The following is a 144,179-nucleotide window of genomic DNA, read 5'->3' as shown; positions in this document are numbered from 1 at the left end:
TTTATGAAAGAGGTTGAGGAGCAGGAACCCCAAGGTCTCTGAATTAGTCCTGGTGCCATGTGTAGTCAGGGCAGGAATAGGACGATAGTATAGATGAATTAGTGGCTGAGCATTTGGAAAACCATGGCTAATTTGGGCAAGTCAGCTTGGCTTTGTGCAGTTTTTTTAGACCGCACCTGGAGTATTGCATACAGTTCTGATCGCACCATTATAGGAAGGATGTCAAGGCTTTGGAGAGGGTGCAGAAGAGGTTTATCAGGATGCTACCTGGATTAGAGGCCATGTGCTATAGTAAGAGGTTGGACAAACTTGGGGATGTTTTCTCTGGAGCACAGAAGGCTGAGGGGAGATCTCATTGAATTGAACTGTATTGACTATATTACTCATATCCTTCATATACATGAGTAGTAAAAATCTTTATGTTACATCTCCATCTAAATGTGTAATGTTCAATTTATAGTAATTTATAATAAATAGTATGTACAACAGGATAGTCAATATAACATAGAAATACAATTGTATCAGCATGAATTAATCAGTCTGATGGCCTGGTGGAAGAAGCTGTCCCGGAGCCTGTCGGTCCTGGGTTTATGCTGTGGTACCATTTCCTGGATGGTAGCAGTTGGAACAGTTTGTGGTTGGGATGAGTCTTGTCCCCAATGATCCTTTGGGCCCTTTTTGCACACCTGTCTTTGTAAATGTCCTGAATAGTGAGGTTCACATCTACAGATGCGCTGGGCTCTGCAGGGTCCTGCGATTGAGGGAGGTACAGTTCCCATACCAGGCAGTGATGCAGCCAGTCAGGATGCTGTCAACTGAGCCCCTGTAAAAAGTTCTTAGGATTTGGGGGCCCATAGCAAATTTCATCAACGGTCTGAGGTGAAAGAGGTGCTGTAGGTATGTACAGCAGGTATGTACAGACCACGTGAGATCCTCAGTGATGTGTATGCCACGGAACCTAAAGCTGTTCACCCTCTCAACCCCAGATCCATTGATGTCAATAGGAGCCAGCCTGTCTCTATTCCTCCTGTAGTCCACAACCAGCTCTTCTGTGGGTGAGGTACATACATTAGATGCTTTTAAGAGGCGTTCAGATAGGCACATAAATGTTAGGAAAATGGAAGGATATGGACATTGTGTAGGCAGAGGAGAATGGATCAGTTGACCATTTGATTACTTATTTATTTGGCTCAGCACAATATTGTGGGCTGAAGGGCCTGTTCCTGTGCTGTACTCTTCTATGTTGTTTGTTAACAGTTTCACAAACCAGTTCCTATTTCAATTAGTTTCCTTCATGTATGAAAGTAAACTTCTGAAAGTGTAGTTTTGATCAGAAGAATTGACATCTCTTACCTTTTTTAAGAACTTTAAAGTTTGTGAGTGTGTCCCATTGCCACAAGTTCCTTTTGATCTAAATGATATCCCAAACACTGAACTTCCCAATTTAAATTTCAAAGACAAATTCAAGTTTATTGCTATGTGCACAAGTACATGTTTGGACAGGTGCAATGAAAAACTTGTCTATAGCATCATCACGGGCATTCAACATCAGTCACATTTTTCTCAAAATAAACATAAATAAAGCATCTATCTTACAAAATTACACAAAAATATTAGAACAAAAATGAGCGCGCCCATTGTAGTGCAAAGTGGTTAAAGTGAACATCGTGTTACTAAACTGAGGGTTGTGATTACAGTTGTGCCGGTTGGTTTAAGAATTGAATGGTTGAAGGGAAGTAGTTGTTCCTGGACCTGATGATTTGGGACTTCAGCAAAGACAGATTCTCAAAGTTTTCTGATGGCAGGATTTGCAAGTTATTAGAAAAGGACTTAGTGTATGGTGACTAACATTTGTCTGTTATGCTGATGTTGGTCCTCCTCCTTTCACATTATGTGTCAAAGATTTGAATGACGAAATTGATACCTTTGTGGCCAAGTTTGCAGATGATACAAAAATAGGGGAAGAGGCAGACTTGATGGCTTGAATGCCTAATTCTGCTCCTATTATGATATTGAAAATCACGCTATTGGCTAATAAATTAGTTACGAGAAATTCCATTCACATTAATTCTGAGCAAAAGGCAGAGCATGAATACGACAGTACAGTCCTGGGCTGGTCAGTTCCACATCCACTTAGCATTGCAGTCGAGCAGAGCCTATCAGCAAAGTACTGAAGTTACCCCTGATTCTCAGTTTATTGCTCATCTCATTGTTTCAGAATCGCAATCAGAAACAGCTTTATTTTCACCGAGAGATAGAAAAGGCCACTATTACAATAGTCATGGGTGATTTCAATACGCAGGTAGATTGGGAAAGTCAGCTTGGTGCTAGGTCCCAAGAAAGGGAATTTGTATAATGCCTATGTAATGGCTTTATAGGGCAGCTTGTTGTTTTGCCCACTATGGGAACAGCAATTCTAGATCTGTTATGCAATGACACAGATTTGATCAGGGAGCTTAAGGTAAAGGAGCCCTTAGGAGGCAATGATCATAATATGATAGAATTCACCCTGCAGTTTGAGAAGGAGAAGCTGAAGTCTGATGTATCAGTTTTACAGTGGAGTAAAGGGAATTACAGAGACATGAGAGAGGAGCTGACCAAAGTTGATTGGAAAGGGACACCAGCAAGGGTGACGGCAGAAAAGCCATTAATGGAATTTCTGCAAGCAATTCGGGAAGGGACATGAAAGGTACGTACAAAAGATGAAGAAGTACAGTATTCTAAAGGAAGGATGAGGCAACCATGGATGACAAGGGAAGTTAAAGACAGCATAAAAGCAGAAGAGAAGGCATATAGTATAGCAAAAATTAGTGGGAAGCTAGAGGATTGGGAAGCGTTTAAAAACTAATAGAAAGAAACTAAAAAAATAAAGAGAGAAAAGATGAAATATGAAGTTAAGGTAACTAATAATATAAAATAGACTATAAAAAGATTTTTCAGATATACAAAGAGTGAAAAAGAGACAAGTATGAATATCAGACCGCTGGAAAATGATGCTGGAGAGGAAGTAATGGAGGGCAAGTTAATGGCGGATGAACTGAATAAGTATTTTGCATCAATCTTCACCGTGGAACACACTACCAGTATGGTGGATGTTCAAGAGTGTCAGGGGGCAAAAATGAGCGAAGTTGTCATTACTAGGGAGAAGATTTCAGTGAAGCTGAAATGTCTGAAGATAGATAAGTCACCTGGACCAGATGGAATACACCCAGGAAATTATAGGCCAGTTTGCCTGAGTTCAGTGGTTGGAAAGGTGTTGGAATCTATCATTAAGGATGAGGTTTCAGGGTACTTGGAGGCACAAGACAAAATAGGCCAAAGTCAGCATGGTTCCCTTAAAAGGAAATCTTGCCTGACAAATCTTTGGGAATTCTTTGAGTAAATAACAGGCGGGATAGACAAAGGAGAGCCAGTGGATGTTGTTTATTTGGATTTTCAGAAGGCCTTTGACAAGGTGCTGCAAATGAGGCTGCTAAACAAGGTAAGGATCACTTCCTTTCACTTCATATGTCAGTGATTTGGATGAAGGAATTGATGGCATTGTGGCCAAGTTAGCAGACAATATGAAGGTAGGTGGAGGGGCCGATAGTATTGAGGAAGCAGGGTGTCTGCAGAAGGACTTAGACAGATTGGGAGCATGGGCAAAAGAAGTGGCAGGTGGAATGTCATGTAGGGAACTGCGAGGTCATGCACTTTGGTAGAAGGAAAAGAAAACATGGACTATTTCTAAATGGTGAGAAAATTCAAAAATCAGAACTACAAAAGGTCTTGGAAATTATTGTGTAGGTTTCCCTAAAGGTTTGCTTTCTGGTTGAGTTGGCGGTAAGGAAGACAAATGCAATGTTACCATTCATTTTGAGAAGTCTAGGATGCAAAAGCAGGGATGTAATGCTGAGGCTTTATAAGGTATTGGTCAGACCGTACTTGGAGTATTGTGAGCAGTTTTGGGCCCCTTATCTAAGAAAAGATGTGCTGGCATTGGAGAGGGTCCAGAGGAGGTTCATAGAAATGATTCCAGGAATGAAAGGGTTAACGTATGAGGAGTGTTTGATGGCTCTGGGCCTGTACTCACTGGAGATTAGAAGAACAAGGGGGGGGGGATCTCATTGAAACCTATTGAATATTGAAAGGCCTAGATTGTGGATGTGGAGAGAGGATGTTTACTCCAGCAGAGGAGTCCATGTCCAGAGGGCACAGCCTCAGAATCGAGGGACATCCATCTAGAAAAGAGATGAGGAAACGTTTCTTTAGCAAGAGGGTGGTGAATCAATGGAAATCATTGCCACAGAGGGCTATGCAGGCCACGTCATTGGGTATATTTAAGGCAGAGGTTGATAGGATCATGAGTGGTGTGTCAAAGGTTACCAGGAGATGGAAAAGAACGGGGTAGAGAGAGATAATAAATTGGCCATGAATAAGCAGATTCAATGGGCCGTAAGGCATAATTCTGCTCCTATGTCTTATGTATTACATGTCATGAAATGTGCCATTTCATGGTATTGTGCAAGACTATAAAAAAAGTGTAAAAGAGGGATAAAGAGGTAGTATTCATGTGTTTATTGACTGTTCAGAAATCTGACAGTGGAGGGGAAGAAACTGCTCCTAAAACATTGAGTATGGGTCATCAGGCCTCTGTACTCGCATCCGTGATGGTAGTAACAAGAAGAGGGTTGGTGAGGGTCCTTAATGATGAATGCTGCTGTCCGATAAGGGAGTGCGCTGTGGCACCATTCAGAAAGTGACTGAAGACTTGTTCCGATATACAAGCCTCCTGAGGAAGGCTTACAGAACCAAGGATCTCTCAACATTAATATCATAAGACCATAAGGCATTGGAGCAGAATTAGGATATTCATCCCAAAGGATTGTGGCCATTATCTAATTCTCTCGAGTGTTTGGCTTTCACTGAGTGTGAAGATGCAGCTCATCATCAATGCCTCTATAATTAGAACTGGTTCAATATTCAGGCTCCTGGGATCATTATTTCCACCCCTACCCCTCCTATCTATTACCCCCATCACTGCACTGCCCAGTAACCAATTTTTAATAATGCTGTTTACATTGTAAATACATGTGATATTTATGTATTTATGCACATTTTATTCTATATCATTACTTCTATAGAGTCGTAGAGCACAACTGCACAGAACCAGGTCCTTTGCCCCATCTAGTACATGCTGAACCATTAAAATTGCTTACTCCCATTAACTTACACCAGTCCATAGCCCTCCAACCCCTACCATCAATGTACTTATCCAAGCTTCTCTTAAGCATTAAGGTTGAGCTCACAGGCACCAGTTGTGCTGGCAGCTCATTCCACACTCTCACAACCCTCTGAGTGATGAAGTTTCCCCTCATGTTCAAGTTCAACTTCTCATCTTTCACCCTTAACCCATGACCTCTAGCTGTAGCCCCACCAAACTTTCAGAGGAAAAGTGCTTGCTCATGTTTACACTATCTATACCCTCATAATTTTGTTTACCTTCATTAAATCACCTCTCAGTTACCTATGTTCTAGGGAATAAGTCTTAACCTATTCAATCTCTCCTTATAACTCAGGTCCTCCAATCCCAGCAGCATCCTTGTAAACTTTCTCTGTACTCTTTCAACCTTATTTACATCTTTCCTGTGGGTAGATGATCAGAACTACACACAATACTCCAAATTAGGCCTCGCCACCATCTTTGACAACTTCAACATATCATTTATTTTTATATAATTCATTATTCTTAATAACTTTTGCATGCCACCACACCATGGCAAATTCCTAATACACGTAAATGTATTTGGTGAATAAAGTTGATTCTCAACCCTTGATTCAGCATTGCAGGGTTGACATAGTCACGGCCCTACTGTGTTTTCAGATGCCCTGCCACTACTGAGAAGAGTTCCTCTTGGCAAGAGACACTTTGTCACTCTATCATTTCCTGTCAGAGTCACCATATGTATACACACCCCTGCGCCTAGGGTCACTTTATGTATATACAGCCAGTCTATGTATATAAACTAACCTTATGTATGTATATATATGGCTATGCTTAGCTACCTGTACATTGTGCTTTATAGGATTGCTTTTATATTCATATTTTCTGTATCTTTGTTTCTTTATTGTATTTGTTTGTTGTATTTTTTATGCTGCATCAGATCCAGAGTACAAACATTTCATTCTCCGTCACCCATGAGAATGGCAATAAACGATCTTGAACCTTGGATTTTGAATCTTAGCTGATCCTCTAACATTGCAAGGTCCGTGGCTGTTCTGCCAGACTTCCTAAAAACAAATTTGCTCTCCACTTAAAAAAAATTATGCCTAAATTTTCATTTATTCCCACCTGCTTCAAAGACCTTTTTTTTCACTCAAAGTCTTCTTTCTGCTTTTCCCCTTCATGAGATCACGTGTTCGTTATACACAAGACAGATTTCTCTATCATTGCATCCTAATGTGTAGTAATAATTTATGTTTCGATATCAGAGATTATGTTTTCCTTTATTCCTTTCTCTGGGGATTGACAACAATTAGTAGATTTATTCTATTGATCAAAAGCACTTGGAATTGGAGTGATTTTGCAGGATGCTTAAGCATTACTTAAACTAAAGGGAAAAAAGTACAGGATAGTTTCTCCTAATATTAGCATACAGAAACATAGAAACATAGAAAACCTACAGCACAATACAGGCCCTTCGGCCCACAATGTTATGCCAAACATGTACTTACTTTAGAAATTACCTAGGGTTACCCATAGCCCTCTATTTTTCTAAGCTCCATGTACCTATCCAGGAGTCTCTTAAAAGACTCCATCGTATCCGCCTCCATCACCAGCGCCAGCAGCCCATTCTACGCACTCACTACTCTCTGCGTAAAAAACTTACCCCTGACATCTCCTCTGTACCTGCTTCCAAGCACCTTAAAACTGTGCCCTCTCATGATAGCCATTTCAGCCCTGGGAAAAAGCCTCTACTATCCACATGATCAATACCTCTCATCATCTTATATACCTCTATCAGGTCACATCTCACCCTCAGTCGCTCCAAGGAAAAAAGGACAAGTTTACTCAACCTGTTCTTGTAAGACATGCTCTCCAATCCAGGCAACATCCTTGTAAATCTCCTCTGCACCCTTTCTATTGTTTTCACATCCTTCCTGTAGTGAGGCAACCAGAACTGAGCACAGTACACCAAATGGGGTCTGACCAGGGTCCCATATAGCTGTAACATTACCTCTCGGCTCTTAAACTCAGTCCCACGGTTGATGAAGGCCAATGCACTGTATGTCTTCTTAACCACAGAGTCAACCTGCACAGCAGCTTTGAGTGTCCTATGGACTTGGACCCCAAGATCCCTCTGATCCTCCACACTGCCAAGAGTCTTGCCATTAATACTATATTCTGCCATCATATTTGACCTACTGAAATGAACCACCTCACACTTATCTGCATTGAACTCCATCTGCCACTTCTCAGCCCAGTTTTGCATCCTATCAATGTCCCACTGTAACCTCTAACAGCCATCCACACTATCCACAACACCCCCAGCCTTTGTGTCATCAGCAAATTTACTAACCCATCCCTCCACTTCCTCATCCAGGTCATTTATAAAAATCATGAAGAGTAGGGGTCCCAGAACAGATCCCTGAGGCACCACTGATCACCGGCCTCCATGAAGAATATGACCCACCTACAACCACTCTTTGCCTTCTGTGGGCAAGCCAGTTTTGGATCCACAAAGCAATGTCCCCTTGGATCCCATGCCTCCTTACTTTCTCAATAAGCCTTGCATGGGGTACCTTATCAAATGCCTTGCTGAAATCCATATACACTACATCTACTGCTCTACCTTCATCAATGTGTTTAGTCACATCCTGAAAAAATTCAATCAGGCTCGTAAGGCACGACCTGCCTTTGATAAAGCCATGCTGACTATTCCTAATCATATTATGCCTCTCCAAATGTTCATAAATCCAGCCTCTCAGGATCTTTTCCATCAACTTACCAACCACTGAAGTAAGACTCACTGGTCTATAATTTCCTGGGCTATCTCTACTTCCTTTCTTGAATAATGGAACAACATCCACAACCCTCCAATCCTCCGGAACCTCTCCCATCCCCATTGATGATGCAAAGATCATTGCCAGTGGCTCAGCAATCTCCTCCCTCACCTCCCACAGTAGCCTGGGGTACATCTCATCCGGTCCTGGAGACTTAACCAACTTAATGCTTTCCAAAAACTCCAGCACATCCTCTTTCTTAATGTCTATATGCTCAAGCTTTTCAGTCCACTGTAAGTCATCCCTACAATCACCAAGATCCCTTTCCATAGTGAATACTGAAGCAAATATTCATTAAGTACCTCAGCTATCTCCTCGGGCTCCATACACATCTTTCCACTGTCACACTTGATTGGTCCTACTCTCTCATGTCTTATCCTCTTGCTCTTCACATACTTGTAGAATGCCTTGGGGTTTTCTTTAATCCTGCTCGCCAAGACCTTCTCATGGCCCCTTCTTGCTCTCCTAATTTCATTTTTAAATTCCTTCCTGTTAACCTTATAATCTTCCAGATCTCTATCATTACCTAGTTTTTAGAACCTTGTGTAAGCCTTTCTTTTCTTCTTGACTAGATCTTCAACAGCCTTTGTACACCACGGTTTCTGTAGCCTACCATCCTTTCGCTGTCTCATTGGAACGTACCTATGCAGAACACCACACAAATGTCCCCTGAATATTTGCCACATTTCTGCCGTACATTTCCCTGAGAACATCTGTTCCCAATTTATGCTTCCAAGTTCCTGCCTAATAGCCTCATATTTCCCCTTACTCCAATTAAATGCTTTCCTAACTTATCTGTTGCTATCCCTCTCCAATGCTATGGTAAAGGAGATAGAATTGTGATCACTATCTCCAAAATGCTCTCCCACTGAGAGACCTGACACCTGACCAGGTTCATTTCCCAATACCAGATCAAGTATAGCCTCTCCTCTTGTAGGTTTATCTACATATTGTGTTAGGAAACCTTCCTGAGCACACCTAACAAACTCCACCCCATCTAAACCCCTCACTCTAGGAAGATGCCAATCAATATTTGGAAAATTAAGATCTCCCACCACAACAACCCTGTTATTATTACACCTTTCCAGAATCTGTCTCCCTATCTGCTCCTCAATGTCACTGTTACTTTTGGGTAAAATGAATAAAGGCACCCGTTAGTCTTGCGAGACCATGGATTCTGCGCCTGGAAAGTCTTCACTCTGCAGGGCACAGGCCTGGGCAAGGTTGTATGGAAGACCAGCAGTTGTCCATGCTGCAAGTCTCCCCTCTCCACGACACCAATGTTGTCCAAGTGAAGGGCATTAGGACCCATACAGCTTGGCACCAGTGTCGTCGCAGAGCAATGTGTGATTAAGTGCCTTGCTCAAGGACACAACACATTGCCTCAGCTGGGGCTTGAACTCACAACCTTCAGGTCGCTAGTCCAATGCCTTAACCACTTGGCATTTGGGTACACTTTTGGGTATTCTGTAAAAAAACACCCAGTAGAATTATTGATCCCTTCCTGTTTCTAACTTCCATCCAGACTCAGTAGACAATCCCTCCATGACTTCCTCCTTTTCTGCAGCCATGTCACTATCTCTGATCTAAAGCCGGGCATTCTAAGTAACCATTCCTGCCCCTGAGCCATCCAAGTCTCTGTAATGGCCACAACATCATAGCTCCATGTACTGATCCACGCTCCAAGCTCACCCGCTTTGTTCATGATGCTTCTTGCATTAAAATAGACACATCTCAAATCATCTGTCTGAGTGTGTCCCTTCTCTCTATCACCTGTCTATCCTCCCTCTCGCACTGTCTCCAAGCTTTCTCTATATGTGAGCCAACTGTCCCTTCCTTCATCGCTTCAGTTTGGTTCCCACCCCCCAGCAATATGTTTATGCTATAACAGAATGGATCTTTGGGGTTGTTTAAGTAAATTGAGGTACCCCACAGTAGGACAGCTATTCTTGTAATCCTAACGTAATGTAATGGTTGTGTAAGTCATTGTTGAGTCTACACCTGGAGTACTCTAGATATAGTGTGATCACTCGAGTCGAGTAGGATGTAGTCACAAGGGGTTATTCCTTTACTGGAGAATGCCTGTGCATGATTTTGTCTAATATGGGGAGGCTGATGCACAGGCAGCCTGTGCATGGTCCTTGACACATCAGGGTCAGGATCAAGTGGCAAAGCATCCAAGATGACTGCGACCCTTTACTGCTGCAGCATTCCTTCACTGTCATTGTGACGTGTCATCATCTTCCAGCAACTCCACCTTTGAGGACGTGGTTGAATTGCTGTTTGTCTGGAACCTCCACTTTGACCTGACTGCCATGGGTGACCTGACCAAGAGCTAAGTTATGGGAACTCACAGGCTCTCCACTGAGAAGTGACTGAGGCAGGTACAATAGTATCATTCAAAGAGCTTGGATAGAAACACGGAGGGGTGGGGCTTAGACAATATGGGCCAAATGGAGAAAATTGGGACTTGCTGGATGGACAATATGGACAGCCTGGGGTGGTTGGTCTAGAGAGCCTGTACCATGCTGACTCAGAGGGTCATGAGGGTGGTGCAAGGCAGCTTGATTTCAATGTTTAAGAGGAGTTTGGATAGCTACATGGATGGTAGCAGTACGGAGGCTATAGACCTAGGCAGTTTATCACAGACGAGATGGGCCAAAGGGCCTGTTTCTGTGCTGTATTTTTCTATGACTCTATATTTGGATCAGAACAGGACATACGGTGTATCTCATCGGTCCTATTCTATCTGAGAAGCACAGTTTAATTGCTCTGTTATGGAATCCACTCACACTCTACTCGAGATATCACAACGCCGACTTTTCTCCTTAGTAGATAGCAATATGGATTGAAAATCAACAATTATCTCTGAGAATCTTGTCTAGATGTACACAGGATTAAGAGTTGTTAATTGTTTGCCTTGCTTGAGGCCTGTGAAATATATACTTCTATTCTCCATATTCCCATTCTGTTCTTATTGCCCAACCATCCATACCCTTACTTTAAACATCTGTATGATATCCACCATCAGGTTTCTTTTCTCTAATGAAAGTGTGATGTCTTTAAGCTCTTTGAGCATATGTTTCTATACTTCTGTAAGCTCCCTTGGTAACAATTATTCTGTTCAGTCGTTTTCTAACACATCTATCAATATCAGATAGGTATTGTGCTGGTAAGCACTATGAGACTTGTTCCCAGAGTTGAACATGAGTTGGATTACTCACCCCTATTCTCAACCTAATTTAATGTGTAAAATATAAATTTCCCTTACAAATAATTATTTTTATGCACAACCGTTCATTATTAGCTCTTTGTGTTGCTCTGTATTCTCAATGATACCCGCAAATGTTCTTATGGATTAAAAGTTCGTCAATAGAATGCCCAAAGTACTGTATTATTCAGATGGGCAAATATCTGATTGCTGATTTACTTGAGTTAAATGAAAATATTCCAGAAATTCAATCTGAGCCAACGAGCTTGACTCTTAAGGGACCACACTAAATTCCAAAGCAGGCTTTAATGAAAACAGCCTTACTTTTCTTTCTTTGTAGTCAAATAGCAGGCCTGCAGCCCAGCAGACTGCTGTCTGAAATGTATAACAAATGTCAGGAAAATCTGCTTGTCTCCCCGTCCATGAAGATTTCAGAATCTGCTTGGGATTTCATTGCAGCCAGACCACAAAACCAATCAATTCCTAGCTGTTCAGTTGCTATGTATTTGTTAGCAGGGGAGATCCTATTAAAGATTCTAAGTTACCATATCTTCATTTAGTATATTTATTTATTTAGAAATACACCACAGAATAAGCCTTTCCAGCCCTTCGAGCCACACTGCCCTGACAGCTCCTGATTGAACCCTAACTTAATCACGGGACAATTTACAATGAACAATTAACCTACTAACTGGTACGTCTTTGGACAGTGGAGGAAACCAGAGCACCTGGAGAAAACCTATGCATTCCATGAGGAGAATGTACGGACCCCTGACAGAGGAGACTAGGATAAAGCTCCAAACGTTGACCCCCCCGCCAAGCTGTAATAGCGATGAGCTAACTACCAAGCTACCAAGGAGTCTTAATATCTGAGTTCATTCGTTATGTGCCACGTCGTTTGACATAGGCAATCAGGATTGTAATTGACAAATTTTTCTACGGAGTGGTTTGCTATTACCTTCTTCGGGGCAGTATCTTTACAAGACGGGTGACTCCAGCGATCATCAATAGTCTTCAGAGATTGTCTGCCTGACGTCAGTGGTTGCATAACCAGGATTTGTGATATGCACTAGCTGCTCGTATGACCATCCACCACCTGCTCTCATGACCCTGATCAGGAGGAAGGGGTGGCTAGGCAGGTGTTACACCTTGCCCAAGGGTGGCCTGCAGGTTAGCGGGGGGAAGGAGCACCTTACACTTCCTTTGGTAGAGATACATCCCCACTCCACCACCCATCTGACTGACTAAGACATGCACAGAGAATATAGGAGGTCACAGGATTGAGAAGCCATTAAGTTTGCCTCTCATAAACATTATCCCAGTTAGTTTTGAGATTATAAGTACTGTACACAAAATGCTGGGGGAACTCACCAGGTCAAGCAGCTGAGTTCTTTGAATCCTCATGAAGAGTTCCAGCCCAAAATGTCGACTGCTTATTCGTTTCCATAGATACTGCCTGAGCTGCTGAGTTCCTCCAGCATTTTGTGTGTGTTTTACTCTGAATTTCCAACATCAGCAGAATCTCTTGTGCTGGTTGACTGGTGTTAGAGGGAGAATTTGCCTCAATGAGTCATTTTTACCATTACCATTACACTAACCATTGATGTGCTCCTGCATTGATCAAGTATTGATGAGAATATATTGACACATTCATGTGGTTTTCAGATCAATTCACAATATTCTAAAAGTAGTCAGATTGAAGCTGGACCGGATTACGTCACCTCCATTAATGATTGCCATTACATTTAGTTGTTAAGCTAGAAATTTGTGAGGTATACATTTCTTCTGGATCTTTTATTCGGGAATCAAGTTTAGACAAAAATTTCATTGGAATCTATCACAGTAAAAGTATAAACACAAGAGATTCAGCAGATGCTGGAAGTCTACAGTAGAACATACAAAATGCTGGAGATACACTCCTGAAGTTCACACTTGGTCTTGCGGATGTTGAGTGCAAGGTTGTTGAGGTAACACTATTCAACCAGCTGATCTGTCTCACTCCTGTCATCATCTGAGATTCTACGTATAACAGTGGTGTCATCAACAAATTTATAAATGGCATTAGAGCTGTGCCTAGCCATACAGTTAAAAGTGTAAGGTTAATCATGCGTCTTTGAGTTGCATCTGAGTTGAACATCAGTGAGGAGGAGATGTTATTTCTGACCTGAACTTACTGTGGACTCCCAGTAGGGAAGATGAAGATCCAGTTGCTGAGGGAGGCTCAGAGCCCCAGGTTTTGGAACTCGGTGATTACTACTGAGGGGGTGATGGCGTTGAATGCTGAACTGTAAGCAGACTGGCATAGATTTTTTGGTCTTTTTAAGTGCTCCGAGGAGGAGTGGAGAGCCAGTGTGATTGCATCTGCAGTAGATCTGCTGTGGCAGAAGACGAGTTGCAGCAGATGCAGGTCCTTGTTCAGGGAGGAGTTGATTTTAGCCATGACCAACCTCTATTCTATTATGGTTAATATTCTATTATGGATTTATTGAGTATGCCCACTAGAAAATGAATCTCAGGGTTGTATATGGTGACATATATGTACTTTGATAATAATTTTATTTTCAACTTTGAACTATAAAGTGTTTCTTTATATTGACAATCTTCCTCAAATCTAGACACCAATATTGCCCTCCACGTGAAGTCTCAACAATGTCTTGTGTAATTGCAACATTGCCTCGACATAATCGTGTTGAACTCCTTTTGCAAGAAACAACAACACTGTTCATTTTTCGAATTACTTGCTCCACCTGCATCCTACCCTTTTGAGAGTCATGTTCTCGAATATCCAGATGCTTCTGCACCTTACAGCCCTATATGCTCTTGCCCTTTTAAAAATATGCTTCTTTTTGGCCTCTGTTTCATAAAGGTCCAACATTTAATCAGTGGTTTAATTGCTTTGCAAAATCACGAAGACACCTCAAAATGCTTAAATTCTTAATTACCAATAATCAGACTAAATTTAGAATTAACTCGTTGGACTAATTTACTAAAAGTGAACATATGCACTATCAAAAAGATTGAATTGAATTGAATTGAATTGAATTGAATTGACTTTATTTCTTACATCCTTCACATACATGAGGAGTAAAAATCTTTACGTTATGTCTCCGTCTAAATGAGCAATGTGTAATCATAGTAATTTATATTAATTTAAAATAAATAGAAAATGTAACATTGAAATAACTCAAATCAGCATGAATTAATCAGTCTGACGGCCTGGTGGAAGAAGCTGTCCCAGAGCCTGTTGGTCCTGGCTTTTATGCTGTGGTACCATTTCCCAGATGGTAGCAGTTGGAAGAAACAGCAGTATGTATTTTATATATCACATGCAACTGAAGGTGAGCTGTATTGCAGCTAATTATAAAGTTAGGAGGGAGGTTGATAATATGATAGAATGGTGCCAAAACATCAGCAAAACTAAAGAGTCAATTATGGACCAGAGGAGAAAGAAACCGGGAGTCCACGAGCCAGTCCTCATCAGGGGATTGGAGACAGACAGAGTCAGTAACTTTAAATTCCTTGACATTATCATTTCGGAGCATCTGTCCAGGAACCAGCACACATGTGCAGTTACAAAAAAGGCATAACAGTACCTCTACTTTCTTAAAAATTTTTGCAAATTCAACATGATGTTTAAAACCATGACAAGTTTCTATAGAAGCACAGTGGAGAGAGTCCTGATTGGTTGACTCACAGCGTGGTATGGAAACACCAATGCCCTGGAATGGAAAAGCCCACTAACAGTAGTAGATATGGCCCAGTCCATCATGGGTAAAGCCCTCCCCTCCTCTGAGCAAGAAACACTGCCACAAGAAAGCAGAATCCATTATGAAAGACCCACATCATCCAGGCCATGTTCTCTTTTCACTGCTGCCATCAGGAAGACTATAAGACATGGGAGCATAATTAGGCCATTCTGCCCATAGAGACTGCTCCACCACGTTCGATTATGGCTGATTTATTTTCCTTCCCAGCCCCAGTCTCCCACCTTCTCCCTGTAACATCTGACACCTTTACTAATCAAGAAACAATCAACCCCAGCTTTAAATATTCCCGGTGTTTGGTCTCCACAGCTATTTGCGGCAATGAATTCCACAGAGTCACCATCCTCTGGCTAAAGAAATTCCTTCTCACCTCTGTTCTAAATGGACATCCCACTATTCTAAGGCTGTGTCTTCAGGTCCGAGACTCCCCCACTATTGGAAACATCCTCTTCACATCCACCCTAACTTAGATTTTCAGTATTCAAGCAACAAACACAAAATGCTGGAGGAACTCGGCAGGCCAGGCAGCATCTGTGGAGAAGAGTTGATGTTTCGTGCCGAGACCCTTGACCCTTGACCCTTGATCAGGAATGGACTCTGACTTCTCATCTTTTTTTCTTCAGTCCTGATGAAGGGTCTTGGCCCAAAATGTCAACAACTCTTTTCCACAGATGCTGCCTGACCTGCTGAGTTCCTCCAGCATTTTGTGTGTGTTGCTCGGATTTCCAGCATCCGCGGATTTTCTCTTGTTTGTGACTTTCAGTATTCAATAGGTTTCAATGAGATCCCCCCCTCATTGTTCTAAACTCCAAAGAGTACAGGTGAAGAATCATCGAATCGTCCTCATTGTTAACCCTTTCATTCTCAGGGTCATTCTCATGAACCTCCTCTGGACCCTTCCAAATGCCAGCACATGCTTCCTTAGATATGGGGCCTAAAAGTGCACATTCTGCTCCACTTGTGGTCTCATCAATGTCTTATAAAACTTCAGCATTACAATAAAATGCTCAGAAATTCACAGCGACATACCCAAAATGCTGGAGGAACTCAGCAGGTCAGGCAACATTGATGGAAGTGAATAAACCGTTGACATTTTGGGGCGAGACCCTTCATCAGGACTCGAGAGGAAAGGGGACGAAGCCAGAATGAAAAGGTGGGGTTAGAGGAAGGAGCACAAGCTGGCAAGTGATAGGTGAGACCAAGTGAGGGGGAAGGTGTGTGAGGTGGGGGGAGCAGGGATGAAGTATAAGGCTGGGACGTGATAGGTGGAAAAGATAAACGTCCAAAGAAGAAATCTGATAGGTGATGAAAGTGGACCATGGGAGAAAGTGATGGTGGAGGGACACCACAAGGAGGTGATGAGCGGATGAGGAAAAGAGAAGGGGTAAGAGGGGAGCCCAAATGGGGAACGTAACAAGAGAGAAGGGAAGAAGGGTGAGAAATTACTAGAAGTTAGAGAAATCAATAGTCATATCATCAGGTTCCTTAAGTTTGTTATACCCTAACCCTAATGTCACGTAAAATCACTTAGAATAAAACATCTTTGTAGTGATTAATTTTCAGAAAAAAAGAATGAACTATGAGATTTCACCTGATAATTTGTCTAATTTAATTCTCATTTCTTCAAACCTATTTAGTACAATCAGATCTCCCCCAGGTACTGTTGTAGTGTTCATTTATCTGCTTCCTATTCAACCTGCACCTGCCTGTTTTCTCAGCTTACACTGGCAAGAGACTGAATCCACAGCTGCCTGGGTCTGGGACATTGCTTTATCGAACATAGGACATTACAGCACAGTACAGAGTCTTCAGCCCACCATGTTGTGCCAACCTGCTCCTATACCTTATGGTCTTCTGATGACTCACCCAACTCCATTTCCCCCTTCTAGGAAATATCCACTCCCTCACCCCACCGCCAATCATTCACCCGAGATTCTGATTGTAACCCTAACTACCAAGGAATGTCTTTGGCCCAATCCTGATCCTTGCCTCACTGACCCCTGACCCCTGAACTCTGATCCAATCCTATCAATGCCAGGAGCTGCCCCTACCCTGGTGCTTCTGTCCATTGATTAGCATCGGCTGCTACCCCTCCCTTCATTGAATATAAAACACTGCAGCGCAGAATAGGCCCTTCTGCCAGGATGTTATGCCGATCATATAACCTACTCTAAGATCAATCGAACCCTTCCCTCCTGCGTAGCCCACCTTTTTTCTATCATCTATTTAAGGGTTTCTTAAATGTCCTCAATGTATCTGCCTCTACCACCAGCCCTGGCAGAGTGTTTTGTGCAACCACCACTCTCTGTGTAAAAGACATCCCCCTGTACTTTCCTTTAATCACCGTAAAACTATGCTCTCTCATACTAGCCACTTCCCCCCTGGGAAAAAGTCTCTGATGGTCAACTCTGCCAGTGGCTCTTACCATCTTCTACACCTCTATCAAACTTGCCTCTCGTTCTCCTACACTTCAAAGACAAAAGCCCTGGTTTGCTCAATTTATCCTCATTAGACATGCTCTCGAATCCAGGCAGCATCCTGGTAAAGCTCCTCTGCACCCTCTCTAAAGCTTCCACGTCCTTCCGATAATGAGGTGATCAGAACTGAACACCATATTCCAAGTGTGGTCTACCCAGGGTTTTATAGACCTGAAGCATTACCTCACAGCTCTTGAACTCTTGAAGTATCGCTGAGAAACTGGGAATCAGTGTTCAGATATCGACATAAAGACATCAGTCAGAGCTTGCACTGTGTCATTGATGCAGACTCCATTCAGGGACAGAGTCAGACAGCATGGAAACAGACGTTCAGCCCAGCACACATGCCAACTTAGTTGCCTAACTGATTGAGGCCCATTTGTCTTTAAGACCATAAGACATAGGAACAGAATAAGGCCATTTGGTCATTGAGTTTCCTCTGTCACTCCAGCATGGCTGATTTATTATCCCTCTCAATCCCATTCTCCTGCCTTCTCACTGTAATTTTTGATGCTCTTACTAATCAAGAATCTATCAACTTCCTCCTTAAATATACTCCATGACCTCGTCTCCACAGCTGCCTGTGGCATGGAATTCCACAGACTCACCACTCTCTGGCTAAGGAAATCCCTCCTCATCTCCATTCTAAATGGACGTTCCTCTTTTCTGAGGCTGTGTTCTCTGGTCCTAGACTTTCCCACTATAGGAATTGAATTGACTTTATTACTTACATCCTTGTGAGATCCTCAGTGATGTGTTTGCCGAGGAACTTAAAGCTGTTCACCCTCTCAACCCCAGATCCATTGACGTCAATAGGGGCTAGCCTGTCTCCATTCCTCCTGTCATCCACAACCAGCTCCTTTGTTTTTGCAACATTGAGGAAGAGGTTTTTCTCTTGACACCACTCTGTCAGGGTGATGACTTCCTCTCCCCACATTGACTCTACCAAGGCTTTTAAATATTCAGTGGGTTTCAATGAGACCTCTCCTCATTCTTCTAAATTCCATCGAGTACAGGAGTTGGAATGGTACGTTAAAAATGTACAAGACGTTGGTGAGGCCTAATTTGGAGTATTGTGTGTAGTTCTGGTCACCTACCTACAGGAAAGATATAAATAAGATTAAAAGAGTGCAGAGAAAATTTACAAGGATGTTGCCGGGACTTGAGGACCCAAGTTATAGGGAATGGTTGAATAGGTTAGGATTTTATTCCTTAGAATGTAGAAGATTGAGAGGAGATTTGATAGAGGTATACAAAATCATGAGGGGTAAAGATAAAGTAAATACAAACAGGCTTTTTCCAGTGAGGTTGTGTGGGACTACAACTAGAGGTCATGGGTTAAGGGTGAAAGGTGAAATGTTTAAGGCGAACATGAAGGGAACACCTTCACTCAGAGGATGATGAGAGTGTGGAGCAAGCTGCCAGAACAAGTGATGGATACAGTTTTGGTTTCAACGTTTAAGAGAAATTTGAACAGGTACGTGGATGAGAGGGATATGGGGGGCTATGGTCTGGGTGAAGGCCATGGGCCAGATGGGCTGAAGGGTTTGTTTCTGTGCTGTAGTGTTCTATGACTCTATGACACAGCCACAAAATGCTCTTCATACTAACCCTTTCATTCCTGGGATCATTCTTGTGAACTTCATCTGGATTCTTTTCAATGCCAGCATATATATTCTTAGATAAAGGGCCCAAAACTGCTCACTCCTTTCGTATTTGTCTCATATCCCTCTAATTCTGTCCTATCTCTGTACCTATTTGAATGATTTTTAAATGTCATAGTTGTACCTTCCTCTGCCAGCTTGGTACATCTAGTGCAAATGAGGCCTCCCAGAAAATCACATCTGCACCAGGCACCTTGAGCTCTCACTCCTCAGAGAACGTATTAACGAGCTGGAGTTGCAGCTCAATGATCTTTGGCTCATAAGGAAAACTGAAGAGGTGATAGATTGCAGCTACAGAGAGGTAGTCACCCCTATGTTGCAAAAAGCAGGTACCTAGGTGACTTTCTGGATCATTGGGATCTCTTCTGGTGAAGTACAAGCTGTACAAAAGGAATGGGTTACACCTGAACCAAAGGGGGACCAATATCCTTGTGGGCAGGTTTGCTAGAGCTGTTTGGGAGGGTTTAAAATAATTTGGCAGGGGGATGGGAATCGGGGTGATAGGGCTGAGGATGAGATAGTTGGTATACAAGCAGAGACAGTGTATAGTCAGACTGTGAGGAAGGACAGGCAGATGATAGGGCTGTCAGTGAGGTGAGTTGCAGTGTAAGAGGGGATACAAATTGAAAATGGTGACGGAAACAGGATAGAAGGGGTTATATTTGAATGCACACAGTACACAGTAAGGTAGATGATCTTGTAGCACAGTTAGAGATTGGCAGATGTGACGTTGTAGGCATCACTGATTCATGGATGAAAGAGGATTATAGTAGGGAGCTTAATGTCCAAGGATACAAATTGTATCAAAAGGACAGGCAGGTAGGCAGAGGGGGTGGTGTGGCTCTGTTGGTAAAAAGTGAAATCAAATCTTTAGAAAGAGGTGACATAAGATTGGAAGATATAGAATCCTTGTGGGTAAAGGTAAGAAACTGCAAGGATAAAAAGACCCTGAAAAGAGTTATATCCAGGCCTCTGAACAGTAGCCAGGATATGGGCTACAAATTATAATGGGAGATAGAAAAGGCATGTCAAAGGGGTAATGTTATGATAGTCATGTGGCATTACAACATTCAGGTAGATTGGGAAAATCAGGTTGGTGCTGGATCCCAAGAGTGTGAATTTGTAGAATGCCCCCAAGATGGCTTTTTAGAGCAGCTTGAGGTTGAGCCCACCAAGGGATCAGCGATTGTGGATTGGAGCATGTGTAATGAACTGTATTTGATTTGGGAGCTTAAGGTAAAGGAAGCCTTAGGAGACAGTGATCAAAATATGATAATATTCGCCCTGCAAGCTGAGAAGGGGAAATTGAAGTCAAATGCATCAGTATTGCAGCGGAGTAAAATAAATAAATAGATAGATAGATAGATGGATAGATAGATAGATAGATAGATTGGTAGATTGATTGATTGATTGATTTAGAGATACAGCACAGAATAGGCCTTCCTGGCCCTAAGAGCCACACCACCTAGCAACCCCTGATTTAACTCTAAAATAATCACAGAACAATTTGCGATGACCAATCTGGTACGTTCATGGACTGTGAAAGAAAACTGGGGCACCCGGAGAAAACCAATCAGCTTACAGGAAGAACATACAAACTCCTTACAGATGGCATCTAAATCAATCTCCAAAATCTCTAAACTCTGACAGCCCGAGCAGTAATAGTGAGAGGATAATTACTACATGACCATGGCACCTGCAGAACAAACACAGGCAAATGGGACTCGTTCAGTCAGCAACTCAGTTGGCATGGACGAGTTCAAATTTGAGCTCCTGTTTATGACACATAGTCTCCGGCCTCAACCTGAGAGAGAACATAAAATCCTTTTTTTACATTTAATGAATACTTTATGTAGTTACAATCCCACTGGTCACATTTTATCCTAAGCTTTGCCAACAGTATCAGTATAATAACCATCATTAGTACAGTTATAAAAAACCTATCTCAGTTTTGGGCTCTTTGCCAATATTACTGTCCTTGTGTATTTGCCCTTGAGAAGGTGGTGGTGGTGGTGGTGACCTGCCTTCTTGAACTGTTGTTGCCATGGAGTCATCGAGTTATACAGCATGCCAACAGAACTGGGAACTAACTTTGTTCAGAACACCAGACACAGAACAGCACAGCACAGTAAAGGCCCTTTTACTCACAATGTTGTGCTGAACTTTTAGAGTCACAGAGCACTACAACATAGAAATAGGCTCTGTGGCCCATCTAGTCATGGGTCTCTATGCCACTACCATCCATGTACCTCTCCAAATCTCTCTTAAATGTTTAAATCATCCCTGCATCTACCACTTGTGTTGGCAGCTCATTCCACACTCTCACAACCCACTAAGTGAAAATATTTCCCCTCATATTCCCCTTAAACTTTTCACTTTTTGCCCTTAACCCGTGAGCTCCAGGTGTTGTCTCATCCAAACTCAGCGGAAAAAGTCTGTTTGAATTTACCCTATCTATACTCCTCATTTTGTGCAGTTTTGGTCACCTTTCTACAGGAAAGATGTAAATAAGGTTGAAAGAGTGCAGAGAAAATTTAGAAGATTTTGCCAAGACTTGAATACCTGAGTTACAGGGAAAGATTGAATACTTTAGGACTTTCTTCTCTAGAGCATAGAAGATTGAGGGGAGAAAATCAAGTGCCAACTATTGTCACAAAGTGCTCCATTTTTATTTCATTTATGTGGCAATCTAAGAGACTCTTAAATGTCCCTAATGTTTCAGGCTGAGATCCTAATCAGCCTTTGCATTCCAAATGCAGATAGTCCTTGCCATTCAGAATCCCCACCAGTAACTTTCCAACATTTAATGTTCTTGTACCACAAGATGTATACATAGGAGTAGAATTAGACCATTCAACTCATTCACCCTGTCTGCTATACTGTTTAAATAATATTCTGCTGTTTAATTTTTTCTACCATTGTCAGTGGGCTCACTTTCCCCTTGTTATCCTCCAGCTCCAGAGACCACGGATGTGATCTCTTTGTTATACTCCAGTGTCCATTCATAGAGTCATGGAAAAGTACAGCAGAGAAAGAGGTTCTTCAGCCCATCTAGTCCATGCTGAATCATTTAAACTGCTTACTCCCATCGACCTGAACCAGCCCTCTGTAACCCAACCATCCATTTACCATAAACTTCTCTTAAACATTGAGCTCACATACACCATTTGTGCTGGAGGCTTGCTCTACATTCTCCTGATCCTCTGAGTGAAGAAGTTTCCCTACATGTTCCCCATAAGCTTTTCACCTTTCACCCTTAACCCATGACCTCAGTGGAAAAAGCATGCTTGCATTTACTCTATCTATAGCCCTCATAATTTTATATACCTCTGTCAAATCTCCTCCCAATCTTCTATGTGCCGAGGAATAAAGTCCTAACCTATTCAATCTTTCCTTATAACTCAGGTCCTCCAGTCCCAACAGCCTCCTTGTAAATTTTTATCTGTACTTTTTCAACCTTATTTTATGCCTTTCCAATAGGTAGGTGACCAAAACTGCACACAATACTCCAAATTAGGCCAAATTCTCTTGCACATATCTCTCTGACTCAGTTTGATATATCGTGTGTACATTGAAACATACAGTGAAATGCAACCAACACAACCTAAAGATGAGCTGAGGGCAGTGCACAGGTGCCACCAACGCACCCTGTGGCAACGTAGTATGTCCACCATAATCGGCAGAGTGACACAAAACACAAGGAAACAGAACCTATCAAGTGACAAAGCAACAATGGCAAAGCAAGCCCCTTTCTCTCTCCTGTTCACCCATCCGCGCATACTCATGCACATTGCTCTAACCCCAAGATAGGCTGTATTCTTCTGGCTCCAGCCTCCAACAGACTCGTGGATTCAAAGTTATTGGGCCTTTGAATTCACCAGCCAACTTGCAGAGATTCATAGACGCAGGGCTCCTGCCATCAGGCCTCGAACTTCTGCGGACACTTCACATCTTTGTTGCTACTTACTTTTCCCACTCACCCTGCTTCTGTCAGTAAATCTGGATCAACGGCATTCAGTCCCTTAATTTAGTCATTAAATATAGATGGTACCTTGCTGTGGCACCCCCCCATAACAGCCTGCCAACTTAAAAATGAAAATGGCTATCGTTAACAGCTTTCTCTATTAAATATTTATTACCATCTATAAACAGTCTACCATCTCCAATGTACATGGCCAATTACCACAAAATAATGTAATTATATCACAGATAAATATGTTTAATTTCAGTGTAAATCTATCAGTAGAAACCAAAACTGGCTTTGATCAGGTTTGTACTGGGATATGTAACAAAAAGCATTTGCTCAGAGAACTCCTGAAGGGTTTAATCGAGAGTGGAATGGGTTTGTAATGAGCCGGTCTGAGATATTTAGTGAAATGGAACTGTAGTTAGAATATCACCAATGAGAGGAAAATGCTGGAATCTATTATTAATGAAGTGGAACAGAGAACTCCAAAAACAGTAGAATATTTGGACTAAGTCAACATGGATTCTGGAAAGAAAAAAATATATTTGACAATTTTTTGAAGTATTTAGAGAACATGATGAACCGAATGTGCACTCAGTGGCCATATTATTAATAATTTCTTGTATCTAATAAAGTGGCCACAGATTGTACAGTATGTTCATGGCCTTCCAATACTGTAGCCCACCCACCTCAAGGTTTAACATGTTGTGCATTCAGAGATGTTCTTCTGCACACCACTGTTGTAACACATGGCTATTTGAGTTACTGTCATCTTCCTAACAGCTTGAAACACTCTGGTCATTCTCCTCTGACTGTTCTCATTAACAAGATTTTTATTGTCCACAGAACTGCTGCTCATTGGATGTTTTTCATTTTTTCACTATTCTTTATAAACTCCAGAGACTGTTGAGCATGAAAATCCCAGGAGATGAATAGTTTCTGAGATACTCAAACCACCCCTTCTGGCACCAACAGTTAAAGTCACTTAGATCACATTTCTTCCCCATCCTGATGGTTGGTCTGAACAACAAGTGAACTTGACCATGTCTGCATGCTTGTATGAATTGCGTTGCTGCCACATGACTGGCTGATTAGCTATTTGCATTAACGGGCAGGTGTACAGGTGTACCTAATAAAGTGGCCACTGAGTGCACAGTGGTGAACCAGCTGATGTGGTGGTATTGGACTTTTGGAAGGCTTTTAGTAATGTGCCACACAAGAGGTTATTAAACAGAATTATAGGGTACATTATATTAGGATTAAAGATTCAAGATTGTTTATTGCCATTCATCAGTTAGCAAGTATAAAGGAGAACGAAATGATTGTTCGTCCAGATCTGATACCGGTGTGGTGGAATGCTTCAGAAGAATATGTGATGGCTGTGTTGTAAACCTTCAGCTGATGGAGCTGCGGTGCTGGGGCCCCAGTGATCTGAGTAACATGATGATGATTTGAGTAGGTTGTCAGGTGTAATATTTCCAGTTGCTGAACATATGAAGCTGGTTGGCAATGTGGGTTATGGGGAGGATGGAGAAAGGTTTCAGAGGGAATTGACAAAGACCAAGTGAATGGGTAAATAATGGAACTGAATGTGCTGAAATATGGGTTAATCCATTTAGTAGAAGAAATGAAACGGTGAAACAAAAAACGAGCTGCTGGAAGGTCAGACATCTGTGGAGTGGAATGGACCGTCAATCAAGCGGCAAGGATCAACTTTATTCACCATCTGCATTTACAGGTATTAGGAATTTGCGGTGGTGTGTTGGTCAGAGTGTGATTTGCAACAAAAATTCAACAATTATAAAGAATAAAGAATTATATTAAAAAATAAGGAATTACATATCAAGATGTTTTGATCTTTCAGACTGACCTCTTCATCTGAACTGGGGGGGGGGGGTGTTTAAGCAGTGAAGTACTGAAAGGTGTAGGTGTTCAGAGGGACCTTGTACATAAATCATTGAAGGATAGCATGTACTGTATACAGTATATGACAAGTAAGTGGTGCATTGACCTTCACTGCAAGAGGGACTGAGTGCAAGAATAAAGATGTTCCGATGCAATTAGTGAACTGATCACGGACCTCAGATGTTAACTCTGTTTCTCACTCTGCAGACAGACTGTTAACTTGCTGACTAGTTCCAACAGTTTCTGTTTCCTCCCAGGACCTCCTTTATCTCAGTCAGATTCAGGGGGCGGCACGGTAACATAGCAGCTAGCCCAACACTATCACAGCACCAGCAACCCGGGTTCGATTCCCGCGGCTGTCTCTAAGGAGTTTGTACATTCTCCCCGTGACCCCTCCGGGGTGTTCCGGTTCCTCCCACTTTCCAAAGACTTGGCAGTAGAGGGAAACCTTCCTCTTACTCACCATTGACGACATCGACATAGAGCGCTGTTGCAAGAGAGCGGTATCCATCATCAGGGGCTCCCACCATTCAGTCCACGCTCTCTTCTCGCTGTTATCACCAGGAAGAAGGTACACGAGCCTCTGGACCCACACCACCGGGTTCAGGAGCAGCTATTGCCCCTCAGCCTTGAACCAGTGAGGATAACTTCACTCAGCTTCACTCGTCCCATCACTGAACTGTTCCCACAACCCATGGACTCGCTTTCAAAAACACTTCTTCTCACGTCCTCGATATTTTTTATTTATTGCTTTATTATTTATTTATTTGTTTGTTTATTCTTCTCTTTTTTGTATTTGCACCTAGTTTGTTGCCTTTTGCACGTTAGTTGTTTCTCTGTCCTGTTGTGTGTGGTCTTTCATCGATTCTATTGTGTTTCTTGTATTTACTGTGAATGCCCGCAAGAAGACGACTCTTAGGGTTGTATATGGTGACATATATGTTCCTTGATAATAAATTTACTTTGAACGTTGTACTGTATGCTATCTTTGTGTTCTCTGTGTAGCGCAAACCTCTCTTACCACAGCTTACGATCGTTCTCTTGACCTAATACACTTTCCAAAGGTGACGCGGGTGAAGGTGCCTGAATCAGCTACTAGTTTGACAATGCGTAGCTCCGACCTGCACCGGGGGTTAAGTCCGCTGCGCTCCCGCAGGAGTTCCAGTGAGATATTGCTCCGTGCTGGAGGCGGAGAGGGCTCACGGGGTCGATCCCTCTCCTTCAGGCAGGTCCTCGGATCGTCGCCAGAGTGACTTGCCCCTTCTCGGTCTCTCCAAGGTGGCAACGGGGTGGCGGGGTGGTGGGGTGACTGACGGCCGAGGTCCAAGTCCCGGCGGTTGCGGGTGAAGATTGTTCCGCATTTTGACGCTGTCGGCGAAAAAGCCAGTTCAGAATAATTTCGCTAGTGGATCACATTAGCCTGATTAACTCGGGGAGCTGACGCTTGCGATTTGGAAACCGTTTTAATATTAGGACGGCAATGGGACCCCGTCCGGAATAGAATTTCTTTTTAACCTTCATAATGTTGCTCTCGTCCTTCGCCAAGAATTTCCGCAGGATCCCCGGGTGTCTTTGGTCTTCCGCTCAAACGACCCTCGGTATTTTTAGCAATAACTCGTGCCGAGACGGTGAGCGGCTCTGGTGATTTAAACTCGCCTCTCTGAAAAGCATGATCGAGTTATCAAGACAGACTTTCTTGTACAGAAGTCTCGACCTACAGGGGCCAAACGTGCAGTGTCGCCGGAGTGGATACTCTATACAAAGATCGCCTCATTTCGTTCAACTTTCCCCAGTTTTAAACACATGCAGAGTTGCCTTTTTTTGCGGAGAACGCGCTTTATCTAAAGAGTAACAAGACCCCGTTGCAGCAGGAATTGTTCATCAGATTTCTGAACAGGCCCATCGATCCACTAATCTTGCCGTTTCTTTCGTTTTGCAATATTTATTTTTATGATTCATAGAACTTCATACTCTTGCACTGTACTGAACATATAACAGTCCAGCATGGGAACAGGCCCTTCGGCCCACAGTTGTGTTGAACCAAGTAAATTAATAATCAAATTTAAATCGTATTTTAATTTAGTACTGCTGCTACCAAACAATAAATTTCACATCATATTATCAGAGATAATAAACCTGATTCTGATTCACGAGATGGATAAGTAATCTTTCAGTTTAAATGCGTGAAGAGATCTGTTTCCGTAGCAGGCACACTGGGGCCTGTTGGCGGTCATAAAAATACAGCTGGGAGATTGAGTTCAGGGAAGGGAGATGTCAGAGGTGTGTTTGTAATACAGAGAGTGGTGGGTATGTGGCACACCAAGCCAGAGGTGGTGGTAGATGCAGATACATCAAGGGCATTTCAAAAAATCTCTTAAATAGGCACATGGATGTAAGAAAAATCGAAGTCTATATATGAGGGAAGGGTTAGATTGATCTTAGAGTGTGTTAAAAAGTTGGCCCCACATTTGGGTTGAAAGGACTGTACTGTGCTGTGATGTTCTAAGTTTACCCAATATTGCAATTTGAGCTAACGGATACAGGCTTTTGCGTAGCGTTTGCAAAAACTGCAAACTGTAAAAGCTACACTAGTCAGGCTGCACTTGGAGTATTATAAACAGTTCTGGGCCCCATATCTCAGAAAGGATGTATTGTCATCAGAGAGAACCCAGAGGAGATTCATGAGAATGATTCTGGGAATGAAGGGGTTAACGTTTGAGGAGCATTTGGCAGCTTTGGGCCTGTCTTCACTGGAGTTTAGAAGAATGCGGGGGGGGGGTGATTATATTGAAACCTACTGATTGTTAAAAGGACTAGATAAAGTGGATGTGGAGATGATGTCTCCTCTGGTGGGGGTATCCAGAACTAGAGGACACAGCCTCAAAATTGAGGGACAACCTTTTAAGATGGAGGTAAGGAGGATTTCTTTTTAGCCAGAGAGTGGTGAATCTGTGGAATGTTCTGTGGTAGAGGCCAAGTCAGTGGGTATAACTAAGGTGGAAGTTGATAGTTTCCTGATTGGTCAGGCCATTAGAGGATATAACGAGAAGGCAGGTGTATGGAGTTGAGTCGGATCTGGGATCAGCCATGATGGACTGGCAGAGCAGACTTGATGGGCTGAATGGCCTACTACTGCCCCTATGTCTTATAGTCTTATGGTCTAAAGTCAATAATAAAACAATAAAAATGAGAGCAGAAGTAGGCCATTCGGCTTATCGAGTCTGCTCCACCATTCCCATTCAATCATGACTGATTTATACTCCCTCTCAACCCCATTCCTCTGCCTTCTCCCTGTAACCTTTGATGTCCAGACATCAACAACCTATCAACCTCCGGTGTGAATATACCCAATGACTTGGCCTCCACAGCGACCTGTGGTAAAGAATTTCACAGATTCACCACCGGCTGGTTAAATCTATAAGCTAGACAAGTGTAACAGCAATCTGTTATAGCACAGCAGGGATAAGCCATGAATTGTACAGGAGGACAATGTTAAGGGCAAAGTGTCGATGCAGTTGTTAGAGATTCTCTTTAGAGCTGTTTGGCTGAGTTAATTTCACTTCATCTCCTCTGCTGATTCTGCTAATTGCATCCTTCGGGAAGGAACTTCCAGGAACAAAGTGGATGAAGTTCTTAATTAATCTTTCTTGATTAGATTTAGATCGACTCTACACAATTCTTGGGTATAACCCTGCCAATTATTCAAATAGATTTGAGAGAATCACAAGGTTTGTTTTCAGTAAGTTTCGATAGTAACTATTTTATACTTAGCAAGACTAAACTGTTCTGAATTTTCTGACGTCCTGATGAATGTTGGTTTCTTAAATTGACATAGCCGGGGGTGGTGGTGGGGATTAATTCCCACTAACTCCCAATGGCGTGTGTCTCAAAATAGTCTCTAACAACCAAGTTCAGCTCCTGGCCTTCATAGGTGGCTCAATTACTAAATCCAGTGGAACTGTTTCAACTGGCAGGAGAGGAGGCAACGGGCAGGTTACTGGCACCAGATGGGACTCACCAGCCGTGGGTGGCAGCTCAGTTAGAATGAACACACTGGTCTCAACTCTCCACTGCCTTGCGTCTATACCTACTCATGGGAAAAGATTTGGGAGTAAATGCTGAGGAAAAATCTGGAGCTGGGGTCCCCAAGACAGTCCTACATTGAACTCAACACTGACTCTTTGGACTTATCAGCCGTGTGGGGAGGGGGAGCCTGCTCTCCATATCGCACTGCCCTGGCCTGTGTACTGGCTTGCGTATCTGAGACGCAGCATCCACAGTCAACCGCAATCAAAGGAGGGCCCCAACAGATAAAGGGTCTCGGCTCGAAGTATTGACTCTTTAATCCCCCTTCATAGATGCTGCCTGACTTTTAGAATTCCTCCAGCATTTTGTGTGTATCATTCTACATTTTGTGGGCACGTGGCCAAGTGGTTAAGGCTTTCGACTAGCAACCTGAAGGTCGTGAGTTTGAGCCTCAGCTGAGGCAGCCTGTTGTGTCCTTGAGCAAGGCATTTAATCACACATTGGTCTGTGACGACACTGGTGCCAAGCTGTATGGGTCCTAATGCCCTTCCCTTGGACAACATCGGTGTCGTGGAGAGGGGAGACTTGCAGCATGGGCAACTGCCGGTCTTCCATACAACCTTGCCCAGGCTTGCACCCTGGAGAGTGAAGACTTTCCAGGCGCAGATCCATGGTCTCACAAAACTAACAGATGCCTTAATATAATAATATGATTCTACATTTTATGACGCAGGGCCTCGATCCAAAATGTTGACAATTTATTTCCCTCCACAGACACTGCTTAACCCACTGAGTTTCTCCAGCAAATTGTTTGTTGCTCCAGATTCCAGCATCTTGTGCCTTTAAATTTTAGCATGTCTTGATAAAATAATGTTTAAATTGGAAGAAAATCTGATATCTGTAGGTTCGCAACATGCTGGCATGTTACCTCTGTAGGAGAGACCCGGACTGACAGGCTGCATCACAGCCTGGTATGGAAACACCAATGTCCTTGAACGGAAAATCAGACAAAAGTAGTGGATATGACCCAGTCCATCACGGGTAAAGCCCTCCCAACCATTGAGCACATCAACATGAAAGTGGCATCCATCATCAGGGATTCCCACCACCCAGGTCATGCTCTCTTCTAACTGCTGCCATCAGGAAAAAGGTACAGAGGCCTGAGGACTCACACCACCAGGTTCAGGAACAGTTATTACCCCTCAATCAACAAACTTGAACAAAAGGGATGACTTCACTTGCCTCATCATTGAAATGTTCCCACAAGCAATAGGTTCATTTTCAAGAACTCTTCATCTCATGTTCTTGCTATTTATTTATATTTGCATTTGCACAGTTTGTTGTCTTCTGCACTCTGGTTGATCTTTCATTGATCCTGTTAGTTATCATTTTATAGATTTGTTGAGTATGCCCACAGGAAAATGAATCTCATGGTTGTATATGGTGACATATATGTACTTTGATAACAAATTTACTTTGTACTTTGAACTCCAACAAGGTATCCTAAGGGATAATGTGATACCTGGACGGGATATCCGTGGCGAATTATGTCACCTCCTGTGCCAGGATTTGGAGTTGGACTGGGATAGTTCTCTGCAACACACACACAACTTACTCGGGCAGCTGAGCAGGAGTTCAAACAGCATCTCTGTGTGTGCTTGGATTTCCAGCATCTGCAGATTTTCACAGTCCGTGATTCTGGGACAGTTCTCTCTCGGCTCGCGAGCTGCAGACGAATCGCGTTCTGTAATACGCGAAGAATAACCGAACTGTGAAAATACCAAGCTTTTATATATAAATATATTTCTTTTCGGTTTAAATCTTTCTAAAAGGTTCTTGCATTCGAGGTCGGATCGAAGGGGAACTCTAGCGTGCGGGCAAGAAGACGAAAAAAAACTCACAAAAGAAGTAGAACTTCAGATGCCCGGGGGTAGGGGCTGGTTCTAAATGAAACACACGGAATGAGAATTGCTAATTTTACAGGTTAACACACAATGAATTGTCCAGACTGATCAAGGTGGAGAAACTCGATATTTCAGGGATGTGGGATATATTCACATTTACCCCCTGAGCTGTTTGCTGCACCGCAACAGTGAAAGGATTTGCTTCGTTAAAGTGGAAACAAAATGTAACCGCTCCGTTACCCGTGTCCCACTCCCCTGTTCACACCTCTGCCGTTGAAAAGCAGATATTCTCAGCAGGCCAGACTGCATCCGTGGAGAGGGCACGACTCAAGGAGCTGTAGGTATTTTCAATCCCGCAGATCGGTTTAAATCATGACACATAATCTATATAATCACAGCATCTCTGATAAATTCTACGTCACGAACATTTACTGTCAATTCGAAAGAAATTAGGCGCAATGGTAGCGGTTAGCGCGACGCTACGGCGGCTCGGGTTGTCGGAGTTTGGAGTTCAATTCCGGCATCCTCCGCAACGAATCTATACGTTCTCCCCAAGGAGTCTATAGGTTCTCCGCAAGGAGTCTATATGTTCTCCCCGTGTCCGGGTGGGTTTCCTCTGGGTGCTCCTGGTTTCTCTCACAGTCCAAAGACCTACCGGTTAGGATGTTAATTGGTCATTGTAAATTGTCCCGTGATTGGGTCGGGGTTGTGGGGAATTGCTGGGCGGCGCGGATGGAAAGGCCGGTAGGGCCTATTTCGCGCTGTATCAATCTATACATGAATGGATAAATAAACAAATAAATAAACGGAAGCAAATTTAATTTCCTGTCAAACTTTCCTTCAGAAGAGATTCATTAACTAAAGACTCGATTGAACGATTATAGAGTATTATTTAATGTGTGCGGGGGTGGCGAGGACAATAAAAGCCCATATTTTCATTAGCACTTTCTCACGGGGAAGATCTCGAGGAGTCTCGCAGGCCTGTTGCTGTTTTTCATTAGCACATAACAATTCCGCTGACACGCTTATCTAATCCAAAGCGTTCCCGGAGCACTTGGAGGTTAGAGTTTTGGACGGCATAATCAGTAAAATGTAATTGATAAGAAGGCGGCAGGTCAACGAAGTGTAATTATCCAGATTGATATTAACGTGTCCGAACTGATCATTTGGATTGCGGTAATGCACCATTAAGCTGGATGCCAACCGCCGTAAAACAAGATACAGAGATCATTTGGATTGTAAACGGCTGGGAACCAAAAAGCAAGTGCGCGCTCGATTTCTCTATTCAACGGAGTCTATTGCATCGGTTGTGTTAATGTTTTCAGGCGGTACACATCAAAGTTGCTGGTGAACGCAGCAGGCCAGGCAGTATCTCTAGGAAGAGGTACAGTCGACGTTTCAGGCCGAGACCCTTCGTCAGGACTAACTTCGTCAGGGGTCACTCTTCCTTCAGTTAGTCCTGACGAAGGGTCTCGGCCTGAGACGTCGACTGTACCTCTTCCTAGAGATGCTGCCTGGCCTGCTGCGTTCACCAGCAACTTTTATGTGTGTTGCTTGAATTTCCAGCATCTGCAGAATTCCTGTTGTTTGCGTTTTCAGGCGGTGCTGCGACTTCGGGAACAATATGCAGGATTTAACTTTTCGCTCCTGAAGTAGATCACTGAGTGCAAAGAGAGTCGCAGAACCATACGACCAGAAAATATAGGAGCAGAATTAGGCCATTCCGCCCATCGAGTCTGCCTTGCCATTCCATCATGGCTGATTTATTATCCCATTCAACCCCATTCTTCTGCCTTCTCGACGTAACTTTTGACACCCTGACTAATCAAGAAGACCGACGTGTACCTCGGCAAAGGAACACCATGGGCTAGCTTTTCCACTACCGCAGACTTGTCTCCGTTTCTATTTTTTATTGTTTTCTATTCTATTTATGTTTCTGATTCTATTTTTTATTTGCATCAATGTTTTTAGCAGTCTTTTTCTTCACTAGTAAAATTTAGGTTCTGTATGTTGTGCTCCAGGCAATTAATCTGATCAGTCATTTTAGTTAATCCCCCACCTCCCCTCTATCCATTACTCCCGTCACTGCTCAGCGCTGTAAACACTTCAAACAATTTTTAATAATACTTTTTACATTGTAACTACATGCTGGTGTTGATGTATTTACGCACATTTTTATTCCATATCCATACGTTTAATTTTGTTTTTATATAACTCATTATTGTAGAATGCTATTTCATGTTGCATGTAGTGCCCTAACCGAATTCCCAATCCACGTAACTACCGTCCACAACGTTGATGCGAGTTGTCTGAACCGATGTCCATGTGACACAGCGGCAAGTACCTCACTCTGCTTGTGCGCATGACAACGACCCGACATCAGCATAGCTGTCCCGCTCTCTTCCCCAGCTCCATGTCGCCACTACACACATCAGCCCCTCCCTTCCTTCCCAGAGGGACTGTTCCCTCCTTCACTCTGGTCCACTCTTCGATCTCCACCAGGACACACTTCCCCAAACCTCTCCCCAGCAACTCTTCCCCAAACCCCTCCACAGCACCCACTCCCCCAGCATCCCCTCCCTTAAACCCACTCCCCAAAACCCCTCCACCAGCAGCATCCCTAACCAAAACAGTCCCCCACCCTACTCAAAACCCCTCCCACAAACCACTCCACCAGTACACCCACCCCCAAAATCCTCCCCAAAACTCCTCCACCAGAACACGCATCCCAAACCCCCTCCCCCCAAACCCCTCCATCAGCACCCCAGTCCCCTATCAAACCCTCCCCAGCACCCCCTCCCCAAACCCACTCCCCAACACCCCCTTGCAGCACCCACTCCCTCAAACCCCTCCCCAGCACCCACTCCCTCAAACCCCTCCCCAGCACCCACTCCAACACACTCTCTAGCATCCCTCCCTTAAACCCACTCCCCAAAACCCCTCCACCAGCACCCCTACCCAAAGCCCCTCCCCACCCTACCCAAAGCCCCTCCCCACCCTACCCAAAACCCCTCCAAAGCTGTCCTCCACCTACCCAAAACCCCTCCCACAAACCACTCCACCAGTACACCCACCCCCAAAATCCTCCCCAAAACTCTTTCACCAGAACACGCATCCCAAACCCCCTCCATCAGCACCCCAGTGCCCTATCAAAACCTTCCCAGCACCCTTACCCCACACCCCCAACCCCAAAGCCACTTCCCTAAAACACCTCCCCAAAGCCCCTCCTCCAGCACTCAATCCCCAGCACTTTCCCCCCCAAATCTCCCCTGCACCCCTCCCCAGCACTCCCTCCCATAGCACTTCCTCCCCCAAAACCCCTCCCTCAGTACCTCCTCCCCAAACCCCTCCCTTAGCACACTTTCTCCCAAAAGCAGCATCCCACCCAGCACCCCCTTTCATTTTCTCATTGCCTTCCCACAGGTGCAGCAAGACCTTTCAGATCTCTTTGGACTTCTCATTGTCCAGTCACTCGGGGACACAAACATCCTTCACTGATGAAGCAACTGGCTCTTCCTCGACTCTGGTGCACATTTAATGCTCTCAACCTAGTCTCCTCTATGCTGGAGGGACAAAGGTAATCTTGGCTACTGCTTTGCCAAACACACCCATTCTATTTGCACAACAAAATCTTAACTTTGTCACCCCTTACTTTTAATGTTCCACCTAATCCTGTCACGGTCCCGACCGTTAATTCCCCATTTTCTCCTAATTCCCTTTGATGGTGACACACCTGATTCTCATCAAAACCTCAGCTTTGCATCCACTCATTGCCAGATCGTTGATTAGCCAGTGTGGTAATTAATATTCCCGGCCGTTAAGGGTTGTGTATTCTAAGTTTTACTTCAGTACCGAGGTTTACCTGTGTAACTCTGTCTCTCTGTGTCAAGATAAGTATTCTAAGTCTTACTTCAGTACCGAGATTTATCTGTGTAACTCCATCTCTCCGCGTCAAGAAATATTGTCTACCGCTTGCCTTTCTATGCTCTGCGTCAAGATAAGTTTTGCCTGTCTCCTGTTTACCGTTCAGTGCCAGCAACACCCTGTGTTAAGGTAAGTTCTACCTGCCTCCTGCTTTCCTGTTCACCCTCCTGTTTGCCGTTCAGCTCCAGCCACCCTCACACCCTCGTCTGCATCCGAACTCAATCTCCGTGCCAGTGTCCTGTGCTTGGGTTCACAAATCCATCCCCTGGTGTGGAAAACCAATGCACAGGAATGGAAAAGTCTGTAAAAGCCAGTGTATAGGTAAAGCCCTCTGCATGATTGAGCACATCCAGATATGGCACAGCCACAAGAGAGCAGCATCCGTTACCAAGGACCCCACCATCCAGGCTATGCTTTCTTCTCATTATTACTGTTGAGCATGAGATTTAGGAGCCTTAGGACCCAAACCACCAGGCTCAGGGTCCATTATTACCCTCCACCCATCAGGGTTCTGAACCAGTGTAAATAACTTCACTCACCTCAATACTGAAATGATCACTGAACACAACCTATGGACTCATTTTGAAGATCTCTACATCTCATGTTCTCAATATTTATTTATTTATGTATTTGCACACTTTCTCTTCTTTTGCACATTGGTAGTTTGTCAGTCTTTATGCATGTTTTTCATTGATTCTACATTACTTTATTTTCATGTAAATGCCAGAAAGAAAACGAATCTCATCATAGTATATGGTACTTTGATAATAAATTTACTTTGAACCCTGATATACTATGATGATTCTCAAATCAAGCTCAAGCAAAGCTTGAAGAACAGCATCCCAACTTATGTCTTCACCCTTTTCTTAGCAAGAATGTGTTGAAACTGGAGAGGGTTCAAAGGTGGTTCACGAAAATGATTCCAGGATTGAATGGCTTGTCATACGAAGAGCGTTTGATGACTCTGGGCCTGTATTCACTAGAATTCAGAAGAATGAGGGGTGACCTCATTGAAACCTATCGAACAGTGAAAGGTCTTGATAAGAGTGGATCTTTCCTATGGTGGGAGAGTCTAAGACCTGAGGACACAGCCTCAGAATAGAGGGGCATCCTTCTAGTACATAAATGAGGAATTTCTTTAGCCAGATAGTGGAGAATCTGTGGAATTTGTTGCCACAGCCAGCTGTGGAGGTCAAGACTTTATGTATATTTAAGGCAGAGGTTGATATATTCTTGGTGGGTCAGGCCATAAAGTGATACAGGGGGAAGGCAGGAGATTAGGGCTGAGGAAAAAATTGGTCAGCTGTAATGAAGTGGTGGAGCAGACTCAATGGGCCAGATGGCATAATTCTGCTCTTATGTCTTAGTCATAGTCATACTTTATTAATCCCGGGAGAAATTGATTTTCGTTACAGTTGCTCCATAAATAATAAATAGTAATAGAACCATAAATAGTTAAATAGTAATATGTAAATTTTGCCGGTAAATTATGAAATAAGTCCAGGACCAGCCAAGGGAGGAGTCTGACCCTCCAAGGGAGGAGTTGTAAAGTTTGATGGACACAGGCAGGAATGACTTCCTATGACGCTCTGTGCTGCATCTCGGTGGAATGAGTTTCTGGCTGAATGTACTCCTGTGCCCACCCAGTATATTATGTAGTGGATGGGAGACACTGACCAAGATAGCTTGCAACTTAGACAGCATTCTCTTTTCAGACACTACCGTGAGAGAGTCCAGTTTCATCCCCACAACATCACTGGCCTTATGAATGAGTTTGTTGATTCTGTTGGTGTCTGCTACCCTCAGCCTGCTGCCCCAGCACACAACAGCAAACATGATAGCACTGGCCACCACAGACTCATAGAACATCCTCAGCATCGTCCGGCAGATGTTAAAAGACCTCAGTCTCCTCAGGAGATAGAGACGGCTCTGACCCTTCTTGGAGACAGCCTCAGTGTTCTTTGACCAGCCCAGTTTATTGTCAATTCGTATCCCCAGGTATTTGTAATCCTCCACCATGTCCACACTGACCCTCTGGATGGAAACAGGGGTCACCGGTACCTTAGCTCTCCTCAGGTCTACCACCAGCTTCTTAGTCTTTTTCACATTAAGCTGCAGATAATTCTGCTCACACCATGTGACAAAGTTTCCTACCGTAGCCCTGTACTCAGCCTCATCTCCCTTGCTGATGCATCCAACAATGGCAGAGTCATCAGAAAACTTCTGAAGATGACAAGATTCTGTGCAGTAGTTGAAGTCCGAGGTGTAAATGGTGAAGAGAAAGGGAGACAAGACAGTCCCCTGAGAAGCCCCGGTGCTGCTGATCACTCTGTCAGACACACAGTGTTGCAAGCACACGTACTGTGGTCTGCCAGTCAGGTAATCAAGAATCCATGATACCAGGAAAGCATCCACCTGCATTGCTGTCAGCTTCTCCCCCAGCAGAGCAGGGCAGATGGTGTTGAATGCACTGGAGAAGTCAAAAAACATGACCCTCACAGTGCTCACTGGCTTGTCCAGGTGGGCGTAGACACGGTTCAGCAGGAAGACGATGGCATCCTCAACTCCTCAACTCCATATCTTGTGGTCTTATGAGATACCCCTGAATTCAACAAGCTCAGATCATCATCCTGTTCAGTTTGTATGAAAACTAGGCAGGTCTAATGTCAGATCATCAGCCAGGCACGACTCAATCTGCTGAATATTTCCAGTATGTTGTTTCATTTCAGATCCCCACTATTCAGTGTCATATCACACAGCTCCAATCATGAGGTTTCCCTTTCTGTCTCTTTCTCCATTGATTTATTTACATCTACTGGAGACAAATAAGCTGCAATAGCAAACCATCCCAACTCTCTCTGCCATTACCTAACACAATTTAGTTTTATCGTAAACACAAAATACTCTGCAGATGCTGGGATCAAAGCAACACTCACAACACACTGGAGGAACTCCGCAGGTCGCGCAGCATCTGTGAAAACGATCAGTCAACGTTTCTGGCCGGAATCCTTCATCAGGACTGAAGAGGGAAGGTGCAGAGACCCTATAAAGAAGGTGGGGGGAGGGTGGGAAGGAGAAGGCTGGTAGGTTCCAGGTGAAAAACCAGTAAGGGGAAAGATAAAGGGGTGGGGGAGGGGTGGGGAGGTGATAGGCAGGAAAGGTGAAGGAGGAATAGGGGAAAACACAATGGGAAGTAGAAGGAGGCAGAACCATGAGGGAGGTGATAGGCAGCTGGGGGAGGGGGCAGAGTGACATAGGGATGGGCGAAGGGAGGGGGAGGGAATTACTGTAAGTTGGAGAATTCTGTGTTCATACTAAGGGGCTGGAGACTACCTAGATGGTATATGAGGTGTTGCTCCTCCAACCTGAGTTTAGCCTCATCATGGCAGTAGAGGAGGCCATGTATGGACATATCTGAATGGGAATGGGAAGCAGAGTTGAAGTGGGTGACAACCGGGTGATCCTGTCTGTTGTGGAGGATGGAGCGGAGGTGCTTGACAAAGTGGTCCCCCAATCTACATCCAGTGCTCCCGGTGCGGCCTCCTCTACATCGGTGAAACCCGACGCAGATTGGGGGACCGCTTCATCCAGCACCTCCACTCCGTCCGCCACAAGACAGGATCTCCCGGTTGTCATCCACTTCAACTCTGCTTCCCATTCCCATTCTCAAACTCTTTGATCTCCACCCCCCCCCACCCCACCATCAGGCAGGAGATACCATAGCATTAGGCCAAGGACTATTTGGATGGGAAACAAGCTTCTTCCCCTAGGCCTTAAGACTACTGAATTCCCCACCGTCACCCAGGTCTCATTATGTATAAAGCGTCAGTGGTGTTATACTGTTTACTTTTTAACTTGTGTCATAAATGCACCTTATTCTTTGTGGTAATATTACTTTGTGTTACGTGTGTGTTCTGTGTACTAGGCTGTGCACCTTAGTCCAGAGGAACGTTGTTTCATTTGGCGGTATACATGTATACAGCTGAATGACAAGAAATTGAATGTGATCTTGTAGTAATGCCAACAGACTGATAATTATTAAATGTACTTTGAAATCAATAATGAAACTTTTAAATGCATTGTTGTAATGATAATGAATGGCTTCCCTACAATTAAACAAAGAAATTGAATTTTATTTGAAAGAGACAAATTTTATATTCCAAGTTTAGAACAGAGAACATTACAGCACAGGCCCTTTAGCCCACGACATTGTGCCGAGCTTTTAAATCTACCCTAAGATCAATCTAACCCTTCCCTCCTACAAAGCCCCCTCCCATTTTTCTATCAACCATGTACCTATCTAAGAGTTTCTTAAATACCACTAATATATTTGTCTCTACCACCACCCCTGGCAGGGTGTTACACCACTCAATGGTTTAAAGAACCTACCCCTGACAGCCCCCCTATACTTTCAACCAATCACCTTAAAAATTATGCCCTCATGCATTAGCCATGAATTATGCCCCCTTGAATTAGCCTTGTTTAAGTAAAAATATGTATTCTGTATTGACCAAGGAGCAATCTATGGGCGATCCACACTGGAGATGAACCCGCCTGGCTTTTTCCAAACCAGAATTTGATGTTTTAAATTTCCATCTTTTCTCGCTGCACCCCCTCTCCATTTCAAGCTCCAGTCAGTAATCTAATTCTACTTCCAGTATTTCCCCCCTACCTCCAATATTTTTTACATTAAGATATTACATGAATCTAAAGCGGTAACCCACAGTGAACATTTTTCACCAAATATGAGCAAGTAACACCAATTTACAATATATTTCTACATTTTAATACTGTGGAGATCTAATTAGTATGAGCAAAAACCTTTGGCCTCACCATTTGACCAGAACGGTATAAAGTGTGACAAATGCAGAGATCAGTTTCCAGTTGAGCTGGAGTTGTTCTGCTGCCAGATGAGCTGACCTGTTGCGCCATGCAGTGATGTGAATACACCAGACGCAATCATAAATGCCCACGCTCTGTAGCTGGGTAGTTGATCCAGCCACCAAGAATAAAGTACCTCTTAATCTCTGCCTTATTGAAGATCTTCCTTTCGAGCAAAGGGTCAAATCTAGGCACTTGCAGAACACACACACGAGGAACTTGTTGTTCCTACTATTGTCTGTAGTTCGTATGTTCTTCATGTGACTCTATGGGTTTCCCCCAGCTGCCCCAGATTTCTTCTATATTTGAAAGATGCATGGTTAATTAGTCACATGGGAGTACAGGGTGGCGTGGGGGTCATTGGGTCAGAAGGGCCTGTTACTGTGATGTATCCCTAAATGAGTAAAATAAATACTCAGCAGGCCAGCCAGCATCTATTGAGAAGAATAAACAGTTGTGCAGAACAAAACAAGAAGCAGGTCCCGATGAAGGGTCTTGGCCCAAAACGTCAATGGTTCATTCCTCTGTATAGATGCTGCCTGACCTGTTGAGTTCCTCCTGCATTTTTTCTGTGTTAATCTGGATTTCCAGCATCTGCAGAATCTCTCGTGTTTATGATATGGTGGATCACACTTCCCTTCCCTTTATGGATTAGCTGTCTGTGCCTGCACACTGCTTTATTAAAGACATTCATGTAGGTCTATGATCCAATTTTGCTGTTTCTTTTTAGGACAGAGAAACAATTTGGGGATCAAGACATGAACCAATGGACTACATTCACCATGCAATCATAAGAGAACTGTAATTTTGAACAGACTTTTTGACAAACACTAAGAAACAGTGGAAGCTCATTTGCTGACCCTCAAGGTTCTGCAATTCAGCTTCAAAATACAGTTGATTCCGGTTAATTGGGCAATTGGCTAATTAGGACAGCCACTTATTTGGGCCAACTCTTAAAGAACAAAAACTAATTGAGAAAATAACCATAAATCCTTTTGTTTATTTGGGACACTAACTCACTTAGTTGGAACGGGAGACTGTTGCCGAAGTTTCTAACAAGTGTCAGTCGCATGTACTTGTGTGGCCATTAGACAGTACACTGTGCTTAAAGTGAACAATTTTTAAATAGTGTCAGTTGCACGTGTTTGTGTCCAAAAAGCAGTGATTTTTGTCACAGATAGTTGTTGAGAAATAAGCAGTGAGATAATTCAGAACTGCTTTGCTCACTGCAGTTTCAAGAATTCAGGCTTGGAGATGCCAGAAATGGCTGGGAGTGAAAATGAAATTATTCCACTACTTCAACATGTTAGTAACTACGAAGAACTTGAAGGTGTCATTAATCATCTTGAATGTTGCAATGAAAGTGAAGACTTGGAAGACGCACTCATTCAAAGCTATATATCAATTATCTGCACTAGGAGTCTGCACTGATTCTGCTCATTGTGTACACTGGATGACTTAACTATTAGGAACTAATATACAGTTTTACAGTACTAGAGAGGTATTGGTAGTGTTCTAATTTGTTTTGTATTTCATTTAAATACACAATTTAGTTTACAGTTTGTCTTTTTTTCTATCATTTTAACTATTTCCATGAAACTTCAGCTAATTGGGCCAGCTGCTTAACTGGGCCAAAACATACTGGGCCTGATGTGTCCCAATTAACTGTACTACCAAACAAAGTGTAAGCACAGAACTCCTAAAGCAGATGGGAAGAGAGCCCTGGACTTTATCAATGGCAGCCATCAAACTGTACCACTATCACCTACATGAGCTTTAATCAGCTCTAAAACATTTAACAAATAAAGTTGCTCATTAAAATTAAAGATAATTTTCAATGATAACATCTGAAGATAATAGTAAAACTTTAAAATCATTCTTAATCTTAACAAGATTTTAATTAAACTCTCTTTCACAGAATTAAGTGTGTAATTCTGAAATAGTAGTAACTTATTACTATTTATTGATATTGATACTGGCCAGTTCTATCACAAACTGGAAAGGCTGGTTATCTGAAATTATTAAATATTATTTAATAATAGTAATTTATTACTATCTGAAGTGCATAATCACTTGTATTTTTATTCTGAAATAATCTGTCATCATCCTGAACACTATGGAGTTTTAGCGTAGGATATTGTTCTAGATACTGTGTGGAATTACTAGCAGTGAAACATTAAATCAGGACCCTGATGAAAGCAGAAATGCTGGAAATGCTTGGCAGGCCCTCTGAGGATGCAGAATCAAAGTTAACATTTTAGGCTGATAGCCTTTCATCAGAATTTGCCAAAGTTCGAAAACACCGATGTTTAGTTTGCACAGAAGGTGATGGGTGGAGTGTCCTCTGGGGGTGTGGCTTCAGTTCAAAAGCCACTTTCATCCTGCTGATTAGTTAGTTTAAAGTTTGCGGTGCTCTTTTCCCATTGGTTGGATTTTAGGTGCAATGGAGCCTATCGCTGGTTCCAGGTACCCTCGGGGGTATAAAAGATGCCACATGCAGAGGATTCGCTCTTTCTTTTTGGCCACCCACGCAACCTGACTTTAGGCTGAATTTGCGATCAGTTCTGGAGGACCACTGAGAAAAAGGATTGCAGACATAGACAGGATCCCCCCATGATTTGTTTAGTTAAGTATCTATTCGTAGCATGCTTACGTCTTGGGTTTTATATATCAGGGAGGTTTAGCAGAGTATCTGTTCAGTTAAAGGGTAACTGAATGTACGGTGTAGTGGTTTTGGGTAGCTTAGATACATACTTGTTTAGCTAGATACCTGATATAGTGTTTCACTGTTAAATTAACACCTCATACATTTATTTTTAAATCAATGTCTTCTGCTTCATTCCTCTGATCCTCGAACCTGCTCTCCCACATTACATGGCGAGAATAACAAGAATGTGGTGCACACAGCAGTGCTGCCATCCTGTTACACACACAAACATGTGTGAAGGAAGTAGGCTCTTTCGAGCATGTTTCACCGCTCGTTAACATCACGGCTGATTTACTACCTTAGCTCCATTTTCCTGCATTCTCGCCAAAACCGCTTGATTTCCCTAACATCCGGAACCTATCTGTTTTGAAAGAACCGAGTACACATCAGGAGCAGGAAGCTTCAGCAAGGACCTGGATCCACTGCAATTTGCCTATCACCACAAGAGGTCCACAGCAGATGCAATCTCAGTGGAGCTTCACAAGGCCTTAGATCATCTGGATAGTACAAACACCAATGTCAAGATGCTGTTCGTCGACTATAGCTCAGTATTTAACACCATCATTCCTACAGTCCTGGTGGATAAGTTATCGAACCTGGGCTTCTGTAGCTCCCTTTGCATTTGGGTCCTCGACTTTCTAAATGGAAGACCACAATCTGTGCAGATTGGTGATAATTTTTTGTAGCCAGCTAAGAGTCTTTCAATTCTTGTTTGGGGGATTTTTGGCCATTCTTTCTTGCAAAAGGCTTCTAGTTCTGTGAGATTCTTGGGCTGCCTTGCATGCACTGCTCTTTTGAGGTCTATCCACAGATTCTCCATGATGTTTAGGTTGGGGGACTGTGAGGGCCATGGCAAAACCTCCAGCTTGCGCCTCTTGAGGTAGTCCATTGTGGATTTTGAGGTGTGTTTAGGATCATTATCCTGTTGTAGAAGCCATCCTCTTTTCATCTTCGGCTTTTTGACAGACCGTGTGATGTTTGCTTCCAGCATTTGCTGGTATTTAATTGAATTCATTCTTCCCTCTATCAGTAAATGTTCCCCGTGCCACTGGCTGCAACACAAGCCAAAAGCATGATCGATCCACCCCCGTGCTTAACAGTTGGAGAGGGGTTCTTTTCATGAAATTCTGCACCCTTTTTTCTCCAAACATACCTTTGCTCATTGTGGCCAAAAAGTTCTATTTTAACTTCATCAGTCCACAGGACTTGTTTCCAAAATGCATCAGGCTTGTTTAGATGTTCCTTTGAACCTTTTGAATAGAACTTTTTGGCTGCAATGAGCAAAGGTATGTTTGGAGAAAAAAGGGTGCAGAATTTCATGAAAAGAACCCCTCTCCAACTGTTAAGCACGGGGGTGGATCGATCATGCTTTGGGCTTGTGTTGCAGCCAGTGGCACAGGGAACATTTCACTGGTAGAGGGAAGAATGAATTCCGTTAAATACCAGCAAATTCTGGAAGCAAACATCACACCGTCTGTAAAAAAAAAAGCGCCGAAGATGAAAAGGGGATTACTTCTACAACAGGACAATGATCCTAAACACATCTCAAAATCCACAATGGACTACCTCAAGAGGCGCAGCTGAAGGTTTTGCCATGGCCCTCACAGTCCCCCGACCTAAACATCATTGAGAATCTGTGGATAGACCTCAGAAGAGCAGTGCATGCACGATGGCCCAAGCATCTCACACAACTAGAAGCCTTTTGCAAGGAAGAATGGGCGAAAATCCCCCAAACAAGAACTGAAAGACTCTTAGCTGGCTACAAAAAGCATTTACAAGCTGTGATATTTGCCAAAGGGGGTGTTACTAAGTACTGCCATGCAGGGTGCCCAAACTTTTGCTTCGGGCCCTTTTCCTTTTTTTTTGTTATTTTGAAACTGTAAAAGATGGAAATAAAGTTTTCTTGCTTAAAATATTAAAGAAATGTGTCATCTTTAACTTTATGCCTTTTGGAAATTAGTTAATCTTTTACTCGCTTAGCTATTCACAGTAACAGAAATTTTGACAAGGGGTGCCCAAACTTTTGCATGCCACTGTACAATACGTTGTTTGACCAATCTAAACACTGGCCCAGATAGACTGGAAGGGAGGATGTTCTGTGAGGTTGAATCACTCTGGGCATTGAGCTGGTTTGGAGATGTCGAGAATGGCTTCTCCTGCAACAAAATCTAGGCCCAGAGTGATTTGCTGGTTGCAGGGCCAGGTCTTAGTACAAGATAGACTGCGGGCTCCTCTCGTCAGTGTGAGACTGCCCCTAGCTGCTGTGTTTTGTGTCTGTGAACTGTGCGGTAATTTGTTCCACTAATATTAATATTATAAACTGAGGGTTTGGGCCTATTCTGGGTTGCTCCACGGACTTGGACCTAAGGACTCAATTTGGTTTGGAATGGTGTTGTTATTGCTCGCTTCAATTGTTTGCTTGATTTGTTTTGAGTCTTTTTTTCTCTTTCTCTGTGGGCACTGGGGGTTGGTCTTACTTTTTAAATTGGGTTCTTCTGGGTTCCTTGCTTTGCATCTGCCTGTAAGCAAACAAATCTCAAGATTGTATAATCTATACATTCTTTGATAATTAATGCACCTTGAAACCTCAGGGGTGTATGCTTAGCCCACTGGTCCACTCCCTCTATACCCATGACTGTGTGACTAGTATAGCTCAAACACCATCAATAAATTTGCTGATGATACAAAGATTGTTGTTAGAATCTCAGATGGAGATGAGAGGGTGTACAGGAGTGAAATATACCAGCTAGTTGAGTGGTGTCACAGCAAAAAGCTTGAACTCAATGTCAGTAAGACAAAAGAGCTGATTGTAGACTTCTGGAAAGGTAAGATGAGGGAACTCAAACTAATCTTCATAGAGGGATCGGAAGTGGAGAGAGTGAGCAGTTTCAAGTTCTTGGGTATCAAGATCTCTGAGGATCCAACCTGGTGCCAACATATCGATACAGCGATAAAGAAGGCAAGACAGCAGCTATATTTCATCAGGAGTTTGAAGAGATTTGGTTTGTCACCTAAAACACTCTAAAACTCCTATAGATGTACCGTGGAGAGCATTCTGACAGGCTGCATCTCTGTCTGGTATGGAGGGGGAGTGGGTGCTACTGCACAGGACTGAGAGAAACTACAGAAAATTGTAAGAAGAGAGGGAATAAACGGAACCTTTTCAGAATGGCAGGCAGTGACTAGTGGGGTACCGCAAGGCTCAGTGCTGGGATCCCAGTTGTTTACAATATATATTAATGACTTAGACGAGGGAATTAAATGCAGCATACCCAAGTTTGCAGATGACACGAAGCTGGGCGGCAGTGTTAGCTGTGAGGAGGATGCTAAGAGGATGCAGGGTGACTTGGATAGGTTAGGTGAGTGGGCAAATTCATGGCAGATGCAATTTAATGTGGATAAATGTGAGGTTATCCACTTTGGTGGCAAGAACAGGAAAATCTGAATGGTGGCCGATTAGGAAAAGGGGAGGTGCAACGAGACCTGGGTGTCATTATACACCAGTCATTGAAAGTGGGCATGCAGGTACAGCAGGCAGTGAAAAAGGCGAATGGTATGCTGGCATTTATAGCAAGAGGATTCGAGTACAGGAGCAGGGAGGTACTACTGCAGTTGTACAACAGGTGTGAGACCACACCTGGAGTATTGTGTGCAGTTTTGGTCCTAATCTGAGGAAAGACATTCTTGCCATAGAGGGCGTACAAAGAAGGTTCACCAGATTGATTCCTGGGACGGCAGGACTTTCATATGATGAAAGACTGGATCGACTAGGCTTATAGTCGCTGTAATTTAGAATATTGAAGGGGGATCTTATTGAAACGTATAAAATCCTAAAGGGATTGGATAGGCTAGATGCAGGAAGATTGTTCCCGATGTTGGGGAAGTCCAGAACGAGGGGTCACAGTTTGAGGATAAAGAGGAAGCCTTTTAGGACCGAGATGAGGAAAAACTTCTTCACACAGAGCGTGGTGAATCTGTGGAATTCTCTGCCACAGGAAACAGTTGAGGCCAGTTCATTAGCTATATTTAAGAGGGAGTTAGATATGGCCCTTGTGGCTAAAGGGATCGGGGGTATGGAGAGAAGGCAGGTACAGGGTTCTGAGTTGGATGATCAGCCATGATCATACTGAATGGCGGTGCAGGCTCGAAGGGCCAAATGGCCTACTCCTGCACCTATTTTCTATGTTACTAATAGTCAGTTCCATCTTGGGTACTAGTCTCCATAGTACCCAAGACATCTTCAAGGAGGGATGTGTCCATCATCAAGGACCCCCAACACTCAGGGCATGCCCTTTTCTCATTGTTACCATCAGGTAGGAGGTACAGAAGCCTGAAGGCACACACTCAGCGATTCAGGAACAGCTTCTTCCCCTCTGCCATCCGATTCCTAAATGGGCATTGAACCCATGAATACTTTTTATTAAAATATATATTTCTGTTTTTGCACTATATTTAATATACATATATACTTACTGTAATTGATTTACTTATTTTTTTCTTTCTATAATTATCATGGATTGCACTGTACTGCTGCTGCAAAATTAACAAGTTTCAGAACACATGCCAGTGATAATAAACCAGATTCTGATTCTGAGTAGGCCACACTCTTGCCCTTTGAGCCTGGTCTATGATTCAATGAGACCATTTCTGATCAAGTTGTGAAGGAAACACAGTTCTGCCTCCGTAGTAACATTTCACCCCTCAGAGATGCTCAATTCTCAGAGAAAATTAATACTTCTCCTCATCTCCAAATTAAATGGATGGCCCCTTAGTATTACACAGTGAGCTCTGATCTTCCCATGAGAAAGCACCCTCTTGACATCTACCCTGTCAAGCACTCTCAAGGTATTATTGTTTCCTTCAAGTTTGGCTTTCACTCTGTTAAACTCCAGAGGATACGTCCAGCTTTTCCAGCCTATCCTTTTATGATAAACATCCCATTCTCACTATCAGTTCAGTTATTCGGAATGACCCATTTGCAGATGTACATGGGAGATAATGCAGAAACAGAACATGGAAATACCCAGAGGGTAAGGCAGCATTTGTGGTGAGAGAAAATGAATCAATGTTACAGGCAGATGATCTTACACCAGAGCAGCCAGTTCTGTCACAAACTGGAAGAGCTGGTTATCTGAAATTACTGAATTCAACGTTGAGCCCTGATGTGCGTAAAATAATTGCACTGAAAGTCAGCTATTCAGGGTTATGTTGCATTTAGTAAGCAGCTGAGACACCAAAGACATGTCAAAGTGAGGTGGGGGAATAAAGCGACAGGCAACTGGATCTTCACTTTTGTGGACTGAACAGATACTAGCTGTTCTTCAAAACAGACACCAAACCTAGTACTAATGTGGCCGCACTGTGAGCTCCAACTGCAGTCCTCCAAACTAAAGGTACAGTTGAATTACTCCTTTAACCGGAAGGAGTATTTGTGTTGCTCAATGGTAGGATAAGAAGAGATTAAAAAAAAATGTTACCCCTTCTCTACCTACCACAAACTCAAGAGTGACTTCCAGCTGCCACTGTTTGTCACTACTTCCCCATTCCATTCTGGTCAAACCTGGTCTCCTTACACACTTCCAATGTATATTCAAGGAACAGCATCTGATCTTCCATGAAGACACAAAGTAGCCTTGAAGACTTAACACTGAACTTGGTAATTTCAGATAACCAACCAGTCTTCCCAGCTTATTCCAGAATGAGCCAATCTGATGTGAGGACATCAATCTGTAACACTGTCTCAGTTTTTCCGTCTGCATAGCTGTCAACTAACTTGATGAGTGTTTACAGTATTTTCTTTTATTTCAGGTTTCCAACGATTTAAAACACACAATTCCAACATTGTGCTTTTGCTCTCTGCTTCATTTCACTCCTTCCAACTACAATTGCTCCAGACAAATCAGCTGCAGCTAGTATACCAGCCAGCACCAGAACCAACAGACCACAGTTGTTCTGGTCTCTATCCAATCACAGACATTCCTTTTGACCTCTCCATCCATCACACTCTTTCCATGTTCTGATGATCTGACATTTCAACTCTTTTGTTCTTTTCATAGACGTTGCCCAATGTAATTCCATAACATTGCTTTTAAAAAAGCCCGGAGGCTTTTTTAAATTTTCAAATCTCGATCTATAAGTTTGTTCAAGCTGGCAATAATAGGTCCCATGATATCATACAAGAATTGTTCAAAGCTCTACGTACAATACTCTAGCCAACAATCTTGTCAAAACCAAAAACAAACATTCCAGTTGACAATTCATTTGATATTACTGGATTCTTGCTTAAACATTTATATACATAATATACATATACACATAACAGTGACTGCACTCGAAAAGCAATTCACTGATTGTAAACTTCGAATACCCTGAAGTGATAAGGTGCTACGTAAATTCAAGTTCCTCATATTGTTACTGAAATATCTAAACAGAATATTGGTGGTATGCAAATTGCAACCTCTACCTGTTTGAACATTGAAGGAAAACTAGCCACAAGTAATAGCTTCTGTCAGCACAAATGCCAGGGTGAATTATTGGCAGGGGAGTGACCATGGTGTGACACTGAATCTTTGTCCTATATCATTCTTACAAAATCTAGTCTTGTTTTCATTGCAACTTTGGTGGTCCAGGTTTAAAATTTGTAACTTGATCATCTCTGAATTCACAAAGGTGAGCAAATGGATATCTAACTTCAGCATATTTAGGATGCAGAATATCCAGTTGTTAATTATTACTTGTAATATTATCCACATTATTAGAGTAGTGATTAGTAGCCAGTGAATTATAATTAGCTTGGGATCATAACTGTAATAAAATGGAAGCTGTCACCGATTTAATTTTAAAGCATGATGCTTTAGAGCTTCTCCTGTTTGAGGTAGGTGGCAATATTTTCTCGAAATTAAATATCAAAGTTCAACATAAATATTTTTCTTTTACGTAAGTCTATACAACTGACTAAACTGGAAACATTTCAGTATTATTCCTGCACAAATGAGAACTGAGACAGTTACTGTACCTTGAAGAATATTTTGTTAGCTTTTACAAAATCTGTCATGGGTAATTTAAACTTTACTCATAAAATTAATTCAATAGCTGCTACATCGCTGAAAGAACATACAGCAATGGAATAGGCAAGAATATTCACCGGAAGTCTGGCTTCAGTTTCCAGATTCCGTCCCCTGAGGCACTTCTGTGGAAAGTGCACAAGTTTCGAAGTAGTTCTCGGAAAACAACTGTCTGCGTTGACGATAGCTTGGACTGGAACTCTTGTAACAACTCTGCAGTTGTGGCCTGCCCATCGCTACCAGTCTGGAATGCAATGAAGTTCCTCATTTCCACCAACAGATCATCATGCTCAGTGGGAACAGGGGGAGGTGCTGTCTCTGGTTCTGAACTCCCGCCAGTCTCAATTGTTTGTGAGAGAGTCAGGTGATTCCTGGCACGCATTTTGGCCAGTAATGAAGACGACGATGGAAGAACGTGACCTGCCTCCTCTTCTGTTGCAATGCCACTGAAATGAGATCTGTCAAAATTGTCCTTCTCAGGTAAAACAGGGTCCTAACCACAACAAATAAACCCAAAGAAAAAATGTTACTGAAATGATTCACAGCAGTCTTCTTCATTAACAAAGATTATTTTGTACAGTACAGCTTAATAGAGATAAACCAAGTTAAATATGCCTGAACACTTACAGTAGTTATTATAAAAAAGTTAGAAAATGAAACTACTGCTTTGGTTACCCACAGAATCGAGTTGTCCAATAAGCAGCAAGGTAGTGTAGCCATTAGTTTTTTGCTTTACAGCAAAAGGAATCAGTGATATGGGTTCAATTGCTGCCGCTGTCTGTAAGGAGTTTATCCATTCTCATTGTGACTTTGTGGGATTCCTCTGGGTGCCCCAGTTTCGCCCCCATATTCCAAAGACATACAGGTTAGTGTAAGTGAGTTGTGGACATGCTATGTTGGTGCCGGAAGCATGGTTACACTCGTGGGCTGCCTCCAGCACATTCTCAGGTAGTGTTGGTCAGTGACACAAATGACATGCTTCACTGCATATTTTGCTGTTTCGATGTACATGTGACAAATGAAGCTAATCTTTACCCTCATCAGCGCATTTAGACACTGAGCTTAGACCAAATCATGGTGGTTGCTGAGTGCTGTACAATTTCTGGAGGCTCAGCCTGCCACTCTCGGTCAGGAGCTGGGCAGCCCATCAATGCCGCTGAAATGAGATCTGGCAAAATTGTCTTTCTCAGGTACAGCAGCATCCTAAAGGTTAATGAGAATTGGCGTGTCACCAACGACACTTGCAAATTTCTACGGGTGCACCATGGGGAGCATTCTGACTGATGACATCACCAGTATGGAGGTCACTGCACAGGATTGGAAAAAGCTGCACGTTATAAACTCAGCCAGCTCCATCATGGACCTTAGCCCCCCTAGCATCGAGGACATTTTCAAAAGGTGATGCCTCAGAAAGGCAGCATCCATCATTAAGTACCCCCAACACCCAGGACATGCCCTCTTTTCATTGCTACCATCAAGGAGAAAGTAGAGCAGCCTGAAGACACACACTCAGTGCTTCAGGAACAGCTTCTTCCCTACGCTGGTGATAAATGCTGACAAAAGCTGGTGATATTAAACCTGATTCTGATGCAGTAAACAACAGACTCTAATGACAGGCAATCTGTCCCTATTATCTTAATTCTCAAGTAATGGCAAGATATCGATTATGCATAGGCTGAAGAGATTTTTAGTTTGATTTGGCATTATGTTTGGCGCAGACATCAGGGGCCACAGGACCTGTTCCTGTGCTATACTGTTTTAATTGCCACCCTAGTGATAATACGCAAATATTCCCTTACTCATTTTATTAAGTAATTAGTAAAAGTCACCTTGCATTTTGCTGGTGTGGATTTGAAAGCAGGACTGCTGGTTGGGATCAGTGGGTTCTTCTTCTGACCAAATCTTAACCTAGAAGATGAGAAATGGTAACTGATTTTACAAAGGGCAATGTGCACAACGCTCATACAGTATAGCATGAGACTACAAAGCATAACAGTACAGCGTTAGACTGCAGAGTATAACAGTACAGCATTGGTGTTAGACATCTAAGCTGACCTGATTTACAGCCACAAGTATTCATAACTAGCAGTGTAATAGTGTTTTTGAAATTCTTATGTATTTCAAAGTTCAAACTACATTTATTATCAGCACATGTATACATTATACAAGTTTGGGATTCAGGCAGACACAACACAAGAAAACCCAAAAGAACCCATAAAAAAGATCGACAAACACCCATTGTGCAGAGAGGAAAACAATTGTGCTAGCAATGAAAGTAAGCAAATAGCATTTATTTATTTATCTATGTATTTACCTATTGATCAATTAATTACTTTATTTATTTATTGATTGAGATACAGAACAGACCCTTCCAGCTCTTCAAGCCGTGCTGCCCAGCAAACTCTGATTTAATCCTTGCCTAAGCACAGGACAGTTTACAATGACCAATTAACCTACCAGAGGGTACATCTTTGGACTGTGGGAGGAAACCCATGCTGTCACAGGTAGAATGTACACACTCCTTACAGAGAGCAGGGGCGGAGGGGGGGAGTTGAACCCAGATTGTAAAGCACTGGTACTGTAAAGCATTGTACTAACCACTACTCTCCCGTGCCGCCCCATTCTCTACCTGCTCTCATCCTAATCAAATGGGTGTGAAACTACATCACCACTTAAACTACGTAAAAGTAAGTTTAAAAATATAATTGGCAGAATGAGAAAAGTTCAATTAGTTTACTGACTAAACTAATCTACACATGTTAATTCAGTGAGATGATTTTCAGTTGGATTTTTTTTCCACATCAATGGTATCAAGCAAAACCAAGAACTGTTTGAGGAGACTAAGCCATTATCTAGAAGTAAAGGTTGCTTAAATTTCCTCAGATGATCTTGGGCATTTACGTTATTATCTTAAGCATTTGTACAGCAGGAAAAATGGAAAGAAGTTGCTCAGGACTGCTCCAACGTTGTAGAACTCAACCCCAAGTACATAAAGTTACTATACTGCCATGCAAAGGCTTATGAGAAACTAGATAATAATGAGTTCCTGGAAGATGTTACTGCAGTTTGTACCCTGGAAGAATTCCAGATCCAACAAAGTATGCTGTTTGCTGACAAAGTCTTTAAGCTACCTGGAAAAAAGAAAGCTAAAGAGAGCCTCCGATACCCTGCCCACTATGCATCAAATCATACTTTAGGTTGTTTGAAGATTATTTAATGTCATTTCCAGTACACAAGTGTAATGCAGAATGAAATAATTGTTACTCCAGCTCTGATGCAGTACAAAAAAAACACAATAAGATAAAGAACACAATAACTAAAAATACTGTACAGCGTTTCGGGCCGAGAACCTTCACTAGGACTGGGAAAAAAAGATTAGAAGTCAGACTAAGAAAGTGGGGTGGGGGAGAGAAGAGGAAGAAGTACAAGGTAGTAGATGACAGGTGAAATCTGGGGGGGGGGGCATGAAGTAAAGAGCTGGGAAGTCTATTGGTGAAAAATCTCGGGTTTTATGACCTACAGTTCCTTTTATCTTCTGGTCATAATGCCGCTGTTCAACAGATTGATGCATTTATGTTATGAGAATCTGTTGACCCTGCACCTATGCAGCTGGGAATGTAGCTCAACACTAATAGTGCAGGCTGACCAAAGACAAGAAATAAACAACCGGCTTTGCTAACAATCCCTATTTCGCCAAACCAAGTCTTATTTTTATTAGAGCTAAAAACCCAAGTAAAATCTGAAATTCTACATGTTTATGGGTTGTACAGTGTGTGATAGGTCCCACTGCTCCAACAACTTTGATTTGAACCTGATCTGGAGATTGAACTTGATGGTTGGTTGGTTAGTTAACTGGTTACTATAAGTTACTCTGATGCATGTGAGTTAAGGGAGAACTGAGTGGGAGTGAAGATGAAAATGTGAGAGAGAATAGGTTATGGAAAATAAGTGGGAGAATGGAGCATATGGAATGCTCTGAAAGCTGGTATAAACTTGATAGGACAAATGGTCTTTCTCTATATTGTAAGAACAAGGGAAGTATTACACTGTTTGTTGTCAATAACTTACTTTGAACCAGCAACTGCTCCCGGTGATGAACTGCTACTGTTCCTGGATGAAGAGACAGTCAAACAACGTTGTCTTGATGCCTTCAGTGCTTTCAAAGCTTCCTGAGCAACTCGATTAGCCTCTGCTTCAACTAGCACATAATCGGGGTTGGATGATTCCATGATAACATCATGTTTCATCACACTGTGGATTCCTGGAGAAAGCAAGAGGACACTGCAAAATTAAATTCCAATTCTGCACCTGTTTTCATCCTAAGTTAAACTAGTAGAACTGAGAAGGTACAATAGGCTGAATAGCCTAATTCTGATCCTATGACAGATTACTTTAGCTTTCAACTTAGGAACAGCTTTTTCCCCTCTGTGATCAGATTTCCGAACGGACAGTGAATGCTACCTCGCTACTACTTTTCCTTCCTTTTGCACTACTAATTTTTATACACACACACTTAGAGTAATCTATAGTTTTTGTTATGTATTACACTGTACTGCTGCTGCAAAACAAGAAATTTCATGACATATGACACTGATATTAAACCTGATTCAGATATTATGAACTCATAACACAAATTTTAAGCAGGAAATATATCCCATCTTGCCCCACTTTATATAGTTAATACCTTATTGATCGTCAGTGGATGAGCTTTTGCATACCCATTTGCTGATTCCTGTGATGTGCCTTGAGCTGTATGAATCCTTAACGTCGCAGAGAATGGTGCAGTTGGCAAGGATTCTGTACTGTGCAACTGGGCCAAGAAAATTTCCACTGTATTTGCCTCCCCACCTCTTTCCATGTCTATTTGAGGTTATTACCATGACCTTTCTATGTCTGATTACTGTATCTGGTTTTATGGGGAAACTGATGACCCAGTGGAAACATTGTCAATTACATGACCTTGCTTACATTGAACATAGAACAGTACAGGTCCTTCAGCCCACAATGTTGAGCTGACCTTTTAACCTACTTTAAGATCATTCTAACCCTTCCCTCCCACATAGACCCCCATTTTTCTGTCATCCATGTACCTATCAAAGAGTTTCTTCAATGTTCCTAATGTATCTGCCTCTACCACCACACCTGGCAGGTGTTCTACGCACTCACCACTCTGTCAGTGAAAAAACCAACAACAACAACAACAGCATCCCTCCAATCACCTTAAAAATGGAGCCCCCTGGTAATAGCCATTTCCACCCTGGGGAAAATTTTCCGGCTATCCACTCAATCTATGCCTTTAAATTTGCCCTCCTGATCAAATAGATTTAATGAAGCCTAAACACTGTGCTAAATAGCACAATTAGGTATCTCACGACAGCATTTCCAAGGTACACTCAGTGGCCATTTCATGAGGTACATCTGCTCGTTCCTGCAAGTAACTAATTGGTCAATCACGTAGCAGCAACTCAATGCCTAAAAGCATGCAGACATGGTCAAGAGGTTCAGTTGTTGTTCAGAACGAACATCAGAATGTGGAAGAAATTGAATCTAAGTGACTTTGATCATTGGTGCCAGACAGGGTGGTTTGAGTATCTCAGAAACTGCTGATCTCCTGGAATTTTCTTACACAGCAGTCTCTACAGTTTACAGAGAATGGTGCGAGATGCAAAAAAAAATCCAGTGAGTGGCAATTCTGTTGGTGACAATACCTTATTAATGAAGGAGGTCAGAGAATGGCCAGACTGGTTCAAGCTGACAGGAAGGTGACAGTAACTCAAATAACCACACGTTACAACAGTGGTGTGCAGAAGAGCATCTCTGAATGCACAACACGTGAAACCTTGAAACGGATGGGCTACAACAGCAGAAGACCATAAACATGTACGCAGTGGCCACTCTATATGGTACAGGAAGTACCTAGATTTTGCCACTGAATATATTTTTGAAACATTTGATTTCACATTAACATGTAAAAGAAAGCTGTCTATTTAATGTTATTTTTGTGAAAACACCAAATATAAGTTTAAAAGACGAAAATTACCAGACTTTTTGAAGAGTTTTTCCAACACGTAGTCATCACTCTGTCTGCGCATTTCTTTCTCTTTCTGCTCTTCTTCAGAGTCCTCCTTTTTAAATTTCTGCCTCCTTACCAGGTGTGGAATGTGCTCACCTTCGAAGTAGGCACTGTTGTGGTGCTTGTGTTTTCTGCGCTTGCGCTTATCTTTACGTCCACAGTCTGAAAGAGCCCCATCCCGGTCATTCTTTAAGAGCTGATGTTTGGTTTTAGACCGGTGCTTATGAAGTAGTCTACAACTTTTGCCGGGATCTGTCGTATTTTGTAATGTTTCTGAAATGAGGTGATTGCTTTTTCTCTCCTCTTCTGACACAGTTTGTCCTGGCTCATTGGAGGGTCCAGCTTTACTGACAGATGCTGGATGCATCGTGGGTTTATATTCTGCACAATTAGAATTGCTGCTAGACGTCTCTTGTAGTGGATCAGTGGGTTCACCTCTGTCACAGTTAATATTGAAGCCTTGGTATTCTGTACTTACACTCACTGGACTTTGAGAAAATGTTGTTTCCAGGTTTACCTGAGGCAGAGTTTCAAAATTCTCACAATTATTGCCCTCTTTCAACTCGCTTTGCGAACTATCAGGAAGTCTGTCTGAATGGTTTTGCTGTGAATTACCATGGGAAGACGAATGCTGTGACAAATTAAAAGGTATAACTGCATCTTGGTATGATAGAGGGATTTTTCGTTTCTGTGAAGAAGCGAGAATCTTTCCTGTTTTCTTTCTGAGAGGGGTTGGCATTTGAACATCTGACCCTGTGCCTGTCAAAAAGCAAACAGAATGATATAATAGTTGCGGTACTTAATGTACAAACAAAGGCCACCTTATTAGATACAGCTGTACACTTTCTTAACCAACCATGTGTCAGCAACTCAATGCATAAAAACATGCAGACATGGTCAAGAGGTTCAGTTGTCGTTCAGAACAAACACCAGAATGTGGAAGAAATGTGATCTAAGTAAAGTGGTTCATTTCAGTAGATCAAATTTGAAGACAGAATATAATATTAATAGTGAAACTCTTGGCAGTGTGCAGGATCAGTGAGATCTTGGGGTCCATGTCCATAGGACACTCAAAGTTGCTATGCAGGTTGACAGTGTTGTTAAGAAGGGATATGGTGTGTTGACTTTCATCAACCGTGGGATAGTGTTCAAGAACTATGAGGTAATCTTACAGTTATATGAGACCTTAGTTAGAACCCACTTGGAGTACTGTGTTCAGTACTGGTCACCTCACTACAGAAAGGACATGGATACTATAGAGAGAGTGCAGAGGAGACTTACAAGAATGTTGCCCGGATTGGAGAGTGTGCCTTATGAGAATAGGTTGAGTGAACTTGGCCTTCTCATCTTAGTGCGACGAAGAACGACAGGTGACCGGATAGAGGTGTACAAGATGATGAGAGGCATTGATCTTGCGGATCTTTACCCAGGGCTGAAATGGTTAACACGAGGGGGCATAGTTTTAAGGTGCTTGGAAGTAGGTACAAGGGGGATGTCAGAGGCAAGTTTTTCCACACAGAGTGGTGGATGAATGGACTGCGAAGGTGGTTGAGGTAGATACAATAGGGTTTTTTTAAGAGACTCTTAGATAGGTACATGGAGCTTAGAAGAATAGAGGGCTGTGTGGTAAGGAAATTCTAGGCAGCTTCTAGAGTAGGTTACATGGTCGGCACAATATTGTGGGCCAAAGGGCCTGTAATGTGCTGTAGATTTCTATGTTTCTATTTCTAAGTGACTTTGACTGTGGAATGATTGTTGGTACCAAGGGGGTGGTTTGAGTTTCTCAGAAACTGCTGATCTCCTGGGATTTTCACACACAAAGTCGAGTTTACAGAGAATGGTGCGGGAAAAAAAACAAAACAAAACAATCCCGTGAGTGGCAGTTCTGAGGGAGAAAATACCTTGTTAATGAGAGAGGTCAGATAAGAATGGCCACACTGTTTCAAGCTGACAGGAAGGCAAAAATAACTCAAATAGCTACATGTTACAACCATGGTGTGCAGAAGAGCATCTCTGAACACACAATATATCAGACCTTGAGGTGGATGGGCTGCAGCAGTAGAAGACCACAAACACAAACTCAGTAGCCAGTTTATGATGTACAGCTGGTGCCTAATAAGATGGTCACTGAGTATATATATCCTAATGAACAGTCAACGTACAGGGCCTTCGTCAGGACTGAAGAGTGAGGGGGCAGGGGCCCTATAAAGAAGGTGGGGGGAGGGTGGGAAGGAGAAGGCTGTCACCTATAGTTCAGTCCCTCCCCACCTACATCCGGGATACATCCCATACCCACCACCTCTTCAATAACTTCAAGTTCCCCGGTCCCAACCGCTTCATTTTCACTATGGATGTCCAATCCTTATACACTTCCATTCCCCATCAAGAAGGCCTCAAAGCCCTCCGCTACTTTCTGGACAATAGACCTCACCAGTTCCCCACCACCACCACCCTCCTCCAGTTGGCAGAACTGGTACTCACACTTAATAACTTCTCTTTTGGCTCTTCCCACTTTCTTCAGACCAAGGATGTAGCTATGGGCACTCGCATGGGCCCCAGCTATGCCTGCCTCTTCGTTGGTTATGTGGAACAGTCTGTTCTCCAAACCCATTCTGGTACTGCTCCCCAACTTTTCCTTCGGTACATTGATGACTACATTGGTGCTGCTTCCTGCACCCATGCTGAGCTCGTCAATTTCATTGACTTTGCTTCTAAATTCCACCCAGCCCTCAAACTCACTTGGTCCATCTCGGACACTTCTCTCCCCTTTCTCGATCTGTCAGTCTCCATCTCTGGAGACAGACTGTCCACTGACATTTTCTATAAGCCCACTGACTCTCATAACTACCTCGACTATACCTCTTCCCATCCCGCCACATGCAAAATTGCTATTCCTTATTCCCAGTTCCTCTGTCTCTGCCGCATCTGTTCCCAGGATGAGGCTTTCCGTTCTAGGACATCTCAAATGTCCTCTTTCTTTAAGGATCGTGGTTTCCCTTCTGCCGTCATCAATGATGCCCTCACCCGCATCTCCTCCATTTCCCGCACTTCGGCCCTCACCCCATCCTCCCGTCACCACAACAGGGACAGAGTTCCCCTTGTCCTCACTTACTGCCCCACCAGCCTCCAGATCCAGCACATTATCCTCCACAACTTCTGCCACCTTCAACAGGACCCCACCACTAAGCACATCTTTCCCTCTCTACCCATCTCCGCTTTCCGCAGGGATCGGTCCCTCCGCGACTCCCTGGTCCACACGTCCCTCTGTACGGATCTCCCACCCTACACTTATCCCTGCTGTCCCTACACCTCCTCTCTTGCCACCATTCAGGGCCCCAAACAGTCCTTCCAGGTGAGGCAACACTTCACTTGTGAGTCTGTTGGGGTCATCTATTGCATCCGGTGAGGCCTCCTCTACATCGATGAGACCCGACGCAGATTGGGGGACCGCTTCGTCGAGCACCTCCGCTCCATCCGCCACAACAGACAGGATCTCCCGGTTGCCACCCACTGCAACTCTGCTTCACACTCCCATTCGGATATGTCCATACATGGCCTCCTCTACTGCCATGATGAGGCTAAACTCAGCTTGGAGAAGCAACACCATCTGGCTAGTCTCCAGCCCCTTGGCATGAACAATGAATTCTCCCAACTTCCGGTAATTCCCTCCCCCTCCCTTCCCCCATCCCAGTATCACTCTGCCCCCTCCCCCAGCTGCCTATAACCTCCCTCATGGTTCCGCCTCCTTCTACTACCCATTGTGCTTTCCCCTATTCCTTCTTCACCTTTCCTGTCTATCACCTCCCTGCTTCCCCTCCCCCACTCCTTTATCTTTCCCCTTACTGGTTTTTCACCTGGAACCTACCAGCCTTCTCCTTCCCACCACCCCCCCCACCTTCTTTATAGGGTCTCTGCCCCTTCCCTCTACAGTCCTGACGAAGGGTTCCGGCCTGAAACGTTGACTGTTCATTTCCACGGACGCTGCCTGACCTGCTGAGTTCCTCCAGCGTTTTGTGCGTGTTGCTTTGACCCCAGCATCTGCAGAATATTTTGTGTATATATATCCTAATGTTTGTCAAAAGTTCCAGCACATTCTTTTTCAATGTTGACATGTTTTAACATATCTGCCTGTTCTATGTTGTCCTTCCAACCACGTTAAACCTTGAAGTGGATGGGCTACAGCAGCAGAAAACCGCATCGGGTTCCACTCCTGTACCTAATAAAGTGGCCATTGAATGTTATGCACAAACCTATTTAACTGCATTTCAAAATAAATTAGTCTGCTGTAAAGTGACATTGACAAGCCTAAGACCATGAAACATGAGAACAAATTCACCCTTCTCTTCCATTCCTATTTGCTGGAATCATACACTTTCCCCAACCATCTGATTTTTCAGTTCATTTTCTCACAGGAAGTAAACTGTGCCATTATTCACCTCTTTTGGGAGCAAATTAACCAATTAACTATCCGGAAAAGTGTGAAGTCATTCACTTTGGAAAGCTGAATTTAACAGCAGAGTACAGGATGAATGGCAGGATTTTTAGCAGTGTGGAGGTACAGAGGGATCTTAAGGTCTAAGCCCATTGAACCCTCAAAATTGCTGTGCAAGTCGATACAGTGGTTACGAAGACATATAGAGTGCTGGGTGCTGGCCTACATTAGTTGGGGAATTGAGTTCAAGAGTGTGAGGTAATGTTGCAGCTCTATAAGATTGTAGTTAGACCACACTTGGAATATTGTGTTCCGATCTGGTCGTCTCATTATAGGAAGGTTATGGAAACTTTAGAGAGGATTTTTAACAAAATGCTGCCTGTCTTATGAAGATAAGATGAGAGTTAGCTTTTTCTCTCTGGAGCGAAAGAAGATGAGAGGTAATTTGATAAAGGATGATGATAAGAAGTATGGATAGAGTGGACCCGAGAGATTTTTCCCAGAGTGAAATGGCTAATATGAGGAGAATAATTTTAAGCTGATTGGAGGAAAGTATGGGGGGGGGGGGAATGTCAGAGGTAGTCTTTTTTTACAGAGAGAATGGTGGGATGCAGAATGTGTGTATTATTCGTGGAACTATCAATAAGATTGAATGAGCTTGGAAAAAAAATTATAAGGATGTTGCTGGGACTTGCCACCATGATTTATAGTAGGGTTTCCCAACCCTTTTTATGTCTTAGACCCCTACCACTAACCGATGGTTCTGTGGACCCCAGGGAAAGGTTGAATAGGTTATAGTACCATATATCCTGCAGCCCAACTGAAGGATTTGGGCTATATATTTATTTTCTGTTTGACTATTTATTTACTACTATCTTATATGTGCTATATGTGCCTTGTGCTGTGTATAACTGTTGGTACTGTGTATTGTACCTTAGACTCAGAGAAATGCTGTTTCGTTTGGCGGTATTCATAGTATTCAGGTATAGCTGAACGACAATTAAACTTGAAATTGAACTTTATTCCCTAGGGCACAGGAAAAAGAGGGGAGATTTGATAGAGGTATACATAGGGTTGATGGAAGCAGGGTTTTTCCCACTGAGGTTAGGTAAAGCGAGAACAAGAGGTCATACATTAAGAGTGAAAGGTGAAATGTTTAAGGAGAACCTGAGGGGGAAGCTTCTTCACTCAGAGGGTGTGAAAATGTGGAATGAGCTGCCAGTGGAAGTGGTGGATATGGGTTTGATTGAAACACTTAAGTTAAATTTGGATAAGTATATGGATGGGAGGGTATGGAAGGCAGATTGATGGGACTAAGCAGAATAATAATTTAGCATAGGCTATTTCAGTGGTCCCCAACCTCCGGGCTGCGGACCGATACATTACCGCAAAGCATGCAGGGGTGCAGCGGTGGCCGGAACACACCCAGCACATCTTTAATGAAAAAGCCAAAATAAACAAGCTAATTATTTACGTGCCGGCGGCACCTTATTAATTAGCTTGTTTATTTTGGCTTTTTTCTTAAAAGACGTGCTGGGTGCGTTCCGGCCACCGCTGCACCTCTGCATGCTTTGCGGCAATGTATCGGTCCGAGGCCCGGAGGTTGGGGACCACTGGGCTATTTGAGCGGAAGGGCCTGTTTCTGTGATGTAGTACTCCATAGGGATTTGCAAACTCACGCTTTAAGATGATGAAAAGCAGCAAACGTAAATTACAATCCTGGAACTCAGTTTTACAATGCATTATTTTACTTGTGAACACTAAATTTGATAATACCTGCAAAAATTGCACTTGTTTCTGTTCCCTGAGAACCATCTGGGCTGCTTAATGTGAAAAGCTCAGTGAGATCATTAGATTTGAAGAACCGCCTCTGCTTTGGATCCTTCAATACACGATTACATAGGAATTGCTTGAAAATTTGTCTGCAATTAAGTGAGAACGACATAATTTATTTAAAGAAACTACTTGTAAAAAGATTTACAGTTTCATCATAATTACTTTAGCAATAAAAAAAAGGAAAATTAAAATCACAGGTCGTGTTGGCTATGTTGTACTTTTAAGAACTACGTTGGACTCATTTAAAAAATAATCATATAGGATTTCCACACCTCATAAACTTTACTAGTGTGAATTTATGTTTTCGAATTGTTTCATCTCCTAATTATAGTAATATTTATCTCAGACAAAAATGCTTGAATTTGTAGAATATTAGCAAATAATTATGTTCAAGATATTTAAAATGCAGTTATCTACTACCAGTTTAATATTGTCCACCGGGGAGATATTCAGCAAGGGCTTTCCCCCCACAGCTTAGCTGAATTGTTGGTTCTCATGTAAATTTTCCTGTTACAGAGGATTATGTAGGTAAAAAAAACAATTGCAGCTGCACATACCATTGCTACATATGGTTCAACACTATAAAAAAGTGAATTTATTAATTTATTTTGATTTCTTTCTATATTAGTTCATTCTGATTTACTTTACGTGAAGGAGTCAAACTGCTGAGTGCAGATAACGGGGTGTTCTACTGTTACTGAAGTACTTATTTATTTGCAGATACAGCATGGTTAAAGGCTCCTCTGGCCCAATGAGCCATGTCACCAATTAGCCTACTAATCCTATGTCTTTGGAATGTGGGAGGGAAACGGGGCACCTAGAGGAAACACATGCGGACATGGGGAGAATGTACAAACTCCTTACAGACAATGGCAGGAATTGAACCTTGGTCATTGGTGCTGTAAATAGCATCATGCTAACCGCTACGTTACTAGGTCGCTTCAGTTGGACTGAGACATACTTTTAAATGCTCAGCAGGTCAGTGAAATCTGTAGATGAAAATAGACAATTGATGCTTCTGGTCAAGGTTGCTGAAGATTCCAACATCTACAGTCTCTTGTGTCTCTATAACTGGGGTTCACAGACCCCTCAGAGTCCATGGCATAAAAAATGTTGGGAACCCCCGCCCCATATCTTTATGCCTCCATGAACACCTTGTAATTTATAGGGGTCCAATGGTAATCTATTCTTTTCCGCACTGATTTATGAGCAGAGTTTTCTTGTTTTCCTTGTATTTCCTTTAGAGTATAAGACATAGGAGCAGAATTAGGCCATTCAGCCCATTGAGTCTGTTTTGCCATTCCAACATGGCTGATGTATTTTCCCTCTCAATCCCATTCTCCCACCTTCCCCTATAACATTTGATGACCTGACTAATTAAGAACTTATCGACCTCTGCTTTAAATATACTCAGTAATTTGGCCTCCACAGTCATCTGTGGCTGTAAATTCCACAGATTACCACCCTCTGGCCAAAGAAATTCCTCATTTCTGTTCTAAACCTCCTTTGCTGTGTTTTCTTGTTTTCCTTGCTTTTCTTTTCGATTACATCTCTATCTGGATGAATTTAGAATAATACACTGTACTTATAAACACTCAGGAGAGGGGAAAAAACAAGAGCAATATCTTGCTGGTCACCCAGTGTGAAATTAAAATGTTTTGGCTTGTAAAATCATTTAGAATAAAACAAAATGGATTCTGGGATAATTTGTATTTTCTACAAAATCAAATGGTAAGTTATATAGTTTAATGTGACAGGACACATCACAAACAGATATCCCCAGTTGTGAACAGACCTGTGATAGATCTTTTCTTCAATCGTTCCAGCTGTCAGTAACCTGTAAACAGTCACTTGTTTCGTTTGACCTATCCTCCAGGCACGCTCTCGGGCCTAAAAGAAGGACTAGTGAATATCATCCGTCACTTTGCAAAGTGCTTCAGAATCAAAGGGCATGCACACTTCATTGCTCTAATCAGTTACAGCTATGAGTTATTCAAAACTCCAAGATGGTTTAATACCATTTCTAGTACACAAGTGTAAAGGAGAAAGAAGCAATTGTTAAACAACTCCAATGCAGCACAAAAAAAATAAAAAACGAATAAGTATAAATACGTAAGATAGCTTATATACATGGATTGATTGTATGTCCATAAAGTGACTCTAGGCATGGGAGCCTGTATATAAGGTGACTCTGACAGGAAATGATAAAGAAGTGGTGCTGGGGTGTGGTGGGGTGGGTTAGTGGGTGGAGGTATTGATCAACATTATTGCTCTAGTCTGGTGGTGCTGGACTGGATGTTACATAGTCTCCTGGTTGGACTGGGACAAACTGTCCATGAGGACGGTATGTGGGATCCTTCATGATGATACTGGCCCTTTTCCACATTTTTTATTGCTGAAACTTTGGGCTTTATTAAAGAGAAACTTTCTACAGCAGAGCAAAGGTTTACAGTCATATTATAGTTCAGGAAAACATTGTTATAGCTCCACCTGCACTAAACAGCCATATTATTTGAATGTCAGCAGTTTTTAATGAAGTTTTCTACTGGCTTTATGCTTGCTGTAATTGCTGCCAGCTGAATCACCACACTACATACACCCAAGCAAATGTGTGTCAGGCAACATTTTATTTGAGAATACTCTTCACAGCACACAGTGTGCTGTTTAGTGTTAGCACAGGATCAGACATTTCAAAGTCATTGAGATTGTTTCAGTATGTACTGCTCATGAAACCTGTAACAATTTGTAATGAATAGAACATTAGCAAATAAAATATTGGTACAATTGAAAATAGCAATCCCCACTGAGAATACACTGAAATATTTACTTATTTCAAGATATGGTGCAAAACAGGCTCTTCTGGCCCAATAACCCACCCATTTAACCCTAGCCTAATCACAGGACTATTTACAATGATCAATTAACCTACTAATCAGTACGTCTTTGGACAATGTGAGGAAACCGGAGCACCTGCACTGGGTGACGGGGAGATCGTACAAACTCCATACAGATAGTGCTGGAATTGAACTCTGAACTCTGACATCCCACGCTGTTGCACTAACCACTAAGGTACTGGGGTGCCCAGTAAACTGGAAATATATTAAGACCATAAGATTTGGAAGCAGAATTAGGACATTGGGCCCATAGAGTCTGCTCCACCATTTCATCAGAGCTGATCCATATTCTATCTCAGCCCCAATCTCCTGCTTTCTTCCCATATTCCTTCATGTCCTGACTAACCGTCAATCTACCAACCTCTATATTGATGGCAGATTTGAGTTGTTGTTCTCAATGCTACAAGTTCAGCCTGCAATTGTGAACACATAATGTTTAATAACTCGTCTAAATCCATGTTTGTGGCCTTATGTGAACTGCAGGCAAAAGATGGAAGTACAGAGCCGATTTAGTGCAGTTTTCTCTGATATAAGGTGAAAGGGGCTCACCTGTGTGTCAGTACTTGGGTTCCAGTCAGGGTCATAGATAATAACCCTGTTTGCCCCGGTCAAGTTAACCCCCAAGCCACCAACACGAGTGGTTAGAAGGAAGAGAAATATGGTAGGACTCTGCAACAATAAAAAACACATTTTGTTTTAAATATATCAAAAAGCTGTGCTTATTTTACAAGTACAAAAATAAAACATGTTGCCGAAACATAAGCACAAGCATTGCAGTACCTGTACATAGCTCCTACCTCATTGAATTTCAAAATGAGTGGCTGTCTGGAAGGTATTGTTGTTGATCCATCCATTTTAAGATAAGTATACCCTAGATTTCGTACAAACAGCTCCAGGATGTCCAGCATCTAATGCACAGAAGATAAAAAACTTTTTATTTAGTACATGGAAGCATATCTTTATGGAAGTACTCATGGGTATATTGTACAAATCAGAAATGAACATACATATTTGTAACAGAACACGTACATTCAAACTGCCATGTGTATTGAATATACAATTCAAGGTCAGTAAGACCAAGGAAATGATAGTGGACTTCAGGAAAGGGAAATCAGGAGAAAACACATCAGTTCTTATCAAGAGAAAGGATGCGCACCTTTAAGTTCCTGAGTATCAACATCTCTGAGAATCAGTTCTGGGCCCAACATACTGATGCAATTTGTGAAGAAGACATGCCAGCAGCTACATTCCATTAGGAATTTATGTCTCCATAGCTGCTAGCAAATTTCTCTGTTTGCATTCTGACTGGTTGCATCAACGTCTACTATGAAGGGGCCAATCACAGGATCAGAAAAGGCTGCAGAGGGTGTAGACGCAGCCAGCTCTGTCATGGGCACCAGCCTTCCCAGTATCAAGGACATCTTCAAACGGCATTGCCCCCTTTTCATTATTACCATCAATGAGAAAGCACAGTAACCTAAATACACACACTCAATGTTTTGGGAACTGCTTCTTCTCCTTCACCATCAGATTTCTGAATGGACAGTGAACCCATGAATGGTACCTCACTATTTACTGTATTTTTATATAGTCTTATTGTAATTTATAGTAATTTCTATGTATTGCACTGTACATTTTCCACAAAACAACAAATTTCATGACATATGTCAGTGGTAATAAACCTGATGCCAATTTTATAGAATATTTGCACCAGGAATATAAAAAATGTAATGAAAGCTGTGCAATAAATGTACAAACTAATTTTATTCCAAAATATGGTTGTATTTTAAACTCAGACTGAATGAACTGCATATTGATCAGTTATTCTCCAGTTGAAAGATGTCAAAATCTTTTTGAAATAACATTATCTGGCACTGTCAGTTCTGTTACAGCTATATCATGAAGCATTTTATCATTGGTAAACACATCAACTTAATGAATGTAATGCACTAAACATTACTTTAATGGATTTATAAAAGATATGCATACACCAAAATATGGGGAAAGTTAGCATTATGTAATTAACACTAAACAAAGACTGGATTTAAAAACTCTAGGGGCGGGCGGCATGGTGGTGTAGCGGTTAGCGTAACACTATTATTCTAACAGCGCCAGCGACACAGGTTCAATTCCGCCACTGTACGTACTCCCCATGACCGTGTGTGTTTCCGCTGGGTGCTCTGGTTTCCTCCCACATTCAAAAGATGTACGGTAAGTAGGTTAATTGGTTACATGGGTGTAATTGGGTGACACAGGCTCTTTGGGCTGGGAGGACCTGTTACTGTGCTGGATCTCTTAAATAAATAAATAAATAATCAATGAACACTTGGCACTTTTCTATGTTGAGTAGGAAGACACATCAAGTGAATTTGTTTTCCCTTATATTACTGCTAAAACATTCTACCTGCCGCGACTGTGAAAAGAGCAATACTCTATGTCCTTGTTTGTGCCACAGTTTTAGCAAAGCATCGACGACAATCATTTTTCCAGATCGCTTCCAATAACCAAAATGTTCTTCTTCAGTTAGCTGTTCATCGGGCACTCCTTTTAGGATTTTAGGGCCACCTGAAAAGAGATCTGGGTGATTGCAGATCTTCCTGAGAGCTATCAGGCCAGGGAACACCTGAGTTAGAAAGGGTGGGGATTGGGGAGAGAAAGAAAAATCGTTCAGCAGCATGCACATTTGATTCACTAATTCTTCACCATCATCAAAAATGGTGAAGCAGTATTCATGGGTTCATTGTTTATGGGACAATGGATCTATGAACACTACCTCACTACTTCTGCTCGACATGATTTTATATATACAGTATATGTACCTGTATATATTTTTATAAAATTGTAATCAGACAATAAACCTGATTTAATTGCAAACAACAGGAATTCTGCAGATGCTGGAAATTCAAGCAACACACATAAAAGTTGCTGGTGAATGCAGCAGGCCAGGCAGCATCTCTAGGAAGACTAGTCCTGACGAAGGGTCTTGGCCTGAAACGTCGACTGCACCTCTTCCCAGAGATGCTGCCTGGCCTGCTGCGTTCACCAGCAACTTTTAAGTGTGTTGCTTGATTTAATTGCAACACGTTTGTGCACAGACATAAGAACATGCATATGCAAGAAATCTTGGTACTAAAACTGAGGGCTGTGTGGGTGAGTGTATGCAGTGTGTCTGGGGCTGTGCTGTTCTACCACGGGTGAGCATGATAGTGTAGCGGTTATTGCAACTGCTTTACCGCACCAACGATCACTGACTCCCCATGATTGTGTAGATTTCTTCAGGGTGTTCCAGTTTCCTCCCACAATCCAAAGATGTACAGTTAAGGTTAGTGAGTTGTAGGCTTGCTACAGTATTTTGGTGTTGGAAGCATGATGACACCTGTGGGCTGCCCCCAGCAAATTTCACTGTATTTCACTGCATTTTAAAGTATGTTTCGATGTTTTAATGTAAATGTGATAAATAAAGCTAACTTTCATCTTTTATCAATTTCTATGTCAAAGCACTGAATAATTAAGTCAAAACACTGACTTAATTTCTGATCATATGTTTTAAACTCAAATTTGTTATCCTTTGTAATCACTCAAGGATTTATGTTAAAGAAAAGTTTCTGCAGTAGAAATGATTCCTCACTTTACAAACTCTTTGATTTGGAACCAGGCTTCCTTGATGAATATAAACTAACAACAAACCACACCTGCATGTCTCCATTGAGAATCTGATAGACTTCCTTGGAATCTATAAAACTCTGATAGACCTCGCGTTGCTCTTCAGTTAACCGACAGAACAGCACCTACAAAAAAAAAGGCTCCAGTCAGTTTGTACATTTCTGCTTGAAGTATTCTTTAGCCCAACTCTTTTATTCTAAAATACTAACGCCAAATAACAAAGTTCTGTGAACGTGCCCCTAATTTCTGTTTGCACTACAGCTTAAATTGTATCATGCAATCTGTAAAAGTTAGTGCAACACTTTACAGCACAAACGATCAGGATTCAATCCTCACTGCTGTCTGTAAGGAGTTTGTTTGTTTTCCCTGAGACAGCATGGGTTTTCCCTGGGTGCTCCCAAACATTCCAAAGATGTCTGGATCAGGGTCAGAGAGTGGTGGGCATGGTATATTGGTGGCAGAAATATGACAACACTTGTGGGCTGCCTCTAGCATATATTTGGACTGTGTTAATTGTTGTTGCCAATGACTCACTTCTCTGTATGTTTCGATGTACATGTGACAAATAAAGCTAATGTTTAAATAAGATATCACACTTGTATGACAAAATTTACACCTCAAGCATGTACAATTCAAAACTGGAAGCTATAGTGGCACAATTAGTACAGAGCCAGAGACCACGGTTCAATCCTGAGCTCAGATGCTGTCTACGTGGAGTCTGCATGTTCACTTTGTGGCTACTGTATGTGGGTTTCATCCAGATAGTCTGGTGTCCACCCACATCCAAAGACACGTGCGTCAGTAGGTTAAGTAGCCACTAGTATGTAGTCAGTGGTTGAATAGAGGCCATACTCTTCTCACTGCTGCCACTGGGAAGGAGGTACAAGAGCTTCATGACTCACACCACCAGGTTCAGGAACAGTTATGCCCTTCAACCATCAGGCTCATGAACCCACACTCAACTTCACTCATCCTTTTACAGAACTGTTTCCACAACTGATGGACTCACCTCCAAGGACTTTTCATCTCATGTTCTCAATATTTATTGTTTATTTTTTTTTATTTGCACAGTTCATTGTCTTTTGCACATGGGCTGTTCATCAGTTATGTTGTGAGCAGTTTTTCATTGATTCTATTATTTCTTTGTATCTACCATGAGTACCCCAAGAAAATGAATCATAGGGTTCATATGGTAACATGTATGTACTTTGATAATAAATTTACTTTGAACTTTGAATTAACGTGAGGGCTGCATGTAACGGACCTATGTAGGTTTGTTGGAAAAGGCTGATTGATTGTCAGCACCAATTCAGTGTGCCAAAAGGCTGCTTCCATGCTGTATCACTCCAAGACTCTGGTAAACAGACTGATTAAAGGATAGACACAAACAGACAGGGGAGTTGTAGAGGTTATACACACGTAATGGAAAAAGATAACCTACATGATCAGTGCCTCTCAAGCCAAATGGTCTTATTGATCAAACAACAGATTATTGCCAAGCTGCTTAGATCATACTGTAGCAATATGAATCTCATCTCCTTGATAGTGTATAGCCAAAGACTATTTCTTAACAATATACAGAAAACATGAAGTATGAATTTTGGGTCAAGTTTACAACAGGTATTTTATTTGAGGTCACACTTATGAAAATATCTATTTTTCTGAATCCATATTTGAAGAAAAAATAATGTCCTTTTATAAATAGCTTGGTACAAATATTCAGTATTTTACATGCAGTGTTTCTATAAATGAATAAAATTCTGATGTTTCTTTAAATACTGAATAACCATACATTAGATATCAAAGAATAAACTCAAGCAATTGTGGTATATGTAATCCTATAACGAGATCCAAATTACTGAGGTATTTGAATAGGTACTGGTAAAAAGGCAGCGTTCATGCATCAAGTTTAAGTTTATAGTCATCTGACTGTACATATATAAAATCAAATGAAACAATGTTCTTCCAGAGAACAGTGCACCCACAAAACATATATTACACGTGGTACATAAAAAATAGCACCATAAGTTAATAAAATACAATTCATAATGCATGTAGTATGCAGCCCAAGTAAACAGTACACTAAACAGCTCACTGTCCTAGTGATGAGATCTCGATGGTGACAGAATATTCATTAGTTTCACAACCTGAGGGATGAAGCTGTTACCCTTTCTAGCAGTCCTGGTCCTGATGATTCTGTATCTCCTTTCTGATGGTTGTGGGTCAAAGAAATTACGGAATGGGTGGTAGGGATCCTCAACAATGCTTCGGGCCCTTCGTCTGCAATGTTCCCGGTAAATGTCACAAATATCACCACACTAGGTATTCAGTTCCCCTCCCATCAGCTTGCCAGTGGGTACTCTACCTAGTGCACTATGACTATTCAACAAGGCTTCTTTGACTGTACTTCTCAACTATGAAGTGACTTTAGCACCAAGAGGAACAAAGCAGTAAGAGCATGTGAATACCAACAGCAGGAGCTCCTCTGCCGTGCGCCTTCCATTCAAGGTTCAAACTTCAAAGTACGTATGGTTCATTTTGTTGCAGGCATTCATGGTAGAACAAAGAAATACAATACAATTAATGAAAAACTATATACAAAGACTAACAATCAACCTGATAAATGGTCTCTGCCCAAAACATTACCTGTTTAATTCATTTCCACAAATGCTGCACAGACTTCTATGTTCTTCCAGAATTTTATTTGTTACTCTGACAAACAACCAATGTACAAAAGACGACAAACAATGCAAATACAAAAAAAACCTAATAAATAAAAAATATTGAGAACATGAGTTGCAGAGTCCTTGAAAGTGGGTCCACAGGTTGCAGAATCAGTTCAGTGTTGAGGTGAATGAAGTTGTCTACGAGTTTGTAGATGATACAAAGATAAGTGGAGGGGCAGGTAGTTTTGAGGAAGTAGAGAGGCTATGGAAAGACTTAAGATAAATTAGGAGAATGGGCAAAGAAGTAGCAGGTGAAATACAGTGTCGGGAGGTGCATGGTCATGCACTTTAGTAGAAGAAATTAAAGGGTTGACTACTTTCTAAATGGAATTGAGAGAAAGTACAAAAATTTGAGGTGCAAAGGGACTTGGGAGTTCTTGTGCAGGCTTCCCTTAAGGTTAATTTGCAGATTGAGTCTGTGGTCAGGAAGGCAAATGGCTAATTCTGCTCCTTTATCTTATGGTCCTATAAATATTCATCATTGCCAATCTAAATCTTGGGACTCTATTGGAAGGAGATTGAGTCTGTGGTCAGGAAGGCAAATGGCTAATTCTGCTCCTTTATCTTATGGTCCTATAAATATTCATCATTGCCAATCTAAATCTTGGGACTCTATTGGAAGGACTGCTGGAGTTCAGGAAGGAATGTCACACACATAAGGATTGGGATGGCCAGTGATGGTTGCATCCTGTACAACAGATCAGATTATACTACTCAAGTAACAGGAAGGCCAGAAGAAATGGAACAAGCAAATTGATAGGGTGATTAAGAAGTTGTATGATGTGTTGGCCTTCATTAGTCGAGGGAATGAGTTCAATCAAGGTAACATTGCAGCTCTATTAAGCCCTGGTTAGACCACATTTGGGAGTATTGTGTTCCGTTCTGATCACCTCATTATAGGAAGACATGGGAGCTTTAGAGAGGGCGCATAAGAGATTCACTAGGATGCTGCCTGCACTAAAAAGTACATCTTATGAAGATGGGTTGAGTGACCTATGGCTTTTCTCTTTGGAGCAATGGAGAATGAGAGGTAACTTGATTAAGGTGCAGAAGATGATAACAAGTATAGATTAAGTTGTCAGCCAGAGTGCTTTTTCTTCCCAGGGAGGAAATGGATAATACAAGGGGGCATAATTTTAAGGTGATTGGAGGAAAATATAGGGGGAATGTCAGAGGTAACTTCTTTACACATAGAGTGAGTGCTTGGAATGCACTGCCAGGGGTGGTGGTAGAAGCAGACGCTTTATGGACATTTAAGAAACTTTTAAATAGGCACATGGATGATAGAAAAATGGAAGGCTGTGTAGGAAGGAAGGGTTAGATTGATCCAAGGTTAAAGGTTGGCTCAAATTTGTGGGCCAAAGGGCCTGCACTGTTTTATATTCAAAGTAAGCAAGGTCAAGTAATTGACAATACTGTATTTCCACTGGGTCATCAATTCCCCCCTAAATCCAAACAAAAAGTCCTTCAATAGACTATGACATAATTAGCTGCCCTTATAAACACATCTCTTCAGAATCTCCGGAACAAGACACACACACAAAACGCTGGGGAACCTCAGCAGGTCAGGCAGCATCTACGGAAATGATTAGACCGCTGAAGTTTCAGGTTGAGACTCTTCATCAGGATTGATGGGTTTTGGCCCAAATCCCGTGTGTTGCTCTGGATTTCCAGTATCTGCAGAATTTCTTGTGTTTATGTCTTCACAATCTCTAATATTTACTTGGAAAATTTTTAAGCTAATGCTCAAGGACAACAAGGAAGCCAAACGAGTCATGCCCAAGCATAATGCAACACTCTTCCTTTAAAGATAAGTGGCATCCTCAGCCACTAAAGAGGCAAACAACCAAAATCAGAGTTAGCAACATGTTTCCGGAATTATTCATACCTTATATAAAGTGATGATGTTTTATCTATGGTGTAATGCAGCAGTACAACAATGAAGTGTTATGTATTATTGATGAATATTCCATTGTGTGATTAGTTCTGCTTTTAAACTAATCACTGGTTTCCCTTTGCCACATACACCTTTGCTGGGATATGTTTCTGTCAATTCTTGGAAAAAACACATCGTACTGTTTACAATTTGTGCATGCTATGTACTTGATAACAAACTACAAGGCAGACTGCTAATTAATGAAATAATACAACATTTTTTAAAAAGTCATTAAATTTATTGGATAAAATTAAAAATGATACACTTCCTTTTTAATTCAGCATTAACTTCTATAGGTAATTAAAAATTTATAAGGCGCAATTTAAAAAAAAACACCATCAGCATCTGTGCCCACAGATGTGAAGTGCTCTTATTTTTCTATGACTGAAGTCTTTGTTATTTTGTATGCATCGCCCCTGCTGTGCCTCATGATGGCATTTTAATATTTAATGTAACTACTGTTACACCAAGCTCCAAAGGAGAGGGACTGGCCAAGCTCTGGAGGTCAGTCCTTCTATTTTGTTCAACTGCTTTTTAAGCAAACCTGCCATCATGCTAGACTCTAATCCCATTGAGAACAAGAACTTTAATGAATTATATTCAACTTTCTTTAGAATTAAAATGAGTGCAGTTATTACTAAAGCATTCTCAAAAGTGATTCAAAAAGTATCAACCTTTTCATTATGAAATGTACAACTTCCGATAACACAGTCGGTAATTGCATACAGAGTTCAGTCTTAACAATCAACAAGTTTCCAGGTGCATTCCCTAGTTTCTAGTGTCAAACACTCTGAACTGAAGCAACAATAGGTACAACTACAGTGGATTCCGGTTAATCGAGGCAGCCGCTTATATTGGACAACTCTTAAAGAACAAAAACTAATTGAGAAAATTACCGGGATTCCCCTCATTTATTTTGGACACTATGCGGCTTAATTGGGATAGGAGACGTTGCTGAAGTGACCAACTAGTGTCAGTCGCATGCACTTTAGCGGCTGCTAGCACTACACTGAGCTTCAAGTGAACAGCATCAGTTGCATGCAATTGTGTTCAAAAAGCAGTGATTTTTGTCACTGATAGTCGGTGAGAAATAAGCAGCAGGACAATTCAGAACTGTTTTGCTCACTGCGGTTTCAAACATTCAGACTCAGAGATGCCAGAAATGGCCAGAAGTGAAAATGAAATGATTTCACTATTTCAATAAATTAGGAATTATGAAGAATTTGGGGATATCGACAATCATCTTGAATGTCACAATGAAAATGAAAACTTGGAGGATGCAATCATTGGTTGCATTGTATGAAGGCAGTCCATTATCTGCCTTGATTTTGTTCATTGTGTACACTGGATGAATTCCTCTGACGATAACTATTAGGAACTAATATCCAGTTTTATGGTACAGCAGTACTATTGGTAGTGTTTTAATTTGTTCTGTATTTCATTTAAATACATGTTACTCAACTTGACTTTTTTTTATATCTTTTTAACTATTCCATGAAACCAGCTAATTGTAGCAGCTGCATAATTAGGCCAATATGTACTGATCCTGATGTATTCCAATTAACCCTCTGAGGCCTCTATCAGTCAGAGATGACCATGGATAATTCATCCTAGCTGTTTAGATACACAATCCTGAGCAGTATGTTATGGAGAGCAAGCTGTTGCCCATGTAGCAAGCTCCCCCTCTCCACACATTTGATGAACCCTAAGGAACGGCAGAGACCAATACAGTTTGGTACCAGCAGTGTCGCCAGGAGTTGCCAGTCAACATTGAACTCAATGTAGGACTGCCTTAAGGACTCCAGCTCTGGATTTTTCCCTCGGGGTTTACTCCTGAAGCCTTCCCATGAGTGGAGAAAGCTACAAGGCAGCAGAGGTTTGAGATCAGAGTTTTCCTTCTCCTTAATCCAATGCGTTACAAATTTTCTGTGGTGTGCAACATGCAGCAACGTTCAATAATTATAAAGAATAAAGAAATATATAAAAATAAAGTTAGAAACATGGGTATGGATTAAATATGCAAGAATACACAAATACCAGCATGTAAAATGTCGCAAAAACAAAAGAGCTGGTTGTGGATTACAGGAGGAATGGAGACAGGCTAGCTCCTATATACATCAATGGATCTGGGGTTGAGAGGGTGAACAGCTTTAAGTTCCTTGGCATAAACATCACTGTGGATCTCACGTGGTCTGTACATACCAGCTGTGTGGTGAAAAAGGCACAACAGCGCCTCTTTCACCTCAGACAGTTGAAGAAGTTTGGTATGGTCCCCCCAGAATCAAAGAACTTTCTATAGGGGCATGATTGAGAGCATCCTGACTGGCTGCATCACTGCCTGGTATGGGAACTGTACTTCCCTCAATCGCAGGACTCTGCAGAGAATGGCGAGGACAACCCAGCGCATCTGTAGTTGTGAACTTCCCAAGATTCAGGACATTTACAAACTCAGGTGTGTAAAAAGGGCCCGATGGATCATTGGAGACCCAAGTCACCCCGAACACAAACTGTTCCAGCTGCTACCATCCGGGAAACGGTACCACAGCATAAAAGCCAGGACCGACAGGCTCTGGGACAGCTTCTTCCACCAGGCCATCAGACTGATTAACTCATGCTGACACAACTGTATTTCTATGTTATATTGACTATCCCATCATACATAATATTTATTATAAATTACTATAATTGCACATTTGAATGGAAACATAACGTAAAGATTTTAACTCATGTATTATGAAGGAAGTAATAAAGTCAATTCAATTCAATTACAATGTAAACACCATTATAAAAATGGTTTAAAGTGTTTATAGTGCACAGCAGTGACTGAGGTAATTGATAAAACAAGAATATTATATAATGTTTGGTACAAATTTACTTGAGTTCTAAAGTTCCAGTACTTTACTCACCTGTTCACTCTTATCTGGTAAAGCCAGATTCATTTTTACATCTGCCTTTATTCTTCGCAACAAATAAGGATTTATAGTGTCCCGTAAAACACAGGCACACTTGTAGGCAGTTTGCACCTGAGAAAAATGTAGAAGAACAATTTTGTATTAAATGTTTCAAAGTCCCAGTAATGACTAACAAACTATCAGGAACACATTGACAAGAGTATTTAAAGCAGGAGTCTGCTTTTTAAAATGAACTTAATCAGCATTTAAGGAGCCTTGAAACTTAATGCAAACAATGCCCACATTTTAAAACACATTAAGAACTGCCGGTCTACTTCTGCTCTTGAATGTTGGTTTTGTTAAACAAAACAGAGAAATAATGAAAGCAAGGTAATTAATTCACAACACTGGTATTAACTACAACAATATTCAATTTGTGCTTATCCTTCAAGTGGCAAATGTGGTTTTTATATTTAACTTTTAATAGTATCAATGCTCCATTATACTGAGATTTGGTTCTAAATTTAAAGCTTAAAAACAGTGTACAGTTCAGAGCTTTCAAGAGGACTCAAAATGGAAGTTTTATTAGCTGTATAAGTCCTTCCCTCAGGGAAATGGACCTTTTATCATGCTACGTTATCTTTGTGTCTAATCCTATCTCAGCCCTATGTCATTTATCACTAATCTAAGTGGTCCAAAGATCAAAAAGAAACCTGCAGAGGGCCTACAAGAAGCTACATTATAGAGAAAGATGAGCGGCCACTTATGAGACCAAAGAGAGCTTAAAAGAGAAAACATCATTCCACAAACAGGGGGCAGTTTTTAGTTTAAAGAACATATGGCAATGTAACGGAGATGTAGGATGAAGAGGGCAGTTTACTATATACAATATGGGCAACTACTTCATTAATGTATTAGTGTAAACAAAATTTTTATTATGCAAATAAAATCTAATTCACCATCCTAAAAAATACATCAACACTGTATCTTTATTAAGAAATAATGGCAAGAACAAACAGCTTCACACTCTGAAATACAGTATTTTCATATTTACTGTAATGGGAAGTAACCGATATAAGCAGCATTTTAAAATGTAAACACTTTTGGGAGATTTTTAATCACACATTTTGCTGCCTTCCTTCCCGTCTTTTCCCTCGTTTCCAATTTGAAAACTGTTTTCAGTTCCCTATTAAGCCTCAAATTTCCTCTTTTATTTGTCTTTTTAAACTACTATTACTGGGTGGTGCATTCAAAAGTCATGAATGACTTAATTTCGGGCAATTTTAAAAGTAAAAAGTAGTGGATACAGGCCAGCCCATCACAAGCCCTCGCTACCACTGAGCACATCTACAAGGAGCACTGCCGCAAGAAAGCAGCATCAAGGACCCCACCACCCAGGCCATGCTCTCTTCTCACGACTACCATCAGGAAGGAGGTGCAGGAGTCTCAGGACCCACACCACCAGGTTCAGGAACAATTATGACCCTTCAACCAAAAGGCCCCTGAAACAGTGTGGATAACTTCACTCACCTCAACTCTGAACTGATTCCACAACCTATGGACTCACTTTCAAGGACTCCACAACTCACGTTCTCGATGTTATTTATTTATTTATTTATTTATTATTTCTGGTCATTTTCTATTTGTACAGTTTGTCTTCTTTTGCAAATTGGTTGCTTGTCAGTCTTTATGTGTTGTCTCTTCTTTCATTGATTCTACTGTATTTCTTTGTTCTACTATGAATCTGAAAATGACTCTCAGCGTAGCATATGGTGATATACATATACTTTGATAAGAAACTTGCTCTGAATTTACTTTGAACTCTAAAGTAGCAAAGGTTGCAAATACAAATGGTTGGTTTGCACCCAAAAGATGAATCCTTCATTCGAAGTTCAAAGTAAATTTTATTATCAAAGTACATATATCTCACCATCCCTTGTGGGCATATTCAGCAAATGTATAGAATAATAACTATAATAGAATCGATAAAAGACTGTCTACCTTCAGCACTCAACCAGAATGTAGAAGGCAATCAGTACAATTACAAAGAGAAACAATAATAAATACATAAGCCTTAAATATTGAGAACATGAGATGAAGATTCTTTGAAAGTTCTCTTTTCCATAGATGCTGCCTGGCCTGCTGAGTTCCTCCAGCATTTATTTATTATTACTTTCTTTCACCCTTTTGGTTCAAGAGCCTGATGGTTGAAGGGTAATAATTGTTCCTCAACCTAGTGGTGCGAGTCCAGAGGCTCCTGTACCTTCTTCTGATGGCAGCAGTGAGAAGAGAGCACGTCCTGGGTGGTGGGGTTCCTGATGATGGATGCTGCTTTCCTGCGACAGTGTTTCGCGTAGATGTGCTCGCTGATTGGGAGGGCTTTACTCTTGATGGACTGGGTTGTAGCCCCTAATTTTTGTAAGATTTTCTGTTCAAGGCATTGGTGTTTCCATACTAGGCCGTGGTGCAGCCAGTCAATATACTCTCCACTACACATCTATGGAAATACACAAACACATCACACAATATGGAAAGCAGCAACCTTGCTGAGTATTACCTGAACAGGGGAAGCATTCTGATAACCTCCCATAGTGATAGGGACAGAAAACTGCTCCATAAAGACTTGCAATGTTCCTAGCTTTCCTGGAAAAACAAAGTCAAACAAGGACCACAGCTCCTTCAGGTTATTCTGCATCGGTGAACCAGACAGGATAATTCGATGTGGAGTCCGGAACTGAAAAAAAAAATAAACACTTGTAACGCAATCAACATATTCCCCCAAACTTGTTGCTGTTAATTGACTTCACACAGCTGCTTCAAGCTCTCTATATAAAAAAAATTTATAGCTCTGAAGTATAGAAATACTGTGACTACAGTTTAATTTTGCTACTCTTAGGCAGCAAGCATTATCCATTAACAGCACTGAGTGCAAGACTACCGTGAAACTCTGATCAAATACCTCTCTTTAAATATTTATCTACATTAAAAGCTCTTATGATTCAATAAAGTGGTGCCAAAATTAAGTTCACAAACATTCTTTGAAGAAAGATATCAGGATAGTTCAAACGATTTCAAGGCATAGAATTTCGTCATCTGCAAACAAAGAGGAGATCTTATTCACCTTTTATACAATCAACTGTAATAAATGCTTTTGATTATCTTTAATATGCACTAATTATCTTTCTCATCATTTTATTTCTCTTTCTGTAACTATTTTATAATTAGCTATCATAGAATTCTGGTTGTAGTAACATATTGGTTATGTTTCTGGAATGTAATGATTTTCACATGCAAATTCAATCCTCACCGTAGCAGCTGAGATATTTAAATTCAATTAAATTAATTAATCTGAATTAAAGAATATTATTGAGAATAGCGACCATGAAACTATGCACTTGTCTTAAGAACACTAATGTATTTTACGGAGGGGGGATTCTGCCATCCTTACTCAGCCTGACCTACATATGACTCCAGACTAGACCCAAGAGCAATAGGGTTGAATTTTAACTGTTCCCTGAAATTGCTTTTTAAATTTCAACTCTAAGGCAATTAGGGGTGGACGATAAAAGCTAGCCTTACTTTCAACACTCTTGTATTCTGTGAATCAATGAAAAGAAACAGCATACATGCCTGCAAGAAAGTTCAGTGTCTGTGGGTGCTTCCTTTATGCCTCTCGCTCTGGATGTCAAATATCAGCAGAGAATACATGTATAAAGTTTACTGTTTCCAAAGACTGCACTGTTCATTTTAATGAAACATTCTACGTCTGGGTGAAAGATTACTGTAATCTGAATAGTATGGGAGTGCTCTACATTTTATTATAAATCTTTGAATGTGACAGTGTAAATTTTTTAAATACTAAAACATGAGCCAAATACATTTGATTAACTATTTAAATACAAATAATTCCAAAGTGATGATTCTGCCTATGAAGGTGGTTAAAAAACAAAAAGAAGAAAGATCAGCTTTATTTGTCACATGTATATCAAAACATTGAAACATACAGTGAAATACATCATTTGGGTTACAAACAACAGGATGCGTTGGGGGCAGCTTGCCAGTGTTGCCAGATTTCCGGCGCAAACATAGTATGTCCATGACTTACTAAGATCAGCCCATACATCTTTGGAATGTGGGAGGAAAGCAGAGCACCTGGAAGAAACCCATGCAGCCACAGGGAAAATGTACATGTGCAAACTCCCTACAGAAAGTGTCAAGATTGAACCCAGGTCACTGGCACTGTAATAGTGTTACGCTAACAGGCCTTAGAAAATTGGTGCAAAACTTCAGTGCCTCATAGATAGATTAATGTCCTATGAAAGTTTCTGATATATAGCAGCATTGTATAAGAATTCTATTGCTATGATTTAAGTATCCTTCAAATAAGCACATAATAAATTAAAACCAGGTCAAATGGCCTTTCTAATCCACCCCTCCACCACTATTTTATCATTTCCTGTCAGATACTCCTGAGGCTAGGATCACTTTATGGACATTCATTCAATCAATCTATGTATATAAGCTACACACATAAAAGTTGCTGGTGAATGCAGCAGGCCAGGCAGCATCTCTAGGAAGAGGTGCAGTCGACGTTTCAGGCCGAGACCCTTCGTCAGGACTAACTGAAGGAAGAGTGAGTAAGGGATTTGAAAGTTGGAGGGGGAGGGGGAGATCCAAAATGATAGGAGAAGACAGGAGGGGGAGGGATAGAGCCAAAAGCTGGACAGGTGATAGGCAAAAGGGATACGAGAGGATCATGGGACAGGAGGTCCGGGAAGAAAGACAAGGGGGGGGGAACCTAGAGGATGGGCAAGGGGTATATTCAGAGGGACAGAGGGAGAAAAAGGAGAGTGAGAGAAATAATGTGTGTATAAAAATAAGTAACAGATGGGGTATGGGGGGAGGTGGGGCATTAGCGGAAGTTAGAGAAGTCGATGTTCATGCCATCAGGTTGGAGGCTACCCAGACGGAATATAAGGTGTTGTTCCTCCAACCTGAGTGTGGCTTCATCTTTACAGTAGAGGAGGCCGTGGATAGACATGTCAGAATGAGAACGGGATGTGGAATTAAAATGTGTGGCCACTGGGAGATCCTGCTTTCTCTGGCGGACAGAGCGTAGATGTTCAGCAAAGCGGTCTCCCAGTCTGCGTCGGGTCATCCAACCTGATGGCATGATGAGGAACAACACCTTATATTCCGTCTGGGTAGCCACCAACCTGATGGCATGAACATCGACTTCTCAAGAACATGAGATGAAGAACTCTTGAAAGTGAGTCCATAAGTTATGGGAACAGTTCAGCGATGGGGCAAGTGAAGCTAAGTCACCCCCTGTTTCAACAGCCTGATGGTTGAGGAGTAATAACTGTTCCTGAACCTGGTGGTGTGAGTCCTGAGGCTCCTGTACTTTCTTCCTGAAGGCAGCAGGGAGAAGAGAGCATGACCTGGGTGATGAGGGTCCCTTGTTGATGGATGTTTCTTTGCTGCAACAATGTTCTGTGCAGATGTGCTCAATGGTGGGGAGGGCTTTACCCATGACGGACTGGGCCGTATCCACTACTTTCTGTAACATTTTCTGTTCAAGGACATTGGTATTGCAGTCAGTCAATATACACTCCATCACAGATATATAGAAGTTTGACCAAGTTTCACAAACTTCTTAGAAAGTATGCCATGCTTTCTTTGTAATTGCACTTAGGTGCTGCGCCCAGGACAGATCCTCTGAAATGATAACACAGAGGAACTTAAAGTTACTGACTTCTCTCCACCTCTGATGAGGACTGTTTCATTGTCCTGTAGTTTCCTCCTCCTTAAGTCAGTAGTCAGCTCCATGGTGTTGCTGACATTGAGTAAGAGATTATTGTTGTGATTAGGCTGGCATTAACTTGGTGGGTTGCGGGTGGCGAGGCTTGAAAGGCTAGAAGGCCTGTTCCACACTAGACCTCTAAATGAGATAAAACTAAATTGTTCCATCTAGCCCCCATCACCCCATGTCTTTCCTCTTTGCTCCATCTGCACATCACTCACCAGTTACATCCCCACCTCTCTTCCCTTTATTACATTCTCCACTGTCCTCTCCTATCCCGTCCATCTATTACTTCCCATCCTCTGACATCATTCCCTCCCTCACCTGGATTCACCTATCACCTGCAGGTTTCTGCACCATCCCTTCCCTCAAACTTTTATTCCTGATTATCTCCCCTCTATCTTCAGTCCAGATTAAGGGTTTTGACGCAACATGTCAGCTGTTCATTTCTGTCTACAGATACTGCCTGACCTGCCGAGTTCCTCCAGTGCCTTTTGTGTTGTTCAACAGTAGTCTCAGTTTCTGTTAATTAAAATGAACGGCTCTAATGCAGGGAGAGGACATATATATCAGGAGCAGACTTAATGGACTGAATGGCCTAAATCTGCTCCCATGTCTTATGGTCTATATCAAAGGGCCATGGGCGATATTTTCTCAAACAAAATTTCAGTAACTTTCAAGCCATTTCACAAAATTAATGATCTGACACAGTAAGCATATAGCATCCTCTTACACAACAACTGCTGGGGTTAAAAGTTAATGTATAAGGAGCATTTGATGGCTCTGGGCCTGTACTCACTGGAGCTTAGAAGAACGAGAGGGGATCTCATTGAAACCTATCGAATATTGAAAAGCCTTGACAGAATGGATATAGAGAGGATGTTTCATATAGTTGGAGAAGTCTAGGACCAGAGGAGCCCAGCCTCAGAATAGAGGGTCATCCACTTAGGACAAAGATGAGGAGAATTTCTTTAAACAGAGGGTGGTGAATCTGTGGGATTCTTTGCCACAGACAGCTGTGGAGGACAAGTCACTGGGTATATTTAAATCAAGAGGTCAATAGGTTCTTGATTAGTCTGGGCGTCAAAGGTTATGGGGAGAAGGCAGAAAAATGGAATTAAGGAGAATGGCAGACCAGACTTGATGGGCCAAATAGCCTAATTCTGTTCCGATGTCTTATGGTCTTGTCCTGGACTGTCTCATGTGCAGCAAAGTTCCTGCTCCAGCAAAGGATTCATTGCCAACATCAATGAACTGCCCATGGAACTGTGGGCAACATTCCAGTCGTCATGGTCAAATCATTCTGATATTTCAGCCCAAAGTCCAGATTTATAAGCTCTGTTGCAATTTTGTTACTTAGAATTTAATTTTTCACATACACCTGAACTCTCACTGTGGGCGACAATGGGTTGCCTCAACAACACTAAGAACTTCCTTCCTAATACCCACATTCTAGAACTTCTAGAACTGGGAGGCCTGGTAGATGGCAAAACCTTTAGATTTAGCATCAGCCAAACGTCCCAACTCTCTTATCACAGAAATCAATCCAATAAGTTAATCATTTGTAAACACAAAAGCCAAATATAGTGGAGATCCGGATTTAATGCTGAGGCTGGTTGAGGTAACAGAAAGTTCTAAATGTTAAGACCATGATTCTATTTGTTGTATTCTTTCTGCACTGTAAAGCATCTTGGAATACTTTGTATATTAACAGAGCTACATATCTAAGCAGTTTTCAGTTCTGAGGCTGTGCCCTCTGGTCCTGTACTCACCCACTATAGGAAACATCTCTACACGTCCACTTTATGCAAGTCTTTCAATCTTCGATAGGTTTCAGTAAGATCTCCCATCATTCTTCAAAGCTGCAGCGAGTACAGGCCCAGAGGCATAAAAGCTCCTGATACATTAACCCCTCCATTCTCAGGATCATTCTTGGGAACCTCACCTGGACCCTCTCCAATGCCAGCACATCCCTTCTTAGATAAAGGGCCCAAAACTGCTCACAATATTCCAAGTGTGGTCTGACCAATACCATGTAAAGCTATCATTAACAAGGAGGCCATTGAGCCCCTAGCTTATTTCCAAAACGTACAGGACTGAACCAATGGCCTGTCTCTTCTTGGCATTTCTATTCATGAACCAGACATAATCTGTCCGTCATTGCAAACTAGTCAATGTAATCAGCATCTGGTCAACTCATAAGAGTTGAGGAATGACCGGATGTTTGGACAATTTAAACACTGGTCTGGATGGATTGAAAAGGCAAGGCGTTGGGACCAGAGGTGAGGGTCAGGCCAGTTCTGCTCGCTACTCTGCGACGTTTGTTCCACTTTCCATTGCGCTGAGGGCCTGCTCCTAGCCTTGTGTCTGTGAACTCCGTGATGTTTTGCTCCACTGTGTGACGAACTGAGGCTGAGGCTGTCGGCCTGCTCCAGCTGCTCTGGGCTTCGTGTCTATGGACTCACTTTTGTTCTGAATGTTGTTTGCTTGCTTTTATTGGTTGCAAGTTTTTTTTTTTCTGTATGCACATTGGGTGTTTGTGGATTTCTTTTTAAATGAGTTCTTTTGGGTTTCTTGTTTTAAGGCTGCCTGTAAGGTGCCAAATCTCAAGGTTGTATAATATATACAGTAGATACTTTGATAATAAAAGTAGTTTGAACTTTTTTGAACTTTAAAGCAGTACCGCAGGTCATTTAATTATGAACATAACCGCCTTAGGGGGAGTAGCAGCTTTAGTGTGACCTTTGCTGCCCATATCCAAATCATCAGAAAAGGTAAAATTATTATTAGGTTACCTGTTTACATGCAACAGTAATGGCAGCATTTGGGTTTCGGATTTTGTGCCCCTCATCCAGAATTACATAATGCCAATGGTAGCGTGCAATTGACTCCTGCATGATCCGAATGTAGGAGTAAGAGGTGATCAGAATACCATTGCATGCTGCAATGTCATGAATAAGTCTCTCCTGCAAGATCAAAGTACATGGTTGTGATTGCAATAACAAATATAGTAATGTTCTCTATTTTATATGTACAAAATGATAACAAAAATCATTATGAAATGCAGTAAGACCTCCATCAACAGATCTAATTCTCAAATCATCTCCCGTGATTTCAAATTAAGTGCTTGTAAAATATGTAACCTCCCCTAGTTTTTGCAATTAATAAACGATGCCTGCAATTAGCCTAACTCAATGAACACAGTTCTTCCATCATTAAAAGACATTTTGTGAAAGCGGTGCTGTTATTATTGATGCTCTGGAGACCAATCCCTCCTAGAGGGCAAACAGTGGACTGTTTGAAAACAACAGCCATTAATCACAATGTCAGATACCAGCAAAACAGGACTTAAATGCAGTGCATGAAGGCCACTCACAGAGAACAGAGCAAAGGAGGTTCACAGTCATGAGTTGCTGAACCTGTAATTAATTTAAACTCCCTTCAAGCAAAATTTTTAAATAAACAAGGTCTTGTGCTGACAGGGGAAAACAACACCAGTGAAGATGCTCCATGTCAAAGTAAAAAGCCTGGTTCTTGTCAAGCTCTTAATAGTGTACAGAACAAATAAAACAAACCTTTTGTTTCATTTTCTGCACTGCTAAACACTAAAGCTGGAGATTGAGTACTTCCATTATTGCAGAAAATATAAAGGGTTTTAATTTATTTTAATGGTTACTGAGAAATATATAATTAGTGTGTCATCAAGGAGGGGGCTATGTAGCATCCAGGCCAGGACCACCAGACACAAAAACAGTAACTTTCCCCAAGCAGTAAGGCTGATCAACACCTCCAACCAGTAACCCACCCCTTCACATCCCCATCCATCACTACAGTCTGCTTATGCGCAGCATCACTTCATTGACATACAATAAATCTATGTATATAAGCTACCTTATGTATTTATATTGTGTTTTTATTATTTTTGTGTTCTTTACCTTTGGTGCTTTTTTTTTTGTACTGCATTGGATCCAAAATGACAATTATTTTGTTCTCCTTTACACTTGTGGACTAGAAATGACATTAAACCATCTTAAATCTTCAAACCCCAGAACATTACCTCACTTCCAGTTATTAAAATCAATCAGATTGACAAATGATCCATATATACAAAGACAACAGTAAACCAGCAAAACATTGTGAATGTTTCACTGGCAGAAGGAGTTGCTTTCAATTAATAATTATATCCAGATCTTGGATTTCATCTGTTCTACTCGGGCTATTAAAATCTGTTGAACTGCAGATAGCTAATAAATTATAACTGGTTTCCATATTTCAGCACTGTCAACACCAACTTGAAAACAGAAACACATTAAAGTAAATAAGAAACTTCCAAATATTCTGCCTGTAACAAAGAAAATGACAATTTTTTGCCGCGTCAGATAGTTAACAAGTATACTATTAGATAGCTGGGAAGACTCTGTGGCTGAACTCTCATCAATACAAACAAATAATGCATAAAATTATTAAAATGAAATAAATACATATTGAAACTTACATAATATCATTGAATGCCAATTGGGAGATAAGATTCTACGGGAAATGTTCCCATTTTAATGGTCTTTAAAATTATTTTAAATATGTTGGCTTTGTAGTTCATCGTGGGTATCGACTATTTTTTTAGAGAGTTAAAGTTTCTGATGATTACAGAAATTACAAAACATGCAGAAATGAAAGATAATGTCACTTTGTATCTGAATCTACGGCCAAGAGGACCAGAATATGAACATACCACACTAACCTAGAAAGAATACACCTACCCACCTCTTTCACCCCAGCCTATTTAGCAGGGACCTGTTGACTGGGATAACCAAAATTGACTGAATATACATGGTGGTGTGGTATTGAAATTTTTTGTCTTCAAAGACATCAGCAAATTAAGTAAGATGGCAATCATACACTACCATAATCCTGTGCATGGAATCTGCATTACAATATGAACATTTATTCAAAAATCAACATACGGCTGAGTGTAAGTTAACTACATTGGCAAAAATAATCATTTTCTAAAGAATGTGTGTGTGTGTGTGCGTGCGCGCGCGCGCGCGCACACACACACACACACACTGTGATATAGCACATCCTAAAAGGACATTATAGAAAATACTTTTATGAAAAATTTCTAATGCATATCCAACTTCTTCACTTCTCTTGTTCCCAAATAAGTTTGAATAGTGCCAATGCTGAATAAACACAGTGGATTCCGATTAAACGAGGCAGCTATGTATTTGGGGCAACTCTTAAAGAACAAACACTAATCGAGAAAAAAGTCCAAATTCCCTTTGCTTATTTGGGACACTATACTCCTTTAATGGGGTAGGAGACTGTTGCCGAACAGGTCCTAATTAGCGTCACTCACGTGCACTTGTGTGGTCATTAGTCACGACATCATGCTTTGAGCAAATAGCAACAGTTACCTGTTTTTGTGTTCAAAAAGCAGATTTTTTTTATCACTGATAATTGGAAAGAAATAAGCAGTACAATTTTGAACTGTTTGGCTCACTGTGGTTTCAAGCATTCAGGTTTAGAGATGCCGGAAATGGCTGGGAGTGAAAATGAAATGATTTCGCTACTTCAACAAGTTAGGAACTCTGAAGAATTTGTAGGTATCGTCAATCATCTTGAATGTTACAATGAAAATAAAGATTTGGAGAATGCAATGTCTAAAACATTGTATGAAGGCAGTCCATTTTCTACACTGATTATATTCACTGCATACTCTGGATGAATTCCCCTCAATTTTAGTACTATGTAGTGTTTTAATTTGTCCTATATTTTATTTAAATACATAAATTTATTACTCGGTTTGTCTTTTTTGTACCTTTTTAACTATTTCATGAAACTTGGGGCAGCCACTTAATTGGGCCAAAATGTACTGATCCCAATGTGTCCCAATTAACTGGAATCCACTGTACATTATTAAACAGACTAATAGACAATTACATGGAAATTTCAATATTAATCATTTGCCGTCGCATTCTATTTTTAACATAATTTCCTAGAAAAATGCTACTAGGATCTTCTTTCATTCATGAACATCTTGATGCAGTTTTTGCTTGAACAACCAGCTACAAGGACAAATTTTGTTTTTACTGTACTTTGGCATATGTGATAATAATAAACAAATTTAGGTACAGAGGAGATGTCAGGGGTAAGTTTTTTTTACGCAGGGAGAGGTGAGTGCGTGGAATGGGCTGCCAGCGGAAACGGTAGGGTCTTTTAAGAGACTCCTGGATGGCTACATGGAGCTTAGAAAAATAGAGGGCTATGGATAAAGCCTAGGTAGGTACATGTTTGGCACAGCTTTGTGGGCCGAAGGGCCTGTATTGTGCTGTGGGTTTTCTATGTTCCTATAAACCAATTTATCAATAATAATACCATGATATCAGCTTCTCCAAACACTTGCCTTCCTGTTGGTAAAGGAACCCATTTCGTGCAGAATTGCCACTCTGAATGGTGGCCACCAATTGTGGAATTCCTTTACCCACTGATGAATCACTGTTACTGGGCAGACAATAAGCACAGGCCCCAAACCATTATACCTTCAATTCCAAAGAGAGAAAAAAAGATGTCAACTTTAATACATTCACATTTCACTAATTTAACATGAGGAATAACAACAATCGATATTGTTGATTATAACTGACAATCAATAATAAAACTATCTTCAAAATTAGATATATTTTCATTGCCTGGAAGTTATACACAACAGTAAATATCAATAGCAAAAACGGAAATAAAAATCTGCAGATGCTGGAAATATAAAATAGGCAAACAGTAAATTTCAATAGGTTTTGATATGGAAAAAAAATTCTGCCAAACAAAGCCCCTCATCTTCCAGGACACTGCAAAAAGTCATCCTTGTGTTAAATCTACAGCGTACAAGAGAAAACCAAAGAAGTGCAAATGGTCAGGGGCAAAAACCTACATCTGCATAATAGCATCTTTGAAGCAATGAGTGGCAACATCCAAAGATATTCATAACTATGTAAAAGCTGTGTATGTGGAATGCTGCCAAAGGACATTTTAATACTAGATTTAATAAAGTAAGGTAACTTTTTATATACATGATTTAAAATTCAGTTTGCACAAAATATTGATATTGAGGCATAACTGAGTTTGCAAACAAACCCTATTGAGAAGGGTAACCGTATACATTTATCGACCCATGGCATCATGTGTTTCTCTTCTGCAAAATGAAGTTCCAATGTTTTGCCATTCATTAAATGTGTTACATGTTTAATTTCCCTTGCCCTCAGCTCCTACATCTCGTAAAAATTCCCTTTGATGGTCCTACTAAAAGAATTAAAGGAATATTGTAATTGAAATGTTATTAAAAATTCATGAGTCATTCCTACAACAGCAATACAAATGATGAAATATTAATTGAGCTACACAGACTGACAGTCTGCAGAGGGGCACTTGCCTGTAATTTGAGCCTCGTGTCCTTATCTTGCTGTAGCTCAAGCTTGCCAAAAAAGCAATTATCTGGATGGTCTTGCCCAGTCCCATTTCGTCTCCCAGAATCCCCCCTGCCTGCTGACAGTGCAGCTCCCATAACCACCTCACACCTGTCTGCTGATACCTGGCAAGAGAAAATGAGATTTCATTTTGTACAACATCATGCAAAGCATTTATAAATGAGTCATTAGCAGCAAAATCACCTCTAATTCAAAACCAGAAATAATAATCGTAATTGTATCTTAATTTAGCAATTTTTAACTCATTATACAATCATGATGCTGTGAAACTAAATAAAAAATGCTTGAAAGCCTAATTAATTTTACTAAACACTTTACAGATAACTTTGTTATACAGTTATAGTGTGAATGGAAAGTTGGCTAAGTAACAGAAAACAGAGAGCAGGAATTGAAGATTGTGTGGTTGAGAGAATGTGCAGTGCAATTCTCTAGGAGATTGCTTTGAGAACCATTGGATTTCGTAGAATTATTTATGTTAATACATTGGTTTTGGGAATACAGATTGCTGTTCCTGAATCTGCAGATGGCATAGAGCTTGGAGGAATAACGACAAGGGAAGAGTGCAGTCATATAGACTTCAATGAGATAACGGCTGAATGGGCAGGTGGTAGATTCAATGCTGAGATGTGAGGAATTGCCTTTTGATAGGAGAACTGGTGATATAAATTAGAAAGCAAAATTCAAAAGGGGTTACACAAAAAGACCTCCACTATTGAGGCTATGCTCTCTTCTTGCTGCTGCAATCAAGAAGGAAGTACAGAAGTCTTAGGTCCCACACCACCAAGCTCAGGAACAGTTATTATCCTTCAACCATCAGGCTCCTAAACCAGTGTGGATAACTTCACTCACTTCAACACAATGAACTAATTCCGTAAAGGACTCTACAGCTCATTTTCTCAATATTATTTATTGATGATAATTTTTTTTGTATTTGCACAATTTGTCTTCTTGTGCACATTGGTTGTTTGTCATCTTTGTGTGTAGTTTTCCATTGATTCTATTGTTATTTTTTGTTCTACTGTGAATGCCTGCAAGAAGATGAATCTCAGGGCAGTATATGGTGACATATATGTACTTTGAACTTTTGAACTTTGCAATTTTGTGGAAATGCAGTTAGTTGGAAATAGTGAGATGAGAAAATGACTGTAAGAACAGAGGGAGCCATGAGTCTTTTTTTTACAAAAAAGTAGAGAGCACAAAACAAGGATGCCATGATGAATTTTTTAAGCAATGATTTGGCCACAGCTGTTGTACGATGTCCAGTTGTCAGTTCCAAACTTAAGGAAAAATACAGAGGGTTTGCATGGGGAACAGAAGAGATTTGCCACATGATTGAGAGACGAAGCTTCAAGATTGTTTATTATCATACTTCAGTACACGAGTGTGAAGGAGAACAAAATGATTGTTACTCCAGATCCAGTGCACATAAAAAAACACAATAAGCATCAAGAACACAATAAAAACAAAAAACCTCACAATTATCCTCTACAATGTACAAGTAACATAGATATAGACCATGTACACTCGGAGATGTGGATCCACTCCTGCCTGAGAAGTGACTTGGATCCGCACCACTTTGCCTAACAGCACAATAGATCTACATCAGATGCGATTTCATGGGGCTTCTCACTCAACCCTGGAACACATGGACAGCAAAGATGCACATGTCAGCATGCTCTTTATTGACTATAGCTCGACATTCAATACTACTATCCCCTCAAAACCAATCAATAAGCTTTGAAACATTGGCCTCAACACCGCCTTGTGCAATTGGATCCTTGATTTCCTCACTTGCAGACCCCACTCAGTTCCGATTGGCAGAACATCTGTTCCACAACTTGCATCAACACTGTTGCACCACAAGGCTGTGTGCTTAGCACCCTGCTCTACTCTGTTTATACTTATGACTGTGAGGCTAAGCACAGTAGACCCGACTACTGTGACCTTCCTCTGTTAGGTCACCCACCCTGACAGTATCCAAAGTATCCTGCTGTTGTGCAGGATGGCCAGCCACAGGGGTACTCTGCACTGCCTCTCTCTGGCACTGAATCTGCCTCTGTGACTCAGGAGGGATGGGGGGAGAAGGGGGACACTATAATGATAGGGGATTTGTTAGTTAGGTGAATGGACAGGAGGTTCTGTGGGCGAGAACGAGATTCCAGGATGGTACGTTGCCTCCTGGGTGCCAGGGTCCAGGATATCTCGAACTGAGTCCTCAGCATTCTTAAGTGGGAAGGTGAACAGCAAGAGGTCATGGTCCTGTAGGGACCAATGCCATGGGTAGGACGAGTGACGAGGTTCTGCACAGGGAGTTAGGTGGTAAGTTAAAGGGCAGGACCTCCAGGGTTGTGATCGCAGGATTGCTACCAGTGCCACATGCTAGTGAGGCCAAAACTAGGAAGATTATACAGTTTAATACATGGCTAAAGAGTTGGTGTAGGAGGGAGGGCATTACATTTTTGGATCATTGGGCTCTCTTCCGGGGAAGGTGGGACCTGTTCAGAATGGACAATTTGCACCTGAACTGGAGGGAGACTAATATTCTAGCGGGATGGTTGGTTAATGCTACATGGTGGGATTTGAACTAGAGTTGCAGAGAGATGGGAACCAGAGTACCAGAACAGTTTGAGGAGACAGATATTGGTGAGACTCCAACCAAAGTTAAGAATCAAAAAGTTGAGCATGCTGCAACTAGTACCCTGAGCTGCACATATTTTAATGCAAGAAGTACCGTAGTAAAGGCTGATAATCGTGCTGAAGATGAGGTAGCTGGTTTACAAACAAAGGCAATGTGCAGTAAGGGGAAGCTGTTGATAGGGCAAAATTTCAAACACAGGGTGAGTTGCAATGTAAAAGGTGGACAAAATTGAGAAGAGTGAATACAGGCCTGAAGGTGTTGTATCTGAATGCATGCAACATACCAAATAAGGTAGATAAACTTGCAGCACAGTTGTAGATTGACAGGTATGATGTTGCAGGCATCACTGAATTATGGCTGAAAGATTAGAGCTGGGAGCTTAGTGTCCAAGGATACATATTGTATCGAAAGGATAGGCAGGAAGGCAGAGGGAGCGGCATTGCTCTGTTAGTAAAAAATGAAATCAAATCACTAGAAAGAGCTGACATAGGGTCAGAAGGTATTAAAGCATTGTGGAAAGAGCTAAGGAACTGCAAGGGTAAAAAGACCCTGATGGGGTTTGTATACAGACCACCAAACAATAGTCAGGATGTGGCCTACATATTACAACAGGAGACAGAAAATGCATGCCAAAAGGATAATGTTACAATAGTCATGGGGGGCTTCAATATGCAGGTAGATTGGGAAAACCAGAATGCTGCTGGATTCCAGGAGGGGGGAATTTCTAGAGTGCCTCCTTGTGGTTGAGTCCATTAGAGGTTCAACTATTCTACATGGTGTGTTATACAATGAACCAGAATTGTTTAGAGAGCTTAAGGTAAAAGAACCCTTAGGGGAGTGTGATCATAATATGATCAAATTCATCCTGAAATTTGAAAAGGAGAAGCTAAGGTCAGATGTATCAGTATTACATTGTTATAAAGAGAATTACAGAGGCATGAGACAGGAGTTGGCAAGAAATGATTGGAAAAGAACACTGGCAGGGATGACAGCAGGGAAGCAATGACTGGAATTTCTAGAAGCAATTTGGAAGGCACAGGATATATACATCCCAAAGAGGAAGAAGCATTCTAAAGGAAAAATGACACAACTGTGGCTAACAAGAGAAGCCAAAGCCAACATAAAAGCCAAAGAGAGGGCATGCAATAGAGCAAAAACTAGTGGGAAGTTAGAGGATTAGGAAGCTTTTAAAAACAAGTTTCTTCAGATGCATGAAGTGTAATAGAGAGGTGAGAGTGGATAGCGGACAGCAGTATGGTGGTAGTTCTAGGTGTCAGGCGGCACAAAGTGTGTGAAGTTAACATAACTAGACAGAAGATTCTTAGGAAACTGAGAAGACCTGAAGAGAGATAAGTCAGCTGGATCAGATGGTATGCACCCCAGAGTTCTGAAAGAGGTGGCTGAAAAAATTTGGAGGCATTGGTAATGACCTTTCAAGAATCACTAGATTCTGGAATGTTTCCAGAACATTGGAAATTGCAAATGTCACTCCACTCTTCAAGAAGGGAGAGAGGTAGGAAACTTTAGGCCAGTTAGTCTGACTTCAGTGATTGGAAAGTGCTGGAGTCAATAATTAAGATGAGGTATCAGGGTACAGGAGACATATGATAAAATAGGCTGTAGTCAGCATGGATTCCTCAAGGGAAAATCTTACCTGACAAATCTGTTTGAATTCTTTGAAGAAATAACAAGCAAGATAGACAAAGGAAAATAGGCTGATGTTATGTATTTGGATTTTCAGAAGGCCTTTAACAAGGTGCCACACATGGGTCTGCTTAACAAGCTACTGGCTCAGGGTATTACAGAAAAGATTCTAGCATGGATAAAACAGTGGCTGATTGGCAGGAGGCAAAGGGTGGGAATAAAAGGAGCCTTTTCTGGCTGGCTGACCATGACTAGCGGTGTTCCACAGGGGTCTGTGTTGGGACTGATTCTTTTTACATTATATGTCAATGATTTGGTTGATGGAATTGATGGTTTTGTTGCAAAGTTTGCAAATGATATGAAGATAGGTGGAAGGGAGATAGTTTTGAGGAAGTAGAGAGGCTACAGAAGGACTTAGGCATTAGGAGAATGTGAAAAGAAATGGCAGATAGAATACAGTGTCAGAAACTATATGGTCATGTACTGTGGTAGAAGAAATGAAAGAGCTGACTATTTTCTAAATGGAGAGAAAATACAAAAAACTGAGATGAAAAGGGACTTGGGAGTGCTTGTGCAGGATTCCATAAAGGTTAATTTACGGTTGAGTCCGTGATGAAGAAGACAAATGCAATGTTAGCATTCATTTCAAGAGGACTAGATGCTGAAAGGAAGGATATAATGTTCAGACTTTATAAAGCAGTGGTGAGGTCTCACTTGGAGTATTGTGAGTAGGTCTGGGCAATTTATCTTTGAAAGGATGTGCTGAAACTGGAGAGGGTTCAAAGGAGGTTCACAAAAATGATTCCAGGATTGAATGTCTTGTCAAATGAAGAGAGTTTGATGGCTCTGGGCCTGCATTCACTAGAATACAGAAGAATGAGGGGTGATCTCATTTGAACTTATCGAATGGTGAAAGGCCTTGATAGAGTTGATGTGGAAAGGATGTTTCCTATGGTGGGAGAGGACACAGCCTCAGAATAGATGGGCATTATTTTAGAACAGAGATGAGGAGGAATTACTTTAGCAAGAGAGTGATGAACGTGTGGAATTCTTTCCTACAGGCAGCTGCGGAGGCCAAGTCCACATATTTAAGGCAGAGGTTGATAGATTCTTGATTGGTCAGGGCATGAAGGGATAAGGGGAGAAGGAAGGAGATTGGGCTGAGAGGAAAATTAGATCAACTGTGATGAGATGGTGGAGCAGACCCGATGGGCCAAATAGCTCAATTCTGCTCCTATATCTTATGTTTTTATGATGTCTAAAACTGACAAACTTCTATAGGTGTGTGGTGGAGAATATATTGACTAGTTGCATCATGGCCTGGTATGGAAATACCAATACCTTTGAATGAAAATTCTTACAAAAAGTCGTGGATAAAGCCTAACCCATCACGGGTGAAGCCCTCCCCATCACTACATGGAATGCTGTTGCAGGAAAATCCCACACCACCCAGGCCATGCTCTCTTTTGGCAGCTGCCAGCAGGAAGACGATACTGGAGCCTCGGGACTCACACCACCAGGTTCAGGAACAGTTATTATACCTCAACCATCAGGCTCTTGAATCAGAGAAGGTAACTTCATCTTTTCCAACAATGAATTATTCCCACAACCTATGGACTCACTTTGAAGGACTCTTCAACTTATGTTCTCAACAGTTATTGCTTATTTATTTATTTTATTATTACTTTTTCCTTTTTTATTTGCACAGTTGGTTGTCTTTTGCACATTAGTTGTTTGTCTGGCTTGTTGGATGTGGTCTTTCATGGATTCTGTTGTCTTTCTTGGATTTACTGTGAATGTCTGAAAGGAAATGAATGTCAGGGCTGTATATGGTGACATATATGTACTTTGATAATAAATATACTCTGAACTTTGTAGTGCTGGTGGGTTGGGTAAAAGGATAGAGGTGTTGTTCAGCCTGACAGCTTAGGAGAAATAGGTGTTTTTGACAAGAATGAAGGACAACTAATGACGATAGTGTAAAGAAGCATGGTTGTTCTCTTTGGTACATTAGTGGTTGCGATTTGATAGAGGTACAGCCTGTAAAATCATAAAGGATACAACAGAATAGATCAACAGAAACTCTTGCCATTGACAGGGGGTCAAGTGCAAGGTAAACGGAATGAAGGTGACTGGGCAAAGAACCTAAAGTGACATTTAGAAAAAGGATTTTTCCTTTAAAGAAGTGAATGATTAGGGCCTGTAAAGTACTTCTGCAGCAGTAGTGGAGGCAAATTAAATAATAGTTTCTATAAAGGGAGTTGGAAAAGCATCTGAAAAGGAAGAACTGCAGGAACAAGGGGAAAGGGAATAAGCTAGTCTGCTCTTCTGCAAGCCCATACTGACTCTCCCGTGTTGTGTTTTTGCCAATATTTTAAGTAAACAATAAATCCTGTAACAGTTTACGAACACAGATATTTTGCAAACTAAACATTAATGGATTTTAAGCAGGAATTGAATTTTACTACTAATTTGCTAGATGTAGAATGATTCATTTTTGATTCACTCAGGAATGGTTATTAATTGCATCAATGGTCGATAAAATGATTGAAGAAAATAAGAAAGTCTGCACTGCTCCTTCCTACAGCAAGACAGAAATTTCTGCATTACTTAGTTTCACTGCTTGGCCAAAGCTAGAAGCAGATAAACGTGTGTAAAAGAATTAACTAAACTGCAACTGAGAGGCTCTATAGCACCAATAAAATAAATGTATATTCTGCCAACTTCACCAATTACGGTGAATTCCGAGACAACTCCTAAAGAACAAAAACCAACTGAGAAAGTAGCCAGGATTCCCTTCGTTATTTGGGACACTATGCCGCTTAATTGGGACAGGAGACTGTTGCCAAATAGTTTATAATTACTGTCAGTCATGTGCAGGACCATTAAACATACTTCCAGCAAACAGTTTTTAAATAGCATCAGTTGTATGTGTTTGTGTTCAAAAAGCAGAGATTTTTGTCACTGACAGTTGGAAAGAAATAAACAATGAGACAATACAGAGATGTTTCAGAAATGGTCACCCAGGTGACCAAACTTTCAAAAATTCAAGCTTAGAGATGCCAGAAGCAGCTGGGAGAGAAAATAGAAAATTTCACTACTTCAACAAGTTTGGAACAATGAAAAATTTGAAGATATAGACAATTATCTTGAATATAACAATGAAAATGAAGATTTGGAGGATGTAATTGTTGCGTACATTGTATGAAGGCAATCCATTACCTACACTAGGTGCCTGCCCTAGATTTTGTCAGTGTACACTGGATAAATTCCTTCATCGATAACTATAAGGAACTAATAGTGTTTTATCGTACTGTAGTAGTATTGGTAGTGTTCTGATTTGTTATGTATTTCATTTGAACACATAATTTGTCACAGTTAAACAGTAGTTTATCTTTTTTTTTAAATATACCTCTTAACTAATTCCATGAAACTCTGACTAATCGGGGCAGCTGTTTAATTGGGCCAAAATGCACTGGTCCCAATGTTAACAGGAATCCACTGTAATTTCACTTGCATTTATTTATTTAGTGATACTGTGAAGAGTAGCCCTTTGGGTCACACTGCTCCAACAACCCCTTGACAATCCTGATTAACCCTAATCTAATGACGTGCCAATTTACAATGACCAATTAACCTACCTGGTATGTCTTTGGACTGAGAGAGGAAACAGGAGCACCTGGGAAAACCCACACATTCCACAGGGAGGACGTCCAGAGACTCCTTACAGACGGTGCTGGAATTGAACTCCAAACTCTGATGTCCCGAGCTGTTACAGTGCTGCGCTAACTACTAGCAACTGTGGTGCCCAATGGCATTGAGTATCATTCTCACGTTATCTGAAAACTCAAGAGTATCTGAGCCAATTTATTTTACAGCTGCTTATTTAGACAGAAGGATACACACACCAAGTGGCAATTCCAGATGTGAAAGATGTGTATTCACTCCTGCTAACCATGCTCCACTTTGCCCTCACTACACACCAATCTCCAGACTTTCATGCTGCTTCCAGAGATAAAGGAACCTTATCTTCATCCTAATCATCTTCTTCATGGCTGCACATACTTGTAGAGCTTTCTCCAGAAGAAGCCTGGCACCTTGAACCCCTCATCAAACTCTGCATCACTTTCATCTGATTCAGCAGTTTCCCCACTGGCTTGGCGCAGTTCCTTTTCCAACAGGCGTTTTCTTTTCCATTTCCTGTGTGAAGATAAATTTGGTTACAATACAGAAAAAAGCCCAGACACAGTAGCAAAGCTCTTGTTCAGTTAATTGCATCTTTACAATGACTATGGTGAACTGTCACGTCAGTTGAAAAACTCATTGGCTGCAGTTCACCTTCACTGTCCTGTGTCCAGAACGAAGAAGCAGCCGGAAAAGAACATGCAAACACAACTCACCCAGCAAACCAACTTTTCCAAAAGCTCCCTTCAGGAAAGTGCTATAGGGCTATTAAAACAAAAACTTCACACCATCTTAAAAACTTCTTCACACAGGCAGTTAATCTAGTTACTCCCACTCCCCTCCAGCTATTAACCCTGTCACTGCACTGCTCTGTGAACTTCTTTAAACCACTTTTTACAATGCTGCTTGCATTGTAAATACATGCTGGCATTTATGCACATTTTACTCCACATCCGTAATTTAACCTCTAACTTTATTATTATATAATTCTTTATAATTGTTGAATGTTGTTTTTTTTGCTGCATGTTGTTCTCTGGCCAGCACCCCACAGCACATTCCTAATACATGGAAATGTAGATAGCCAATAAAGTTGATCCTTGATCATATCGTTAAGAGGGAGAAGTGTTAAGCAGAAAATTTTTCTGCTCCTCTGCAGTTTCTCCATTGCATCATGTCTCCTTTAAAGTTCAGCAAACAGCTTGGTCTTACTCAATAATATACCGTATAGTCCCACAACTGAACTTGCTAGAACTGTGGGCAAGAGCTTGCTTTGCTCACAATGACTGCCACACTTCATTGATTGCAAAACGATTTTGGACATCTGAGATTATTAAAGATACTATACATTCAATGACCACTTTATTAAGTACCTCCTGAATCTAATAAAATGGCCACCAAGTGTATGTTCGTGGTCCTCGGCTGCTGTTGCCCATCAACTGCAAGGCTCGACCTTGTGCATTCAGAGAAGCTCTTTTGCATACCACAGTTGTAACACATGGGTATTTGAGTTACTGTTGCCTTCCTGTCAGCTTCAACAGGTCTGGCCATTCTCCTCTGACCTCTCTCATTAACAAGGCATTTTCATCCACAGAGCTGCTGTGCATTAGATTTTTTTCCCTTGTTTTTTTGCACCATTCTCTGTAAACGCTATAGCAGGGGATTCCCAATCTGGGGTCCATGGACCCCTTGGTTAATGGTAAGGCTCACTGGCATAAAAAAGGTTGGGAACCCCTAACCTAGAGACTATAGTGCGTGAAAATCTCAGGAGATCAACAATTTCTGAGATACTCAAACTATCTCATCTGGCACCAACAACTTAGATCACATTTTTTTCTCCATTCTGACGCTTGGTCTGAACAACTGAACCTCTTGATGATGTCTGCATGCTTATGCATTGATTGGCTGCCATGTGATTGATTCGATGTTTGCATTAATGAACAAGTGTACATAATAAAGTGGCTACTGAGTATATTTTTTTACTTCAGAAATACAGCAATGTAACAGGCCCCATGCCACCCAGTCAACCTGCGAACCCGTACTTCTTTGGAATGTGGGAGGAAACCTGAACACCTGGAGGAAACTCACAGGGACGAATACAAACTCCTTACAGACAGCAGTGCAATTGAACCCAGGCTGCTGGCACTGCAATAACATTATACCAACTGCTAGGCCACCAGGCTGCCCTGAAGTATATCGTGAAATTTGGTGCTTTGCAACAGGAGTACAGAGCAAAGATATATAATTACTATAAATTGCAAAATAAACAAATAGCACAAAGAAGGAATAATCAGGTAGAAGGTACTTGAAGGTAGAAGTGAGGAAGTTGTTACTGAAGCATTGAGCATGATCTTCAGGCACTGATGACAGGAATGAGAAGAGGACATGTCTCTGATGGTGAGGGTCCCCAGTAGTGGACGCCACCTTCTTGAGGCACCGCCTCTTGAAGATGGTCTCAATGGTGGGCAGGATTGTACCTGTGATGAAGCAAGTTCCCACTTCCTTCAAAAAGGCAACAATCATACCAGTACCTAAGAAGAATAATGTGAGCTGCCTTAATGACAATTGTCCAGTAGCACTCACATCGACAGTGATGAAATGCTTTGAGAGGTTGGTCATGACTAGACTGAACTCCTGCCTCAGCAAGGACCTGGACGCATTGCAATTTGCCTATCACCACAACAGGTCGGCTAGGCACAGCTCAAATACCATCTATAAATTTGCTGACGATACAACATTGTTAGTAGAATCTCAGGTGGTGACGAGAGGACATACAGGAGTGAGATATGCCAACTAGTGGAGTGGTGCCGCAGCAACAACCTGGCACTCAACGTCAGTAAGACGAAAGAGCTGATTGTGGACTTCAGGAAGAGTAAGACAAAGGAACACATACCAATCCTCATAGAGAGATCAGGAGTGGAGAGAGTGAGCATTTTCAAGTTCCTGGGTGTCAAGATCTCTGAGGATCTAACCTGATCCCAACATATCGCTGTAGTTATAAAGAAGGCAAGACAGCAGCTATACTTCATTAGGAGTTTGAAGAGATTTAGTATGTCAACAAATACACTCAAAAACTTCTACAGCTGTATCAAGGAGAGCATTCTGACAGGCTGCATCACTGTCTGGTATTGGGTGGGGGGGGGGGGAGATACTGCACAGGACCAAAAGAAGCTGCAGAGGGTTGTAAATCTAGTCAGCTTCATCTTTGGTACTAGCCTACAAAGTACCCAGGACATTTTCAGGGAGCAGTGTCTCAGAAAGGCAGCGTTGATTATTAAGGACCTCCAGCACCCAGGGCATGCCCTTTTCTCACTGTTACCATCAGGTAGGAGGTACAGAAGCCTAAAAGCACACACTCAGCGATTCAGAAGCAGCTTCTTCCCCTCTGCCATTCGATTCTTAAATGGACATTGAACTCTTGGACACTACCTCACTTTTTTAATATACAGTATTTCTATTTTTTGCACATTCTTTAAATCTATTCAATATACATATACTGTAATTGATCTACTTACTTATTTATTATTTTTATTTTATTTATTATTATTATTATTATTCTTCCCCTGTTCTAGAGATTATTGTGTGTGAAAACCTCACAAGATCAGAAATTTCTGAGATTCTCAAGCCACTTTGTCTGGCACCAGCAACGTTTCACACAGTCAAAGTCACTTAGATCACATTTTCTCCCCATTCTGATGTTTGGTTCGAACAACAACTGAACTTCTTGTCCGTGCCTGCATGTTTTATGCATTGAGTTGCTGCCACATAATTGGCTGATTAGATACTTGCATTAACAAATTGGTGTACAGGTATACCTAGTAAAGTGGCCACTGTTCATAGATCACTGATAATTCAAGCCTATTAAATTACTCTTATAAATAAATATGCTGTTTCAGAGTTCAAACTGTTCTGGTAAAGAAAGGTCTATTGCCTTGTATACACACTATACAAAACCTAAGCAGTGCTACTTAACAGTATTTTTGTTACTACTGATTTCAGGATTTAAATTCTTTTGGGGATTTTCTGGATCTGATTCTGATACATAACTACAAGTAGGATATGAAGGAAGGTAAAACACAATATATACCAACACCTAATAAAGCACCTTGGCAGATTAACAAGTTGATTCTAACAGTAATTTGAAGACAGCTCTTAACAAACTGTTGTTGCGCTGCAAAGGTTGCTAATCTGCATGCTGTCCCTGCAGAGCAGAGTCTGTTGCCACTGCTGGGGCAGACAGGTAATATGATTTCTTATTGTATTAGCTATAGTTACATTCCTAATAAGAATCTAATTTCCTTCAGCTTTACTGGAGCAGTTCTTGCTGGGTTGGAGGATCGCACTGAATTCTCTTACTTTATAGTAGTGCAGTCAGTCAATTTGAGTATGATCTCACATGGGGTTATTCCCTTAATGGAGAATGCCTACGTGTGACTTGGGGCGGGTGGGGGGGAGGAGGCCGATGCAAGGGCAGACACCATACAGTCCTTGACAGATTGAGGTCAAGGTCCAGTGGCATGGAATGCAAGGCAACTGGAGACCCTTCACTGCTGCAGCCTTCCTTTGCCTTCACTGCTGTTGTGATGTGTCATCATCTTCTGTCAGCTCCACTGATCAGGTCTTGGTTGGATTACTCTTTGTCTGGATCCTCCCCTTTGACCTTATCGCCATGGGGACCCTAACAGGAGGTAAAATCTAAATGGGATCGCTCCTGGGATCTCAGGAACTCAGACGCCTCTTTATCACGCCAAGGTGATGATCCTCGGAAAGTATCTCTTACTTTACTTACTTTAAGCCCCTTGTGCTTGTGACATTGGTCCATGGTCTTATTCAGTGAGTCCATGGTCTTATTTTCAATATACCATATTCATAAATCAGGAGCTATACACCATGCAGATTTTGTAAAAGTTTACCTTAAGTGCAGTAATTGAGTACAGGAGTACAGAAGCCAGGTACAACAGATGAAAAATTTTACTTGACTAATGAATATGCACCCAAAAATGGAGCAACAACATAGGAGAAAACAGGAGAGCTACAGACAGCCAACATAACGATAAACACTGAAGTCAACAGCCTGAAACACTGACTGTTTATTCTCCTCCATAGATGCTGCCTAACCTGCTGAGTTCCTCCAGAATTTTGTGTGTGTTTCTCAGGATACACACAAAAAAAGGGAAGAACATATGAAATAGAAATAACCAATTGTCCACTTGATGTTCAGTATCCACTTATTAATAAAGTTCAGCCCGATCTCTTAACTGTGTGCCAGTTCCCTACACAACATGCTGATTCCACTAACATTCAAAAATCTATTGATCTGGGTCATGAATATTCACAGTGATTGAATCTTCACAAACATCTCAAGAATAATATTCCAAAGAATCATAAAGGAAGAAGACCTTAATTTGGGACTATGACCTCCAGTTCTAGACACTAGCCAGAAGAAACATCATCTCTGACCTAACATTATGGATTTCAATAAGATTTCCATTCAAAGGAACAGAGCCCAGTCTGCTTTAATTCACTTCATAGGGGAATTTCTCATATGACAATAGTCAATCTGGTGAATTCTCACTGCACACCCTCGTTTATAGTATCTATGAAAATGCATAAAGAGTAATCATCTCCATCCAAAACACAGGATTTCCTGGCCAACCGTTTTAATTCCAATCACCATTTCCATTCTGATTTGTCAGTCCATAGCCTCCTCTTTTGCCACAATGAGACCACTCACCACTCTCTGGTTAGAGGACCAACATCTTATATTCTGTCTGCATAGCCTCCAACATCAACTTCCAGTATTTTCCCCTCCCCCTTCCCTCTTCTTCCATTCCCCATTCTAGCCTCTTACCTCTTCTCCTCACCTGCCTATCACCTCTCCCTGGTGCCCCTCCTCCTTCTCTTTCTCCCATGATCCACTCTCCTCTCCAATCAGATTCCTTCTTCTCCAGGCCTTTACCTTTTCAACCTATTACTCTCAACTTCTTCATTCATCCCCCACCCTGTTCACTGGGCTAGCTTCACCTATCACCATCTAGCTTGACTCCTTCCCCTCTGCCCATGTTCTTATTCTGCCATCCTCTCCCTTCTTTTCCAGTTCTGATGAAGGGTTTCAGCCCAAAAGCATCGACTGCTTATTCATTTCCATAGACGCTACCTGACCTGCAGAGTTCCTCCAGCATTTTGTGTGTATTGCTCTGGATTTCCAACACCTGCAGAATTTCTTGTGTTCTCGTTTGTAGTATATCGTTCCTTGGATAGGGAGTCCAAACCTACATGAGAAAATTTCAAATACCAGGACCCAATATAGTTACTGCAAACAATCTTCAGGAAAAACTCAGCAAGTCAAGCAGCACCTTTGTGAGGGAAGAAACTGTTGTTATCTCAGGTTGAAACATTGATGTATTAAAACAGAGCCAATTCCTTTCTTCCCACCACTTGGTCAGCTAAGTTTCTTCAGTAATATTGTCTATAGCTCCAGATTCCAGCATCTGTAGTCTCACATCTCCCTGTATACAATAGATACAGCAATATGCCTCCACCTTTGTACTCAAAACCTTTGACAATAAAGTTAATATTTTTACCTGCTTGCTGTATCTGAACATTACCATTCAGTGGTTTACGCACAAAGGCATCCAGGATCCTCTAAACTTCAAACTCCCAACTCGGGAAAAAAAAGCTGTGTTTTAATTTTTCTCTACAAAATGACCCCATATTTTCTAACATATATTTAATTTATTTAAAGATACAGCATGCTAATAGGCCCTTCCGGTCTTTCAAGTCTGTGCCACCCAATTATACCATACGACAAATTAACCTACCAACCTTTTGGACTGTGGGTGGAAACTGGAACACCCAGGGGAACCCATGTGGTCAAGGGGAGAATGTACAGATTCCTTACAGACAGCGGCAGATTTGAACCAGTGTTATTGTCACTGACAAGTGCAAAATTACCATACCACCCTTGTACCTTGCCCTCACTAATTAATTTAACTGGCTGAAGACTCTCTGTTGACGTTATTGGCCAAGACCCCTCATCAAGATGAAGAGTTTCAATTTGAAATGTTGATTGTCTATTTCCCTCCATAGATTCTGCCTGATCCTCTTAGTTTTGTGTGTTGTTCCAGATTTCCAGCATCCATAGAATTTCTTGTGTCTCCACTTTACTGCTGAAGAGCTATACTCTACATTTCTCCTCTTCCATTTCTGAACAGTGCACAAACACTTACTCACTATTCCTTGTTTGCAATATTTATTTATTATTTTTATGGCAATATTTTCTATCTTACACTGTCCTCCTGCTACCAAACCACAAATTTCATTTCATATGTCAGTGGTAATAAACCTGATTCTGAAGTTCTTCTGGGTAGTCTTTAAAGTAGTTTTCTTTAGTCCCAATGAAGGATCTCAAACCAAAATGTCAACCATCCACTCCTCTCCATAGATGCTGCCTGATCTACTGAGTGCCTCCAGATTTCAGATCCTGAGATTTCCTGGATCTGAAATATTTCTTGTGTTCCTGTGAAGGTTGTCTGCATACAGCTCATTTCTCATACTGCCACCCTCTCACCTACAGGTCCGCATCAATAGCACGCTTGGATATATGATTCTTGGTCCCCATCCAAAGCATTAGTATTGAATGTGACCAGCAGGGGTCCCATCCCACTCACTATGACCTCCCAACCTGATATGGCCTGTTTCATTCCCAATGCTCAGTATGTTGTCTGTTCACTGATCCACCCTCAGTCTGCAAAAGAAATCAAGGCAAAATGGAGAATCTTCTCACTCATGAACCCTTGAAACTTGCGTGCTAATCAAAAACACTGCTAGATTTTCAACACTAGAGAAAAAAAATCAATCAAGTGCTACAGTAACTTATGTAGATTGATTTCTTTTCCCAAAAGCCATTCATTATAAGCAGCACTGAGAGCACTTAAACAGCTGAATTCAGATCTATGGAATGCAGCAGACAGGGTTATGCATGTTCAATATAAAAGGCTAAGGCTGGTAATCATAGCCCACTTGTGCAACAACAACTATGCATATTTACATCAAAAACTGGAATCTGAAAAGAAATCCAAAATGAGGAGGATCAAGGAATTATTTAGGTATATAAGATGGTTAGACTGAAAGGAGATGAATGTAAAGCTTATCTGATTATATAAATACATTTCTGGCTCCAATGAATTAGATTGGATTTTTAACAATTCTGAACACCTCTTCCTGTGATCTCAATTTTTCATTCTTTCAGCTTTAGCTCCATTCACCTGAGATCTCTGTTCTAAAGGCATATCTTTCTATTCTGAGGCTGTGCCTTCTGGTTCCAGACTCCCCCACTATTGGAAGCATTCTCTTTACATTCACTCTATCTAGGTCCTTCGGTGTTTGATAGGTTTCAATGAGATCTCTCTTCATTCTTCTAAACTCCACTAAGTACAAACCCAGACCAATCAAACGCTTCTCACATGTTAATGCATTCATCCTGGAATCATTCTCGTGAACCTCCTCTGGACCCTCTCCAATGCTAGCACATCCTTTCTTCGATAAGGGGCCCAAAACTGCTCAATGAATTCCACAGATTACCACCCTCTGGCTAAAAAAATTTCTCCTCATCTCTGTAAATAATGTGGAATTTGGCTGCTGTTAACTTCTCATTTTTGGTTTCTATCAAGTGAGCAGCAGGGAATAAGGAGTAGTATCCCGAATATGGAATCAATGAGTTATGACTGAAGCATTAACTTTAATCTAGAATCAAATAGAAGTGAAAAAATATGGATCTTGTCCACCTGAAACTAAAACAGATTATGGCAGAGGCAGACAGCAAGTCTGTTGGCAGCTGTGGAAGGAAACAACACCTAAAAACAAAACTGTAAAATAAATGGGCAAAGCCTTTATCAAAATGAGAAGGTAAAAAGGGAAAGGGAAAGTAAAGACGTACTATGGATATTACAGAGGTAGAGCTAAGCAGTTCTAAGACGTAAAATATATTTTCTGAGAGGTAAAAGAAGTGAACAAAAGGTGGTGAATGTTGAAATTCAGGGTGCAGTAGAAATCAGAACAATGAACAGCACAAAAGAGCTATTTTTCCCCATTCATTCAAGCGTGACAAGACCACCGATTATTGCCCACCTTTAACTGAATTGAGAAGACAGTGATGTCTCATTCTTGAGCTACCACGGTGAACACATGGTGGAGGTTTTAAATATCATTTTTATTTGTTACACATACATAGAAATATACATTGAAATGAGTTGTTTTGTGTCAATTACCAACATAGTCTGAGGATGTGCTGGGAGCAGCCTACAAGTGCTTCTGGCACCAGTACAGCATGCCACAGCTCACTAACCCTAGCCGCACATCTTACATCTTTGGAATGTGGGAAGAAACCAGAGCACCTTGAGGAATCTCATGCAATCACAGGGAGAACAGACAAACTCCTTACAGACAGCGGTAGAAATCAAATCAAACTCAATTGTTGATTTCTAGTGTTGTAAGGCAACAGCGCAAACCGCTAGTCTACCGCGCCACCCCCAGGTACTCCCACAGTTCTGTTGTGCAGAGAGACTGATAATTTTGACCCAACAACATGAAGGATGGACAACACATTTCCAATTCGGAAACGACTCTGCTTTAAAGAGAAACCAGCCTGAGGTGTTTTCCGTGGCTTCACAGCTTACCCGTTCCTCAGCATCTGAGGTTTGGTGTGTGCTTCCAGTGTGGAAGGTAAGCAAGTAACCACAGTGCACTTTGTAGATGATAAACACAGTATCAACTGTGCATCAACCAGTGGATTTATTATTGATTTATTAAGTGATACAGCGTGGAACAGGCCCTTCTGGCCCACTGATTGTTACACCACCATAGTGCCCTCTGAATATGTGCTGTGGACAGCCTGCAAGCATTGCCATGTTTCTGGTGCCAACATAGTATGCCCACAACCTACTAATCCTGACTGGTATGTCTTTATAATGTAGGGAGAACTGTGCACCTGGAGAAAATGGTCACGGAGAGAATGTACAAACTCTTAAGAACAGCTTCGGGAACAGAAGTCCAAACTTCTGATTGTTAGAACTGTAAAGCTTTATGCTAACATTTTGCCCTAACACTTTCATTTTGGTAGGTCAAATTTGAAGACAGAATATAGTATTAATGGCAAGACTCTTGGTAGTGTGGAGGATCAGAGAGATCTTGGGGTTCGTGTCCATAGGCTGACAGTGCAGGTTGACAGTGTTGTTAAGAAGTCTAATGGTGTGTTGGCATTCATCAACTGTGGGACTGGGTTCAACAGCCTTGAGGTAACGTTATAGCTATTTAAGCCCTTCGTCAAGACCCCACTTGGAGTACTGTGTTCGGTTCTGCTCACCTCACCACAGGTAGAATGTGGATACATACTATAGAAAGAGCACAGAGGAGATTTAGAAGGATGTTGCCTGGATTGGGGAGCATAACTTCTGAGAATAGGTTGAGTGAACTTGGCCTTTTCTCCTTGGAGTGATGGAGGATGAGAGGTGACCTGATAGAGGTGTATAAGATGATGAGAGGCATTGATCTTATGGATAGTCAGAGGCTTTTTCCCAGGGCAGAAATGGTTAACACAGGGGCGCATAGTTTTAAGGTGCTTGGAAGTAGGTACAGAGGGGATGTCAGAGGTAAGCTTTTCACACAGAGTGGTAGGTGCGAGGAATGCACTGCCAGTAATGGTGGTTGGGGCTGATACAATAGGGTCTTTTAAGGGACTCATAGGTACATGGAGCTTAGAAAAATAGAGGGCTATGCAATAGGGAAATTCTAGCAATTTCTAGAGTAGGTTACATAGTTGGCAGAACATTGTGGCCGAAGGACCTGTAATGTGCTGTAGATCTCTATGTTCTACGTTCTAACTGCTATGCTACCATGCTGTTCTAGTAAGATGACAATTAGAGGGGCTGTTTTGTCTGAAAAGGTGCAAATCATTTTAAATCTTGCTGTAGCTGGTCATCTCCTAGCAGCTGAGAAAGATGAATCACTCATCACTCTCAGCCTTTAACCTGCTTTTGTGACAGCAGGAAGATTGAAGATACGAGATTATTTGTCATATGTATGTAGAAACATACAGTGAAATGCACTATATGTACTAACTACCAGCACACCCAAGGATGTCCTGGGGGCAGCCCTTAAGAGTCACCACATATTCCAGCGCTAACACAGTATCCCCACAATGCTCAGCAGAACACAGAACACAACAAGCAACAAAACAACAAGAGCAAAAAACAAGCCCCATTCCTCCCTCTCTCCCACTCACACATACAGTCCCTCAACCACAGGACAGGCCTCCAGCGGATTCGGACTCAGGCCTGTAGGTATCAAGCTTTGACCTCCTCAGTGAACTCGCTGAGATTTGGCTCTGGCCAATGAGCTTCAACCTCTGGACTTATATGACAAGTTCAGTTAAGTTTCTGATCAATGTTAGGTCATTATTGGTGGTGGATTTACTAATAGCCATGTCAATGCTCTTAATATGTAAAAGCAGCAAAACAATCTGCTGTAGATAAAATTATGGGAAAAGAAAATCAAATCTGAAATTACTCATCTAAAATCAAAGTGTCTCACAAAGCCTGTCACCTTCTAAATAGTTTTCAACTATAGGTTGAGCACCTGTAGTTTTCAACTACGGTGAATATATGCTGCTTTAACAGTATGCTGATCATGAAACAAGCAAAAATCTAACGCAAGAAACTGAAAATTGAAGGTAACTGTGAATATTCAAGAGTGGTTGCAGAAATTTAAGAAAACGCTTGGCATTAATTTTTTAAAGATTTATAGCGATAACACATCTCCCTGATCATGAAGCAGCAGAGAAATTCATCGATGAGTTTGCCAAGATCTTCAAATCTAACATGCTGAACAGCTGCATCAGTACATGTGTGATGAACAAGTGTAAGCCAAAGACTACCTACCAGTAGCACACAGTCGAAAATGATGGTGATTCCAAGCTATCTCATTATATGTCCCAAACTCCAAAACACTTCTGGCACCAAGCATTTCAGATAACAGATACTCAAGCTGCAGTTGGTTTTATTGATCAGAATAAGATATTGCAAAAATGTACCATAATCATTTCATAGTGACCTTCAGGTCTCTTTTAATTAAGAATGTTTAACTCTCAGCATGGTTAAGTGCCAGTAAAAATTAAGAGTACAACGAAAGTTGATTGGCAACAATGTCTTCTCCACAATCTCCATCAGCACAGGGGCACCATAATACTGTGACCCCAGCTCTACTCGCTTTACACTTATGACTGGGTGGCTAAGCACAGCCCCAATGCTGTATTTAAGTTTGCTGATGGCACCACTGTTGCAGACTGAATCAAAGGTGGAGACAAATCAGCATATAGGAGGGAGAAGAAAAAATCTGGCTGAATGGTGTCACAGCAACTTCTTACTTAATGTCAGCAAGACCAAAGAGCTGATTACTGACTTCAGGGGGAAACCAGAGATCCATGAGCCAAGTCCTCATCGAAGGAATCAAGAGATCTGCAACTTTAAGTTCCTCGATGTTATAATTTCAGAAAATCTGTCTTCGTAAGTGCAATTACAAAGGAAGCATGGTAGCACCTCCACTTCCTTAGGAGTTTGCAAAGATTGGGCATGACATCTAAAACTTTGACAAATTTCTGTAGATGTGTAGTGTGGAGTATACTGACTGACTGCATTACAACTTGGTATAGAAGCATCAGTGCCCTTGAATGGAAAACCCTACAAAAATTAGTGGATACAGACCCTTCACATCATTGAGCACATCTACATGGATCGTCGTTGCTGGAAAGCAACATCCATCATCAGGAACACCCCCAGCAGCCAGGTCATGTTCTGTTCTTGCTGTTGCCATCAGGAAGAAGGTATAGGAGCCTAAGGACTCACTCCACCAGGTTCAGGAATAGTTATTACCCCTCAACCATTAGGCTTCTGAACCAGAGGGTATAACTTCACTTGCCCCAACACTGAACAGTTCCCGTATCCTATGGACTCATTTTCAAGGCCTCTTCATCTCATGTTCTCGATATTTATTGCTTAGTGATTTATTTGTTTTTCTTTCTTTTTATATTTGCAGTTTGTTGTCTTTTGCATACTGGTTGTCTGCTCTATTGGTGTAGCCTTTCATTGATCCTGTTATGGTTAAAGGATTTATTGAGAATTCCTGCAAGAAAATTAATCACGGGGTTCTGTATGGTGATGTATATGTACTTTGAAAATAAATTTACTTCGAACTTTGAGAGGCCAATATATTGGGCTGATATATTAAAAGTGGGAGAGATTATTGTTCCTAATCCTGCTTTTTTTAATTCTTTTGTTATCCTATTCTTAAAGAGGCTTGTGAACGAATTCTACTGGGAAAGAGATAAAACTGAAGGATCTGTCTCCGAATCAGAATCAGGTTTATTACCACTGACGGATAGCATGAAATTTGTTATTTTATGGCAGCAGTACAGTGCATACATAGACTATAAATTATAATAAAAAATATATTGTATATATAAAAGTTAAATGAGTAATGCAAAAAAAGGAGAGCAAAAATATTGAAGTAGACTTCACGGGTTGGTTCACTGTCCATTCAGAAATCTGATGGTGGTGTAGAAGAAGCACTTCTTAAAATGTCCAGTCTGCTTTTTTGTCAGACTCCTATACCTCCTCCTTGATGGTAGCAATGAGAAAAGGTCATGTCCCGGGTGGTGGGGGTCCTTAATGATGGATATCACCTTTTGAAGATGTCCCCAATGATGGGGAGGTTAGTGCCCATGATGGAGCTGGCTGAGTTTACAACCCACTGCAGCCTTTTCTGATCCTGTGCAGTGACCTCTCCAGTTAGGATGCTTTCCGCGGTACATCTGCAGAAATTTGCTAGAGTATTTGCTGATATACCTCATCTCCTCAAGCTCCTAATGGAATATAGTCACTGGTATGCCCCCTTCATAATCGTATCAATACTTACAGTTCATAGTCACTGTGACAAAGCTCCCAATTGGAGTCTATAACCTGTCAGCTGAAAGGAGATTGGCTGTGAGCTAAAGTAATGAACAACTAAACTAAGAATGGGTGGAATTTAAATCTGTACATTTTAAAAATAAAAGTGCACCCCACAATAATTTCTCAGTGATTGTAATGAAGTAGCAAACAAAACTTGCAACTTTTGTACAAATGTCTTGGAAAACCAAAAATAGTAACTTGAAAGAACTGAAGGCAGTATTTCATTTGAGTTTGAATAAATTACTCAAGCATTCATAAACAGGAATTATTCTGCTATAAAAGGATAATAAGAATTGGAATTTGATTTCTTGAAGTACTTCTTTTCTTGGCTCCATACTGTGTTTTTAATATTGTTAGCCTGTTAAGGTAATACCTCATCCACTTAATTCAACACAGCATTCTCAGCTGACTTCTCTAATTTAGTATTTGGGCTATTCAATAAAACTAAGATGGAGACACAGTTACATGTCATATCTGAGTGCATTTCATTGATGTGTTTTAAGTGCCATAATGCAAGCATTTATTTGGTCTAGAATCATCCAGCAAATTAAGATTGATAAAGCTAATTATACACTTGAGCAAGAAATTAAAGGTGTACGTAACGAGGTTAAAATAACTTCTATCGTTTAATTCCCTGTTCGGCCATTTCAAAATATATGTACCATCACTATTTTTATGCCTTGGCAAAAAACTTGCTGCAGAATTGCTTTTGTGAGAATCAAGACAGTTTTTAAGCAAAGTAATGTACATTTTAAAAAAAGTTAAGTATAGAATGGAAGTGCAGAATGAGGCTGTACGCCTCATAATTTTTATATACCTTAATCACGTTCCTATTAAGATACTCCGCTCCAGGGGGAACAAGCTCAGTCTCTCCATATAACTGAACTGCTCCATCTCAGACGACATCTTGGTGAAACTCCTCTGCACCCTCTATAGCTCCATCATATCCTTCCTGTAGTGTTGTGATCAGAACTGTATGTAGTACTCCAGCTGTTCTGCCCAATGGATGACCACCCTGCTCTTGTGTTCAATAGTCCAACAAATGAACGCCAGTATCCCATATGCCAAGGGTCCCCAACCTTTGTCGCACCACGGACCGGTTTAATATTTACAATATTCTTGCGGACCAGCCAACCGGGGGGCGGGGGGGTTCAAGTGCAACAGTGCGTGACAGGGAATGAGGAAAGGTGCAGCTAACTCGTATCGTTTCATATCGCCAAATCATATTGCTTCCTCGCGGCCTGGTAGCACATCTTTGCGGCCCGGTGACTGGGGACCTTTGCCATATGCCATCCTAACTATTCAGTTTATCTGTGCTGCCTTCCTCACTGGCCTTTGGGCTTGTAACCAATATCCCCACTACTCCTCAGCATCCCAACATTCAATCTTAGTTTCATTAATATTCCCAAATGCACCCCTTCTATTTATAAGACCATCTCTCTTCTACTTATGACTATATATATGAGAAGAATTAGGCCATTTGGCCCATGGAGTCTGCTCCGCCACTTCATCAGGGTTGAGCCATTTTCCTCTCAGCCCAAACTCCTGTCTTTTCCCCGTAACCCTTACCCTGACTAATCAAGAGTTTATCAACCTCTGTCTTAAAAATACTAATCACTTCAGCTCCACAGCTGCCTGTGGCAATGAATTCCACAAATTCACCACCCTTTGTCTACACAAAATTCCTCTTGGCCTCTGTACTAAATGGACGTCCATCTATTCTGAGACTGTCCTCTGATCCTAGACTCTCCCACCATCAAAAACGTCCCCTCTACATCAATTCTACTGAGGCCTTTCAACATTTGATAGGTTTCAATGAGGTCCCCCCTCATCTGGATTACAGTGCATTTGCTATTTGGTCAACATATTGGTACTATATGTCATTTAAGACCCATTAAATCAATACTACCACCACCAAACTTTGCGTTACCTGTAAACCTACTGACCACATGCACATCAAATTATTTATTCAGCAACACCCTACTCACAGACACCCAATTACAAAAACAACCACCATCACCCCCTGCCTTTATTGAATGCTTCTTTATCCACTGATGTTTGCTGGGTTGCTGAGTGTTTGAACATTTTCTGTTACTTCTTCAAATTTTGAAATAGCATGTGAGCATGTGCATAAGGTATAGGAGCAGAATTAGGCTGTTCAACCCACTAAGTCCGTTCCATCATTCCACTATAGCTGATTTATCTTCCTCCTCAGCCCTACTCTCCTGTCTTTTCCTCCATAGCCTTTGACATCTTACTAATCAAAAATCTATCAAACTCCAATTTAAATATACCCAATGACTTGACCTCCACAGCCATTTCTGACAATGAATTCCTCAGATTCATCACACTTTGGCTAAATAAATTCCTCCTCGTCTCTGTTCTAAAGGGACATCCTTCTGTTTTGAGGCTGTGACCTCCAGTCCCAGACTCTCCCTCTATAAGAAACATCCTCTCTATCTAGGCCTTTCAGTGTGTTGGAAATGTATTGCTTTGCGTTGCTGATAGCTGATCTATGTCAATCTATAACAAAGGATGTGATGGAACAACCAACTATATGGTGCACTCCTGGGAAAATATTGTCTGTGGCAAATCAGGGGCAATCTTAATTTTTGATATTTTAATTTTAAACATTGTTTTTGTAAAGTTTACTGTTTGTATTTTTACTTTGGCAAGAATAGAGCTTCCTATAATGCAGTTCGGAAATAGAATCACAAACTAGTCTCTGATAGCGAGTCCTTTTGATAAATCTGCCTTGAGTTATAAGAGGCACACAATACACACAATAGGTCAGATGATGGCTGGGACCAGTGTCGGTGTTCTCCACCACTAGAAGACACAGTTGTATAAAATTAGATTCTCAATCCAGTCTGCCTCCAATAGATCTCATCCAGATTACATTTTGCTAATAAAAAGGCAGTTTGCATTGTTGTCAAACTAGTTATAATCTTCCAAGGCAGCTTCACTGGGCAACTTTTCAACTGGCATATCAATTACTCTCAGAATGTGATGCTGCATAAACACTGCCATTATATAACAAATCACACATTTTAGCTTTCAAATATAGTTATTTCAAACAACTGACAGGAAACTTAAAATATCCAACAGGGCTTTAGGACTCTGCACTACAAACTGGGGAGGTATTCTGACTTGTCAGATTTTAATCTCAAAGTCTCCAGCGATTTTTTTTCCCTTGCATTACAGCTGTTCAGTAACAGAAACGCACCCTTCAGAATTCTCAAATCACTGCCCCGCAGTATGAAATATCTAATAATATTTATTTAGAGATACATCACGGAACAGGCTCTTCCAGTCCTTCGAGACATACTGCCCAGCAACCCACGATTTAACCTTAACCCAATCACAGACAATCTACAATGACCAATTAACCTACATTTTTGGATTGTGGGAGGAAACCAGAGCACCCAGAGGAAACCCACACAGTCCATGGGGAAGATGTGAAGACTCCTTAGAGAATATGTTGGAACTGAACTCCGAAATCTGACACCCCATGCAGTAATAAGATCACGCTATTTGCTCTTATAGAAAGAATGTGGGGAAATAAATAAAAGCAAAACAAAGAAGAAAACAGTAAATTTTGTTAAATTTTATTTTTAGTCCCTCAACATTGTGTAGATATAAGACTTGGATATAATGTTATGACATTTATAAGGTTGGCAGTTGAAGTCATCTCTCCTTTGCTTCACCCTCTCCAGTCTGGCACCTCAGAGTAGAGGGCTGTTGCACTCTTCAACGGTTAAGCATTCTCTTCCATGTGCAACGCTAGTGGATTTGGAAATGGGGACTTCAGGGAATAAGATGGGATTTGAGATGGGAAAAAGAGCTTGTAATAGTCCAGGGCTGTAATGGCTTGTGGGAAGCGGAGTAAAGCATGAGAGGTTACTTAAGGGGTGGCCCATGATAACAACAGCTCCACACAATTGGGCAATAATGTTCATAAACCTCAGAGCTAATTTAAATGGAGCAAGTGTTTTTAATCTTCTGAGAAACTCTATTTTACTTTCCTTTCTTCCGGTGGGAAAAATGCCACATTTTATATTAAGGAAAAGCATGCATATGCTTCAAATTAAGGTCAAGTCTATTTGCATGTCATTACCCCTCAAACACTCAATTTCACTCACCCCAGTACTAAACTGTCTCCACAATCTATGGACTCACTTTCATATGTGGTCTCAATATTTATTGCTTATTTGTTATTATTCCTTTTTTTCTCTTTCTTTTTGTATTAGCGCAGTTTGTTGATTTTCTCTTGCACGTTAGTTGTTGTCTGTCCTGTTGGGTGTGGTCTTTCATTGATCCTACTGTGTTTCTTGTATTTACTGTGAATGCCCTCAAGAAAAGCAATCTCAGGGTTGTATGTAATTACACATACGTACTTTGATAATAAATTTACTATGAACTTTCATGTAAACGATTAGACAGAGAAGCTGTGATTCTGTCCGCATTCCTCAGTTTCAAAAGGATCACGAAAGACAGTAAATGCAAAGAAAATGTTTTTTTGAAGAAAGAGTTGCTTAATTCACATTGTTAGTTCTTATTCAAACTCAATAAACCAGGTACTTATAGAAACAAACAGTTCAAACTGAATTAAAATATCTGCTGTAAATATTCAGCAGGACAATCTGCATTTGTGGAAGGAAGAGTTAACCTTTCAGGTTGACAATCATGCATCTCTGACCTAAAACATTAACTCTGTTTCTCTTTGCGCCAATATTAATTTTATTTAGACAGGCCCTTCTGGACCAATGAGCCGCACTGCCCAGCAACCCACCAGCGTAACCCAAGCCTATTCACAGAACAATTTACAATGACCAATTAACCTACTAACACTACATCTTTGGACTGTGGGAGGGAAAACGCACACACATGAAGGAACATACATACAGTGAAATGCGCCATTTGCGTTAACAACCACAAGTGTCGCCCACACATTCCACACCAAGGTAATGTGACCAAAGTAGCATGGTATCATAAACCACAGGAGCTGAATTAGGCCATTCAGCCTTTGAGTCTGCTCAACTATTCCATCAGATTATCTCTCTCAGCCCCATTCTCCTGCAATCTCCCAATGACTGGTCAAGAACCTTTCAACCTCCACAGTAAATACACCTAATGACTCGTCATCCACATCCCCCTGTGGCAAAGAATTCCACGGATTCACCACCCTCTGGCTAAGAAAATTTCTTCTAATCTCTGTTATAAAGGCATACCCTTCTACTCTGAGGCTCTTCCCTCCAGTCCTAGACTCACCCACTATAGGAAACATCCTCTCCACATCCACTCTACCTAGGTCTCTCAATATTAGATAGGTTTGAATGAAATCCCTCCCCTCATTCTTCTAAACTCCAGTGAATACAAGCCCAGAGCATTAAAACACTCCTATCTTAACTTTTTCATTCCCAGGATCATTCTTGTGAACCTCTACAACGCCAGCACATCCTTTCTTAGATAACGGACCCAAAACTGCTCACAATACTCCAAGTTGCGGTCTAACCAATGCCTTATGAAGCCTCAGCATCACATCCTTGCTTTTATATTCTAGTTCTCCGAAAACGAATGTTAACATCTCATTTGCCTTCCTTACACCAACTCAACTTGCAAGTTAGCCTTTAGAGAATCCTGCACAAGGATTCTCAAGTCCCTTTGCAGCTCTGATTTCTGAATTTTATTCCCATTTAGAAAACAGCTTATGTTATTATTCCTTCTACCAAAGTGCATGACCATACACTTTCCTACTATATTCCATCTGCCACTTCTTTGTCCATTCTCCCCATCAGGGTCAGTCCTCCTTCAGGCTCCCTGCTTCCTCAGTACGTCCTGCCCCTCAACCTATCTTCATATCGTTTGCAAACTTGGCCATATAGCCATCAATCAAATCATTGACATATAATGTTAAAAGAAGAAGTCCCAACACTGAACACTGCAGAACACCACTAATCATCGGCAGCCAACCAGAATGTGCCACCTTTATTCTCACTCTTGGCTTCCTGCCAGTCAGCCAATCTTCTATTCATGCTAGTATCTTTCTTGTAATACCATGAGCTGTTATCTTGTTAAGCAGCTTCATGCGTGGAACCTTGTAAAAGGCCTTCTGAAAATTCAAGCAAACAACATCCACTGACTCTGCTTTGTCTTTCCTGCCTGTTACTTCCTCAAAGAATTCCAACAGATTTGTCAAGCAAGATTCCCCTTAATGAAACCATGTTGACTTTGGTCTGCTTTATCATGTGCCTCCAAGCACCCTTAAAACTCAACCTTCTTACTGGGCTCCAACATTTTCCTAACCACTGAAGTCAGACTAACTGCTGGACTATAATTTCCTTTCTTCTGCCCTCCTCCCTTCTTAAAGATTAGAGTGACATTTGCAATTTTCCGGTCCACTGGAATCATTCCGGGATCTAGTGAACTTTGAAAGATCATTACTAATGTCTCCACAATCCTTTCAGATACCTCTTTCAGAACCCTGGTGTGTAGTCCATCTATCCCAGATGGCTTATCAACTTTCAGGTTCCCAAGCACCCACTCCTTAGTAATAACGACACTCTCTTCTGACCCCAGCACTCATGAATTTCTGGCATATTGCTAGTGTCTTCCACAGTGAAGACTGACGCAAAATATTTTAGTTCATTGGCCATTTCTTTGCCCCCATTACTACCTCTCCAACATCATTTTCCACATCTCTTTTACTCTTTATAAATCTCAAAAATAATGTTGGTATCTCTTTTATATTATTGGCTAGCCAAACTTCATATTTCATATTTTCTCTCCGTGTTTTTTTTTAGCTGCCTTCTGTTGGTTTTTATAAGTTTCTCAAACCTACACCTTCCCAATAATTTTTGCTATACGAGGGGTGATTGATAAGTTTGTGGCCCAAGGTACAAGGAGATGAGTTATACAGATCTCGTTACATGCACATGCAGTTCAACTGAGTGATTATGCAGAAAGTTTGAAGTTAATAACTCATCAGGGATGACTGATAAATTCGTGGCATAAGGTAGAAGGAGATGAGTTATTAATTTCAAACTTTCTGCATAATCACTCAAAGAGTTGAACTGCATGTGCATGTAATGAGAGCTGTATAACTCATCTCCTTCTACCTTAGGCCACGAACTTATCATTCAACCCTGCTGTGGACACTTCCTGGAGGTCCAGGATCCATATGCTCCACGACCGCTGGACTAAGTGTGTAAATGTAGGAGGGGACAATGTTGAAAAATAAATGCGTTAGGTTTTCTAAAATTGACTCCTTCTACCTTAGGTCATGAACGTATCAATCACCCCTCGTAGTTCAATCATTTTAGCTATAACCACATTGTAATAATTTTGCATTATGTTTAGATTTTGTGATTTATGCAAATGAATGTTGTCCTGATGTTGGGTGGGTATTTTTGATGTTGATCTGTTCAGTAGGTATTATTCTTACTGCACTGAAGTCATACCAAAAGTTGGGGTGTGTGATGAATGGTAAACCAGTTACGCAGCCAGTTGAATTTAGCGAAAGTTTAAGCAGTAGATAAACATTCTGACCAAATAGTTAATTGCAAAGCATTTATTCAAAAATTTTCTTAAGTTTCAACACTGATTGTGAAATTAAAGCTAATTATGACAATGCTCATTGCGACCAAAAAGTTCTATTCAAAAGGTTCAAAGGAACATCTAAACAAGCCTGATGCATTTTGGAAACAAGTCCTGTGGACTGATGAAGTTAAAATAGAACTTTTTGGCCACAATGAGCAAAGGTATGTTTGGAGAAAAAAGGGTGCAGAATTTCATGAAAAGAACCCCTCCCCAACTGTTAAGCACAGGGGTGGATCGATCATGCTTTGGGCTTGTGTTGCAGCCAGCGGCACGGGGAACATTGAGGGAAGAATGAATTCAATTAAATACCAGCAAATTCTGGAAGCAAACATCACACCGTCTGTAAAAAAAAAGCCAAAGATGAAAAGAGGATTGCTTCTACAACAGGATAATGATCCTAAACACACCTCAAAATCCACAATGGACTACCTCAAGAGGCACAAGCTGAAGGTTTTCCCATGGCCCTCACAGTCCCCCAACCTAAACATCATGGAGAATCTGTGGATAGACCTCAAAAGAGCAGTGCATGCAAGACGGCCCAAGAATCTCACAGAACTAGAAGCCTTTTGCAAGGAAGAATGGGCGAAAATCCCCCAAAGAAGAAATGAAAGACTCTTAGCTGGCTACAAAAAGCGTTTACAAGCTTTTTGTAACTGTGATACTTGCCAAAGGGGGTGTTACTAAGTACTGCCATGCAGGGTGCCCAAACTTTTGCTTCAGGCCCTTTTCCTTTTTTGTTATTTTGAAACTGTAAAAGATGGAAATTCTTCTTGCTTAAAATATTAAAGAAATGTGTCATCTTTAACTTTATGCCTTTTGGAAATCAGTTCATCTTTTACTTGCTTAGGTATTCACAGTAACAGAAATTTTGGCCAGGGGTGCCCAAACTTTTGCATGCCACTGTACAAGAGCCTCAGAACTCACACCACCAGGTTCCAGAACAGTTATTACTCCTCACACACCAAGCCCTTGAACCAAAGGGGATAACTTAACTCAACTTCACTTGCCCCATCACTGAACTGTTCCCATAACCTGCGGACTCACCATCAAGGAGTCTTTATCTCATGTTCTCGATATTTAATGCTTATTCTCCTCCATAGATGCTACCTGACCTGCTGAGTTTCTTCAGCATTTTGTGTGTTGCACATAATAAATTAATTGCCGTTAAGAGATGTTATTTATCCTGTCAGTCATTAAAGAAGCCTAGGGAACTTAAGGTAAAAAAACAACCCTTAGGAGACAGTGAACACAATATGATTGAGCTCAACTTGAAATTTGACAGGGAGAAAGTGAAGTCTGACATAGCAGTATTTCAGTGGAGTGAAGGAAATTACAGTGGTATGAGAGAGGAGTTGGCCAAAGTAAATTGGAAGGAGATTCTGACAGGGATGACAGCAGAGCAGCAATGGCACTAGCTTCTGGAAAAAATGATGTATTCCAAAACCGAAGAAATACTCGACTGGCAAAACAGTACAACTGCAGCTGACAAGGGAAGTCAATACTAATGTAAAAGCAAAAGAGAGGGCATACAATAGAGCAAAAATTAGCAGGAAGATAGAGGATTGGGAAGCTTTTAAAAACCTACTGAGGGCAACTGAAAGAATCATTATGAGGGAAAAGATGAAATACGAAAGCAAGCTAACACACAATTAGACTGCATTGGACTGCTAGAAAATAAGGCCGGAGAAATCATAATGGGGGACAAGGAGATGACAGATGAATTAAATTAGTATTTTGCATCAGTGTTCACTGCATTAGACATTAGCAGTGTGCCAAGTGTTGAACAGTGTAAGAGAAGAGAAGTGAGACAGTTACTATTAAAAGGAAGAAGGTCCTCAAAATGTTGAAAAACCTAAGGGTACGCAAGTCACCTGGACCAGATGAACTACACCTGAGGGTTCTGTGATTGTGGATTGTGGAGCATTAGTAAAGATCTTTCAAAAATCATTGGATTCTGGCATAGTGCCAGAGGACAGGAAAATTGCAAATTTCACTCCACCCTTTAAGAAAAGAGGAAGGCAGCAGAAAGGAAATTATAGACCAGTTAGCCCGACCTCAGTGGTTGGGAATATGTTGGAGTCAATTGTTAAGGATGAGGTGCTGGAGTACTTGGTGACACAGGACAAGATAGGACAAAGTCAGCATGGTTTCCTTCAGGGAAAATCTTGCCTGACGAACCTGTTGGAATTCTTTGAGAAGATTACAAGTAGGTTAGATAAAAGGGATGAGGTGAATGTTATATATTTGTACTTTCAGAAGGCCTTTGACAAGATGCCACACATGAGGCTGCTTACCAAGTTAAGAGCCCATGGTATTACAGGAAAGTTACTGGCACGGTTAGGGCATTGGCTGATTGGCAGGAGGCAGCGAGTGGGAATAAAAGGATCTTTTCTCTGGTTGGTTGCCATTTACTAGTGGTGTTCCGCAGGGGTTGGTGTTGGAACTGCTTCTTTTTATGCTGTATATAAATGATTTAGATGATCGAATAGATGGCTTTGTTTGCAGATGATAAGAAGATCGGAGGAGGGGCAATGTTGAGGAAACAGGTAGGCTGCAGAAAGACTTAGATTAGGAGAATGGGCAAGAAAATGGAAAATGTTGGAAAATGCAAGGTCACGTACCTTGGTAGTAGGAATAAATGTGCAGACTATTTTCTAAACAGGGAGAAAATCCAAAAACCTGAGATGCAAAGGGACTTGGGAGCCCTTGTGCAGAACAACCTAAATGTTAACTTGCAGGTAGAGTCGGTGGTGAGGAAAGCAAATGCAATGTTAGCATTCATTTCAACAGGTCTAGCATACAAGAAGAGGAATGTGATGCTGAGGCTTTACAAGGCACTGGTGAGGCCTCACCTTGAGTATTGTGAACAGTTTTGGGCCCCTCATCTAAGAAAAGATGTGCTGGCATTGGAGAGGGTTCAGAGGAGGTTCACAAAGATGATCTTTATCCATTATCTGCATTGGATCAGGAATCCTTCAGATAAAAGTTCAATCCTCCAAATTTGCTTTATCTTAATACATTCACATTTTCACTCAGACAGTGATTAAATAGCAGCACCATAGGACAGTGGTTAGCATAACGGTTTACAGTATCAGCAACACAGCTTCGATTCCTGCCACTGTCTATAAGGAGTTTGTACCTTCTCCCTGTGACTGTGTGGGTTTCCTCCAGGTGCTCCAGTTTCCTCCCACAGTCACGTACAATGGTGGTAGGTTAATCAGTCAATGTAAATTATCCCATGATTAGGTTAAGGTTAAATAGGGGATTGCTGGGCAGTGAGGCTCAAAGGGCCAGAAGGGCTTGTTCCGCGCTGTATCGCAAAAAATAAATAAATTAATTAAAATAAACACAATACACTGTGCTGCATCTGTCAAGGAGCCTTATTCGTTATAAAGCGAAAGCCCGCTCACCTTAATCTTTTCCGGTACAGATCCTCGTTTCCATCATCCACATATTTTCTCAGTTTGTGTTTTGCTTCATCATCTCCTGAGCTTGCAGAGAAATCTGCATCTACATGCCGAACTTTTTGCCTTTTCTTTTTTACTTTATTGAATCGGTCTTGATCCACTAACTCGTCACTGTCGTCAGCTACTTCATCTAGATCAAGCAGCTCCTCGTCAGGCACGTAGAGGGAGTCATCACTATCACAGCCTTTGTCCTCTTGCTCTGCTATTGACTGCAGACATGAGCTCTTCCTCACTGGGACTCCCGCTTTAAATTTAATCTCAAGGGCTTTGCTCTGCAATTTCCGCAAATGTTTCTTTAGCTTTTGGTCTGCTTTAGACCTGGTGCCATTTTTCTTATGGCTACGCTTTGAATCCGGAGCATGGCTGCTGCAAGTTGTAGTTTTATTCTGATTGATAACTCTTGCCTTTACTTTGCTCTTTTTAACCAGTGGTTTCCTCCGAATCGCCGCCATCTTTGCCTGATCAGCCAGGTACTTCTCAAAATCAGAAGCATCATTAAGCATGATCTTGCGAGGTTCCTTTTTTGTTTCTTTCTGAGGAATTTTAGTGCCAAACGGAGTCATCTGTCCTGTACGGATTAGGTGCTCCCACTCTGTTTCCTGCACAGGCATCAACATACTTCCCAGGGTTGAAGGGCCTGGTTCTGGGATGAAGACAAGGATAATACAGCAAGAGTTTAGCAATTTTCAACAGAAATATTTCTTCTACAGATAATTCTGCTATAATTATGCTCAACCTTAGAAGATAATCAATACAGGACAGTACGGACCCTTCAGCCCAGGATGCTGTGCCAGCTTTTTAAACCTATTCTAAGATCAAACTAACCCTTCCCTCCCGCAAAGCCTCCATTTTTCTTTCATCCATGTGTCTATCCAAATAGAGTTTCTTAAAGGCCCCTATTGTTCCTGACTCTACCAGCACTCCTGGACGGGCATTCAACACGCTCACCAACCTCTGTGTAAAAAACCTAACTCTGACATTCCCGTATACTTTCATCCATCATCTTAAAATTTTGCCCCTGTGTATTAGCCATTTTCGCCCTGGGAAGCAGTCTTTGGCTGTCCAATCTATGTATGCCTCTATGAAGTCACCTCTCATCCTCCTTTGCTCCACACAGAAAAATGCCAGCTCGCTCAACCTATCCTAATAAGACATGTTCTCTAATCCAGGCTATGCCCTGAAAAATCTCCTCTGCACCCTCTCTAAAGCTTCCACATCCTCCCATAATGAGGTGATTAGAACTGAGCACAATATTCCAAGTATGGTCTAACCAGGGTTTTATAGCACATAACAGAAACCAGAAAAATCTGCTACTTCGATCATTCAGGAATGGAAATATTAACATATTTGTCAAGCAGAACACCGAATTAGTGAGCCAAGCTAAATACCATTTTAAGTAGAAGTTAACCACATGTCCTCCATTTTTCACATCTCTGCTCTGACAACCCCTTCTCTTCCCAAGGATATAACTCTCCTTGCCCTCTCATCTTCTAAATTCAACAGCTCATCCATAAGCGTCACCAAGTTCAATGTGATGCTAACACAATATGCATCTTGTCCTCTCCTTTCGGCATCCTGAAGCAACTTTTCCCTCAGCAATTCCCTGGTTTACAGTTCCAGATCACCAATTAATCCTCTTTCAAAGCACTTTCCCATGCAACTACAGATACAACATCTGTCCTTTACACAAGAGATTCTGCAGATGCTGCAAATCCAGACTAACACACACAAAATGCTGAAGGAGCTCAGCATCAATTAAGGGGAATAAATATTTGACATTTTGGGCCGAGATCCGCAGACTTTCGAGAATTCACTTGCACTTCCAACTTAAGTGTATTGCATTTGGTACTTATGACGTTGTTTCTTCTGCACTGGAGAAATGCCACATACATTGGGTGACCATTTTGCAGAGAAGTATACAGGAGATGGACACCCTTGCCTCTCAAGCCCACTGCACCATTTAATAAGGTCACAGCTGATCTGCTCATTGCTTCAGCTCCACCATCCTGTCTACCTGCAATATTCTCTCATTGCCTGCTTTCATGATGCTTGACTGGCTCAATTCTTCAAGCAGTTTCATTTTTGGCTGAAGCTTCAAAAAATAAAGCCACAGAACATTTTGAATCAGTCAACAAAAAGATATATCAGTAAATTTGATGAAAATTTGGCAAGTGAAAATCTTTAAAGAGAAAATACTGTAGTTATTACGCAGAGATTAGGGGTGGGTGGGAGGGAGGAAGGACCAGGGCTCCTATTGCTTTTGCTGAGTTCTGTGTCATCATGTTCTGTTGAACATTGTGGGCATCCTTTGTTGGTGTCAGAATGTGTGGCAGCACTTGCGGGCTGACCCCAGTATATCTTTAGGTTGTGTTGGTTGTTAACTCAATCGGCACATTTCAATAAGCTTTGACGTATTTGTGATAAATAAGTGATTCTGCATCCGAATCTGGCCATGTTACCTTCTTCACAAGGTTCAAATTCAGCTTCAAGCTTCTGAACATCAGCACCGGAGAGCAGCGCCTGTAGACGCTTCTGTTTCGCAGTGATTTTCTTCAACTGTTTCTCCTTAGGAATGAAAACAAAATAAAGTTAGCCACCAATAGAACACCACAGAAGAGAAACAGACCTTATGGCCCATCTAGTCCATACCAACCTATTAATCTGCCTCGTCCCATCAACCTTCACCTGTACCATACCACTCCCACCCACATACCTATCCAAATTTCTCTTAAATGTTGAAATTGACCCTACATCCACTACATGCATTGACAGCTTGTTCCACACTCTCACCTCCCTCTGAGTGAAGATGTTCCCCCTCATTTTCCCCAAAGCATTTCACCTTTCACCTTTAACCCATGACCTCTTGTAGTCTCATCCTATAACTCAGATCCTCAAGTCCTGGGAACATCCTTGTAAATTTTCTCTGTACTCTTTCAATCTTATTCCATCTTTCCTATAGGTAGGTGACCAAAACTGCACATAATATTCCAAATTAAGCCTCACCAATGTCTCATACAATTTCAACATAACATCCCAACTCCTGTATTCAGTACATTGATTTATGAAGGTGCCAATGGGCCAAAAGCTTTCTTTATGAATTTGTTTACTTGTGATGTCACTTTCAAGGAATTATGGATCTGTACTCCCAGATCCCTCTGTTCTACCACATTCTACAGTGCCCTACCGTTCACTGTGTAGTACCTACCCTGGCTGGTCCTCCCTAAGTACAATACCTCACACTTGTTTGCATTAAATTCCATCTGGCATTTTTCAGCCCATTTTTCCAGCTGTTCCAGAACCGGCTCATCCTTATCTTTGTTTGTTTTGTCTTACCAATATAATCGAAAGCAACAATAGAACCTGCCTGCACCACATCCATCTTCACTGTGGAAGACATTAGCAGTGTGCCAGAAATTCGAGAGCTTCAGGGGCAGAAGTGAGCACAACTGCTATTACTACAGAGCAGGTGCTTGGGAAGCTAAAGGGTCTGAAGGTTGATCAGTGACCAGATGGACTACACCCCAACGTTCTGAAAGAGGTAGCTGAAGAGATTGGGGAGGCATTTATAATGATCTTTCAAGAATCACTAGATTTTGTCATGGTTCCAGAGGAATGGAAAATTGTAAATGTCACACTAAGAAGGGAGGGAGGCAGACAAAAGATGTTGGGAAGATATTCGAGTCAATTGTTAAGGATGAGGTGTCAGAGTACTTGGAGAAAGACAGCATGGTTTCACCAAGAGAAAATTTTCCAAATCTGTTGGAATTATTTGACGAAATAAGCAGGATAGACAAAGGAGAATTGGTGGATGTTGTGTACTTTGAATTTGAAGGCCTTTGACAAGGTGCCACACATGAGGTGCTTAACAAGATACTGAAAAGATACTAGCATGGATACAGCATTGGCTGATTGGCAGGAGGCAAAGAGTGGGAATAAAGGGATCCTTTTCTGGTTGGCTGCCAGTGAGTAGTGGTGGTCCTGTTGTGACCTCTTTTTTTTACATCATATATCCATGATTTGGATGACGGAATTGATGCCTTTGTGGCCAAGTTTGTGGAGGATATGAAGATAGGTGGACGGGCAGGTAGTGTTAAGGAAGCAGGGAGGCTGCAAAAGGGCTTAAACAGAGAATGGGGAAAGAAATAGCAGATGGAATATTTTCCAGAAGGGCAAAGAAAAATTCAAAAACATGACATGCAAAGGGACTTGGGTGACCTCATACAGGATTTCCTATAGGGCAACTTGCAGGTTGAGTCAGTGGTGAGGAAGGCAAATGCAATGTTAACATTCATTCTGAGAGAACTAGAATATAAAAAGAAGGATGTAATGCTGAGGCTTTATAAGTCTGGTGAGGTCTCAATTGGAGTATTGTAAGCAGATTTGGGCTGCTGACATTGGAGAGGCTTTAGAGGAGGCTCACGAGAATGATTCTAGGAATGAAAGGATTATCATATGAGGAGCATTTAATGGCTGTGGGCTTGTACTCTCAGGAGTTTAGAAGAATGAGGAGGGATCTCATTGAAACATATTGAATGCTAAGAGGCCGAGATAGAGTAGCTGTATGAGAGGTTGTCTCCTATAGTAGAGGAGTCTAGAACCAGAGGGCACAGCCTCAGAATAGAGGGATGTCCATTTAGAATGGAGATGAGGAGGAATTCCTTTAGCCAGAGGACAGTGAATCTGTCGAATATGTTGCCACAGGTGGCTGTGGAGGCCAAGTCATTGGGTATATTTCAGGCGGAGGTTGACAGGTTCTTGATCAGTCAGGGGGTGAAAGATTACGAACAGAATGTGGTTGAGAGGGAAAATGGATCAGTCATGATGAAATGGTGCAGCAGCCCAATGGGCTGAATGGCTTAATTCTGTTCCTGTCACTTATGGTCTTATGGAATCACTAGGCCATACCTTTCTTTCACTAGTCTCGGCTTTCAAACTGTCAGATTCACAGAGTAACACAGCATGGTAACCAACCCTTCAGCCCATGCCGAAAAAGAAGTCTGTCTGAGCTAGTCACATTTGCCTTCATTTGACTCATATCCCGCAAAAGCTTTCCTATCACGTACCTGTCCAAGTGCCAGGGTAGAAATGGTTAATACGAGAGGGCATTACCTTAACATGATTCCTAAAGAGGAAAGTATAGAGGGGATGTCAGAGGTAAGTTTTTTTTTTACACAGAGAGTGTTTGGTGTGTGGAACACCTTGCCAAGGGTGGTGGTAGAGACAGATACATTACGGACATTTAAAAGACTTAGACACACTGATGAAAGAAAAATTCAGAGCTAAATGGGAGGGAAGGGTTAGATTTATCTTGGAGTAGCAACACTGGGACCGAAGGCCCTGTACTGTGCTGTTCTATGTCTGATCTACTGAGAATACTGTTATAACTGAATTTGATTCTATCTGACTTAATGTCTCATAGGCCAATTCTGAAGTGGGTTTTACTCACTCCTCAAAAAATAATGAAGGTAAAGAATTCTCACAAAATCCTAGCTTGTGTCAAATGCTGTGGCACAGAGGTTAGGGACACCATATGGACACAGCAGCTGTCATGTCACTGACAAAGATTTGGGAACCTACTAATCTTCCTTCAGAGATCAAAGGGCCGGAGGGAAAGAAGATTGAATAGAATTAGTGTAGGTTGGTATAGAAGTAGTTAGTACTGAAAAGTTTGAGGCTTTTTAAAGCATCAGTCAATCTGCACTTGGACAGTTTTGGGCCCCTTGTCTAAGAAAGGATGTGCTGACATCGGAGAGGGTCCAGAGGAGGTTCACAAAAATGATTCTGGGAATGAAGTAACAGAGGGGTGGGGTAAAGTCAAGATGGCGCTAAATGGCAACTCTTTTGCTTGCATCTTTGGAAATAGCTCTATTTCAATCTTTGATATTACTTATCTTCCTTTTCAAGGTTCGTTTGAAGACCCTGACCTGGAGTTACACTCTGACTTTGGTTCTTTGCAGGAATGGGATCAGCTCTCAGGGTCTCACTAGCAGCCGCTTCTTGATATCCTAAGGGCGCAGCCTGGAAGGCAAGCGTACCTTCAGGGCTCCGGAGGGGGGAGGGGGGAGGGAAAGGGCCAGAGCCAGAGGTATATCGAATTAACAAGTGAATGAGCAGTCTTCGGGATACTGCAAGTCTATGTGTTTATTGATGCTTGCTGCATGCTTGAGTGCTCGGTGGAGGACGCTGATGCTTTTTTGTGGATGTGGGGGTTGGGGGAGTCATTGCCTTGCTGAGGCTTGTACGTGGGCTTTGGGGTTCTAACGTTTTAACTGTCATTCATTCTCTGGGGCACCCCTTTGCTTTCATGGATGTTTGCGAAGTAAAATACAAACTGTAATTTCAAGATGTATATTGTATACATTTACCTGATACTAAATGTACCTATTGACCTTATTGAAAGAGTTAATGTACGAGGAACATTTGATGGCTCTGGGCCTGTACTTATTGGAGTTCAAAAGGATGGGGTGGGGGGTGGATTTCATTGAAACCTATTGAATATTGAAAGACCTATATGTGGTGAATGTGGAGAGGATGTTTCCAATAGAGGGTGAGTACAGGAACAGAGGGCACAGATGAGGAAGAATTTGTTTAGCCAGAGGGTAGTGAACCTGGGGAATTCATTGCCACATACGGTTGTGGACACCAGGTCACTGAGTAAATATAAAGCAGAGGCTGATAGCTTCTTGATTAGTCAGGGTGTCAAAGGTTATGGGGAGAAGGCAGGAGAATGGGGTTGAGAGGGACAATAAATCAGACATGATGGAACTGTGGAGCAGATTGTTGTGCCGAATGATCTTATGGTCTGAAATCCAAGTATCTAGTGCGAGATGTGGAGCAAAGGGGTCATACCTTGTTTTCTTTCTGCCTCTTCACCGACTCCAGCTTCCTGCTTATGTCTTTATTTGTATCAGCATGAGGAGTCAACTGCTCAATGATCCTGTTGGTGTGTTTCAGACATGTTGTAGTGGACCTACAACAGATTGAAAATATACAAAGTGTCACACAAAATAGTTCAAAGCAGAAAACATTCTTAACTTTTAATCTAGACAATTGTTGCATTAATTTCATCAGATGAAGATGCAAGATTTTAATTTAATTATGTGTATATCAACTCATACAGTGAAATGTGGTGCTTGTGTTAACAATCAACACACCCAAGGATGCATTGTGGGAAAGCTGCAAGTGTTGCCCATAATGCTCGGCAGAATACAGGTCGGTAATCAATCTCAACTTGGAGATGAAATTAAATTTCTGCGTGAAACAGCTGAGGTCAGATGGAGCTCAGTTTGTGGTCAGTATTGTAATGGAACTCTGAAATGCTAGTTTGGAATATTATACACATCCAAGGTTCCAAAATGACTTCCTTTTCATCAGTATCAGTGACAAGACATGGCTGAATGTGGCATTTAAGTGGAAACTGCTGAGATCCGATGGCCGAGACCTGGGTCTGCAAGTCCACTGGCAAAGTCGAAGCCCAGTGTCTACAATCTGCAAGTCTGTTGGCGGCTGGAGGCGGCCTGTCTTGGGGTTGGAGGGACTATATATGTGCAAGTGGGTGGGTGCTTGGTAGGGAGAAATAAGGCTCATTTTACTGTTGTTGTTTTGTTGCTTGTTGTGTTCTGCATTGTTTTGCTGAGTATGGTGGAAGTGTTGCCTGGCTATGTTAGCAGCAGAGTTTGTGGCCTCCTGCACATCCTTAGGATGTTGTTAATGCAAATGACACATTTCACTGTATGTTTCAATGTATGTGTGATAAATAAAATGAATCTAATCTGAAGTAAGGTGGTATCTCAATTCACCAGCAGGTATTAATTTCATCCAGAATTCTTGAATTGGGATTTTTTACTTTGCAACAGTATGATCCTTCTCCCTTTTCAACACTTTAGGGGCACTCAGTAGGTAATGCAAATATGGAACACACAGAGGAAGTGGTGGATATGGGCTCAATTACAACACTGAAGAGAAATTGGATAAGTACATGGATGGGAGAACTCTGTCATGGACGGGGAATTTAGAAGATTGGATTGACTAGGCTGATACTCAGTGGAATTTAGAAGATTGAGGGGGGATCTTATTGAAACGTATAAACTCCTAAAGGGATTGGACAGGCTAGACGCAGGAAAATTGTTCCCAATGTTGGGGAAGTCCAGAACGAGGGGTCACAGTTTAAGGATGAAGAGGAAACCTTTTAGGACCGAGATGAGGAAAAACTTCTTCACACAGAGAGTGGTGAATTTGTGGAATTCTCTGCCATAGGAAACAGTTGAGGCCAGTTCATTGGCTATATTTAAGAGGGACTTAGATATGGCCCTTGCGGCTAAAGGGATCAGGGGGTATGGAGAGAAGACAGGTACAGGGTTCTGAGTTGGATGATCAGCCATGATCATACTGAATAGTGGTGCAGGCTCGAAGGACTGAATGGCCTACTCCTGCACCTATTTTCTATGTTTCTAAGACTGACTATGAAAGGAAGAGAGTTGAGCAACCCATCCCGTAACAACCCAGTACTACAGGAACGCCAGTGGAAGCTCAGGCGAACTCTTCCCTGGGAGTGGAAGAACTCACCAAGATGAGCTACTCCTGGAGATAATGTGAAAGACTGATCTGGGACAGAGGACTCTGGCGAGATATGGTCAGTGGCTGATGCCCAAGAGGAGTGATGGGCTTAAGTAAAAAGGATGAGAGGATGTGGAGGGCTATGGTCCAGGTGCAGGTCAATGGGACTTGGCAGAATAATAGCAGGGCACAGTCTAGATGGGCCACAGGCCCTGATTCCATGCTGTAGTACTGTGTGACTCTAAGTGCTCCCACTGAAACTTGGAGAGATGGGATAGAGTGCTATGCTTGACCAGGGAAGTAATTACTCTTGTTTCTACACCTTGTGCACCTGAGAGTGAACATTTCAGGCAAAATAAATTCTGAATACTAAAACAAGGTTTCCATCTTCCTACTGAGAACTGCCAACGGAGCAATACCTCAGGAAAGATTAGCTTTGTCACAGGCACTGTATATTGAAACATACAGTGAAATGCATCTTTTGCATCAACAACGCATACGGTCCGAGAATGTGCTGGCAATGAGCCGTAAATGTCACCATGCTTCCAGTGTCAACATAGCACGCCCACAACTTACTAACCCTAACCTGTACATCTTTGGAATGTGGGAGGAAACTGGAGCACCTGGAGGAAACACACACGGTCATGGGAAGAATATACAAACTCCAAACAGACAAAGGAGGAAACCCACATAGTCACGGGGAGAACGTACAAAGTCCCGCCTGGAACTGAACCCACATCGCTGAAGCTGTAAGGCGTTACACTAGCCGCTACACTACCTTTGGAGTCGCAGAGCTTGATGGGATCAGATTCCAGGCACATTCACAGGACTAACAGGACACAAACTGACAGTCTAGAAGCATTCTTCAGAAACCAAGCACAGAATGTTAAATTCAATCATTTCATTCTAGCATCACTTCATACCTCAACTCGTCCAATAGTGAATAGTATTCCTTTTCTGCTTCTGCTCTTCTGGCCGCTTGGCTGGCTTCATTTATAGCTTGGTCCACTTGTTGTAAAACTCCTCGCTCCAGCACGTCCTGGTCGTAGACGTCCACTCCCAGGCTCTGCAGCTCCATAACCTGGGCACTCTGCTCCACCACTTGGATCTGCTGACGGTCGATGTGGAGTACCTTCGAAGCAGTCCGCACCTCGGCCGCAGGGAGGGCAGCCGAACTGGATGGTCTGCTGTTGGAGACATCAGGGTCAGCAGCAAATCCAATCGATTGCAGGCTCTCTGGGGCAGGAGGAGGCTCATCTGGACCTGGGCCATCTGTAGTCTGGGTTGAGGGGGCTTCTTCAGCTGGCATCATCTTCAGCCTGCAACAGGTGCAGAGAGAACACGGTCAAAGTCTGCAACATTATAATTAACTACAAGAGCATCTCGGTTAATGGTGAAAGGTGAAATGTCTAAGGGGGAACTTCTTCACTCAGAGACTGGAGTGAGTGTGGACCCAGTGGTAAATACAGGTTCCATTGCAATATTTAAGAGAAGTTTGGATAGATACATGGATGGGAGGGGTATGGAGGACTGTAATCCATGTGCAGGTCTATGGGACTACGCAGAATAATAAGTTTGGTACAGACTAGGGCCTGTTCCTGTGTTCTAGTGCTCTATAACTCTATATGAAATGAACAGGCTTTGAATAAATTAGAAATTCAAAGTACATTTATTATCAAAGTATGCACACCATATACAACCTTGATATTTGTCTCCTTGCAGGCTGCTACCAAGAAAGGAACAAAATTTAAACCACAAGAAACCCCACGCAGCAAGGCCATCAAACATCCAATGTGTGAAAGAAAAGAACAATTTGTGCAAACAATAAAAAAGTAAACAATAACACACAAGAGCTTGAACTGCAAAGTCCCTGAAAGTGAGTACAGTCAGAGAGAGAGTTCAGCGCTGAGGTGAGTAAACCTGGTCCAGGAGTCTGATTGCTACAGGGCACAACTGCTCCCGAAACTGGCGACGTAGACCCACGAATCCTGCACCTGACGGCAACAGCGAGAAGAGAGGGAGACGGGTGAAATGAAGGCAGACGGGACGGCTCGGGTCAGGTGGGGAATCCTGGCTGACACTGGGATAGTGAGCTGAACACCAGTTCATCTTCCGTCCTTGACCTCAGCTTTTTAACATTTCGAATCTGGCTTGGTATTTAAATCGGCTGAAAATTGGTTCGTTTTTTTACTCTGGGGCTTGAATCTGGCCTGAAGTTTCAATCCAGTCCAAAGTCTGCTCCAGCAATGGACTCCTTGGCCGTACCTCAAGAATCCAGTTCCCCTAATCTGTATATGTATAGCTTCTTGTAAATTCTATTGTATTTCTTTCTTCCTTGTAAATACCTGAAAGAAAATCCAATGTCAAGGTAATATATGGTCATAAACCCAAAGAACACTACAGCACAGAAAAAAGCCCTTCAGCCCATCTAGTCTGTGCCAAACTCTTAATCTATCTAGTCCTATTGACCTGCACCCTGACCTTAGCCCTCTAAATCCCCCCCATGCACGTACTTTCCTAACTTCTTCTTAAACGTTGAAATCGAACCGACATCCACCACTTCCACTGGCAGCTCTTCTCACACTCACACTGCCTCTGAGTGAAGATCTCCTCATGTTCCCCTTAAATATTTCACCTTTCACCCTTAAACTATGACCTCCAGTTCTTGTCTCACCCAACCACAGTGGTAATAAATGGGCAGACTATTATTTAAATGGGGAAAAAATTCAAAGTTCTGAGATGCAACGGGACTTGGGAGTCCTTGTACAGGATACCCTTAAGGTTAACCTCCAGGTTGAGTCAGTAGTGAAGAAGGCGAATGCAATGTTGGCATTCATTTCTAGAGGAATAGAGTATAGGAGCAGGGATGTGATGTTGAGGCTCTATAAGGCGCTGGTGAGACCTCACTTGGAGTACTGTGGGCAGTTTTGGTCTCCTTATTTAAGAAAGGATGTGCTGACGTTGGAGAGGGTACAGAGAAGATTCACTAGAATGATTCCGGGAATGAGAGGGTTAACATATGAGGAACGTTTGTCTGCTCTTGGACTGTATTCCTTGGAGTTTAGAAGAATGACGGGGGACCTCATAGAAACATTTCGAATGTTAAAAGGCATGGACAGAGTGGATGTGGCAAAGTTGTTTCCCATGATGGGGGAGTTTAGTACGAGAGGGCATGACTTAAGGATTGAAGGGCGACCATTCAGAACAGAAATGCGAAGAAATTTTTTTAGTCAGAGAGTGGTGAATCTATGGAATTCGTTGCCACGGACATTAGTGGAGGCCAAGTCATTGGGTGTATTTAAGGCAGAGATTGATAGGTATCTGAATAGCCAGGGCATCAAAGGTTATGGTGAGAAGGCGGGGGAGTGGGACTAAATGGGAGAATGGATCAGCTCATGATAAAATGGCGGAGCAGACTCGATGGGCCGAATGGCCTACTTCTGCTCCTTTGTCTTATGGTCTAATACATTACCACACTGATAAGAAGTTAACTTTGAACTTTGTGTCAGAACAAGGCAGATGCAATGCAATTTGGAAAAATGGTGCCAACTACTTTAGTGTATGTGACAGACTGGGAAATGTTGACCAAGATGTCCTCATCTACAAGTCAAGCAAAGACACAGGGGTGGCAGCAGATTATCAGCAGGTCAGATGGCATCTATGAAGGTAGGGGGTTATCAGTGGCCAGACGGCATATATGAAGACGGGATAATCAACATTTTGGTTTGAAACCTTGCAGCAGCCTCTACAGATTCTGTTCCAACTGCTGAGTTCCTTCAGCATTGTTTTTTTTTGCTGTGGCAAGCAAAAAAAGGTGACAAATGACATATTAATATTTATAGTAAAAGGATGTGAGTATAGGTGTAAAATTGTTGAACTGTCAGTATATAGAAACTTCGGTGAGAGTATATCCAAAGTATTCTACAGACACAAGATACCGTAGATACTGGAACCTGGAGAATAAGGAAGGAATAGGTGAAGTTTCAGGTTCTAGTGCATTGTCCCAACTCCAACTCAACAGCTAACAGACCAAGGAATTGTTTGAGGACTTCAGGAAGGGGAAGTCAGGAAATACACACCAGGCTTCACCGAAAGCTCAAAGTAAACTTATTATGAAAGTACATAAATGTCACCATATACAACACCGAGGTTCATTTTCTTGTGGGCATACTCAATAAATGCAAAATAGAATAATAACTACAAAAGAATCAATGAAAGACCACACCAACTTGGTGTGCAAAAGACAACAAACCGCAAATACAAAAAATAGAGATAATAATAAGTAAATAAGCAATAAATATAGAGAACATAGATCAAGAGTCATTGAAAGTGAATTCATAGTTGTGAGAACATTTCAATGATGGGGCAACTGAAGTTATCCTTTTTTGTTTAAGAGCCTGATGGTTGAGGGGTAATAACTGTTCCTGAACTGGGTGGTGTGGGTCCCGGCTGGCAGTAGCAAGCACGTCCTGGGTGGTGGGGGTCCTTGATGATGGATGCTGCTTTTCTATGGCTATGCTTTGTGTAGACGTGTTCAACAGTGGGGAGGGCTTTAACCACGATGGACTGGGCTGTTTCCACTTCTTTTTGTCTCTTTGTGGGTCTTCCATTCAAGGGCACTAGTTTTTTTCTATACAAGGCTCTCCAGTACCCATCTACAGAAGTTTGTCAAAGTTTTAGACGCCATGCCAAACCTTTGCAATCCTAAGGAAATAGAGGCATTGCCGTGCTGGGCCCAGGACAGGTCCTCTGAAATAATAACATTGAAGAATTTAAAGCTGCTTACCCTCCTTCTCCATCTCCGATTCCCTGATGAGGACTGGCTCATGTTCCTCCGGTTTCCTCCTCCTGAAGTCAATAATCAGCTGGTTTTGCTGACATTGAGTAAGAGAAAACCTGGCCACTCAGCCAGATTTTCACTCTTTTATGTTAATTCGTCATCACCTTTGATTTGGCCTGCAACAGTGGTGTTGTCAGCAAACTTGAATATGGCACTGGAGCTGTGCTTAGCTACACCCTCATAAGATAAAGTGAGTAGAACAGGGGGCTAAGCACACAGTCTTGTGGTGCACCTATGCTGATGGAGATGCTGTTGCCAATCTGAACTAAGTGAGGTCTGTAAGTGAGGAAATTGAGGATCCAATTGCACAAGGAGATATTGAGGCTAGAGTCATGAGGCTTATTGATTAACTTTGAGGGGATTATAGTATTGAACCCTGAGCAGTCCTGGTGTATGCTTCTTTGCTGGCCAGGTGTTCCAGGGTTGAGTGAAGACTAACTGAGATGGCATCTGCTGTGGACCTGTTGCTTCAGGATGCAAATTGCTATGGATCCAAGTTGCTTCTCAGGCAGGAGCTGATATGCTTCATCATCAACCTCTCAAAACAATTTATCACCATGGATGTAAGTGGACTTACACTGAGGCAGGCTACCATGTTCTTCTTAGCACCTGTATAACTGAAGCCTGCTTGAAGCAAGTGGATACCTCAGTCTGCTGAACAGAGTGGTTAACGATCTCAGTGAACACTCCAGCCAGTTGATCAGGCAGGTCTTTAGTACTTGGCCAGGTACCCTGTCTGAGCTGGATGCTTTCCCTCAGTTCAGCCTCTTAAAGGATGCTCGCACGTCAGCCTCAGACTGAAATCACAGAATCATTGGGGGCTGTGTGAGTTTGTGATATTTCTTCTCTGTTTTGATGGTCAAAGTGAGCAGAGAAGGCAATGAGCTCATCTGGAAGCGAAGTTTTGTTGTCACCTGTGTCGCCTGATTTAACTTTATAAGAGGTCATAGTATTCAAGCCCGGCCATAACTGTCAAATATACATCATTGATTCAATTTTAGTCCAGATTTACCTCTTCGTCTGTGAGATGCGTTTCCAGAGATCGTACTTAGACCTCTTGTATTTTACCTGGTCGCCAGTTGAATGCTCTGATTTTTATCCTCAGCTGATTGCGGATCTCAAGGTTCATCCAGGGCTTCTGGTTGCGAAAGACTGGTAACGATTTTGTGGGGACACACTCGTCTACAACTGTTTTAATAAAGTCCAAGACAACCATGCTGTATTCATTCCGATCCTCAGATGAGTTCTGCAACACGGGCCAGTGCACTGACTCGAAGCAATCCCATAGCCACTCTTACGCCTCCCTCTTTGTTGTCCTAATCTCTGGAACTTTGGTCTTTAGTCTCTGCGTGTATGCAGATAGGAGGAGGAGAGCCATGTATTAAGAATGATCAACACGCAGTCTAGGCACGTAATGGTAGGCATTCCTCATCTTAGTTTAACAGTGGTTTATTGTGTTGGGACCTCTGTGGCTACAGGTTATGTGCTGTTGGCCACTTGTGGTATGTAAACAGCTGTCAGGGTTATGGAGACCCCCCTTGGGAAATAAAATGGACGGTATTTGACCATTAGGTGTTCAAGGTTGGGGAACAAGAGTTCAACAAAACCGCCACATCAGAGCACCACAGAGTTTACCATGAAACACACACCTCCACCTTTTGTCTTTTCCGATCAGCATATGGGTCCCAATGGAAGGGCCTCGGCCTGAAATGTCGACTGTTTATTCCTAGCCAGATGCTGCCTGACCTGTTGAGCTCCGCTAGCACATGCGTGCATTGCTACGGGTCTGTTCATCGTATTTGGTGTGCTGAGAGTAAGCATTGCCTCATTACAATATAGAACACAACAATCTCTCATTTCCCTCAGACACAGCAATCTCGCCCTCAGGTCTTCAGTTTTGTTCTCCAGCAATTGCACATTTGCTTGCAAGATGCTGGGTGGAGGGGGCCTTATCCCTCTGTGTTTCAGCCTGGCTTGGAGGACCACTGCCCTGTCGTTTCCAGCGGTGGTGATGAACCCTCATCAAGTCCGTTGAGAGTCCTCCATAACATTGTGAAATCTATAAGATCATTAAGTTGCTTAAATGTACATTGAAAGGGAGAGCAACTTTAAGTTCCTGGGTGTCAATATGTCAGAGAATCCATCATGGCCCAGACATATTGAGGTAATCATGAAGAAGGCACAACAGCGGCTATAAACTGTAAGGGGTTTGAGATTTGGTACATATGTCACCAGAAACTAGCATATTTCTACAGTTGTACAGCAAAGAACATTTTGACTGGTTGAATAACGTCCTGGTATGCAGGCTCCAATTCACAGGATTAAATTCAAAGTACATACACTTCACCATATAAAACCCTGATAATCAGCTTCCTGCAGGCCTACTCAGCAAATCTCTAGAATAGTAACTGTAACAGGATCAATGAAAGATCAACCAGAGTGCAGAAGACAACAAACTGTCCAAATGCAAACATAAGTAAATAGCAATAAATGATGAGAGTATGAGATAAAGAGTGAGATCACTGATTGTACGGACATTTCAATGATGAGGCAGGTGAGTGTAGTCTTTTATTCAATAGCCTGATGGTTGAGGGGTAGTAACTGTTCTTGAACCTGGTGGTGTGAGTCCTGAGGCTCCTGTACCTTCTCTCTGATGGCAGCAGCGAGAAAAGAGCATGGCCTGCGTGGTGGGGATCTCTAATGACGGAATCTGCAATCCTACAACAGCATTTCATGAGGATGTGCTCAATGGTTGGGAGAGCTTTACCTGTGATGTACTGGGCTGAACGCACTATCTTTTACAGGATTTTCTGTCAAAAGCATTGGTGTTTCCATAGTAGGTCGTGATGCAGCCAGTCGGTATACTCTCCACCACACATGTATAGAAGTTTGTCAAAGTTTTAGACATCATGCCGAATCTCCCCAGACTCTTAAGTAGAGGTGCTTTCTTTGCAATTATGGACCCTCTGAAATAACTCCGTGGAATTTAACAGATGCTGCAAAAGGTGGCGGATTCATCCAGCTGAAACATGGTTGCAAACGTCGCCACCATCTCGGACATGCCCTCTTCTCATTACTACCACTGGGCAGGAGATACATGAACCAACGATTACGGAACAGCTTCTTCCCCTTTGAAACCGGATTTCCGATTCTTTTGTTTATTATGTAATTTGCATTGATTGTATGCCTTGCACTATACCACTGACACAAAACAACAAACTGAAGTCTGTGATAATAGACCCGATTCTGAAACGCCGACAATTCACGACCCAGACAGACGCTGCCCGACCCGCAGACCGGTTGTTCCTGTTCCTGCGGTAAGAGCTGCTTCGCCGAGCCGGTCGTCCGAGCGACGAGAGACCGGGGAGATGGGCCTGCGCTGACAGCGAGGATGCCTGCCCAAGCCGGGCGGGGAGCGGGGCGCGGAGGGAGGAGAGGAGACGGGGGCTGGGGGCTGGACCAGGGTCCGGTATTGGGACTCCGGACCCAGGGGAGACCCGTCTTTCCCCGGTCCGGCCGTGCGATCAGGACCCTACACAGAAACCCAGCCCCGGGTCCCACTGTCACCCCGCCAGCCCAGGTAACTCTGCGGCCGCTTGGCTCCGGCCTCAGTCCCCCCACCCCCACCTCACCTCTCGGGCAGGGCACCGGGCTCTCACTACGACCCGCCTGGCAACAAAGCCTCCTCGCTGCGGCCCGTCCGGGAACCGCGGTCCTCTTGCCACAGCGACACCCACAGGCGCGGAGGAACACCCGTGACGCCTACGGGATGGGAGGACAACCTTCCTTAGCGACACCTGCTGGCTGGGAGGATTACACCGTCACAGCGAACCCCCCCACCCGCCTCACGGTGACAGCTGACGAGAACAAACCGTCCCACAGCGACCCCCGAAGGCCGGGAGGGCAAAACATCACTCGGGATGGAGGATAATTCTCGCTGTAGCGACACCTGCAGGAAGTGTCGGGAACAATCCCGTCATGGTGAAATCTACAGCACAGGGATGCTGAACAGTACCGGCAGGAGAGGAGCACAAACTCTGCCGCAGCGACACCTGCCGGGCCAGATGACAAACTTCACCGTAGTAATCGGGAGGCGGGGCGGAGGTGGTGGCGGTGAATGTGCACAAGTTCATCAATATTTCCTAAAGAGGCTAAAGAAATTTGACATGTCCTCGTTAACCGTTATTAATGCGCCTTAAAAAGCATTCTGTGTGGATGCATACACGAGGAATTCTGCAGATGCTGGAATTTCAAGCAACACACATCAAAGTTGCTGGTGAACGCAGCAGGCCAAGCAGCATCTGTAGGAAGAGGTGCAGTCGACGTTTTGGGCTGAGACCCTTCGTCAGGACTAACTGAAGGAAGAGTTAGTAAGAGATTTGAAAGTGGGAGGGGGAGGGGAGATCCAAAATGATAGGAGAAGACAGGAGGGGGAGGGATAGAGCCGAGAGCTGGACAGGTGATTGGCAAAAGGGAGATGAGAGGATCATGGGACAGGAGGCCTAGGGAGAAAGAAAAGTGAGTCGACTGGGGTGATGTACTGTGTCCGGTGCTCCTGATGTGGCCTTCTATATATTGGCGAGACCCGACGCAGACTGGGAGATTGTTTTGCTGAACACCTACGCTCTGTCTGCCAGAGAAAGCAGGATCTCCCAGTGGCCACACATTTTAATTCCACATCCCATTCCCATTCTGACATGTCTATCCACGGCCTCCTCTACTGTAAAGATGAAGCCACACTCAGGTTGGAGGAACAACACCTTATATTCCGTCTGGGTAGCCTCCAACCTGATGGCATGAACATCGACTTCTCTAACTTCCGCTAATGCCCCACCTCCCCCTTGTACCCCATCCGTTATTTATTTATATATATATATATATATACACACACACACATTTTTTCTCTCTCTCCTTTTTCTCCCTCTGTCCCTCTCACTATACCCCTTGCCCATCCTCTGGGTTCCCCCCCTCCCACTTTTCTTTCTCCCTGGGCCTCCTGTCCCATGATCCTCTCGTACCCCTTTTGCCAATCACCTGTCCAGCTCTTGGCTCCATCCCTCCCCCTCCTGTCTTCTCCTATCATTTCGGATCTCCCCTGCCCCCTCCCACTTTCAAATTTCTTACTAGCTCTTCCTTCAGTTAGTCCTGACGAAGGGTCTCGGCCCGAAACGTCAACTGTACCTTTTCCTAGAGATGCTGCCTGGCCTGCTGCGTTCATCAGCAACTTTGATGTGTGTTGCTGTATGGATGCATCACGGCTTCCATATGGCAACTGCCTGCCCGTGACCGCATGTGGACACAGCTTAGCACATCACAGGAGCCAGCCTCCCCTCACAGACTCTGTCTATACTTCTCACTGCCTCAGTAAAGCAGCCAGCATAATACAAAACCCAACAACCCTGGGATGTTCTTTCTTCTCCCCCCTCCCACTGGGCAGGAGATACAAAAGTCTGAAAGTACAAACCACCAGGCTCGTGGAGAGCTTCTATCCCACTGGTATCAGACTCTTTAATAATTCTCCAGTGCAGTAAGTCTTTATGCATATTTAAGGCAGAGATTGATAGGTTTTCGATTGGTCACAATCTACAGTGGAATTCATTGTCCACCTGCACTGCACTTTCTCTGTAACCGTAGCAGTGGATTCAGCCGAGCCCTCCCCAGCATTGAGCACATCTACGCAGAGCGCTGTCACAGGAAAGCAGCATTCATCATCAGGGACCCCACCACCCAGGTCATGCTCTCTTCTCGTTGCTGCCATCAGGAAGAAGGTATAGGAGCTTCAGGGTTTGCCCAATTTGGGAGCAGTTACTACTGCTCAACTATCAGGCCTTGGAATGAAAACGGGTAACTTCACACAACCTCATTTGCCACGTCATTGAAATGTTCCCACAACCAATGGACTCATCTTTCAAGAACTCTTCACCTCATGTTCTTGATATTTATTGCTTATTTAAGTTTTATAATTGTTTCTGCTTTTTGTATTTGCACAGTTTCTTGTCTTCTGCACTCTGCCCAAGTTAGGTGGTCTTTCATTGATTCTGTCATAAGACCATAAGATATAGGAGCAGAATTAGGCCATTTGGCCCATCGAGTCTGTTCCACCATTTCATCATGGCTGATCCAATTTTCCTCTCAGCCCCAGTCTCCTGCCTTCTCTCTGTATCCACTCATGCCCTGACCAATCGAGAATCTATCACCCTCTGCCTTAAATATATATAAAGGCTTGGTCTCCACAGCTGCCCGTGGTAAAGAATGCCACAGATTCACCACCCTCTGGCTACAGAAATTTCTTCTCATCTCTGTTCTAAAAGGACATTCTATTCTGAGGCAAAGCCTTCTGGTCTTAGACTCTCCCACCAAAGGAAACATCCTCTCTACATCCACTCTATCAAGGCCTTTCACCATTCAATAGGTTTCAACGAGGTCATCCAAAAAATGGGGAGCAAGCTGGAAAACATTGTGAACCAGTGCACTTGCTCTTTGCTATTCCACTGCTGAATACGCCTGCCCTGCATGGGAAAGATCTGCTCATGCTGAGAAGAAGGATGCCGTTCTGAATGCAAGCTGCCAACTTATCACAGGTTGTTTAAAACCAACAGGCACCAACAGCCTATATATCCTGGCAAGTATCGCTCCCCCCCGATATAAGAAGAACGGTAGCCAGCAAGAAAGAACGACTCCGTCAAACATCAGATGAGAGGCACCCTCTACATGATCATACATCTACACCCAGCTGCCTAAAGTCAAGGAAGAGCTTCATGAACAGTGTTGTTCCATTATAATCAACCCCATCTGAAGCCCACATCGCCTTGTGGAAAGACCGGATCACCAGTCTCAAACAACCCCCAAAGACGGAAATTCCACCGGGTGAAAGCCTTCCCCCAGGAGCTAATTGCAACTGGGCAGTCTGGAAGTGCCTTAACAGACTTAGGACTGGTGTAGGTCGTTCAAAGGTGTCACTGAGCAATTGGGAATATACAACCAGCCCGACAACTTGTGAATGTGGAACTGAGCCACGAACTATGCAACATCTCCTGCAATGCCCATCGCTGGAGGAACCCTGTACTATTGCAGATCTTGCCGAATTCAACAACAAGGTGCAAAAATGTGTCCAGTTCTGGCTGAACCATGTATAGACTGTCCGTGGTCATGATAAGAAGATCCCTCATTCTTCTGAATTCTAGTGAATACAGGCCCAGAGCCATCAAATGCTCTTCATATGACGAGCTGTTCAATCCTGGAGTCATTTCAGTGAACCTCCTTTGAACTCTCTCCAGTTCCTACACATCCCTTCTAAGATAATGTGCCAAAAACTGCTCACAATACTCTAAGTGAGGCCTCACCAGTGCTTTATAAAGTCTCAACATTACATCCTTGCTTTTATATTCTAGTCCTCTTGAAATAAATGCTAACATTGTATTTGTCTTCCTCACCACAGATTCAACCTGCAAATTAGACTGTAGAGCAGCCTTTCTCAACCTTTTTGCTCAGTAGGAACCCTTGAAATAGTTTTCTGGTCTCAGGGAACCCCTGCACAAAAAATATTATATCTCAGCTCATGGTATGCTAGCGTGATTAGAAAGTTGTAGATATACAGTAATAATCCAAAAACTATTGTCAGTTTTCTTTTGAGTAGAGAATGAATTTTTAGCCAACCTTTCTTGAAAAAAACAAATAGTTAAGCTTAGCTTACCTTTCCTGAAATTATCTCATTCCCTTTCATAAATTTAAAAAACTCACAAGGTAAACATAATATATTTCTGTTATATACCTGGCTGAAGCCAAAATGGGTTTTAATTTTTCTAAAGGTAGGCTCAGTAGATTTAATTTAAATAATTGTAAATTGATTTTAATTAATGCTATTTACAACATGACAAATTATTGACAATGTTGAATAGTAAAGTTATTAAAACTCATAAGCCAAAGCAATATGAATAAAAATAAAATCTAAGACACTATTTTATACAAGACTTTGAAAAAGCATTTTCTTACTAAGTGACATGATCAGGCTCAAATATAGGCCCAACATGTGAAACCTGTGCTTGTTTTTTGCTGCACAAATACTCAGTTCTGGGTTGAACTTGAGATAAGCACACAAGGATTTCACCTTCAACTGAAATGAGATGATTTCTATCCTTGCTCTTGATGCTTGTTAAACAAGGAAAAGCTTGCACAACATGTAAGAAGTTGAAAACTGCAGCGACGTATTCATTGCTTTCCTATGAATGGCAGGGTACTCTTCTTTCACAGAAATCCAGAATTGTCAGGGGCAGGTCAGTAAATCTCATCTTGAGAGCACGATCAGAGCACAGCTCACAAAGTTCTTCCTCTTCTCACGTTCTCAAGTTCTCAGGGTGAGTAGAAGATTCAGAGAAAGTTTCCCTCACCCAGTCACACACTTGTGTTGAAAGGGAGGGAAAATACTGTTTGAGTTTGTTCTGCAGTTCTTCCAGGTGGTTTTCAATAAGACTCGAGACTTTCT

At 41.9% G+C, this 144,179-nt stretch overlaps 1 protein-coding gene across 1 annotated transcript; it reads right to left on the bottom strand.

Moving 5' to 3' along the window:
- Positions 1-44,139: 44,139 nt before the first annotated feature.
- ercc6 (excision repair cross-complementation group 6) lies at positions 44,140-139,516 on the bottom strand. The gene is made up of 21 exons (XM_063070325.1): positions 139,330-139,516; positions 131,781-132,176; positions 129,151-129,271; positions 124,761-124,866; positions 122,245-122,944; positions 97,617-97,751; positions 89,215-89,373; positions 88,195-88,330; positions 84,587-84,757; positions 78,546-78,722; positions 76,004-76,120; positions 68,465-68,560; positions 67,177-67,395; positions 65,570-65,680; positions 65,322-65,441; positions 63,674-63,768; positions 61,819-61,964; positions 55,578-56,369; positions 53,606-53,798; positions 51,367-51,445; positions 44,140-50,030 (listed from the first exon to the last, which is right to left on the bottom strand). The coding sequence occupies exons 2-21, from the start codon at positions 132,167-132,169 to the stop codon at positions 49,614-49,616; spliced, it is 4,479 nt and encodes a 1,492-aa protein (XP_062926395.1). The 5' UTR covers positions 132,170-132,176; positions 139,330-139,516; the 3' UTR covers positions 44,140-49,613.
- Positions 139,517-144,179: the final 4,663 nt, after the last annotated feature.

Source organism: Mobula hypostoma, chromosome 18 (assembly GCF_963921235.1).
Source record: "Mobula hypostoma chromosome 18, sMobHyp1.1, whole genome shotgun sequence".
Lineage (NCBI taxonomy): Eukaryota > Metazoa > Chordata > Chondrichthyes > Myliobatiformes > Myliobatidae > Mobula > Mobula hypostoma.
This window is presented reverse-complemented; position numbering and strand designations above follow the sequence as displayed.

Excerpts from the sequence above, each read along its gene's own strand:
- ercc6 (XM_063070325.1), bottom strand. The coding sequence starts at position 132,169 with ATGATGCCAGCTGAAGAAGCCCCCTCAACCCAGACTACAGATGGCCCA. Across the intron at positions 65,681-67,176 it reads TCTTTTCACAGTCGCGGCAG|ATGCTGGACATCCTGGAGCT; the intron begins GTAGAATGTTTT and ends TCTGTGCATTAG. Across the intron at positions 56,370-61,818 it reads AACAAGTGCAATTTTTGCAG|GCACAGGGTCAGATGTTCAA; the intron begins GTATTATCAAAT and ends GCTTTTTGACAG.